This window comes from Equus przewalskii, chromosome 29 (assembly GCF_037783145.1).
Source record: "Equus przewalskii isolate Varuska chromosome 29, EquPr2, whole genome shotgun sequence".
Lineage (NCBI taxonomy): Eukaryota > Metazoa > Chordata > Mammalia > Perissodactyla > Equidae > Equus > Equus przewalskii.
In genome coordinates this window covers 38,207,821-38,338,473 of record NC_091859.1, presented here as the reverse complement: position 1 = coordinate 38,338,473, position 130,653 = coordinate 38,207,821, and the positions used below count along the sequence as shown (strand labels likewise).

At 40.6% G+C, this 130,653-nt stretch overlaps 1 protein-coding gene, 1 long non-coding RNA gene and 1 other non-coding gene across 3 annotated transcripts; 1 reads left to right on the top strand and 2 right to left on the bottom strand.

The window, feature by feature from the left end:
• Positions 1-1,304: 1,304 nt before the first annotated feature.
• Positions 1,305-2,625, bottom strand: LOC139080239 (uncharacterized). Its single transcript, XR_011534566.1, has 2 exons — positions 2,499-2,625; positions 1,305-1,419 (listed from the first exon to the last, which is right to left on the bottom strand). It is a non-coding gene; the product is annotated as an uncharacterized lncRNA (long non-coding RNA).
• A 13,389-nt stretch (positions 2,626-16,014) lies between these two features.
• LOC139080404 (small nucleolar RNA U13) lies at positions 16,015-16,118 on the top strand. Its single transcript, XR_011534889.1, has one exon. It is a non-coding gene; the product is annotated as a small nucleolar RNA U13 (small nucleolar RNA).
• Positions 16,119-45,340: 29,222 nt separating this feature from the next.
• EP300 (E1A binding protein p300) lies at positions 45,341-120,360 on the bottom strand. The gene is made up of 31 exons (XM_008528067.2): positions 119,065-120,360; positions 99,817-100,454; positions 91,535-91,711; positions 90,161-90,422; positions 89,401-89,514; positions 87,252-87,497; positions 81,230-81,323; positions 80,522-80,659; positions 78,446-78,563; positions 77,591-77,765; positions 74,072-74,149; positions 73,478-73,587; positions 71,748-71,885; positions 70,714-71,151; positions 69,544-69,723; positions 69,169-69,313; positions 65,920-66,038; positions 64,482-64,721; positions 63,966-64,054; positions 61,935-62,015; positions 59,909-59,965; positions 59,172-59,249; positions 57,082-57,149; positions 56,168-56,318; positions 55,872-56,018; positions 55,130-55,243; positions 54,167-54,332; positions 53,050-53,214; positions 51,836-51,997; positions 48,892-49,173; positions 45,341-48,624 (listed from the first exon to the last, which is right to left on the bottom strand). Exons 1-31 carry the CDS (start codon positions 119,156-119,158, stop codon positions 46,426-46,428), a joined length of 7,263 nt encoding a protein of 2,420 aa, XP_008526289.2. The 5' UTR covers positions 119,159-120,360; the 3' UTR covers positions 45,341-46,425.
• Between the last annotated feature and the right edge of the window lie 10,293 nt (positions 120,361-130,653).

Here is a 130,653-nt window from a genome sequence, read left to right as displayed (position 1 = left end):
CACCACATACATGTGAAAGTCCTCCTTAATTTTTTTCTTTCCTTAAATCCCTTCTATCCCCAACCCCATATCCACCTTATCAACAAGTACCGTTGGTTCTTCTACCTCCAAAATATATTCTGTATCCCTCCACCACTACCACCCTAATACAAGCTACTGGTCTGCTGCAACAGCCCTCCAACTGGTCTCCCTGTTTGGATCATCACCTTCTTTAATCCACACAGGTGATCTTTTAAAATCATAAACCAATTCATATTCATTCTCTTGCTTAAAACCCTTAATAGCTTCCCCTTGCACTTTGAATAAAATCCAAACACTCCATAAGACCCTGAATGACCTAACCCTGGCTTTCTCTACAACCTCTTCTTGTACCATCCTCACCACCTTTCCCTACATCCGTCCACTCTCCTCCTTCCTGTTCTTGACTGCCAAGCTTGAATTGGCCTCAGGGCCTTTGCACTTGCTGTTCAATTTGTGTGGGACATTCTTCCTGTGACTCTTCTCATGGATGGCCCTTCATTTTTCAGATTTCAGCTCAAAGTCACCTCCTCACGGACCTTATTTAAAGTAGTTGCTCCCTTTACTTACTCTGTATGCCTTTACCATTTGATAGTCTTTCATAGCACTTGTTTCTGTCTGAAATTATCTTGTTCGTTTGTTTCCTTCTTTACTGCCTATCTCCCACACTGGAGTGTCAACCCCATGAGGGCAGGGCTTTAGCCTTTCTTGTTTTCTGCTGCACTTCCAGAGCCAAGAACGGAACCTAGCATACACTAGGTGCTCAGGGCTCAAAGAGCTAGACAATAAGACTTCAAGGACTGCAGCAGGCTGTTCTCGAAGGCAGAGCAGTGGATTGGGTAGCTTGCTAGTCTGACCCTTATGAACAGTTTTGTTTTACCATTAACAGGATTCCAGGCCCGGTTCCTCCGCGAGGAGAGCTAGGCTTTCTTTCTCTGCGCCCTACCTTCTGCATCAAGTAAACTGGCTTACATCTCCTTCCACTTGAAAAATTCCATGATTTCAAGGTGCAATAAACAATTCAAGATTCAACATCAAGAATGATGAGCAGATGGAGTCCAGGTTTTAATTTGTAAAATGGGAATAATAGGGCCACCTCACTGGGTTGTGCAGTGCCTGCCACGCACTGGGCACAGTAAGTGGTAGTTATTACGATCCTATTAGACACTAGAGTGGCAGCACCCAGAAGAGTAAATGAGCTGGGAAGAATAACCTTCATGAGTTGCTTGATCTTTTATTAATTTTTATAAAAGTGGAACCATGAATCTCACAGGCAGAGAATCTGCTCATGGCAAAGCATTTTATTCATCAAATATTTATTTAATGGCTACTGTGCCAGGCACCGTGCTGGATTCGGAGGAAACAGGTGAACAGCTCTGTCCTCATGGAGTTTACCGCCTCCTGCAGGGAGACAGTGAAAACTTAAACATCTAGTTCCAAGCGAAAAGGAACTTGGCCGCGTGCCTGATGGGGAACAGGGAAGGGAGCTCCCAGGAGGGGGTGTCAGGGGAGGCCTGCTACACAGAAAACAAACATCCTTGACTTGGAGCCAGTGAGGAGAAGAGGATTGCTGAGGGAAGGGCATTCCAGGCCGAGACACAGAATTCAGGGAAGGAGGTGAATAACTCCAGCTGGCAGGAGAAAATAATGGGAAACCCTTCGAAGGTTTTTTTTTTTTTTAAAGATTGGCCCTGAGCTAACAAGTGTTGCCAATCTTCTTTTTTCTCTCTCTCTTCTTCTCCCCAAAGCCCCCCAGTACATAGTTGTATATTCTAGTTGCAGGTCCTTCTGGTTGTGGCATGTGGGACACCGCCTCTACACGGCTTGATGAGCGGCGCCATGTCCGCACCCAGGATCTGAACCGGCGAAACCCTGGGCGACCGAAGCAGAGCGCGCGAACCCAACCACTTGGCCATGGGGCCAGCCTCCCTTTGAAGGTTTTAAACAAGGGAATGAATTGATTTGATTAGGTTTTAAAAGCTCCCTCTCTAGCTGGAGGTGGGTCAAGAGAAGCACTAAGACCACCAGTTAGAAGGCTCCAGGCGAAAGATGATGGTGGTTCGGACCAGGGCAGACTCAGAAGGCATGCAGAAAAGGAGAACTTGAGAAATGTGTTGGAGGCAGTAATTAATTGTATGGAGTGTGTAGAGGGAGGAATCCAGAATGACTCTGGGGAGACATGTCAGATGGGTAGACGGTGGGACCGTGTTCTGCAATGCTTAAACGCTGTAAGAGGAATGAGTGAGTTTGGGTGGTTGAATAGAGGGAATTAGGAGTTCTGCTTAGTCTGAGATGCCTGTGGGCAAGAGGGCAAGAAGGCAGTTGGAGGTCATCAGAGAGCCCTCAACTGGAGATCTAAATCCTGCAATTTTTGGCATCCTTCCCTAAAATTGAATGAGTCCCTAAATCCATCTTCTCTGTGATGTATTATTTTTCACGTATCAATGCATATATTATTAACAGTATAAGAAAGTAAAAACCTGAGCTTTCCAGTTTCGTACCATTTCAACAAGAGTCAGAGGTACCAGACTTTGGGGGAGGGAAAGAAGCAGAGTGGGGACCCCAGTGACAGGAACTGTTAGCGTAAGTTGAAATGGCCGTTAATTAGGAATTCAGTTGAAACATCCTATTAAACACAGGTTGCTAAGCAACAGTGACCCTCGGCAACAGCGTGGCCATTCCTTCTGCTGCGGAGCTTCTGGGCCTGAGTCTCATGCTGCAGTAAAGGTACCCTTTGTGGCTGGTCTGAGCCACACCTCTACACACGGATCGCAGGTACTCCTCTCTTTTCAGGGCCTACCCTCCATGAGTCTCTGTTCCTCCCTCTGGGATCACTGATTTCTTGCTCGCTATTGCATCATTCCCAATAACAACCTGAATGGGCTCTTGTGTCACCCATACTATACGAATAAATCCCCTGAGCCCACATCCTCTGTCCCCTGCCATTGTACTATTCCAACCCCTAATCTCTTGAAAGACTTGTCTGCACACACTGCCTCCACTTCTGCTTCTCCTCACTTCTCCGTCTGGTCTCACGCTCCACCCAAACTGCTTTGTCGAGTTCACGTACAGTTTCTCTGATGTACAGCCGTGGCTCTCTTCTCTCAGTGGCATTTGACATAACTGATGACTCCATCCTTCCTGAAACACTGTCTTTTCTTGGGTCCCTTTTGGTTTTCCTCCTGTCTCTCTGGCCAATCCTCTCTCCTCTGCAGGGCCTTGCCCTTCTACCTGAACTCTAAATATTGGCATTTTCTGGGGATCTGTCCTGGGCCTGCTTTTTTTTTCTCTACTTCTCACCGTAAGTGATGTCTTTTATTCTTAGCGCTGTAAATACCATTTATATGCCCCAAATTCACATCTCTGAGCTCCAAATTCATATACCCATCTTGACAACTTGATATTGCATCATAAACCAAAACAGAGCACTTTATTCCCTTACCCCAACCCTATTTCTCTTCTGGTTTTCCTCATTTCAGTACACAGCACTACCAACCACCCAGGAGCTTCCTCTTGATTCCTCCCTCTCCATCCCTCACTTTCAATCTATCAGCAAATCCCTTTAATTCTCCAAAACCTACCTCAAATATTTCCACTTCTTTCTGTCCCTACTGCCACCACTTGAATCCAGACCAACATCACCCCTCCTCCCGATTCCCACTGAAGCCTCCTAGCTGGTCTCCTCTCTTACCCAGCACTTAAAGCGGATCGAGTAACTCCCCTGCATCGGTGATTTGCAGGCTGGGTGCTCTCTTCTGTATCATATCACTCCCTTCTGTCTGGCCTTCCCCCAGTTATTCTCTAAGACCTTTGGGGAGCGGCCAGGGTGACTCGAGTTGAGGTGAGAGAGTTACAGAAGGGCCGGAGTAAGAGTTACTCATTCAAGTAATTTACTGCGTGCCCACTGCCAGTGCTCTGGGCACTGTGGATACAACAGTGAACGAGGGGGGCCGGGGGGGCGGGTAAGGGGGAGGAGGGGACGACGACACAGGCAGAGTTCCTGCCCTCGTAGAGCTTCCGTTCCAACAGGATCCAAAGGAAAGGAGACCAACGCTTCCGGGCGCCGACAACGAGCTGGCGCGGTGCTAACCGCTTTGACACCCGGCCTGCCCCTGTGACTCTGGGCAGGCCTCAGTGCGCCTCATCTGCAAAATGAGATCACAATGGGTAGCTCCTGACCCTGGCGCTCCCGTGGTAGGGGGCGGGGGTGCAGGCTGAGGAGAGAGGCGGTCGCACCACCTGCCCCGCCCCCGCCCCCGCCCCATCCCATCCCCGCCCACTCCGGGCCCGGGGCGGGGGGCAGGGCCCAGAGGTCAGGTGGCCGGGCGGCGCGCGCCGGTTCCGAGCGCCAACTGCCGGCCGCCCCGCCCCGCCCCGCCCCGCCCCGCCCCCGGCCCCGCGCCCCCCCTGCCCGGGCTGGAAGGCTGCGGCCCCTGCCGGTGCGAGCCCGGCCCGAGTGGCGGGAACGCGGCGCGGGCTCGCCGGCACTGCTAGACGGCGAGGTCCAGCCTGGGTGGGTCAGCGACCGCCGTGCAGGGAGGGAGGCGCTGGGCGCAGAGCGGGCAGCGAGACTGGAGAACTGTGGAGCTGGGACGCCCCGCCGGGGTTGCGCCCAGTCGGGGAGGGGCATGGCGAGACCTGCCCCCCAGCTTTGTCTTAGTTACTCTGAGGCAAGGGGCTGCGCTGGGCCGGAGCAACTATACAGTGCCTGGCCCCGCCGACCCTCAAAGTGTCCCGGCTATATTGCAACCGCGGCGCAGGGAGAACACAGGAAAGGAGTGGTCACTGTGCCGACAAAGGGTAACTGCCATTATTAAGCACCCAGGCTGGCCAGGCGCCGTCACCACCCCTTCTGTCCCGCGGTGGCAGCCCAGGCACACAGGGCACAGGCATGTGTCCTAGGATTGTGGAAGAGGCAGCGCTGGGATACGAACCTGGGACATGGGGCTCTTGGCCCCCTGCGACAGGCTGAGGAAGACTTGTGCTTGAACCAGGCTTTGAAAATTGGGGAGGGTTTGATGGGTGCAGGTAACGGAGCAAGCTCTGCCCTCATGGCCGTGAGACCTCGGGAAGACGTTTGATCTTGGTGGGCCGCACTTTCCTCCTCCGTAAAAGTGGCCGCACTTAGGAAAACGAGTAACTAATATGTAAGTAGTGCTTTGCAATGTGTAAAGCACTTTGAATTGCGTTGTCATAGATGAAGCCTCACAATTAACACACCAAGTAAGCGTTTTTATTAGCCCCCTTTACAGATGAAGAAACTGTGTCGTAGACAGGTTAATTAGATCAGGGAGTAGCGACAGAGGGTTACTACTGAATAAATCCAAGGTTTTTCAGGATAACTGCCTTAGATGAGCACAAAGCTTGGAAGCTGACACATCCTGTGACCTCATCATCCGAGCTCCTGGCTACTGGTTTAAAATACTGGTCTTGCTGGGCCTCCCCAACTACCAACCACTGTATCCCAGCAACCCAGATCAACATGACACAGCAGTTTTAATTATTATTATTTTTTTAATGTTTCTTACTGGTTTGGGCTGGACCAACTATGAGGAGTCCTTGGGCAAATCAAAACTGAGAGGGGGTCGGATGGGGGGCAGGGTTGATTGAGTTCTGAAACTTCCAACTGGTTGTTTTGGATTTTCTAAGTAATAATTATTTTGAGGGCATTGGTGGTAAATAATAATTTTTGTCCTTCCTATTGACAGGTCCACCTCCTAGCAAATTATTGGAAGGAACATGAGAAACGTAAGTAGGGATTTTGAAGTATCCGGTAAAGGAAGCAAACTTATTTATAGAATAATGGCAATTTGGTGATACCGTTCCTGGATGTATAAAATTAATTGACAGGTGCTTATCAAATACCAGTTTTTGAGGAGTGTATTTACTAATACATGCGGAGAGGTCTACACAGGTGGCAGTCCGTTACCACAAATACAAGTACACTGAGAGATGCGGTTTTCTTTTCAGTCCCCACAGGCCTGTGAAAGGGAAGAGGGGCCAAGTGTTTCCTAGTGGCTGTCATATGTGCCAGGTGTTTTCTGGGCTGTGTTTCCACCTATCCTGTAAGCTCCTTTATCCTCACAACAGACTTAAGGGGCAGGAGGAGTTCTTACCTTTTTAGAAATGAGACTGAAGCTTAGGAAAGTTAAGTAAACCAACCCTGTCGATGCCGAAAAAACTTTTCCGAAACCACAGTTCTCACATTTTTGATCCAGGTTCAGAGTCAACAAATATGTAATGAAGTTTTGCCAGGTGCTTTTGAGTATTTTATTCACTTCTCGTGATAACTCACCATACCTTTTGCTCATTTCAGCTGATCACCTTGAAATCAATTAGCAAGCCTTTGAAAACAAGTAGCCCCCTCCCTCATACCGGACAGGAGATAAGCATTTGTAAATCCATGGTAATGTTACAGCCGCCCTTTTTAAATATGGCGTGGTTCTGTGGGGATACTAACAGCAGCAATTCCGTTAGTACAATCCTGACATCTCAGAAGCAGTGGCGCTAAACAAAAATGTGGGCCTTATGTAAGAAATTGAATTGCAAGAGCATTTTCTTCTACTGATGACAGTCGAATCTGAAAATGCTACAGTTTTCCTGTGATAAATGCACACAATGTTGATTAATGGGACTAACCATCCATCTGATACTTGGACCAATTAGGTGCTACTTATGAAAAAAACATCCAATGGAAATTCCAACGTCGCCAGCAAGAAAGGTGACTTGTAGATTCTTAAAAGGATATTGAGGGAAAGAGTGACAGAGGCAGCCTTCAGTCCTAACCCTCCTCCCACTGACCTCCACGACTCTGAGTGACTTTTTAAAAAATATAAATCTGCTCAGGTCATTTTTTTTGCTGCCTTTAGTGGAAAGGCACATTGGACAGTCAGGAGGCAGATCAGTGGTTGCCTGGGGTGGAGGTGGGAACAGGCATTGACTGCAAACAGACAGGAGGGATCTTTTTGGGGTGATTGAAATCTTAAACTGGATTGTGGTGATGGTTATACAACTCTGTAAATTTACTAAAAATCATTGAATTGTACGCATGGAAGAGATGAATTTTATGGCATGTAAATTATACCTCAGTCAAACTGTTAAAAAATAAGCAAAACCCCTTCTGGTCCCCGTCTCTTACCCAGTCAAGGCCCTGCACGCTCAGCAGGTGCCCACCCTCCAGCCTCTCCCAGCATGCCCAGCATGTTCCCTGCGTGTGAACTGTCCAGAGCTGGTTGCAGGACTTTCAATAAAGCCCCGGTCTTGGTCATCTCGGTGCCTTTGCACATGCTGCTTCTCTGCCCGGGCTCTCCTTCCTGCCCTTGTCTGCCTGGGGGACACTTGCTTTCTTCCTTCAGGACTCAGCTTGAGCATCTCCTCTGCCAGGAAGCTTTCCCTGACTTGTCCAAGCAAAACCAACTGACATTGTTATTGTTTGTAATGTGCACATCTGGTACCCTCACCAACCTGTGAGCCCTCTAACTGTGACCTCTTCATGTGTAGAACCCAACAGGTCTGATGCGTAGAATGGTTGTTGAGTTAATGCCTGTGTTGTCAAGGTCACCCTTCAGAGCGTACCATATACACATACACGGGTGGGGAGTGACCCATTCGTCCATTCACTCACGAACATTTCATGCCAAAGTACTGAAAAGTGGGTTCAAAAATGATTAAGGTGAGATGCTAGTCCTCAAGGAGCTGTGCATCGAGTGCAGGAGAAAGTGGTGTTAGATCCTGGTCCTGCTCTGTCTAAACCATGTGTCTCTGCAGGTTACTTAATCTTATGTAAAATGGGGATGGTAGTCTTAGCCACCTCATAAATATGAGAGGATTAGATGGGTTTTTATAGGTAAAGTGCTTCCAGCAGGGCCTGGCACAGAGTGTGCTCTGCAAGTGTGTGTTAGTACTGCAGTGCATGGTGAGTGATGGGGCAAAGGATCCGGGGAAAGATTCCTGAAGAAGGTATCATGAGCTGGGTTGTGAAGCATGAATGGAAGTTACTTTTTTCTGTTTACCCTGATGCATGTGGAGTGCAGTGTCAGCTACGTTGCAAAAAAAGACTGTCAGCATTATTGTCGACGGGGAGAGGTGTGAGGACAGGCCCATCAGGCAAAGATGGAGGAACGGCACCTTGTGGGAGGCGTTCACTTTTATGGTTTGCCCCAGCCTCAGTTTCCTAAGAAATCCTGTTGAAAAGAGTGGTGAAACCGGAGGCTTATGTGCTGAATTCAGCCCGCAGAAGTGTTTTGTTTGGCCTGGACTGTGGTTATAAAAGTTTTTGAAGTAGTATTTAAAATTTTACAAAAATAATCTGGATTTCCAGCTTCTCTCTTAAAACAGAGTTAGAAGATGCGCTGATGCCGGATTTCTCTGCCTACGTGGTGGGCAGCATTCGGCTGGAGCTGCCAGCTCTGTTTCCTCTAGAAGGCGGCGTCCTCTTCAGTTTGCTGGTCCTCACTGTTTACAGGATTCAGGCGTCTGTACTCACATCTGGCCGCTGAGAGCAGGTGAGTGTGTGACTGCTGATTTGTTGTCTTCATGATGCTCATCCCAGAGCAGACCTGTCACCCTGGACCCCTGTCTCCTTACTTGTGGTTTAGAATGGACAATCTAGGGCAAAGGGGTCCTAAGAAACTGTTCTTCTCCCAGTGTAAGCCCCCTACCTGCCCGAGGCCATGCCTGTTCTTTTTCTTTTTTGGGGGGAAGATTAGCACTGAGCTAACTACTGCCAATCCTCCTCTTTTTGCTGAGGAAGACTGGCCCTGAGCTAACATCCATGCCCATCTTCCTCTACTTTATATGTGGGACGCCTACCACAGCATGGCTTTTGCCAAGTGGTGCCATGTCCGCACCCGGGATCCGAACCGGTGAACCCCGGGCCGCTAAGAAGGGGAACGGACAAACTTAACCGCTGCGCCACGGGGCTGGCCCCATGCGTGTTCTTAAACATCACCCCTCTCTTCAAGGTCTAGGAGCATGTGAAAAACACTGGATATGGATTAGGAGACCTGGATCTGTTTTTAATTTTTATGATTAAATTTGCTGTATCTTTATATTTCTGATTTTCAAACAGTACATAAAAATATGTAAAATGGAAATTTAGACTCCCTCAAAATGTATCCCCCCCACACTCTGTACTCACCATTAACAGTCTGCTCTATACTTTTTGCACTTTTTAAAAACTGCCGTTTCCTGAGTGCTTGATATATGCCAGGCACTTGGCTGAGCGCATTACATAAATTCTCTCTTTTGATCCTTGCAACAACCCTATGAGGTTATTATCATTCCCATTTTACAGATGGAGAAACTGAGTCTTAAGTAATGTGTTCAAGGTCACACAGTGAGTATGAAGTGGAGCCAGTGTTCCAAGAGTTTTCTTTCTGACTCCAAAGCCCTTTCTCCTAACTATCTCAGGGTAAAGCCTTCCTGAGAAGACGGCCGGTTAGGAACTAAACATACTCCCCTGAAGAAGTGTATTTGTTAAGGTCTCCTCCTTACGCCTATTCCCCATTCATTCATGAAATGCTTCCTGAGCGGCTGCTGTGCGGGGGGGTTTCGGGAACCTACAGGAGGGATCAAAGTACTCCCCCTCCGGGAATTCACGGGGGCAGATTACAGAGAGTTTTGGAGTGATCAGTGAAGTACGGGAATTATGTGCAATGCACAATGATGATAGAAAGGAGGGAGCAGTTCTGGCCGGGCGGAGGGGAAGGGAGGCGTCAGGATAAGCGATATTTAAGCTGTGTCGTGGTAGATGAGTAATTGTTTAATGGGTACACAAAGGGAAAGGATAGTTCAGCAGAAGAAACGGGGTAGGGAAAAGCATGGTAAGTTGGAACAGTAGTTTATTCAGGGAACTGAAATCATTTGTTATGGCCAGAGGCTAGGATGTGAAAAGGGGCTGGCTAGGTCGGCGGACGGGGTCCTGAGTAAGAGGGGCGTGGAGGTTGTTCTGAGACATTTGGGTTTTAATCTGTAGGCAGTGGGAGCCGTCTGCAGTGTTTATGAAAGGGGAGTGACGTGATTGGTTTCTATGTTAGGGAGAGTCCCACAGCAGAGTGGAGAATGGAGTAGAGCAGGTGGAACTGGGGGCGGGGAAGCCAGGAAAGGAACCGTTGCAGTTTGCTCATTGGAATGGATGTGGAAATGTCCAGTAACTGAAAAAAATGATAACAGCTGCCATTCATTGAGCCCCCCCGTGTGGCCAGATTCTGTGTGAAGTGCTCTGCGTGCATTATCTTATTACCTTTACAACTACCCTTTGAGCCAAGTGCTGTTATCTCCATTTTACAGGGAAGGAAGCTGTGAAGATGACTTATATTAGGTATACCGTGACTAAGTGATGGAGCCAGAATTCAAATCAGTGTCTGTCTGAATCTAGAGCCCTAAGTCTACAGATCTAAATCTAAATCTGTGCTGCAAATTTACCCACCTGTGCCTAGTACTAGGCAGGGTATCCAGATCTTTGTACAGCATCTAGTTCTCCATCTAAGACGTCTTGAATCTGTCTTCTTACCTCTGTCTCCTACCACCCAGATGAAGTCACCGTGACTTCTTGCCCACAGGCCTACAGGACACCCCAAGTTTCCCTGCGTCCTCTCCTGCCACCCTGAAACCTGTTCTTCACACAACAGCCTGACTCATCTCTTAAAATGTAAGTCAAACCATCCCATCCTCGTCCTTAAAACACTCCCTTTGCTCCTCATTGCTCTTAAAATCTAATTCCTTACTCTGACCTATAGGGGCCCGTGTGATCTGTCAGCTGCCTGCCTCACCAACTTCATTTTGCGTCATTTTCTCCCTCTCTCATTGAATTCCAGCCCTACTGCCCTTCTTTTTTTTTTGAGGAAGATCAGCCTTCAGCTAACCACTGCCAATCCTCCTCTTTTTGCTGAGGAAGACTGGCCTTGAGCTAACATCCATGCTCATCTTCCTCTACCTTATATGTGGGACGCCTACCACAGCATAGCTTTTGCCAAGCAGTGCCATGTCCACACCTGGGATCCGAACCCGTGAACCCCAGGCCGCTGAGAAGCGGAACATGCAAACTTAACCACCGCGCCACCGGTCCGTACTGCCCTTCTTTCTGTCACTGGAACATGTTAAGCTTGTTCTTGCCTTGGGGAATTTGCATTTGTTGTTTCTTTCTAGAATGTTCTTTTCTTAGATAATCTCATGTTTGGCTCCTTCTTGCCATTTAGGTCTCTGTTTAAATGCCGTCTCCTCAGAGAGGCCTTCCCTGAGCCCTCAGTCTAAAGTAGTTCATGAAGCTCTCTATCATATCACCCTTTTAATTTTCTTCATTGAACTCATCAAAATATACTATTCAGTGTTTGCTTCTTTTCTGCCTCCTTCTGGTAGAATGAAAGCTCCCTGAATTGTAATAGCTAAAACTTATAGACTCTTCTCTTTGTTAGGCACTATTCTAAGTGCTTCAATATATTCACTTATTTAATCTTTATAAAATTCTAGGAGGTGGATACATTTTACTGATGAGGAAACTGAGTCTCAGGGAGGTTAAGTAACTTGCCCAAAGTCACACAACTCTATGTGGCACAGCTGGGATTTGAACCCAGGCAGCCTGGCTCCAGCATCCACACTCTAAATCAAGTGAAAGCAGGGGCCTTATCTTTCCAACCTCTGTATCCCACCACCCTGGACGTGGCATGGCACTTAGCAGGCTCTCCATAAAAATTGTGAAATGCAAGATGAGAGTCACAGTAGAGATAGAACTACCTTCTGAACAAAAACCTAGGAATTATCCTTGATTCTGCTCGCTCCCACTCACAGATCCATCTGCAAGTTCTGAACTATTTCTCACCACAAAACGTATCCCAATATGTCCACTTTTCTGCATTCCCACTGCTACCGTCCTCGTTCAGTTCACGAATGGCTTTCTCCTAGATGACCGCCAACAACCTCCCAACTGGATACCTAAATCTGAGGGTAACTCTTCTAACTGGTGATTGACATCTGCCGAAGCAAAGAATCAGGTGTGTTATTAAGGCAGAAATGTTTATTTATGCTGAATGAAAATTTGCCAGCTGACTTATACCTTAGCAATATGTCCATTTATCTCCATTTCTGGTTTGAGTAGGGTCAGACTCATGGAATGTTTGAGACCCTAGATCTGTGGTTTTCCAACCGTGTGTTGAGGTGCTCTCAGACATGGCAGGGAGCTCACAGGGGTGCTAAGGGGTGTTTTAAAATCTTAGGGGAAACCTAATGTGTTAGTTGCTAGGCTGCCATAACAAAATGCCACAGACTGAGTGGCCTAACCACAGATATTTATTTTCTCACAGTTCTGGAGGCTAGAAGTCCAAGATCAAGGTGTTGGCAGGTTTCAAGTCTTCTGAGGCCTCTCTCTTTGGCTTGCAGATGACGCTGTGTCCTCACATAGCCTTTCCTCTGTGTGCACACGTATTTGTGTCTTAATCACTTCTTATAAGGACACCGGTCATATTGGATCAGGGCCCACCCATATGACTCATTTTACCTTAATTACCTCTCTCATGGCCCTGTCTCCAAATACAATCACAGTCTGAGTACTAGGTTTGGGATTTCAATACATGACTTTGGAGGGGGCAGGTGGGGGGGCGACATCTGTCTGATACTGCACAAACTGCCAGCTTGAGCTATTTCAACATTAGTTCCCACTAAATTCCTTTTGACAATCGTCATATCTTTGCAAAGCTGAGGTTTTGAAGGTTGTGATAAAAAGTAAGTACTGTGTGTAAATCAATGTGGAACAGGAAATGAGAGGGGTGGTGCCCCGTCTGGTTCCAAGCTTTGGGAAGGTGTGCGGTGCCCAAAAGGCATTAAGTTGTTAGGACATAAACACTTAATGAATTCGTTTGGGCTTTCTACTTAATGAACAGAACTGTGAGGTATTTCTTGTAGGCCTAGGGCATCATGAACAATTACTGAAACCCTAAAGGCAATGTGAATGGAGAAAATTTGGGAACCTTTACTCCAAATAAGGAAGTGGATCCCGGAGATCAGGAACACCAGGGGAAGTTTTTAATTATACAGATTTCTGCAGGTCCCACCCAAGACCTATGGAGAAAATATTGGGGACTTGAGTACAAGAACCTGGGTCAGTTTGGGAATCCACTGGTCTAGCCTAACCCCTTCATTAAGGCCTAGAAAGGGAAATCTCTTGCCAGAGGTCATATAGCAAGTTAGTGGCTGAGATGGGACTAGAATCCAGTTTCTAATGGAATCCATCAGATTCTCCTCCTCCTTATCAGCATTTATGATACCCACACCTGCAGATGTTGTCATGGCCATCTGCTACTTAAGCAGACATGGCCCTGACCTCAAAGGCAGATAGCATTGGAGCTGGCCCCGTGGCCGAGTGGTTAAGTTCGTGCACTCTGCTTCGGCAGCCCAGGGTTTCCCAGATTCAGATCCTGGGCGCGGACATGGCATCGCTCATCAAGCCGTGCTGAGGCGGCGTCCCACATAGCACAACCAGAAGGACCATAACTACAATATACAACCACGTAGTGGGGGGCTCTGCAGAGAAGAAGAAGAAGAAGAAAGAGAAGAAGGAGAAGAAGAGGCCAAAGAAGAGATTGCCAACAGATGTTAGCTCAGGTACCAATCTTTTAAAAAAAAGACAGATAGCATTACATGGACAAAGTCCACATTGAATACATTAATTTCATTTAAAAACTTTATGTTGTACAAGACGTATATGAAGAAAACTACAAAACTCTAATGAAAGATATTAAAGAAGAATTAAGTAAATGGAGAGATACTCTTATGTTTATGGATAGGAAGACTCAATATTGTCAAGATGTCACTTCTTCCCAACTTGATCTATAGATTCAGTTCAATCCCAATCAAAATCCTACTGTGTTATTTTGTGGATATTAACAAACTAATTGTTTGTATGGAGAGGCACAAGACCCAGAATAGCAACTCTATATTGAAGGAGAATGTCGTCAGAGGGCTGACACTGCCCAACTTCAAGACTTCTTATAAAATTACAGTAATCAAGACAGTGTAGTATTGGTGGAAGAATAGACAAGTAGATCAATGGAACAGAATGGAGAGCTCAGAAATAGACCCCACATAAAAATAGTCAACTGATACTTGACCAAGGAGCAAAGGCAATGCAATAGAGCAAAGATAGTCTTTTCAACAAATGGTGCTGGAACAACTGGACAGTCACGTGCAAAAAAATAAATCTAGACACAGACCATACACCTTTCACAAATGTTAACTCAAAATGGATGATAGACCTAAATGGAAAACGCAAAACTATAAAACTCCTAGAAGGGGCTGGCCCCATGGCCAGGTAGTCAAGTTCACATGCTCTGCTTTGGTGGCCCAGGGTTTTACCAGTTTGGATCCTGGATGCGGACAGGGCACGGCTCATCAAGCCATGCTGAGGCGGCGTCCCACATAGCACAACCAGAGGCACTCACAACTAGAATATACAATTATGTACTGGGGGGCTTTGGGGAGAAGAAGAAGAAGGAAAAAAAAGAAGATTGGCAACAGATGTTAGCTCAGGTGCCAATCCCTAAAAACAAAACAAAACAAAAAAACAAAAACTCCTAGGGGCCGGCCCTGTGGCCGAGTGGTTAAGTTTGCGTACTCTGCTGTGGTGGCCCAGAGTTTCGCCGGTTCTGATCCTGGGCGCGGACATGGCACCACTCATCAGGCCACGTTGAGGCGGTGTCCCACATGCCACAACTAGAAAGACCTGCAACTAAGATATACAACTATGTACTGGGAGGATTTGGGGAGAAAAAGTAGAAAGAAAAAAAGATTGGCAGCGGTTGTTAGCTCAGGTGCCAATCTTTAAAAACGAAAACAAAAACAAAAAACTCCTAGAGGATAACATAGGAGAAAATCTAGATGACCTTGGGTTTGGCAATGACTTTGTATTTTTATTTTTTTGGGGAAGATTAACCCTGAGCTAACTGCTGCCAATCCTCCTCTTTTTGCTGAGGAAGACTGGCCATGAGCTAACATCCGTGCCCATCTTCCTTTACTTTATATGTGGGACGCCTACCACAGCATGGCTTGCCAAAAAAAAAAAAAAAAAGCTGCTCCGCATCATATGTCACCAAGGAAATGCAAATTAAAAAAACATTGAGATACCACTTCACACCTATTAGAATGGCCAAAATCTGGAACACTGACAACACAAAGTGCTGGTGAGAATGTGGAGCAACAGGAACTTTCGTCGCTGATGGGAATGCAAAATGGTACAGCCACTTTGGAAGACAGATTAGCGGTTTCTCACAAAACTAATAATCTTACCATAGGACCAGCAGTTGTGCTCCTTGGTATTTACTCAAAGGAGCTGAACACTTATGTCCACACAAAAGCCTGCACGTGGATGTTTAGAGGAGCTTTATTCATAACTGCCAACACTTGGAAGCAAGCAAGAAGTCCTTCAGGAGGTGAATGGATAAGTAAACTGTGGTACATCCAGACAATGGAATATTATTCAGTGCTAAAAAAAAAATGAGCTATTAAGCCATGAAAAGACATGGAGGAAACTTAAATGCATATTACTAAGTGAAAGAAGGCAATCTGAAAAGATTACATACTGTATGATTCCACCTATATGACATTCTGGAAAAGACAAAACTATGGAGACAGTAAAAGGATCAGTGGTTGCCAGGGGCTAGAGTCGGGGTGAGGTGAATAGACACAGCACAGGATTTTTAGGGCAGGGAAACTTCTCTGTATGATCCTATAATGGTGCATACATGTCATACATTTGTCCACACCCATAGAACGTACAACACCAAGAGTGAACTCTAATGCAAACTGTGGACTTTAGGTGACAATAATGTGTCAACGTAGGTTTATCAATTGTGACCAATGTCCCACTCTGATGGGCGATGTTGATAATGCAGGAGGTGGTGCATGTATGGGGACAGGGTGTATGGGAAATCTCTGTACCTTCTGCTCAGTTTTGCTGTGAACCTAAAACCGCTCTAAAAAGTAAAGTCTGATAAAAAAATTTTGTAAATCCTTTTATGCTTCATAAACATGATGATTGGGTGTTCGTGCTATTGTGTGAGATGCGCCTCCCTCAAACCTTGTTACGACCTTGGCACATTACCTGTCTGACGTGAAAAAAATTTTGTATCTAGAAGTCAATAAACAAGTTTGTGTATTCTCCATTAGTAGCATTATCCACTTAGTGAAGTGAAAAGAGGGCTTTGCAAAGTACGTAACTCTCTAATCAAAAATACTTTAACAAGCATCTATCTATTGAAAGACACGGGACAATACAAGAGAAACATAAGACATCGTCCCTGCGGAGCTGAAAGTCTGGTTCTTTGCCCTGAACTGTGATAAATCATCTTGCAAATGGACTTTAAAACCCCACCACTCTGTTCCATCTCTGTATCTGTAGTTCAGAGGCCAAGAAAAAGTGTCCACTGTTAATGGCATGTTCTCCAGCAGATACGTAACATCTTATTTGCCTTAAATGAGAGAAGGAATGTAAAAAAACCCTCTGTAAACTATAAAGTGCTTTACAAAGACAGATTATTAAAGTTGCTTTGTGGGATGAACGACTTAGTTCCTGCCTGTTGAAAGTATATAGTGGAACAAAAAGATGGTTTAGAATCTGAGCAAGGATTAGAAAGGAACCCCTGGGGATTTTCACTTCCTATGACGAGCATTTCACAAGTTTCAGATTTAAGGAGCCAGATGGGGGCCTTAGAACCCAGTGGAGAATTATTAATATTTAAAAATATTTAAAATGTTTTTGGAACATGGGACCCAAGAAGACAGACTAGAGGAATTAGAACGGTTAAGCCCAAAGAAGATAACGTATCTATTTATTGAGAAGATAAAGCTAAAGGGTGCCTTGTGTTGAAATAGGTCAAGGGAATCTCTGAAAAGATGGTTCTGCTGCCACTGCCTACGGGAATTTATCTGGGGCTCTCGGAATAAGCCCAGATTCCTCTCAGTTCTCTCCGGTACTTCTCCGCAGTGTCCTCTGTGTAAGAACGTACTCAGTCAACCGTCCAGAACTTCTCAAGTTCTAAGAGTCAGGCTTTGGAAGGCGGGTAGGAGGTAGGGGTGGGGCAGGGGGTGAGGTCAGCTAGCTTTCTCCTGAGGGTCTTTTTACTCATGGGTCCCTGTGTGGTCTCAGAAAGTGTTAACAGTTGCTCCCCTGGCTAAGGATTCTTCAGGAGAGTTTACTCAGGAGGCACCTGGTTCCCCGTCACTAAGGACACCTGGCCCTCCAGGAAGCTGTAACACTGGTGGTTATTCTCTCCTTTGGGTGGCAAATGGAAACCTAGCAGCCCTTTTTCAAGCAGGTCCTAGTGATTAGTCCAGAGAGATTCCCCTGGGACTTCAGCAGGTGGCTAGTGATTATTTAACAACCTCCCAGGGTTTCATTTAAGGAGAGGCATGGGTGTGGGGAGCCTGGTGGAGAGGACAGAGAGAAAGATGGTTTTGGCACAAGGGACCCAGGAAAAAAAGGCGAAATGGCTTGGAACAATGCCTAGTAAGCGCTGTGTGTTTGCGGAAGAAGGGGGCAGAATGCGTGTTTAAATAGGGTGGTCAGGGTAAATCTGACTGAGAGGGCGAGATTTGAGTAAAGACTTGAAGAAGGTGAGGGAATTTTCCCAGTGGGTCTCTGCGGAAGGAACAGTCTAGGCAGGAGCATAGACTACAGCATAGGCGGCGTCTGGGGTTGGTGAGAGACTGGGAAGGCAGCTTCCGGCTCCTGTGAGGCCTGTGAGGTCTTGGGCTTTGGCTCTCAGTGAAATGTGGGCCACCACTGTTTAGCCCAGGAACGAGATCTGACTTATACTCTGCTGTTGGGAATAGCCTGGGGGCGTTGAGGGGCAAGGGGTGAAGCAGGAAGATCTGGTAGGAGGCCTGGCAAAATTGGGCAGGAGGTCAGGAGGTCAGGAGGCCAGAGTAATCATGGAGGTGGTGGGAGAGTGTGAGTCTGGAAATTCTGTGAAGTAGAGCTGGCCTTAACTCCTGAGTATTGGCTTGAGCACTTGGATACATGTGGTTGCTGTCAAGTGGCTGTGAGAAATAAAGGATTGTCTTGAAGTTGGAAGTTCTTTGATTCATTCAGAGTATTTACTGAGCACCCACTGTGTGTTAGGCATATATTGACGAGGAAGACACATGCCACAACTAGAAGGACCCACAGCTAAAATATACAACTAATCTCTAGTTGGCATTATTTGTTCACACGTCTGCTGTCTGATTCTACTGACTAGAATGATTGCTCCGCGTGGGTAATGGTCTTAGCTTGTTTTTCAGATTTAGCCATGTTCGTGCATTTATCAGCAGTTCATTCATTTTTATTGTTGTGTAGTGGCCTGTTGTACCAATTTGTTTATCTGTTCACCTGTTGAGGGACAATTGAATTGTTTCCAGGTTTTATGGCTGCTATGGTTTCCAGGTTTTATGGCTCCAGGTTTCCAGGCTACTATGAATAAGGCTGCTATGAACATTCTTTTTGTGGACAAATATTTCATTTTTTTGAATAAATACCAGAAGTAGAATTGCTGGGTCATAGAGAAATTATGTGATTAGTTTTTTAAGAAATAGTCAAACTTTTTTCTGAGATGGTTTTATTTTATTTATTTTATTATTATTATTATTATTATTATTATTATTATTATTATTATTTTTATTGCTTTTTCTCCCCCATTCCCCCCGGTACATAGTTGTATGTTTTAGTTGTGGGTCCTTCTAGTTGTGGCATGTGGGACGCCGCCTCAACATCGCCTGATGAGTGGTGCCATGTCCGTGCCCAGGATCTGAACTGGCGAAACCCTGGGCCACCTCACGGAAGTGGAGTGTGGGAACTCAACCACTCAGCCACGGAGCTGGCCCCATAAGATGGTTTTATTCTTTTTTCTCTGCCAGCTTTGTAGGAGAGTTTCAGTTGCTTTATGCCCTTGCTAACATTTGGTATTGTCAGTCTTTTCATTTTAACCTTTCTAGTGGATGTGAACTGGTGTCTCATTGTGGCATTTTAAAAGTAAACTTTATTGAGGTATAATTTACATATAATAAAATTTATCCATTTAAAATCTACAGTTCAGCACAACTAGAAGGACCTACAACTAGAATATACGACTATGTACTGGGGGGCTTTGGGGAGAAGCAGCAGATGAAAAAAGAAAAAGAAAAAAAAATCTATAATTCTGTGGGTTTTGACACATGTATACAGTTGTGTAACCACCACCGGAATCATTGCCATCACCCCAGAAAGCTCCTCTGTGCCTCTTGCCTGTTGACAAAATAAAACAGCCAGTTATTTTACCAGCAAAATGGTTTCTTTGGGAATAGCAAAGGAATTGCAACTGGGGACAAGCCAGCTGTAGCAAAAGCCATAAGCAAGTCCAGCAAGCAAAGGAGAAGAAAGCTATTTTATAGAGAAAAAGGAGGAAATGGGGAGTTGTTTTGAACAAAAGTCCATCGATGGAAAGTGATAGTTCAGGACGGTGACGGTTTCTCATCGGCTGAGGTGCTGCAGGAATGGGTTTCTTGTGGGGGATGCAATGTACATCTCTTCCTGTAATTGACATTCTTGGTGGACTTCTTTTGTTGTCGGTAATTGACAATCCTTCCTGTAATTGACCTGGAGCGGTAGTGCTCTGAGGGCTCCCCCTTCTTGCCTCCCAGCTCCATTTTAAGTGAGGTTTCCCTTTATTAATTTTCACATGCCCTTCTCCAGCCATTTCCCCCGGAAACCACTGATCCTCTTTCTGTTACTACAGCATGGTCTTTTCTAGAATTTCATACAGTATTTGGTCTTTTGCATCTGGCTTCTTTCACTTAGCATAACGCTTGTGAGATTCACATGTGTGTTGTTTATCAGTAGTTTGTTCCTCATGATTGCACTGTACGGAGAGATCGCAAATAGGTTATGCGTTCATCATTTGTCAGGCTGTTTCTGTGGCTTGGCTATTGTGAATACAGCTGTCAACATTCATATGAAGGTCTTTGTGTGGGCAAGGTTTTTCTTTTTCTTGAGTAAATATCTAGAAGAGGGATTGCTGCGTGGTATAGTAAGTGTATTTTAGCTTTTTTAAGAAACTGCCACAGTGGTTCTACCGTTTTACATTTCCACCAGCAGTGGGAGAGAGTTCCTCTTGCTCCATGTCCTTAACAGTACTTGGTCTTGTCAGTCTTTTTGATGTTGACCAATCTAATGGGCATGTGGTAGAAGCTCATAGGGGTTTTAATTTGCATTTTCACAATTACAAATGATATGGAGTATCTTTTAATGTGCTTATTGGCCATTTATATACCTTCATTTGTGAAGTGTCCAGGTCTTTTGCCCATTTTTATAAATTGGGTTGTTGTCTTTTTTTAAATTGAATTGTAAGAGTTTTTCTTTTAACATAATCTGAATATAAGTCCTTTGCCATAATATGTATTATGAATATTTTCTCCCAATCCAAGACTTGCCTCTTCCTTTTTTTCTTTTACTTTTTCTTTTTTGTTGAGGAAGATTCGCCCTGAGCTAACATCTGCTGCCAGTCTTCTTCTTTTTGTATGTGAGCCACCACCACAGCATGGCCAGTGACAATTGAGTGCTGTAGGTTCACACCTGGGAACTGAACCTGGGCCCTCTGAGGCAGAGTGCACTGAACTTAACCACCAGGCAAGCAGGGCTGGCTCTTCATTTTTTTTTGATGAGCCAAAAATTTTGATTTTGAAGTCCAGTTTATCAAGTTTTTCTTTTATCGTTAGTGCTTTTTGTGTTCTAAGAAAATTTTCCCTATCTTAAGATTGTAAAGATATTCTCCTTTGTTTTCTTCTAGAAATTGTATAGTTTTAGATTTTTACATTGTTTTATAATCCATCTCTAAATAATTTTTATATTTGGTGTAAGACAGGGGTCAAGGTTAATTCTTTACCGTGTAGATATCCAGTTGTTCCAACACTATATGTTGGAAAGAATGTTCTTTCACCATTGAATTATTTCGGTGCTTTTGTTGAAAATCAATTGATCGTAAATATGAGTCAATTTTTGATGTCTCTCGTCTTTTCTATTGATTTGTTTGACTTTACACTGATAGCACATCGTCTTGAATATTGACCCTGTATCCTGTGACTTTGCTAAATTCACTTATTTTACTAGCTTTTTTGTAGATTCTTTAGGATTTTCTATTTATACAATCATGTAGTCTGCAAATAAATACAGTTTTACTTATTTATATCCAACTGTTATGGCTTTTATTTCTTTTTCTTATATTACATTGGTTAGGGCCATTGGTACAATGTGGAATAGGAGTGTTTAGAGCAGGCATCATTTTGTTGTTCCCAGTCTAAGGGGAAGGCACTCACTATTTATCAAGAAGTATGATGTTGTCACTATAGGTTTTCATAGCTCCTCTGTATTAGTTTGAGGTAATTCTCTGCCGTTCCTACTTTGTGAGCATTTTTATCTTGAATGGGTATTGAATTTTGTCAAACACTTTTCCTGTATTTATTGAGATAGTATCTGATTTTTATCTTTTATTTCATTAATGTGGTGGATTCCATTGATTGATTTTCAAGTGTTGAACCAACCTTGTATTATTGGTGTAAACTTTGCATGGATATGATTAGCATTTTAACATATTGCTGGGTTCAATGTGCTAATATTTTGTTTTACAACTCAGTAATAATGTTTTTTTGTCTGTGTGAGGAAGATTGGCCCTGAGCTAACATCTGTTGCCAACCTTCCTCTTTTTGCTTGAGGAAGACTGTCTCTAAGCTAACATGTGTGCCAGTCTTCCCTCTGTTTTGTGTGGCATGCTGCCACGGCATGGCTTGATGAGCAGTGCTAGGGCTGCACCTGGGGTCTGAATCTGAGATCCCCGGGCTGCTGAAGTGAAGCGCACGAACTCAACCACTGTGCCTCCGGGCCGGCCCTGTCAGTAATAATGTTTGTTAATTTGTGAATTTTTTCTATGTTCGTGAATGATATTATCTGCAATTTTCTTTTTATATAGTATCAGGTTTTGGTATCGGTGTTATGCTGGCCTCATAAAACAAGTTGGGAAGTTTTTGCTTTCTGAAGGAGTTTGTATAAGATTGGTGTTATTCTTCCTTAAATGGTATAATTCTCCAATGCAGCCATCTGGGCCTGGAGTTTTCTAGTGGGAAGGTTGTTAATTATCAATTCAATTTCTTTAATAGATAATGGACTGTTTAATATTTCTTATGTTTTAGTAAATTGTATTTTTCAAGAAATTTATCCATTTAAGTTGTTAAATATATTGATTGACCTAAAGTTTTTCATATTTTATCTTGCTATTCTGTGAGTTCTGTAGAGATTTCCTCTCTTTCATTCCTAATGTTGGTAATTTATGTTTTCTGTCTTTAATTAATCAGAGATTCATCAATTTTATTGGACTTATTCCATTTACGTTTAATATAATTACTGAAACGATTGGCTCTAAGTCTGCCATCTCATAGCTGTTTTCTCTTTGTCCTCTCTGTTCTTTGTTTCTTTATTCTTCCTTTCCTGTATTGTTGGGGTTAACTGAGTATTTTTAAGTATTTCATTCTTTCTTTTCTATTGACTTTATAGCCAGTTCTTTGGATCATTTTTTAAAAATAATTTTATTTTTTAACATCCATGCGCATCTTCCTCTACTTTATATGTGGGATGTCTGCCACAGCGTGGCTTGACAAGTGGTGCGTAGGTCCACACCCGGGATCTGAACTGGCGAACCCTGGGCCTCCGAAGCAGAATGTGTGAACTTAACCGCTGCGCCACCAGGCTGGCCCCTGGATTGTTTTTGAAGTGGTTACTTTCGAGATTACAGTGGACATCCTTAATTTATCATAGCTGATCCATATTTAATGAAAACCTTTACGACAATATCATTATATTTACACTTCTACTGTCCTCTGTACTGTTGTCATTGATTTTACTTCTATAAATGTTATAAACTTCACAGCGCACTGTTATTTTTACTTTAAACAGCCAGTTGACTTTTTTAAAACTTTAAGAAAAGAACAATGGTTTTTTATATTTACCCACATATTTGCCATTTTCAGTGTTCTGCTTTCCTTCCTATTGTTCTGAATTTTCATTTCTCCCTCCAGCCTGAAGAATTTGCTTTAGCGTTTCTTGGAGTAAGTGTCTGCTGACTACAGATTATCCCAGCCTTCCCTTATCTGAAATGTCTGTCTTTCTCTCTTTTTTTTTTTTTAAAGATTGGTACCTGGGCTAACAACTGTTGCCAATCTTTTTTTTTTTTTTCCTGCTGTATCTCCCCAAACCCCCCTCATACACAGTTGTATATCTTAGTCGCCGGTCCTTCTAGTTGTGGGATGTGGGACACCACTTCAACGTGGCCTGATGAGTGGTGCCATGTCTGCGCCCAGGATCCGAACCCTGGGCCGCCGCAGCGGAGCGCGCGAACTTAACCACTGGGCCACGGAGCCGGCTCCTTTATTTCTTAAAGAAACATTTTTTAAGCCATGGTAAAATACACATAACATAAAATTTATCATTTTAAAGTGTACAGTTCTATGCCGTTAAACACGTTCACGCTGCTGTGCATGTGACCATCACCACCACCGATCTCCAGAATGTTTTCATTTTCTCAAACTGCAACTCTGTGCTCATTACATACTAACTCCCCAGTGGAATACAGAACCCAGAAGTAAACACTCACATACGTGGTCAAACGATTTCAACAAGGGTGCCAAGACCATTTAATGGGGAAAGGAGTCTTTTCAACAAATAGTGCCAGGAAGACTGGATATCCACTTGCAAAAGAACGAAGTTGGAGCCTTACCTTACATCATACACAAAATTTAACTCAGAATGGATCGCAGACCTGAGAGACCTAAGAAATCTAACTATAAAGAGATCTAACTGTAAAGACCTAAGAGCTAAAACTATAAAACCCGTAGGAGGAAAGATAGGGGAAAAGCTTCATGACGTTGGATTTGGAAATGATTTCTTGGATATGACACCAAAAGCACAAGTGACAAAAGTAAAAATTGATAAACTGGACTTCATCAAAATTAAAAACTTCCCGAAGATTGGCACCTGAGCTAACATCTGTTGTCAATTTCTCCCCCTCCCCTCCCCCTCCTCCATGTCCCTGAGTACATAGTTGTATATTCTAGTCGTAGGTCCTTCTGGCTCTGCTATGTGGGACGCCGCCTCAGCATGGCTTGATGAGTGGTGCTAGGTCCCTATCCAGGATCCGAACCGGCAAAACCCCAGGCTGCTGAAGCGGAATAGGTGAACTTAACCACTCAGCCCCAGCGCCGGCCCCTAAAAACTTCTGTTCATCAAAGGACACAGTCAACAGAGTGAAAAGGCTACCTACAGAATGAGAGAAAAAAATTTTCAAATCATATGTCTGATGGGTTAATATCCAGAATATATAATGAACTCCTACAACTCAGCAAAAACCCCTAAATAACCCAGTTAAAAATGGCCAAAGGACTTGAATAAATATTTCTCCAAGAAGATATAAAATGGCCAACAAACACATGAAAAGATGCTCAACATTACTCATCATTAGGGAAATGCAAATCAGAACCACAGTAGAAAATAACAAGTGTTGGGGAGGATATGGAGAAATTGGAACCCTTTGCACTGCTGGTTGGAACGTGAAATGGTGCAGCTGCTGCGGGAAACAGTACGATGGTTCCTCAAAAAACAAAAAATAGAATATGATCCAGCAATGCCACTTCCGGGTGTACATCCCAAAGAATTGAAAGCAGGCTCTTGCAGAGACCCATATTGCCAGCAGTATTATTCACAATAGCCCCAAATGGAAATAACCTAAATGTCCATTGGTAGATAAATAAATACATTATTCATGAACACACACACACACACACACACACCCTGGAATATTATTCAGCCTTAAAAAGGAGGGAAATTTTGACACATGCTACAACGTGAATGAATCTTGAAGACATTATACTAAATGAAGTAAGCCAGTCAGAAAAGGACACTGTTATTTCACTTATATGAGGTCCCCAGAGCAGTTAAGCCCAGAGAGACAGAAAGTAGAATGGTGGTTGCCAGGTGCTGGGAGGGAGGGGGGATGAAGAGTTCTTTAATGGGTATAGAGTTTCAGATTGGCAAGATGAAACAAGTTCAGGACATTGGTTGTACAACCATGTGAATGTATGTAACATTTCTGAAATATACACACAAAAATAGTGAAGATGTTGGGGCTGGCCCCGTGGCACAGCAGTTAAGTTCGTGCATTCTGTTTTGGTGGCCTGGGGTTCGACAGTTGGGATCCTGGGTGTGGACATGGCACCGCTTGGCAAAAGCCATGCTGTGATAGGCGTCCCACATATAAAGTAGAGGAAGATGGGCATGGATGTTAGCTCAGGGCCAGTCTTCCTCAGCAAGGAGAGGAGGATTGGCAGCAGTTAGCTCAGGGCTAATCTTCCTCAAAAAACAAAAAAATAGTTAAGATGTTTAATTTTATGTTACACATATTTTATCAGAATTAAAAAAAAACTTTGCAAGAGAAAAAAACACTAATTCTGATTTCCACTGTCTGGTGATTATGAATAATTTTGCTATGCATGTTCGTGTACAGGTTTCCGTGTGAACATAAGTTTGCGTCTCTCTAGGTCAAATAGCTAGACGTAGGAGTGCTGAGTCATGAGGTAAGCGTATGTTTGACTCTATAAGACACTGCCAGACTGTTTCCCAGAGTGGTGGTACTCTTTGCATTCCCAGTGTCTGAAAGTTCCAATTCCTCCACATCCTTCCCACCTCTCAGTACTGCCGTATTGGCGCCCTGTTCTAACGGGTGTGTAGTGATATCTCATTGTGGTTTTAATTTGCATTTCCCTAATGTCTACTGATGTTAAATCTCTTCCTATGCTTATTTTCTGTTTGTATATCTTTTTTGGTGAAGTGTCCAGATCTTTTACTCATTTTGAAAAATTAGGTTGTTAGCTTTGTTTTGTTTTGAGATATAAGTCCTTTATATGTTCTGGATACCCGTTTTTTTTGATGTTGAGATATAATCAACATATAACGTCATATTAGTTTCAGGTATGCTACATAATGATTTTGATATCGTATATATTGCAATATAATCGCCGCAGTAAGTCTGGTTAACACCATCATCACACATATTTACAGTTTTTTTTCTCGTGATGAAAACTTTTAAGATCTACTCTCTTAGCAACTTTCAAATATATCATATCGTATTGTTAACTACAGTCACCGTATTGTGATTACATCTCTAGGACTTTTCATTTCATGACTCGAAGTTTGTACCTTTTGACCATCTTCACGCATTTCGCCCACCCCCACCTCCCACCTGTGGCAACCACCAATCTCTCCTCTGTATCTGTGAGTTTTGTTTTTAGGTTCCACATGTAAGTGAGATCAAACGGTACTTTTCTTTGTCTGACTTATTTCACTTAGCATAATGCCCTCAAAGTCGATCTGTGTTGTCACAAATGGCAGGATTTCTTCCCTTCTTTCTTACGGCCGAATAATATTCCCTTGTGTATATATACCACATTTTTTTGTCTATTCATCCGTGATTAATGGACACTTACATTGTTTCCATGTCTTGGCCTTTGTAAATAACGCTGCAATGAGCATGGGGATGCAGATACCTTTTCAAGTCAGTATTTTCATTTCCTTCAGATAAGTAGCCAAGAGTGGGATGGCTGGATCATATGGAAGTTCTATTTTCAATTTTTTGAGCAACTTCCATACTGTTTTCCACGGTGGCTGTACCAGTTTACATTTCTACCAACAGTGCACGAGGGTTCCCTTTTTTCAAATTCTCGCAAACATTTGTTATTTCTTATCTTTTTGATAATAGCCATTCTAACAGGGGTGAAGTGATATCTCATTGTGGTTTTGATTTGCATTTTCCTGGTGATTGTGATGTTGAGCACCTTTTCATGTGCCTGTTGGGCATCTGTATGTTTTCTTCAGAAAAATGTCTCTTCAGACCCTCTGCCCATTTTTTAGTTGGATTGGTTTTTTTTGCTATTGTGTTGTGTGACTTCTTTATATAGTTTGGATATTAACCTCTTATCAAAATATATGATTTGCAAATATTTTCTCCCACTTGGTAAGCTGTCTTCATTTTGGTGACGATTTCCTTTGGTGTGCAGAAGCTTTTTAGTTTGATGTAGTTCCACTTGTTTATTTTTGCTTTCTGTTGCATTTGTCTGGTTTTTTGGATACCTTTTTTTATTGTATATGTGATTTACAGATATTTCCTCCCAGTCTGTGGCTTGTCTTTTCATTCTTTTTGCAAAGCAAAGGTTTTTTTTTTTGAGGAAGATTAGCCCTGAGCTAACTGCTGCCAATCCTCCTCTTTTTGCTGAGGAAGACTGGGCCCTGAGCTAACATCTGTGCCCATCTTCCTCTACTTTATATGTGGGACACCTACCACAGCATGGCTTGCCGAGTGGTGCCATGTCCGCACCCGGGATCGGAACCGGTGAGCCCCAGGCCACTGAAGTGTAACGTGTGAACTTAACCACTGTGCCACTGGGCCAGCCCCAAAATGCATCCATTTTAAGTACGGTTTGATGAGTAACCACCACGACAAACAAGAAATAGAACATTTCCACCATCCCAAAGAGTACCCTCATAACCCTTTGCAGTCAAACTCACTCCACTCCGCAATTCTGGCCCTAGGCAACCACCATTCTGATTTTTGCTACTAATAGATTACCTTTGCCTTTTCAATAATTCCACATAAATGGAGTCATACTGCATATGCTTTTATATCTGGCTTTTTTTTTCACTCAGCCTAAAAGTTCTTTTTGAGATTCACCCGTGTTGTTGCATGTATTAGGCTGTTTCTTTTTATTGCTGCACAGTATTCCAGTGTATGGATGTCCATTTACCTAGGAACAGACATTTAAGTCATTTCCAGTTTGGGGCTGTTAAGAATAAAGCGGCTGTGAAAATGCATATCCAGTTCTTTGTGTGGACAAACGTTTGGGGTAGGTACCTAGGAATAGAATTCCTGCGTCTCATGTTAAGGGTATGATTAGCTTTATAAAAACTGTCAGACTGGAGGCGGCCCCGTGGTCGAGTGCTTAAGTTCACGTGCTCTGCTTCAGCGGCCCAGGGTTTTGCTGGTTCGGATCCTGGGCGCGGACATAGCACCACTTATCAAGCCATGCTGAGGCGACGTCCTACATGCCACAACTAGAAGGACCCACAACTAAAAATACACAACTGTGTACCAGGGGGCTTTGGGAGAAAAAGGAAAAATATCTGGGAAAAAAAAAAGTGTCATACTGTTTTCCAAAGTTTGGCATTTTACATGGCAAACAGCAATGTAGGAGAATTCTACTTGTTTCCTATTCTCACCAACACTTGGTATTGACAGTTTTTTATTTTGTTTTTTTTTTTTTAGATTGGCACCTGAGCTAACACCTGTTGCCAATCTTTTTCCTTCTTCTTCTTCTCCCCAAAGCCCCCCAGTACATAGTTGTACATTCTAGTTGTGGGTCCTTCTGGTTGTTCAGCCTCAGCGTGGCCTGACGAGCGGTGCCAGGTCCATGCCCAGGATCTGAACTGGTGAAACCCTGGGCTGCTGAAGCAGAGCGCACGAACTTAACCACTCGGCCATGGGGCTGACCCCAACAGTTTTTTTAGTTTGAGCCATTTTAGTGGGTGTATAATGGTATCTCATTGTGGTTTTAATTTGCATGTCTCTGAAGACTAATGATGTTAAACATTTTTCATTTGCTTATTGACCATTCACATATCATATCATATGTGAAGTGTCTGTTTAAATCTTTTGCCCATTTTCTAATTGGGTTATTTGTCTTTTTTTTTTTTGAGGAAGATTAGCCCTGAGCTAACTGCTGCCAATCCTCCTCTTTTTGCTGAGGAAGTCTGGCCCTGAGCTAACATCTGTGCCCATCTTCCTCTACTTTATATGTGGGACGCCTACCACAGCATGGCTTGCCAAGTGGTGCCATGTCCTCACCCGGGATCCAAACTGGCGAACCTGGGGCCACCGAGAAGCGGAACGTGCAAACTTAACCGCTGTGCCACCGGGCTGGCCCCGGGTTATTTGTCTTTTTATTAAGTTGTAGGAATTCTTTATCTATTCTAGATGCCAGTCTTTTATGAAGTATATTAAGTAAATGTGTTGTGAATATTTCCTCCCAGTCTGTGGGTTGCCTTTTCATTTTCTTAATTGTGTTTTTTCAAGGGAAGTGTTAAATTGTATTTTAGTCAAATTAGTCACAATTTTCTTTTATGATTCATTTTTGTGTCCTATCCAAGAAATCTCTGCCTCCCCAGGTTTGCAAAGATTTTCTACTATGTCTCCTTCTAGAATTTTCAATAGTGGTAGCTTTTACTTTTATGTCTGAATTAAATTTCTATTTTTTGTTGAGGAAGATTGGCCCTGAGCTAACATCCATCCCAATCTTCCTCTATTTTGGTATGTGGAACACTGCCACAGCATGGCTGGATGAGCAGCATGTAGGTCCAGGCCCAGGATCTGAACCCATGAACCCTGGGCTGCTGAAGTGGAGGACGTGAAGTTAACCACTATGCCACCAGGCTGGCCCCCGGTCTGAATTAATTTTTGAATATAGTTTGATGTATAAATCAAAGTTATTGTTTATTTTCTTGCTTATAACTGTCTGCTTGTTCCACTACCATTTATTAGAATGATTATTCTTTCACTGTTGAATTTCCTTGGTGCCTTTGCTGCAAACTAGTTGTCCATGAATATGTGGGTATTTTCTGTTCTGTTCCATTCATCTGCCGGTTCATGCTTACAATACTATCTTACTATTTTGATTATTATACCTTATAGTAAGTATTGATAATCAGGTAGAGTAAGTCCTTGAACTTTTCAAAAAGTGGGTGTATAATTTTTTTTCCCTTTCAAAATTGTTTTGACTATTATATCCTTTGAATTTCTATATAAGTTTTATAATCACTTGTCAATTAGAAGATAACCCTTTAGTTTTATTGTGATCGCGTTGACTCTAGAGGTCAACATTGGGAAAATGACGTCTTAACGATATTGAGTCTTCCAATCCATGAACGTGGCATGCCTCTCCATTTCCTTAGGCCTTTAAAATTTCTCTCACTAATGTTTAGTTGTTTTCTGTGTACAGGGCTTTTACTTATTTTTTAGGTTTATCTGAAGTATTTCATTTTTAAATGCTGTTATAAATATTATTATTAAAAAAATCATTTTCTGGGCTTCTTCCAGGAAAATGGAGTAGATGCAGCTTTCCCTATTTCCCTTGCTAAATACAGTTAAAAACCCTGGACACCGTATACACAGGGACTGTATATGGAACAAACTTAAGAAGACTATGAAAAGTGGAGAGAAGAGCAGATCACATAGGGACATTCAGACCCAAGAAATAATATGGTGGTCAGTTCCCGAGTTTTCTTTTTGCTTCACATTTCGCAGACTGGATCTGGAGAAGCCAGAAACCAGAAACCTGGAACTTGGAGACATCAACAGGCACAGACAAAAAAAAAGATCCTTAAACCAAAGGCCCAGGAACAGAGCAGCCTAGCAAGACAGGAATGAAGAGGAAATGAAGACGTTCTCAGATGAAGGAAGACTAAGGGAATTTGTCACCAGCAGACCTACCCCAAAATAATGGCTAAAGAAAGTTGTCTAAACAGAAAGGCAATGATAGAGAAAATGGAGTCCTAGAACATCAGGCGGGAAAGAAGAACACTGCAAGAGCAAAAATATAGGTGAAAAATAGACTTTCCTACTTTTTTTTTTTTTTTTTTTTAGGAATATTAGCCCTGAGCTAACTGCTGTCAATCCTCCTCTTTTTGCTGAGGAAGACTGGCCCTGAGCTAACATCCGTGCCCATCTTCCTCTACTTTATATGTGGGATGCCTACCACAGCATGGCGTGCCAAGCGATACCATGTCTGCACCCGGGATCCGAAGTGGCGAACCCCGGGCTGCCAAAGTGGAATGTGCGCACTTAACCGCTGCACCACCGGGCTGGCCCCCCTACTCTTTTTGAGTTTTCTAAATTAAATTTGACAGTTGAAGCAAAAACTGTAGTATTACCTAGTGTGGTTCTCAATGTATGTAGAGGAAGATACTAGAATGAGGCAGAATAAAGGGGTGTAAATGGAGGTAAGTTTTCAGTACTTCATTCAAACTGGTAAAATGTGAACACCAGTAGATTTTGATAGATTATGTGTATATAACGTAATAGTTAGGGTTAACGCTAAAAAGCTATACAGAGAAATGCACTAAAAAACACTATAGATAGGGGCTAGCCCAGTTGTGTAGTGGTTAAGTTTGTGTGCTCTACTTCAGTGGCCTGGGGTTCACAGTTTTGGATCCTGGGCACGGACATAGCACCGCTTGTCAAGCCATGCTGTGGTGGCATCCCACATAAAATAGAGGAAGACTGGCACAGGTGTTAGCAACAATCTTCCTCAAGCAAAAAGAGGAAGATTAGCAACAGATGTTAGCTCAGGGCCAATCCTCCTCACCAAAAAAACCCCAAGATCAAAAACAAACACTGTAGATAAATCAAAATGGAATAATAAAAATGTTCAGGCAACCCACAGAAGGCAGGAAAAATAAAACAAAATTGAAAAGCAGAGAGAACAAACAGAAAACAAAAAATAAAATGGCAGACTTAGACCTTAACATACCAATAGTTACATTAAGTGGAAATTGTCTAAATATACCAATTAAAAGACAGAGACTGTCAGAATGGATTTAAAAACATGACCCAATTATATACTGTTTATAAGAAATTCACTTCAAATATACTTTAATGATATTAAATATAACTGTAGATTGAAAGTAAAATGCTAGAAAAAGATATACATGCAAACGTTAATAAAAAGAAAGCAAGAGTGGCTATATTAGCATTAGATAAAGTAGGCTTTAGAACAAAGGAAATTACCAGGGACAGAGAGTGCTATTATATAATGATAAAAGGATCAATCTACCGAGGAGACATAGAATCCTAAATGTGTATGCGCCAAACAACAGAGCTGCAAAATACCTGAAGCAAACACTGATAGACCTGAAAGTAGAAATAGACATCTCCACAGTTACAGCTGGAGACTTACACCCCTCTCTCCACAGCTGATGAACAACTGGACGTAAATCAGCAGGGCTATAGAACTTAATAACACCGTCAACCAACAGGATCTAATGGACATTAGAGACATTATAGACCAATCACATTATAGACCAACAACAGCAGAATGCGCATTCTTTTTCAAGCGTCCATGGAACATATACCAAGGTAGATTATATCTTGGGCTATAAAGCAAATCTCAACAAATTTAAAATGATTGAACTCACACAGAATATGTTCTTTGACCACTGGAATCAAACCAGACATCAGTAACCAAAGAATACCAGGAAAATCTCCAAGCACTTGGAAATTAAACAACATAGTTTTAACTAATCCATAGGTTAAAGATCCATAGTTCAAGAGAAATTAAAAAGAATTGAACTGAATGTAAATGACATACAACGTATCAAAATTTGTAGGATGCAGCTAAAAGCAGAACGGAGAGGGAAATTTATAGCACTAACTGTTTACATTGGAAAAGAGGAAGAGTTTCAAATCGGTAATCTATACTCCCACCTCAAGAAACTAGAAAAAGATAAAAAATAAACCCAAATCAAACAGAAGGAAAGAAATAATAAAGATAAAATCTAAGTAAATCTACAATCTATGGACAGCTAATTTTCAACCAAAGAGCCAAGAACACACAATGGAGAAAGGAAAGTCTCTGCAATAAATGGTGCTGGGAAAACTGGACAGCCACTTACAAAAGCATGAAAGTAGATGATTATCTTACACCATACACAAAAATTAACTCAAAATGGATTAAAGACTTGAATGTAAGACCTGAACCATAAAACTTCTAGAAGAAAACATGGACAGTATGCTCTTCAAAACAGTCTTAGCAGTGTATTTTCAAATACCATGTCTGACCAGGCAAGAGAAATAAAAGAAAAATAAACGAATGGGACTACATCAAACTAAAAAGCTTCTGCACAGCAGAAGGAAACCGTCAACAAAATGAAAAGGTGACCTAACAACTGGGAGAAGATATTTGCAAACCATATATCTGATAAGGGGCTAATATCCAAAATATATCAAGAACTCATACATCTCAACAACAAAAAACCAGCACAATTAGAAAATGGGCAAAAGATCTGAACAGACATTTTTCCAAAGAAGCTATAAAGATGGCCAACAGGCACATTAAAAGATGTTCAATATCACTAATCATTAGGGAAATGCAAATCAAAGCTCCAATGAGATATCACCTCACACCTGTCAGAATGGCTGTAATTAACAAGACAAGACATAACAAATATTGGAGAGGATGTGGGGAGAAGGGAACCCTCATGCACTGCTGGTGGGAATGCAAACTGGTGCAGCCACTATGGAAAACATTATAGAGATTCCTCAAAAAATTAAGAATAGAACTACCGTATATCTAGCTATTCCATTACTGGGTATTTATCTAAAAAACATGAAAACATGAATGTGTCAAGATATATGCATTCCTACATCCATTAAGGCATTATTCACAATAGCCAAGGCTTGGAAACAATCTAAGTGCCCATCAAGGGATGAATGGATAAAGAAGATGTGGTATATATTCACGATGGAATACTACTCAGCTATAAAAAAAAGATGAAATCTTGCCATTTGCGACAACATGGATGGACCTTGAGGGTGTTATGCTAAGTGAAATAAGTCAGATTGAGGCAGTCAAATACTGTATGATCTCACTCATAAATAGAAGATAAAAACAATTAACAGCAACAAACAAACAAACACATAGAAAAAGATTGGATTGGTGGTTACCAGAGGGGAATGGGGGAGGGAGGAGAGCAAAAGGAGTGATAAGGCACACGTGTATGATGATGGATGGTCATTAGTCTTTGGTTGGTGAACATGATGTAGTCTACACAGAAATCGAAATATGATGTACACCTAAAATTTATATCATGTTATAAACCAATGTTACCTGAAAAAAAAAGATAACAGAAATCAATGAAATTGAAAACAAAAAAAACATAAAAAAATCAATGAAACAAAAAGCTGGTTCTTTTAAAAGATTAACAAAATTGCTAAACCTAATCACTACTGTCAGGAATGAAATAGGGAGTATCGCTGCAGACCCTGCAGACATTAAAAGGATGATAAGAGAATACTACAAACAACTCTCTACACACACATTTGACAACTTAGGGGAAATGGACCAATTCCTCAAAAAGTACAAACTACCTCACATCATCAAATATTAAATAGATAATTTAAATAGCTCTTTAACTCTTAAGGAAATTGCATTCAAAATCTCTTGAAAAAGAAATCTCCAGGCCCAGATGGTTTCATTGGAGAGTTCTAATAAATGTTTAAAGAAGTAACACCAATTCTACACAGTTTTTTTTTTTGGAAAATAGAAGAGGAGAAACATTTCCCAACTCATTATATGAAGCCAGTATTTTTTTGTGTGTGTGAGAAGATTGGCCCTGTTGCCAATCTTCCTCTTTTTGCCTGAGGAAGATTGTCACTGAGCTAACATCTGTGCCAATCTTCCTCTATTTATGTGGGATGCCACCACAGTGTGGCTTGATAAGCGGTGGTATGTCTGCGCCAGGGATCCGAACCTGCAAACCTCGGGCACCAAGGCAGAGTGCAGGAACTTAACCACTATGCCCACTAGGTTGGCCCCTGAAGCCAGTATTAACCTGGTACCAAAACCAAAGACACTACAAAAGAAAAAAGAAGGAAAAAAAAGTACAGACCAATATCACCCATGAATATAGATTTAAAAATTAACAAAATATTAGCAAATAGAATTCAGCAATATTTAAGAGTTATACAGCACGACCAAATGGAGTTTATTCCAGAGTTGCAAGGCTGATCCAGTATTTGAAAATAAATCAATGTGATCTATCATGTTAATAGGTGAAAGAAGAAAAATTATATGATCATATCAATTGATAGAGAAGCAGCACTGGACAAAGTTCAATACCCATTCATGATAAAAACCCAGGAAACTAGGAAAGGGACTGCTTCAACTTGATAAAGAACATCTACAGAAACCCTACAACTAACACCATCCTTAATGGTGAAACACTGAATACTTTTCCTCTAAGATCAGAAACAAGGCAAGGATGTCCACTCTCACCTCTGCTAGTCAACATGGTGCTGGCCATTCTTACCAGTGCAACAAGACAAGAGAAGGAAATAAAAGAGACATAGATCAGAAAGGAATAAATGAAACATTCTTTTTGCAGATGACGTGATGGTCTATGTGGAAGGTCCCATGGAATCAACACCAACAAAAACCCGCTAGAACTAATAGTGAGGTCACTGAGGTGACAGGATGCAAGATCAACACCAAAACGTCAATTGTATTTCTGTGTACTTTCAGTGAGACAAATAAAAAACCTAAAAAATGGAAATCAAAATTAAAAGTATAATACAATCACTAAAAAGTAAAGAAATACTTAGTTGTCAATGTAATAAAACATGTACAAGACTTGTATGCTGAAAACTGCAACACACTGATGAAGGAAATCACAGAAGATCCAAATAAACAGGCAGTCTCTGTTCATGGACTGGAAGATGCAACATAGTAAAGAGGTCACTTCTCCCCCATTTGACGTACAGGTTTAGCACAATTCCTACCAAAAGCTCGGCAAGATTTTTTTTCTAAATATAGACAAGATTCTAAATTTATATGGAAAGGCAAAGGAACTAGAATAGCTAAAACAATTCTGGAAAAGAATAATGAAGTGGGAAGAGTCTCTCTACATGTAGACGTATCTACATTAATCAAGACTGTGGTGGTATTGGCAGAGGGATAAACATATACATCAGTGGAACAAAATGGAGAAACCAGAAATAGCCCCACACAAGTATGGCCAACTGATTTTTGACAAAGGTGCACAAACAATTCAATGGAGGAAGGTGAGTCTTTTTAACCAAGGGTGCTGGAGTAACTAGATATCCATAAGCAAAAAATTTTTAAAGAAAGGAAAAGAAAAAGAACCTCAAACTAAACTTCCGTACAAAAATGAACTAAAAATGGATCATAAATTTAAATGTAAATCATAGAATTCTAAAACTTTTTTTTTTAAAGATTTTATTTTTTTCCTTTTTCTCCCCAAAGCCCCCCCGGTACATAGTTGTGTATTCTTCGTTGTGGGTCCTTCTAGTTGTGGCATGTGGGACGCTGCCTCAGCGTAGTTTGATGAGCAGTGCCATGTCCGCGCCCAGGATTCGAACCAACGAAACACTGGGCCGCCTGCAGCGGAGCGCGCGACCTTAACCACTCAGCCACGGGGCCAGCCCCAGAACTCTAAAACTTTTATCTGATAACGTAGGAGGAAGTCTCCAGGACCCAGGGTTTGGTTGAAGCATTCTTGGACCTAACGCCAAAAGCATGATCCGTAAGAAAAAAATTGATGTTATTGGACTTCATCAAATTTAAAACATTTGCCCTGTAAAAGCCCTGTTTAGAGGATGAAAAGACAAGATATAAACTGGCAGAAAATATTTGCAAACCAAATATCTGACAAAAGACTTGTAAGCAGAATATATAGATTTCACTTTCTGTTAATTGCTCGTATATAGAAACGCAAATAGTCTCTGTAAACTTTTCTTGTCTCCTGCTACCTTGCTAAATTCATTATTTCAAGTAGCTTTTTTGTGGCTCCTTAGGGCTTTTTATTTACATGATCATGACAGAATAAAAACAGTTTTACCTCTTTCTTTCCAACCGTTTTGTCTGTGATTTCTTTTTCTTACTTGATATTCCTGGCTAGAACATCCAGTGTAATGTTGAAAAGAATTGGTGAGAATGGAGTTTCCTGCTTTACTCCTGAGCTTAGGAGAACGCGTTTGCTCTTTCATTGTATTACATAGGATGTTAACTGTGGTTTTTTTGGTCTCATTTTAGGCTGCGAGGTTCACTTGTATTCCTAATTTGCTGAGGACTTTTCATTATGAATGGGTGCATCTATTGAGCTGATCATATTGTTTATCTCCTTTATTCTGTTAATCTGGTGAATTAGACTGATTTTGGAATATTAAGCCTACCTTGAATTCTTGGGATAAACCCCACTTGATCATGGTAGAGTATCCTTTTTATACCTTGCTGGACTTTATTTGCTAATATTTTGCTTAGAATTTTTACATCTATGTTCGTGAAGGCTATTGATCTTCAGTTTTCTTATAATTTTTAAAAATTTTGGTATTAAGGTAATATTGATGTCATAAAATGGCAAGTATTCTTGCTATTGTTTGAAATAATTTGTGTAAGGTTCATGTTATTTCTTCGTTATATGTTTGATAGAATTTATCAGTGAAATAGTCTTGGTCTGGAGTTTTGTCTTTGGTAAGCTTTTAATAATGAATTAAGTTTCTTAGATAGATTTAGAGGTATTCAGGTTTTTTATGTTTCTGGTATGAATTTTTGTAATTTTTGTGTTTCAAGGAAAGTTTCCATTTCATATAAATTGTCAGATATATTGGCATATACGTTAAGATTATTACATCTTCCTGGTGACTTGACACCCTTATCATGAGGAAACATCTCTCTCTATTCCTGATGACATTCCTGTTCTGAAGTCTACTTTTTCTGATATTAATGTTGCCACACCAGTTTTCTTTTGTTCAACATCTGCATGTATATCTTTTTCCATCCTTTTACTTTTAACCTACCTTTGTCTTTACATTTAAGGTGGATTTCTCATGGAGAGCATTTAGTTGGGTCTTGTCTTTAAAAATTGCCATCTGATAATGTCTACCTCTGAATTGGAGTATTTGGAACATTTATATTTCCTATAATTACCATTTTGGTTGAGTTTAAATGTTCTATCTTGCTATTTGTGTTTCTATCTGTTCTGTGTTACTTTTTTTTTCCCTTTGCCTATCTTTTGCATTAACTTAGTAATTTTTAAAATTCCATTAGAAAAAGTCTATTTGCCTTCATTTCTGAAGGTTATTTTCTTTGGTTATAGATTTCTGGGTTGACAGTTTTTTTCTTTGTCTTCTGGCTTGCATAGTTTCTGATGAGATATTTATAGTCATCTTTGTTCCATAATGTGTCCTTTTATCTTATGGCTGTTTTTAAGATTTTGTCTTTGTTACTGATTTTCATCAATTTTATTATAATGTGTTTTGGTATGATTTTCTATGTGTTTATTTTCCTTCGGGTTCATTGAGCTTTCTGGATCTGTGAGCTTATGGTTTTTATCAAATTTGGAAAATTTTCTATTATTTTTTCAAAAAATATTTTTTCAACCCCTTTTTCTAGAGCTTTAATTACACATATATTAGATTGGTTGATATTGTCCCACAGAGGCTCTGGTCATTTTTTTCAGTCTTTTTTCTCGCTGTTTCATTTTAGGTAGTTTCTATTGTCATTTCTTTAAGTTCACCCATTGTCATTCTCTGTGGCAGGTAAGCTTCTGTTAATCTCATCCAGTGAATTTTTCATTTCAGACCTTGTACTTTTCATCGCTAGAAGCTCCATTTGTTGGTCGTGAGTGTCTCCCCACTAACCCCACCCTCACGACAGCATCCAGCATGGGCCTGTCCTTGCCATTCAGCTCCATACTTGCTACACGAGTGGGAATGCCCAATCGCATACCCTCTAGATGTGCTGTTTTCTTTCTTCTCTCCTGTCGTTTTCTGCCTGTGACCACCTGGTAGCCCTGAGGTGGTGAGGCCGCTGTTCTGTGTAACTTATACCAGACCGACCCCAGCTACCGCTTCATTTCATGTTGTTCTCATCACGAGCCATGTATGGAAAATAGTGGTCATCCTGTCTCTTGCTGTAGGACGCAGACAGCGCTCTCTCCCCGTCCTTTTTCCAGTGCTCTTCTCTTAGGCCCTGTTCTGTGTGTGAACCAGGAGGAAAGACTAGAAGTCGTGGCCAGAAATCTTTCCATCATCCTTATAGGGAATAATATATAGTTGGCTGTCATAATATATGACAGCATCCAGGAGAGAAAAAATTAACATATGGATCAGTACTTCACAGTTTACAACATACTTTCATTAACACAGTTTTATGTAATCTTTTTATTATGGTAAAATGCATATAACATTTAACATTTTAACCATTTTTAAGTGTACAATTCAGTGGCATTAAATATATTCACATTGTTTTGAAACTCAAACTCAACTCTGCACCCATTAAACAATAACCTCTCAGTCCCCTCCCTCCTCAGCCCCTGGAAACCACCATTCTACTTTCTGTCTCTATGAAACTGCTCTTGGCACCTCACGTAAGTGAATCATACAATGTTGGTCCTTTTGTGTCTGGCTTATTTCGCTTAGCATAATGTCTTCAAGGTTCATCTGTGTTGTAGCATGTGTTGGAATTTCCTTCCTTTTGAAGGAATAATATTCCATTGTAGGTGTGTACCACATTTTGTTTATTCATTCATCCGTCAATGGGCATTTGGGCTGTTTCCACCTTTTGGCTATTGTGAATACTGCTGCCAGGAACGTGGGTGCACAAGTATCTGTTCAAGTCCCTGCTTTCAATTCTCTAGTGTATTTACCCAGAAGTGGAATTGCTGGATTGTATAGATCTATGTTTAATTTTTGAGGAACGCCTATACTGTTTCCCCAGTGGCTGTTCCATTTTATATTCTCACCAGCAACCTACAAGAGTTCTGATTTCTTCGCATCCTTGCCATTACTCATTTATCTTTACAACCGCTCAGTGAGGTAGGAGGATCTCGCGGATGAGACAACTGAAGTCAAATTACTTGCCTAAGGCCATAGAACTATTGCGTTCTCCGTAGTCATTAGTCCAAACCCTTTGATTTTTTAAATTGAAATATAACCGACGTACAGCATTGTGTAAGTTTGAGGTGACAGTGTGTTGGTCTGATACGTTTATATATCGCAATATGGTTACCACCTCTGTGGCATTAGCTAGTTCCTCCATCGTGTCACATAATTGTCATTTCTGTTTTGTGATGGCAACAATTAAGAGTGAGTCTCTTAGTGCCTTTGAAGTTGATAATACGGTATTGTTGACTGTAATCACGATGCTGTGCAGTCGATCTCCAGGACTTATTTATCTACTAGTTCCAAGTTGGTACCCTTAAACCACATCTCCCCAGTTCGCCCACCCCAAGCTTCTGGGAACGATCATCCCACTCTCTGTTTTTACAAGTTTGGCTCTTTTAGGTTCCACATATAAGTGAAATCATACAGTATTTGTCTTTCTTTGTCTACTTATCTCACTTAGCATAATGCCTTCAAGGTCCATCCATGTTGTTGCATATGGCAGGATTTCCTTCTTTTACATGGCTGAATAATATTCCAACATGTTTATGTGTCTATATCTATATCTATACATCACATCTTCTTTATGTGTTCATCTGTTGGCAGACACTTAGGTTGTTTCACACACCTTCTAACTTTACAGTTTACTCTGACCACCACTTGATTTTGTCTTTCTTAGTTCTCCCTTCTTCTGTCACCAGAGCTTATCATACACAGTAGGCCTTCGATGCTTCATAAATGGGAAATGACTGATGTCAAGTTAGGGTTATGAGTTGGGAGATAGTATCTGCTGCTTGGTCTCACTTTTGGGTTAATTTCGTTATAGTGAGCAAGAAGGATGATAAACTTCCCCCTCAGAAAACCTCAGGCTTAGATGAGATGATTGTATTACTATTGAGCATTCGTTTATAAAGTGAATTACTCACTTTTTTTTCTATCTATATCTTTATCAAAAGATTGAAGGTGATCTTTAAAGGTCTCTCAGTTTCTTCCACTCTCAGTAGAAGCTCGCTACCGCCCGAGGCAGCGCTCCTTATCCTGGCACAAATTTTCCTGGAGCCTCCACCTGAGAACAAGTCTTCTTACTCGTCCTTCAGACTCATCCTTTTTGACTTTTCAGGCTTCCCATCTGCAGGATACACATCTCTAAAGCTTCAGGTGGGGCTCTTGGGAGGTGGCCCCAACACGGCACTGTCCTGGCTGGCCCTCCAGCTGCTCTGTGGCCTCCTTTTGAATTGTGATGTAATTCACATATCATGAAATTTGCCCTTTTAAAGTCTACGATTCATTGGTTTTTAGCATATTCACAGACTTGTGCAACTGTCACCATTATCTAGTTCCTGAATATTTTCATCACCCCAAAAAGAAACCCGGTTAGCAGTCACCCCCCTTCTCCCCTTCACCTAGCCCCTGGCAACCACTAATCTACTTTCTGTCTCTGTGGATTTGCCTATTCTGAATATTTCCTATAAATAGACTCATACAACATGACCTTTGTGTCTGATTTCTTTCACTTAGCATAATGTTTTCAAAGTTCATCCATGTTGTTGCTTAAATCAGTACTTCATTCCTTTTTATGGCTGAAAAATATTCCATTGTATGCGTATCCATTCATCAGTGGATGGACATTTGAGTTGCTTGTTATTTCAACTATTATGAATAATGCTGCTATGAACATTCGTGCATAAGTTTTTGTGTGAACATATGTTTTCAGCTCTGTTGTGTATGTACCAAGGAGTGGAATTGCTGGCTAGTATTGTAACTATAACTTCTGTTGTTGTCGTTGTGGACAAATATTTATTGCGATAAACTTTCTGCGGTGTGCAAATCATTCTTAAAAATACGAATATTTAACTTTTTAGAACTGCTGCAACTTTCCAAAGTGGCTGCACCGTTTGATGTAACTCCCCGCAGTGGATGAGGGTTCCAATTCCTTCACACCCTTGCCTAGTTATTGTCTGTGTGTTTGATTACAGCCATCCTGGGGGGTGTGACGTGGTATCTCCCTGTGGTTTGATTTGCATTTCCCTGACGGCTAATGATGTGGAGCATCTTTTCAGGTGCTTTCTGGCCATTTGTATATCATCTTTGAAGAAGTATCTATTCAAATCTTTTGCCTACTTTTTCATTGGGTTGTCTTTTTTCTTGTTGAGTGTCAGAGTTTTTATGTAGTCTGGACACACCCATATCAGATATGATTTGCAAATATATTATCCCATTCTGTGGGTTGTCTTTTCACGTTCCTGATAGCATTCTTTGATGCATAAAAGTTTTCAATTTTGATGAAGTCCAACTTTTTCTTTTGGCTGCTTGTTCTTTAGGTGTCATATTGAAGTAACCATTGCCTAATCCAAGGTCGTGAGGATTTATACCTGTGTTTTCTCCTGGGATTTTGTAGTTTTAGCTCTTACAGTTAGGTCTACGATCTATTTTGAGTTAAATTTTATAGTTGGTGTGAGTTAGAGGTCCAACTTCATTCTTTTGAATGTGGATTTCTGGGTAACCGTCCCAGCACTATCTGGTCCAAAGCTCTTCTTTCTCCATTGAGTTGTTTTGGCTGCCTTATCGAACATCAGTTGACCATAAGTGTGTGGGTTTATTTCTGGACTCTCTATTCCATTGTCTAATGTCTGTCCTTATGTCCCTACCATAGTCTTGACTACTGTGGCTTTGTCTGATTATTCAAGTTTTCAAATTGGGAAGTATGAATACCCCAGATTTATACTTCAAGATTATTTTGGCTCCTTTGCATTTCCATAATGTATTTTAGGATCAGCATGTCAACTTCTGCTTAAAAACGTTGGCAGAGATTTTGACGGGGATCACAGGGAATCTCTCAGTCAGTTTGGGACACTTTCTTAACAGTGTTGTGTCTTCTGATCCATGAACAAGAATGTCTTGTCATTTATTTGGGTCTTTCATTTCTTTCAATGATGTTTTGTAGTTTTCAGTGTACCAGTCGTACACTTCTTTTCTTAAATTTATTTGTAAACATTTCATTCATTTTCATGCTGGCTTGTTTTTTTCTTCTTGAGGAAGACTAACCCTGAGCTAACATCTGCCGCCAATCCTCCTCTTTTTGCTGAGGAAGACTGGCCCTGAGCTAACATCCGTGCCCATCTTCCTCCACTCTATATGTGGGATGCCTACCACAGCATGGCTTGCCAAGTGGTGCCATGTCCGCACCTGGGATCCGAACCGGCAAACCCCGGGTCGCTGAAGTGGAACGTGCGAGCTTAACTGCTGCGCCACCGGGGGGTCCCAAGGCCTGTGTACTCTTTAAATAGGGTGGCCTCATCATGAACATTAACGTTCCAGGAACCCATCTGTCTGCAGATCACTTTTCTTGGTTGTAAAAGGAGAAGTCCTGGGAGCTTATCTTTGATTCCTTATTTTTTTTTTCCTCTTTCAGTTTTTAGTATGTGTTTTGAATTTGCTTGGAACAGGGCCCCTGTGTCGTATGTATTAGTTAATTGCAGCCATCACTAGGGCTTCTTAACAGTAAGGGAGATAAAGGAGATAGAGAAGAAAGGAGTCCGATAACCTTTGACTTTCTGGTAAGCCTTTTCCTGGCTGTGCGATCTTGAGAAAGTTATTTCACCTGAGCTGCAGTTTTCTCATTTTTCAGTTGGGGCTATTTTTGAGGATTCAGTAAGCTAAGGAAATGAAAGCCCCTGGAATTCTGCTCACCCCCACTGGCCCATTCCCTAGATTGATGTGGTAGAAACAGCCCAGTTGGAGACTTGTAGCGCCTTTTAGCTCGCCCCCTTTTCATTGTGATAATTTTCAAATACACAGAAACACTGAAATCACCTTCCTGTATTCCTGACTTTGGATTAATCTGTATCTTCTCAACCTCCCTAGCAGGAACTCTGGCCCGGGCAAGGATGGCGCTTTTGCCCCTCCCCATTTATTTCTGCCCCCACTTCCTCCTTGCAACACTGCAGTGAAAATGTGGTCTACCACTTCAACCCAGCTGTCTTGAGCCAAAGAAACTAGAGCTATGAAAGCTGGGAATTCACTGCTTGGAAATGGGTTAGAATTCTAAATATTTCCCTTTTGGGAGCTCAGGTCAATCCTGGGCTCCTAGTACCAGGGAGCAAAACGAAGGTCTTTTTCTAACAGGCATTCACCATCTTCTACAACCTGGTCTCACCCAAGTGGATCCGAAGCTGTTTTCCCAAGAGGATACTTTACTCTTCTGAGCAGAGTGCCTCCCTTTTCCCATTCATCTCCCCTCCAAAATCCAGTTTAAATATCCTTTCCAGAAATGTTCCGAATTCCCATCAGCCAGGTTTTCCCCCTTCCCCCTCTAACTGTTCTCTGCTCACGCCACTTAATACTTTCTTTTTAGCCTATTTAAAAAGCATAACTCTACCTTTTCTAGCTCTCAAGCTAACTTACTTAAGGACAGGGCTGTCATGTGTGCTGTGCGGCCTAGCACGGAAGGTGGGCTCACCATGTACATCTGCTGGACACTGACCTGAGGCAGGTGGATGCTTGATCCATTTTCTGAGGTGGGCTCTGATTAGCGCTGAGTGTTCAGGTTCACCTCACATTAAGATACCGGTTATTTTTGTTAAGACAATGTAAAACAGTAAGAACAACAAACAGGAGTTTGAATTAGCTAATTCAAGAGCATCTTCTTTCTTTGGCCCTTAGCAGACTATCACATATAGTGAAAAGCTCTGTGACAAAAATAAGGAAGACCTGCCAAATGATGCCAAGGCAGCTCATAGTATTCTAATTTTTCACATTTGTTCACAGCCAATGTAATATTCAATTGGAAGGATCATAACCTTTTCACTCTTTTAACACCCAGCAGTGCTGGACTCATTGTGGTTCTCTCTTAGCCTTCCAGGTTTTATTCCCACACCATTTTCTTTTCCCACCACCACATTCACCCTGCTGACTTCTTGATGGGCAGTTGGCAAGAACAAAGGGTGTTTAACAGAGGGTAGGGCTGGACTGCTGCCCTGGCTTCAGGTGCTTTTTCAAGTTGTGACAGGCAGACAGGATCTCCCTTAGGTACTTATTCTCACCCCTGTAAGATGAGGGTGATTGGAAGACCATGAGGTCGTCCATAGGGAACATGGAAGAAGGTCCTATATCAAGCTGTTAAAAGTGAATTAATCAATTCAAGTTGATAAAATGGACACTTAGGGGGCCGGCCCAGTGGCGTAGTGGTTTGCATGCTTTGCTTCAGGGGCCCAGGGGTTGTGGGTTCAGATCCCAGGTGCAGACCTATGCCACTTGTCAGCCACACTGTGGTGGTGAGCCACATATAAAGTAGAGCAAGACTGGCAGATGTTAGCTCAGCAACAATCTTCCTAACTTAAAAAAAAAAAAGACAAAAGACACTTCGCTGGTGTTTGTAGTGTTTTTCCCTAACTTTCGACAAATTTACCAAAATCTACTTGTGGCTTGATCTTATGTAACAGTTAGGGAGGCTGTGAGCTAGGGCTTTCGGTTTTTCTTGAATCCTACGCATCAGGCACTTAAAACTGCTGCATTCCAAGACAACGATATGATGGCAAGAAACGAAACAAAGTCAGGGGTCTGTCTCACACAGTTTATTTAACAATAGGTAATAAGAAATCAAATTTAACAGTCTATACAGTGATCCAAAGTTCATATTTATAAGTAATCAACTTTAATTGCATGATTTACAACGGTTGAGGGTTTTTGCTTTCTATTTTCAAGTTTTACAGAAAGTGTGTGTGTGGGGGGGAGCAGGGTAAGGAGGAAGAAAGCAAGCAAAGAAGAAACCCCAGGGACTTTGCATGTTAAAATCATCCCATTGGAATCGTTTCTTACCCTCTTTTTAATTTTTTCCTTTGTTAGATGTAAAAATAACGAAAAAAAATTCTTTCAAGAAACAGAACCACAATATATAATACATCAATTTGGCAGCTGCCCCTGTATAGTTTGAAAAAGTCATTTTTCTCTCTACATGTACAAATTATTTTAATACTTGAATTTTACGCTCAGACTTACAGAATAGAAAATTTTCTGGAGCACAAAAGTTGACTTGAGGGTAGGAAGGGGAATTTTTTTTTTTTTTTTTACATTTTTAAAAGAATGAACATCTTTGCACCCAGAGAAAAAAAATTGGTATTTTAATATATATTTATATATATTTATATATATATAGAACGTAATTTTAAAGTAACATTAACCCCTTTTGTCCTCTGGTTTTAGAAATGTTCTTTTTTAACTCTTCCATAAAGTGAGGAAAATAGGGAAAAATGTCAACCATCTGCACCAGTAAATAATAACTATTAATATTACATATTTTCATTAATTTAAAAAAAATAATAAAACCTATTGGAGGTGCAAGGCAGGAGCATGTGGTTGGCTTCACAGACCTCAGCCTCCTCCCAGTGCACACTTGAACCACACACACAAGGGAAAAAAAGGCTGGAGGCGACCAGCCATAACAAAAATATATTCTTTGTATTCTATCATCCCTCAGGTTCATCTTGCATGTTTGCTTTAAACCACAAACAGCTACTGCACAGTTCTTATATGTTCCAAGGAAAAGTCTTTTAGGCTAAGAAAGATTCAAAAAAATTGTTTTCAGTACAAAAAGTCTTGTTAAGAGAAAATAATTTTTTTGCTCCCAAAATACTACAAGGTGTCTCTAGTGTATGTCTAGTGTACTCTGTGAGAGGTTCGGATTCAAGTCTGAGTTATCGGTGCTGAGTCCCAGGTCCGTGGCGCTTGCACCATGGAGGTTTGCCATGCCTGGATTGCTAGCGAGCTGAGAAAGCATCGAATTCTGGTCCGGGCTGGCAAAATGCCCTTGTTCCATGGGGTTGGCCTGGGCAGCTACCAGTCCAGGATGTGGAGAACTGGTCTGTGGGGAAACGTGGTGTGGAGAAGGCTGAGGCTGCATCCTTGGGGAAGGGCTGGAGTGAGGGGGCTGGGACTGTGGCCGTGGAGAAGGGACAGGCTGGGGAGAACGCACTTGATTGGAGAGAGACGGGATCTGCTGGCCTTGTAGGTGTGGGGACTGGGCCTGGTTTGGGAGCATATGCTGTTGGGGGCTCATGGGGTTGGGCTGAGCAGGGGACCCCATCTGTTGCTGAAGGAGGCGCTGCTGATAGGCCTGCAGACTGGCTCCTGCCTCTGCTCCCAAGGCCTGGGGGAGCTGGCCCATTTGTCCCATGTTCCCTTGTTGCATCTGTTGCATGTGATGCTGCATCCGCTGCTGCTGCTGCTGTTGCTGTGGGGGGTAGCCAACTCCTTGGGGTTGCTGGAACTGGTTATGGTTGGCCATTCCAGGGCCGATTCCTGGCCCTGCTCCCTGCTGCTGCTGCTGCGGCACCACCATCTGCTGTCGTCTCAAGATGTCTCGGAACTGTGAAGGCATGGTGTTGTGATTCATGTTCATCTGCTGAGCTTGGGGGCTCATCCCTCCCATGGGTGGCTGGAGCTGCTGCTGTGGTTGCTGCTGGGGCAGGCTAGCCCGCTGAATGCCTGCCTGCATGGGATTCATGTTCTGCATGGCTGGATTGGAGTGGACCCCCTGCTGACCTGGCATGGTAGGTGGCTGCAGCCCTGGCTGGCCCTGGGGCATGCCAGGTTGCCCAGGGAGGGCTTGCGGATTAGAGTTGGCATACTTGGCAGCCCGCTGCTTGATGAATGCAGCCAACAGCTGGGGGTTGGCGTGAAGGATACTAAGCACCTGTTGCTGCTGTAGGGGAGAGCTGGGAGACCTGAGAGTCCGCAAAAGGTTTTGTAAGGCTTGTTGAGACACAGTGCCTGGTTTGAGAGGGCTCACACCTACCTGGCCCAATCCTGGTTGGGGAGCCATGTTCAAGGGCTGACCATGCTGGGCCACTGACATCATGGCTGGCCTTGGCATCCCGGACTGTAGTTGCTGGGGCTGAGGCAATCCTCCTTGGGCCCACGGTGGCTGTTGCTGCATCCCTGTGGGCCCCATCCCTGGCTCCAAATGCCCACTGGGACCTCTGGCCATGGGGGGTGGGTTCATACCCATGGGGGCCATTGGAGTCATCTGTGGCATCTGGTGCTGGATTGGCCTTTGAAATATTTGCACATGGGCCATCTGGCGCTGAGTCTCTGCTGCCCTCTGAATCTGCATTGCCATTTCCACTGCTGCAGGTGGGGGCCCTGGAAGGGGTGGCTGAGCAGTCTGAGGAGGAGTTGGAGGGGTCACCTGGCCTGCCGCCTTACCCTGGGGGACAGGGCCAGCAGCTTGAGTCCTGGGCAAGTAGGGTGGCATGCTGTTGGGAGGGGTGGGCTGGGGCTGAGAGGGGGGCTGGGGCTGGGGTGTCTGTGGGGTGGTGGGCTGTTGGCCAGTTGGCGTGGTTGGAGTGGCAGGAGTTGGGGAGGGCAGGCCCTGTTGCTGCCCCACCACACCAGTCCGCTGCATGCTGGCCATCCTCCTGCGGAGCATCTGGGCCTGCTGTAGCCGGTGCTGCAGCTGCTGCTGCCGGAGCTTTTGCTTGATGTTTAGGCAGAACGGCACAGGGCACTTGTTCTCCTGGCAGTGCTTGGCATGGTAGCAACAGAGGGCAATGAGCTGCTTGCAGATGGGGCACCCTCCATTGGTTTTCCGTTTGCAACCCTTGGTATGCTGCACAACTCGCTTCATCTTCTGGCAGGAGGGCAGGGAGCAATTGGCATTTCGGCACTGGCAGGCATGGACCAGAGACTGGATGCAGCGCTGGATGCTGAGGCGGCGTGAGTCTCCTGGGCTCTGGGTGGCCGCAGCCTGCTGGTTGTTGCTCTCATCATCTAAGCCGAGACCTAGTTTCTCCATTTTGTGGTCATGGTTTTTAGTGTTATAGCAGGTGATACACAAATCGTAATCCTGGGGGGAAAACAGACACAGGTTAACTCTCCAAGATTTAAGTCATTCAAAAGCATTTCACAAATTCTACATGAGCTAAAAAGCCCTTTCTTAGAGAAAGCCTCTTTACCTCTCCCACTGAAACACGAGGCCAGGCCCCTCGCACCTCATTCTGTGACTCAGCACTGGCACTGGAGCCCAGAAAGGCCTCCAGAGCGTCTGGTCTGCACTGCCTCTCAAGCAGTCGGACCCTCCAGCGCTCTCTCCTCCCCGCACGTGGGGGCCTACCTCACACACGGTGCAGTGCCAGCGGGTCTCCACGTGGTGCTTGCACTCATTGCAGGTATAGACGAAGCGGTCCTGGCTCTGGGTGTGGAGCTCCACCAGCATGCACATAGTTGACCACTGGGCTCTTCGGAGTGAAGAGAACTCCAGGTGCTTGTCCCTTGCGAGGGTGAGAAAGGCATCCCGCCCATCCATCAGATCACAGGGGATGAGGGGGTCAGGATCCACAATGGGAGGCAGGGAGTTGGCAGCAGGGCCAGCGATGAGACGGATCACAAAGAAGACCTGCAAGACAGACAATCTCATTCTGACTCTGGAGCCAGAGCACCACGCGGCGCCGGAGCAGCCGCAGCAGACAGGTGAGTCAGGCTGCATGCCTGTGAGGCTGCTGACCGCTTTAGTGCATTTTACGCGCACGCCACAGGGCTGGACGGTACAGCCCTCTCTTCCTCCTGTGCTATGTATTTCTGCTCTCTTCTCTGGGACTACTACAATGGGTCTAAAATCTACATCTTGTTATCGTTTCTACCTCATTCAATAATTCCTTCAAAATAAGAATGGTCCAGGTCAGGTACACACATACACAGTGGGCATTCTGCCTCCAAGTGCTCTCCTTTAAAATGAAATCCATCATTTAACCTGAATCTAATCACAACGAAACCAATTAGACAAACCCAAACTGAGGGTCATTCTACGAAACAATTGGCCTGGACTCTTCAACAAAATGCCCACATCGTGAAAGCAAATAAAGCTGGGAAATGAGACATGGCAACTCAACACAACCCTTGATTGGAGCCTAAGGACCAGACAGTAGATGGTGGCACTGGGTTAAGCTTCCCGAGTGTGAAACCATAGCATAGTTATGCAGACGTCTTCTTTCTTAGAAGGTACTTGCTGAAATAGGTAAAGAAAATGTAGCAAAACGTTAACATCTGATGAATCTAAGTGAAGGGTATGGGAGGGAATCCTCTGTGTAACTTTCCTGTAAATTTGAGGAGAGAGGAAAAAAAAAAGTTGGTGGGGGTGGGAAAGATAAAACCCCCAAACCTTAGGCTCTGCTGTGGAAGCAGCAAAATTTTTGTTCATTAAAGTTTGAAAACACACAACCATTAATTCCCATAACCATTAGTGTAAAGGCTGCAAGAAGCTGGTATTATATATGTATTTGAAATTAATTAGTATGTAACTATAAACTCTTATTAAACTAATAAAATGTAAAATGGTACCTTCAAGAGATCCAGAACTTGTGAGCAACTCCTATATTAATCACTATATTCTACCAGTTTTTTAAAGACTGAAAATCTGTGCAAACTGGCAGTAACACTTGTGATATACTTGGGCAGCAACGTTTGCATGAAACAAGAGTCTTTTAATAAGCTACATTTCTAGAAAAAGAACAATAGGACAAGAAAGCACACACTGAGACAAGACACATAGCAAAGAGATGCCTACAGTTCAAAGCATCAAGGGAGAACCGAGATGCGTATCTGACCTTGTAACAATTGGGCTTAAGACTGTGGCTCAAAGCAGCGCTCACGAAGCAAGGAAGAGCATTCTGAAAATGTGACGCACAGAATCTAACAAGTAGGGAGTGCCTGTACAACCCATTCAAAATAAAGGCAAACAAAACCATCTGGTAGACTCCCTAGGAAATCCTCACTATGGCCGATCCTCCAATAACAACCATGGTGACTGAGTCCACTGGACGTCATGCTGTACAGCTAAGACAATACTTGAGTTTAACCTAAACTGACAACTTTAGACTCTAATTCCTAACAGGTGACTACTACCTACATCTTAAGTGAAATCACAGAATGTGTTCACAATTTAAGTGAAATCTACTACAATATACCCTGAGGGTCTTTCCCAATTGCTGTTATGCTAGAATTTTATGACACTAAACATTGCTTGACATAGCTAATAATGATTAATTGTTGATAATTATCTAAGTGAGGCGCTCACTAGAGCTAAGGAATCTTTCTGTTGCACTAGCAAGGCTCAGGCTATAGTTCTTTAGGCTTAAATAAAAAAGGAGTGGGGGTGGAGTCGTGATGTGGGGGAAGGGCACTCTGAACAGCTTATAGGTCAAGAACCGTTATAATAACTACCTCTCTAAAGGGTTCTGAGTAACGATTTCTCTCCCAAAGACTGCTTAATCAATTTGGTTCTAAGTCTATACATAAAAGCAAGCCGTCACTTCTCTCTCCATGTAATAGCCACTTCCTGTAAGAACCCGATAAGATGCCTGAACACAGAAATGAACTGAGATATTAAAAAAACAAACAACTAAAAAAACAAAACAAAACAAACGACTGACATAACTACCCTTCAAGACTCCTCAGCTTACCACTGATGCTGCTGAAGGGAAAAACCCCAACACACCCAGTTACATTCCCAATCTACCTACCACAAACAAGCAATCTGAAGGACAAAGTAACGCGAAGTTTTAACTCCTCTGAGAAGGGGTTACAAGTGCATAGTGTACGAAAGATGAACTTTTCTTCAGCTTTCTCCACTTCCCAAATCACTTTCAGGAAAGCAGTCCACGTTTTTATTCATTTGTTTTGCCAAAGTTCCATTACGGACAAACTGGAATGACCAATGGAGCTCTAAGGAGCTTGGTTTAAAACAAAAGAACAAAAATATCCAACAAGCCTTTCTCCTGAGCCACAGAGGCACGCACATAAGAGGGTATAAACAACAGGGCTAGACTAACTATGCTTGTCCTTTTAAACTGTGAGACACAATCCAGTACCATCTAGATTTACAACACAGCTGCAAATTAAAGCAAGCTTATCATCGCTCGCTTTCAGCGCCATGCAGCCAGCCCCTGTTCTTCCTTCTGCATTTCAAGTGGTCTGGTGCTCATGTCATAAATGCCAACCATAGCGGGCAGTTCCTTGGAAATCTTGCTCTGGTTCTTCTGTTCTTGGTGGCTGCATCTTACCTCTTTATGTTTCTCCATGGTGGCGTACAGCTTCTGCGAGAGGTCATTGGACACATTAGGCATGCCTGGCTTCTTCTTGTTGCCCCTACTAAGGCTGCTCTTGTTTTTGCTGGTTTTCTTATTATTCTTCTTTTTAGCATTTTTGCTGTCTCCCTTTGTCACCTACAGGTTAGCACATAGGGGACAAGACAGTTTTTGTTAAGCAGTGATGTGAATGATACTAATGGTAAGAAGACTCTCCTTTCTTTGAAACCGGAGATCATAATCTTCCAGCTGCTCTCTTCACTCCCACTGTTTTTAAGGCTGTTTTTTTTTTTGTTTGTTTTTTTACAGTAAACTAATGTCACTAACGTCTTTGCACTAATTTTCTCCCAGTGAAGAATCCCTGCACTAAGACCCTTCATTAAGACAATGGCAGCCTTAGCTTTTTGACTAGAAGAGCTTAGGTTGATCTATCTGATCCCAGACTTACAGGAAACTGTAAGTGGCAATGTGGGGTAGTGAAAAGTGCGTGGAAGTGGGGAGCCAAAGACCATGGCTTCATTTCCTTCCACTTGCATTCTAGAATTTTCTGAGTCTACTATAAAAACCACCGCCACCACCTTGAAAAGCAATCAATGATTAATTGAAACTACAAGGCTGTAGTAAGTTCTATATCTTTAACAGACTATTTAAGGGTGAGTTTAACAGGTTAGACTCACTGAGGGCACTTCTAGATATGCCACGGGGAATTAACTAACCAGGAAGAGCTCCTCGGGATCCTCCTACAAAGCAGGTTCTGTATGGGGGACTAGCAAACTCTGGTCCAGGGCCATTTTTGTATGGCTAAGAATAGTTTTTACATTTATAAAGTGTTTAGGGCTGGAGACCATATATGGCCCAAAATATTCATAATTTGGACCTTCACAGAAAGTAAAGCTTGCCAACTACTTGCTCTAAATAGGTAATTTTCCATCAATTTTTCAGGGTTTCCTTCCTTCTGTTTCTACTACTGGAAATCCAAGATTCCATCTAAAACAAGGATCTGATGCTAAAAGGGTTTAAAACCACTGAAATAGAACCATAGTAACTTACTTAAGCTAATATTTCTCACTCAATTTAAAGAGCTTTCTCACACCTAAGAGCTTTAAGACCAAGATCAAAGTTTCAGCTCACTTCTGGATTATCCATGAGAATCAAGGCAGAAGTTGGAAAGGAAAATGCAAAGCACTTACATCTGTGCTTTCATTGCTGGTGTTTTCCTCTCGCTTTCTCTCTTCCTCTTCCTGTTCCAGTTCCTTAATGCTCTCTTCCAGAACATTGGGCCAGAAATCACCCTCAAAGTAAGGCAATTCCTTTGCACTTGTTAATCGATCTTCAGTAGCTTGTTTAAAAATATCCTGTGAAAATACCCAGGTACAAATATAGGAATTTCTGTTTTTTAAAAAAGCATTTATTCATACAGAGGCAGTCATAGCTAATGGATGTAAGAAACATGAGGGATTAAAATGTCTTCTGGAAGGTGGTAGAGATTTCATACCTAAGCCCCATGTCTGGGGAGACAGTTTCCTAAACAGTGAAAAGGTCTTATTTGAAGTCAGTATTTCTGGTTTTCTCTTTCCTCTACCCATCAGCGCAGGGAGATTATTTGCCTTTACATAACCAAGTGGCAGATTATCTTGCTGGCACTAGTGGCAGAGGCAGAATCACTCACCCTGAGGCCTTTACCACTCCTGATAACAGGACGCGGCGTGATGTGAGGCAGTGCCTGCCTTGCACCCACCCATCCTTGGAATTTCAGCAGCTTTCACTTGAAAAATATGTTCTAAACAACCCAAACTACAAATACTGGAAACTATATAGCTACAGAATGATTGGCTGTGCTGCCTGGGAAAATATCCAGTTAATGTTTTCCTCCTCATGAGAAAAAACAGGTAAGAAATTTGGTAGTACAAGTTTTTATCATGAGATACCCTAGAATCATGAATGGCTATTAAGAATATATTTTTAATTAGTCACGTCTTTAAAACAGGTATTTCTTGATCTAAGACTTTTTGAAAGCCTAGTTTTTCTTACTTTGAAAGTTTGTACAGAGAAGTAAAGAGAAGAGAATACTGAACACTGATATAACCTGATTAGACTTAGCAATTTTTAAACATTTTACCAGATACACTTCATCTTAATAACAATTCAGGCAAAATAAGAACACTTTATCAAATTAGCATAATTTTATAAATTACATGGAAGAGGGAGAACAAACAGAACATTTTTTAAAGACAGTTAAATGGCAGAATACACAGCTGCAGGATTAGCAAATTTTCAATGTTATCATTTTCTCCCACTCCTCCTGACCTTGTAATCATGGACAATTCGATCAGTCATGGCCTTGTCAAGCATCTTTTTGTACCACTCCTGCAGTCGCTTGGGCTTGGGTATCTTCTGGTCAGGAGGATGGCAATGGAAGATATAGTCGTCTCCCTCACTTGGGGGACATGCCCAAATATGCCCTGTCGTATATCTAACAACACAAAGAGAAGGAACATTCAAGAGAAAAGATCATCCATTCTGGAAAGAATGCTACACTTTAAATCACAAGGTGAAGTGAGTACAGAAACCAAGGATTTTCCCCAAGGTAACACAAAGTATACAATTTACCATCAGATCAAAATTCTTAGGCCAGAACTAAGCATAACCCACAGCATTAACAATGAATCGCACATTGCCTAGTTCTTCTTGGAAGCTAACCCTTGATCCAAAAACCCCAAATGTGCATTTAAAGACCAAATGAAAGCTACAATGCAAAGGAAAATGGATTTATTTCAATAAGAGAGCTAAATGAAATGCACTTAAGAGGAATAACCTGCAAAGAGAGGTGGTGAATATTCTCAAGCCCATATAGATCTTGAAGGTAAGGAAGCAGTCTTGATGAAGTTTTATATCTCCAGAACTTAGTTTGTTTTTATTTTTCATATCTAGGTGTAAAAGGATCGAATGCAGTCTAAGGTTCTGGCCCTAAACGAGTAACCATCAACTTTCAAATTAAACTGTATCTGACAACTGAATTGAACAACATACAACCAATTTGGGATGGGTGCACTTAGGGTCAAGATATCCCTTTCTTTCCTACTGGCAACATTAACATGAAAGAATCTCCAACAGAGTTGACATTACACTTCTACTAGATGAAAACCAAAGTTGAGAAAAGAAGGCAAAAAGTCAAATATTTGCATGTTTTAACGTATGTCTCACCATAATATCACAGTAGTAACTAGTTTAATTATTGTTAAAAATAGCATTTGTTATCAATATGCTTACCCTAATTTCTTGACGTATTCTAAATATCCAATTAAAATTTCATGATAGACTGCAGTCCTCAAGCATTTAGGACGGAAGAAATGAACACTATCGAGGTATGATATATATACTCTCCTATATCAAACAGGGAGAAAGAAACCAAGTCAAGTCACATAATGAAATCTTACTGATACAGCTAATAACAGTCTCTCTTCTGTGCTCTCTGCTCATCTTGTCATTTGTAATGCTCATCACACAGTGTTATATAAATGTGAACTCCTGGGGGCATTCAGTGAGCCTATGGCTCTCTTCTAGTCTCAGCATCTAACAGTACCTGAAACACAGTATATCAGTCAAGATTTATGGATCCAAATGTATCCTGGCAGCTTTCTTGTTTTGGCCTGTATACTATTTTGGAAACAAGAAATTCTAAACCACATCCTACCCCTATTTGTATGATATTCTTTCACATACCTCTCAGTAAGGTCTTAACATGATCCCACAATCTCGATTTGAGCCCATTTTCTGAAAACTAGTGAGCCTGTTTCCCATTTCCAATTTCAGGCTGCTACTCGTATCCCTTTCCTTTTTACTATGACCATAGAAGAGCAATATTTTGTTTTTGTTTTGTTTCACTTTAATACTACACTTGAGAATTTGCATTTCCAAACAAAGCACATCAAACATTTCTTGCCCTTTATGCTTTTTCACTTATAGCTTCAAACTCCCGTGCAAATTAGAAGGTAGCCATAAGAAGTCCTACCTCTGGTTGGGTGGAGGGCAGTCAGAGCCATACTCTTGAACATGCATGCCAAAGAAGCACAAGTCAACACCATCGATCTCTTCAAAGGCAAAGAGGGCTTTGGTTCGATATGGGAAGGATTCTGCCATCTCTCCACTATCTACAAACCTACACAATTCAGATTGGAGGGAAAAATCATAACATTCATTCAGATTAGAATCAACAGTAACAGCCGTGTATGAGCAACAACTGTGCTCATAACCATGTGTGAGCAATTGTGGACCCACAAGAAAAGAAGAGGGAAAATCACTAGATACCTTGCTTTCATGCCTGGTTTGACTTCCACAGTTTTGTCAGAAGCGTGAACTACCCGAACAGTGACCTCTCCTGACTCAGGGTGATTTTGTCGCCTCAGAAAGTCATTCACACGATTCTCCAGAAAGGTGCCAAGCCTTGTGGATGGCAACCCTAGGAATATAAAAGTTAAAAGTTTGTAGTAATAAAGGTCAAATTTATTACCGTCAGTCTTAAGGTTCAATATCAAATCTCTTTAAACATTCTTTTCCCCAACTTTTTACTTTGAAAATTTTCCAGTTTCAGAAAAGTTAAAAAAATAGAACAAACATCCATAAGCACTTTGCCTTGACTGTAATACTGTTTTAAAATAACAATGGTTAGATATCATGAGAAACCATACAGGAATAAAAGCAACCTGTAGGCAGAAAAAAATTGCAAAGGCATCGAACAAAACTAAGTCAAACACTATAATAAGATAAATTAGTGTAAATTAATTATATGAGAAAAGTTTTTACTACCACCAACTCGCCTCCCCAACTAAAAAGATCACATAGGCCTAAAGCAGTCCTTACTAATGGTGTGGACAAAACTGAGGGAGTCACTCATGGAATGGCGGTTCTGGACAAATATTTCCACATCTGGCCCCCGTTAGGAAATGCCCCAAACATGGAGAAATGTAGGAACAAGAAAAAAACATATCCTCTATTTTACAAATCCTGATCCTTGAAAATTTTCTTCTTAGGTCTAATGAATTTCACACCAAAAAGTACATTACAGTTTAACTTTAAGTAGATGACAGAAAAATTATTAGATTTGTACTTTGGTTAAATATTTTAAATAAGGTTGAAACAAAGTAATTCATTTCTGGATGGTTTATTCTTAACTTTGTTTCAGTGGCGTTTTGTCAAAATTTACCTGTAAAAATGAAACTTACTTTTAGCAGAAAACTTATTTTCTTTCCTAGTTCGTGCAGTTTTCTTTAAACAGCCATCACAGACAAATCTAAAATGTAAACCAAGATTTTGCTTACACAACTTAGAGAAACATCTAAAGTAACGTATACTACAAAATCTACCATATGTAAGCATAAAGTTAAAATTCAAAGGACAACCTGGGAGAAATAGTTCTAAATATATAATAAAGAGTTAATACAACTATATACAAAGAGCTTTTAGAAATCATTAATAAAAAAAGGACAAAAGATCTAATTGAAAAACAGGCAAAAGACACGAAAAAATGTGTTGTTGTTAAGGCCATCGAGTCAATTCTGACTCTTAATAACACTGTGGACAGCAGAGTAGAACCCTGCCCAGTCTTTCTGTGCCATCCTCTCGCCTTCTGGCCCTATATTAGACAATGCTCTGCTGCTATTCCTAGGGTTTTCATGGCCAATTTTTTCAAAGTGAGTGGCCAGGTCCTTCTTCCTAGTCTTAGGTCTGGAAGCTCTGCTGAAACCTGTCCACCCTGAGTGACCCTGTTGGTATCTGAAATACCGATGGCTTAGCTTCCAGCATCACAGCAACATGCAGCTGTCACAGTATGACAACTGAGACGGGTGGTGTAGCTCCCTGACTGGGAGATGAACCTGGGCCATGGCATTAAGAGCGCCGAATCTGGGGCTGGCCCCATGGCCGAGTGGTTATCTTTGTGCACTCTGCTTTGGTGGCCTGAGGATTCACTGCTCGTCAAGCCATGCTGAGGAGGCGTCCCACATGGCACAACCAGAGGCACTCACAACTAAAATATACAACTATGTACTGGGGGGGCTTTGGGGAGGAGAAGGAGAAGAAGAGAAGAAGACTGGTAACAGATGTTAGCTCAGGTGCCAATCTAAAAAAAAAAAAGAGTGCCGAATCTTAACCACTAGATCCCGGAGAAGGGCATGTAAATTGGCTTAGATAGGAAAAGATGATGAAAGATTACAGATTAAAATAGGAATTTCGCTTTTTGGCCAATCACAATGGCAAGTCTATACTGCTACTGGTGGGAATGTAAAGAAGCACACTCTGAGAGCAGCACCAATAGATTTGAAATGTAGATTCTTTTTGTTCCTGCAATTACATAACATCAACTACTGTGATTTTCCTTCATATTATTTCCTGGAAATTTATTAATTAGCCGCCTCTTTCCTGTGACCTCCAAACCAGCATCAACAGTCAGTCTAAGAAAAGAGTAGAGGCCATGCAGAGATCCCATCCTAATGAGTCATCTGGTGCACAGACACCCCCGCTCCCCCTTCCCTTGCAACAGAGCTGGGATCAGCCCGATTCCTGGAGAGTGAGGTGGCCCATAGCAGTAGACAGCTAAGTGTCACAACAGACAAAAATCCACTCATTGCTATCAAAGCCACTGATGATGTACAGCTTGGGTAAATATGTAGACAATATTTAGAAACAGAACATGGGTCCCGAGAATAGCTAGTTCATTAAAGTCCATATCTAGTCATTTTACGCAACTCTGCCTTTCACTGGACAACAGCCATCTAACTTATTGCCCAAGCCCCTAAAAGATGTTTAAATCAAATCCTAACCAGGGTTATCATTTAGAATACCAATCACAGAGTGATGTTTTATCAGAGATAGGAATAAAGGTGTGCCCTTGGCACCCTCCATAGATAGTGACATTCAAAATCTGGCAAATCCTTGCTAGTTTCCAGGTGCTAGAGATTTCTTGTTATCTCTATTAGTAAGTCTTTAAAAAGTATTTACTTAAAAAAAAAAAGAAAAAGAACAAGTATTTACTTGATGTATAATGATCAGAAAAGAATTAAAAAAACAAACCAGCAGAATAAAATGTTTGTATATGGATTAAAACAATGTGTGCAAATAAGAGAAAGATCTATATTTTTCGATTTTTTTAGGTTATTTAATGTTTCGAAACTGGATTTTAATTATCCTTTCCCAATCCAAAGAACAATGTTTAGAGACACAGTAACTCTGAAGATATGATATACTCATTACAAAGAAAACAAAAATTTGCTAAAATTTATGATGAAAAAGTCTAGAGAAAATACTGGTGTCTCACCCAGATGGCCAGATGATCTCATGATGAAGCACACAGATCTGATGCATCTTTCTTCCACATTCTGTACATTCAACAAACCTGGAAATGGAAAGCCAAAATTTTCAGATTAAATCCAAAACTTTAACCAAATCAAAACCTTCAATGTTTCCCGACTTCTGACAATTCAAAAGATAGTCAAGAATTGTCTAAAGTATTGAAATAATAGTTGAAAAAAGTTTTCAGTTTTTAAAAGCTCTTTAGTGTTACAAGTAGAGCAAATTTCAAAAGCAATTAAGTTCAGTCACTAAATGTGACGGTTAAATGTGACTGTGGAAAGGCAGTAAAAAGTGAAAGATCACTGCTGCTTAAGCTTCCAAATGAGTCCAACACCATCCTATCCATTCCAGGAAGGCCTAAACTGTACATTTCAGTGCTGTGAAAGACCTCAATACAAAGCAGCGACTATGAACTTGTCTGGCAATGCAGAGGACAACAGGGATGGAACACATGGCACTGAGCAGAGGTAGCTTGGTGCTTCACCTGGGCCTATACCACACCAAGCTATTGGGTTGATTTAGTGAACTGTAAATGAATCCTAACTGTACTGGAGACTTCCACATTTCTACCATTGATGTTAGATGTATGTTATAAAGATTTAGCCCAAGAATACAGAATCGTCTCACTGTGTGGGCAAACCAAGAGAACAAAAGGAAGAAGGAAAATCAAAGTGTCCTGACTATTCAAGGGGAACTACTTACAGTTCAGGATCCAGTGTGTCATTTTTTCTCTTGGAAAATTGTTCTTTATTTATTGTACTAAGGAGAAAAGAGGCACACAATGAGAAAAAGTGATACAGAAAGATGAGCAATGTGACTACTGTTCTAACCACAGGAACAAATCTCATACTGTAAGTGGGTTATTTAAATCTTCTAAGAATATACTGAGGATACATTAAACACGTACTTTCTTGGTTCCCACAAAATGCATGTTTACATAAAGGAATGCCTGTTTTTGGAAAGGACTTTATAGTAAATCTATCTCCCCTTACAGGAAATGGAGACCCCAGTAAGAATCAGAAACATGAGTTTGTTCTTCTTTTCCTTTTTCAATTGTGCCTACTACTCAGTATTAGGCATTTACTAACTCTTAAGAGTTTCATGTTCCTAGACCGAGCTATGAAGGATGGTGTGTATACAGGGAGCTAAACTGCTATTTAAAAATAATATTAATTTTTCAGGACCGTGTAGTCAAACAACTTTTTATATTAAGAGAAAATTTCACTATTAAGAATACATATTTTAGGTTGCTTACAGTAACCCAAAAAGGTAATTTTAAAGGGTGAAACATTTTTATTTTTTAGCATTCATTTTAAAATTTTCACATGGCCTCCCAACCTGGTGTAACATACCACACTGCTCATAGCCTCCCAAATACAGAAGCTAACAGTCTTATCAGGGGGCCCAACTTTGACTACTGTGCTTCCTCCTCACAAAAATGAGAACAGCTCTGCATTTAAACTGCTTCCCACTCTAACTAGCTTAGAGATTCGTCTCAAAATGGCCTAAGTCCTCGTTACTCAGAGTGCGCTCGGAGAGCAGCAGCGCAGGAGGACCTGGGAGCTTGCTGGTGAAACAGACCCTCAGGCCCACTACAGACCTGCAGAGCCAGAAGGGGTTTCTGTACCCTTCAAAGCCACAGATGTGCTGCCTAAGGTTCAGGACATGTGGTAGCCACTCAACAGTACCAATGGGAAAGCTGCCTGCCTTTCTTGCAGGAGGGAAACCTAGCTGGAGCTGACTTCTCTGGTTTAGCCGAGGGTCAGAAAATCTCCTTGGGGACCAAGGGGACCCAGCACCTACTCTCCAGATCAGCACTAGACCCTACTACATTATATTTCAATGGAGACTGAAGGAAAAGTGCAACTTCAAAACCCAATTTGGAAAAATTAACCAGTTTTTCTCAGAAGCCCTCTTTTTACTAGTAACATAACTCCATACTTTTTGGAATGTTCTAAACTGCTTCTCTTTATTATAGGTTAAACAGGGAAGAAGCTCAAGAATATTTAAAGCACACCAAACAGTTCTTTCTTCCTAAAACAGTCCGAATTTGAAATTGGTTTGTCTCATTAAATCTTAGAGGTTAGAAGTACTATTAGGCAGTTTATGCTGTTTGAAAATTTTTCTTGGCATTTACCAAACAACAAAAGCCTGTGAGATCGCAAAGGTCCAACCAAGTCTAATAAGTTACTCTAACAAACTCCTAAACCCCTAATGTCATTAAATGATGTTCATCACTAGAATGACTTTGGTATTGTTGACACCTACATGAGAAGGATGCAAGGTGGTTATTTGTTCAATTCTCCCTCAAACTCAAGACACTTAATGATGAAGTTCCCTTGCGCTATATAACCTTTTCATTTTTAGGAGAGAAGCTGATTGTTTCCTTACAGAAGAAACAGATCTAAAATGACCAGCCAAAGCTGATGTACTGCCTAGAACAGCATTGACGGAACTTTCTGCTATGATGGAAATGTTCTCTCTCTGTGCTGACCAACATGGCAGTCACTAGCTACAGACATCTAGTGAGTATTTGAAATGTGCCTAGTGGAACTGAGAAATAATTTTTAAATTTTATTTACTTTAATTTGTATTTAAATAGCCATCTGTGGCTAAAAAATGGCTACCATACTGGACAGTGCATCCCCAAACCTCTTAAGAGCCTAAGCATAGTCACCTGACAACTGAAAAAGAAGACAGCGTTTTCCAAAATAATGCAGTTACTTACGTTTGAGGCTGGGAAGGGTCATCCCCCAAAGAAACGCTCTCCCCTTGGATTTCATTGAAACACTTCTCACAGAAATGATACCTGTCGGCAAGAAGGCCATACTGGGGTGAACTGTTCCGTTCACACAACACAGCCAAGCCAAGCAACGAAGCCACCAATCACAGCAGGCCAAGGAGGGGGACGGGAGCAGAGAGCAGGTCATCAACGGCGACAAGGACATTCAATGATGCAGATTTATGGGCCCCACAGTTTGGGTTTTGTTTTGTTTTTTTTGTTTTTTGTTTTTGCAATCAAAGCCAAGTGCAGACAACGACAAGCATGAGGGAGAAAAAAAAAAACACAAAACAAACGAAGAAATGAGGGATTGCAGGACAACAAAAAACATAAAAGCAAGACAAGACAACACAAAGCAGAAAGCCAAGGCAAAGCACAGATTAGCATTAAATATCTCAAATGGGATCACAAGTAGCAAATGATTACAGCAAATAAAACAAAAAAGTTTCACTTACACAGACCTACATTCTTTCAATTTAGCAATTAATGTTATTTGATGCAAATAATCAAAAAAAGGGAGGAGGATAAATATACTGGTGAGAGAAGAATTGCTACTCTATTACCTAAACACAGTGATCACACTTCTCCCTACTTAAAAAAAAAAAAACCAGTATGGATACAGTACCAGAAAACAAATCACCTAAAAACTACTATAGGTTGAAAATAACAAAATTTCATTTTGATCCCAAGGAAGCCACATAAGTTAAAAAAAAAAAAATTGTTTTTCAATGAAAACTGTGCATATGCAGCTAAATACTGATCATGGCCATCAACTGACATTGTTTAAACGGCAAAAGAAAGGCAGTGGCACGTGCAGGCACATGATTATCCGTTCCTTGGTACAAAGATTACAAACACTGTAGACGGATAAAAATTCAAAAATGGTATAAATGTCAAGATGGTAGCATGAGAAAAGCTATACACCAGTTGTTACTTGCTTTTTGAACCTAAGGTGTTTACAACAACTTGAGACTCACTTTTCCTAGGTTTTAATGAGTAAAAAACTGTGGATTCTAAAGACTACAAAGCATTAGGGGAGTGCACCTAACTTTTTGTAAATAAAACAAAAAGTTTAAGTCACTTTTTCAAAGCTAGAAATCCATCTGTAGCACACAAGTTCAGCAAAAACACCACTGTGGGCTTAGTGTTACTAAAGAAGTAAAGGGTATTAACTGCCCGGCCTTGCTCTTCCTATCTCAGAGCCTCAGGTAAACACCCCATGCAAGCTATACTCTAGGCTAGTCACTGAAAGAAGGAGACAAATCATGGTTAAGACAGATGAGTGAATGCAATTTGTCTGATTACAGCCATTGTTTGGGCAGGAGAAAATAGACAGAAGTGCCCAATTTATTAGAACCCTACCATCCACTGTCATATGCAAGTCTTTCTAAGTAACTGTCTGGTACAGAGCTATTTTGGGAGCTGCTCCTTTTTCTTTGCTTAATAGAGGCAAAGCAAATACTCTGGGATCCTCTGTTTTAGTATACTCCAAGAACAACTTAAGGACAGGCTGCACACAAAAGGAAAACATTTCCAAAAAGATACAGCTGGCTAATAGACATCTGGCTAAAAGTTTTCTGCATAGGTTTTGGGAAAGGAGATATAGTCAACACAATTTCATGGACAAGTAGAACGACTAGTTTGAAAATCTCAGTTTTGCTTGGGGCTGTGGTGAGCTATGAAAGGACAGTGGAAAGAGAATTGGGGTCTGGGATATAATCCCATCTATGCCACCAACTCATCAAGTTGCTTAACTTCCCAATCCTGCCTTATAAAAATAAAGGCCCAGGCTACTTTCTGCTAGAAAATTGTTGAATCCTGCACACAAAGGCAGAATGTCAAGACCAGAACTTGTGCTGTACAGTTGTTTTCAAGCAAATTACACACGAAGCATGACTGTATGTGTGCTGGTCCATCCGCATGCACTCCCTAGACACGCGGACACACGGACCATGGTCCACACGTGGTCGGGCTTACCTGTTCTGGTAACTGTAGTAAGTGGCATCACGAGGGATTGTACATAACTGTTTGCCATAGCAACAGAGTGTCTGTGGAGAGAATTCCAACTGCAAAAGAAACCATTTGTTAAATAGCACATAGGCCTCAATGACAAGCTAGGATATTTACACTGGCAAATCAGAAACAAAAGTGAACGACGTCTTATTCTCATTTATATTAATCATAATGGGCTGTTTCAGTTTCCAAGACACTTCACAGAACTAAAAACATTATAGTTTACTACTGGATTACTTTGCCACTCTGAGGTAGGCTTAGTGGTCATATCTTTCCACCACTTACCAAAGAACTCAGTAGGACAAGAGGAGCTCGATATGAATTAGTATGCACAAAAAAAACAGTACATGCCAGGCACTGTGCACTGTGCACAGTGAACATGATCAAATCCCTACTCCAGATAAGCTTACAATCTGATGATTCAGGATTCTAATTGGCCAAGTTTTCAATACAATTCTTATCTGTGCAAAAATTTCTTACCTTTCTGCCACAACAATATCCAAGGCTTTGCATGACTGGGTCAATCTCTTGTTCGAAGACCTCAGACAGCTTGGAGCAGTATTTGTACACCCGTGATGTTTTCCGATTATATAACCAGGCGTTGTTGAACATAAGCCAAATGTCGTCCACGTACTGCCAGGGCTCCTGATACTGTCCAGTGTCTAACTTCCTCTTGATGGTAGAAAGATCCATGGGGCTCTTCACAATATCAAAGTAATCCTAGAAGGACAAGTGACACCAAACAACATTACTCAATACTCAGTATATTTAAGGTAGATGGCGTGTCTTCCTATCATCATTATTATTTTCCATATAATGTTAGGTCTCTGACCTGTCTCTATTTCCAAAGAGTTGATTGATGCCCATAACTTCTTTAATCATCAGTCTACAGAGACACAAAGCAGCTCAGAGGGCAGAGAGGACAACAGAGCTACTACAGCCTTCCCAGATAGCAGGCTGATGGGCTACTAAAGAGACTGCAGATGCTTTACCATGGCACATGTGTGATCAGTTTAAAGACGGAGAAGTTAAAGACCCTTAATGTTTTAGTACTAGGAGCCTACAGATAAAGCAACTAAGCCTAGGGACTATCAATGATCCATCTAAGGCCACAGAAAAATATAGGGGGGAAAAAGTTCCTAACGGATTTTTGCCCCTCAAAGTACTCCATTGCTTTATCCAATAACCACTTAAAATCCTCAAATGAAACCTGCCAGTAGCCTGGTGTATAAGGGCAACCTTATAAGCAGATGAAGCTTATTTGAGTCCATCTCTTCTATCATGAACTACTGTTACTCAAGAGATAAAAATGATAAACCATATGACCAGCAACCCCACTCCTAGATATATACCCAAGAGAAATAAAAACATACACCCCTACACAAACCTATATGTAAATATTCATAGCAGTGCTATCTTCAACAACCAAAAAGCGCAAACAACCCAAATGGCTATCAACTAATGAATGAGTAAAGAAAACATGGTATATCCATATAATGGAATATTGCTGGGCGATAAAAAGAAATGAAGTACTGATTTGTGCTACAATATGGATGAACCTTGAAAACATCAGGCTAAGTGAAAGAAACCAGTCACAAAGAACCATACACTGTATGATTCCATTTAATCAAACATTCAAAACAGACAAATCTATAGAGACAAAAAGGAGCCTGGTGGTTGGCTGGGGGTTGGGGGACTGTGGGAAGAAACGGGGAGTTGTCTACTTATGGATATGGGATTTCTTTTCTTGGGTGATGAAAATGATCCAAAACCGACTATGGTGATGGTTGCACAATTTTATGAATACACAAAAACCAGTGAATTGGACATTTTAAATGGGTGACTTGTACAACATGTGAATTATATCTGAATAAAGCTGTTAACAAATGAAAAAAAAAATTTGAAGTACTATACTTACAGGGATTCCCAGAAGCTGAGGGTCCACAGGTTGACGAAAGGGAAGGGATTCTGGATCCTGTCGGTAAAGTGCCTCCAATGTTGGCATCAGTGCCTGTCGTAACTCTTCTGGTTTGAAAACTTAAGAAGAGTACATTTGAAATTAGTTATCAATTACGCAAAACAAGAAAAAAAAAATGTTAAAGTCAAAGCCAGAAAACTATCTCAAGAATCACAAACATAAAATCGCCTACATTGTCCCCATGGCAGTATCACTAAGGGTGCACTTCCTGTTTCTAATTCCTGGTCTGCTTCAGGTAGCACCTTGAAAACACCATATCTAGTCACCTTTTTGTTTTTTTTTTTGAGGAAGATTAGCCCTGAGCTAACATCTGCTGCCAATCCTCCTCTTTTTGCTGAGGAAGACTGGCCCTGAGCTCACATCTGTGCCTATCTTCCTCTCTTTATATGTGGGACGCCTACCACAGCATGGCTTGCCAAGTGGTGCCATGTCTGCACCCAGGAGCTGAACCGGCGAACCCTGGGCCGCCGAAGTGGAACTGCAAACTTAACCGCTGTGTCACCAGGCTGGCCCCTCTGGTCATCTTTAAACATCCTTCATGGCTCAGCTAATTTTTCAGCCACAAATTCAGTTATGATAGTCTCGACCAAGTAGAAACAGAATCCTAAGCCTTCCAAAAACTTATGAAGACATTTGTCAAAATAACATTTCAAAAGATGCTGGCGATAGAAGCGAAATGCTGTCAAGCAAGAAAAGAAAGAAGTCCTCGTGTGTGGTATCAGTATTTGACAGTCAGAAATTAGACCTGGTATTGCCTCATGGCTAAAGAGATCGGAATCACTGCAGGGAAGGGCCCCTCATTAAACACTTGAGGTTTCCAAGCTTAGGGGTTTTTACTTTGTTTGTTTTTTTTTTTTTTTAAAGATTTTATTTTTTCGTTTTTCTCCCCAAAGCCCCCCCGGCACATAGTTGTGTATTCTTCGTTGTGGGTTCTTCTAGCTGCGGCATGTGGGACGCTGCCTCAGCGTGGTCTGATGAGCAGTGCCATGTCCGCGCCCAGGATTCGAACCAACGAAGCACTGGGCCGCCTGCAGCGGAGCGCGCGAACTTAACCACTCGGCCACGGGGCCAGCCCCTTTACTTTGTTTTTTAAGAGCTGAGCTAACAACCGTTGCCAATCTTTTTTTTTTTTTTTTTTTTTTTCTTCTGCTTTTTTCTCCCCGAATCCCCCCAGTACATAGTTGTATATTTTAGTTGTGGGTCCTTCTAGTTGTGGCATGTGGGACGCCACCTCAGCATGGCTTGATGAGTGATGCCATGTCTGCTCCCAGGATCCAAACCGGTGAAACCCTGGGCCGCTGAAGTGGAGCGGGTGAACTTAACCACTCAGCCATGGGGCCGGCCCCCATTTTTTCACTATTTTAATGGTAAACTTACTGTTTTAATAGTAAACGTTATGTTTAAATCTAAAGAAAGAGAGAACTAAATCATTATTACTAGAACAATGTTCTCAATCAAATTACATTCAAATGTGTTCTCAGTGTGTGTCCTGAAAGTCAGGAAAGATTTGCTGATGTCTCCCAAATAGAATTAATTTATGCTATCATTCAAGAAGGCAGTCATTAAGGGTCCAGTTTCGAGCTTTAAAACACACTCTGAGGAGAGGCCTTATTCCTTCTTCTATTCACAAATTAATTTTTATGCCTTTTATTTATTTATTTTTAAAAGATTTGCTCTGAGGGGCTGGCCCTGTGGCCGAGCGGTTGGGTTCGCGCGCTCCGCTGCAGGCGGCCCAGTGTTTCGTTGGTTCGAATCCTGGGCGCGGACATGGCACTACTCATCAAGCCACGCTGAGGCAGCGTCCCACATGCCACAACTAGGGGGACCCACAACGAAGAATATACAGCTATGTACCAGGGGGCTTTGGGGAGAAAAAGGAAAAAATAAAATCTTAAAAAAAAAAAAAAAAAAAAGATTTGCTCTGAGCTACCATCTGTTGCCAATCTCCCTTTTTTACCCCTCCCCAGAGCCCCAGTACATAATTGTAAAAATTCCAGCTGTTAAGTCCTTCTAGTTCATTTATGTGAGCTGCCAGAACAGTACGGTTACTAACAGACGAGTGCTGTGATTCCGGGCCCGGGAACTGAACCCAGGCTGGTGAAGCAGAGTGCACCGAACTTTAACCACTAGGCCATCAGGGCTGGCTCTTCACAAATTAATTTTATCTTGAGGGGGGTGTATTTGTTAGTACATTAGATATTTTTCACCTAATGGTGGGGGTTGTCATGAAAAAAAAAAAATCAAACAGATGGGAGAGGTTTCTTTGTCTCTCATATTTGGTTATGCTCAAAATAAACAGAATTTGAGCAAATTTGTGAGATTAGCTGTTTTAAAGAGATTCCTAATAGTAAGATTGGGTTTGCTGCAGCCTACATTAAAATAACACTTCAACATACACAAACTTGATTTTTAAAGGAAATTAAATTTTTTACCTCCAACATTGTAAAGTACATTGTACTAATGGAACACTTTGATACACATCACCTCCAGGAGCCAGCAGACTCCCTCTTGAGTAATACCTATCTGTGAAGGGGCCACTAGAGCCACAATAAGTTCTAGTCCTAAACAAGTTAGTAAGCTAATTTCTGTGGGCACTGTTTAACTCTGTGTGCTAAGCAGTGCTGCTTGCTTGGCTTGACTCATTAATATTCAGCAGGGTGGTTCAGAGCAGAGACTCTGAATCGGCCTGCCTGGCTTCACATACCAGCTGAGTAAGCTGGGGCAAGTTACTTAACCTTGCTGAGCCTTAGTTTTCTCTCCTATAAAACAGGGATCAACGATCTCACAGTTGCTGTGAAGTTATTAGATGAGACACTAAAGGTGTGTGGCACAGGTGCCAGGTGTACAGTAGGTTAACAATAAATGTTACTAATATTATAGCTATTATTTCCTGCATTTTGGTCAAGGATGTTATTTAACAATTATTCTTCTCTGAAAAAGATATTTTGAGAGACTGTTAACCACCCAACCCTAGGGAAATGATGGGTGTGACTGCAGGAAGCAAATATACCTAAAGGAAAGAAAAATTCTTTTCAAATAATAGTAATAATGAAGAGACCAGGCCAAGGGCTCCAAGCTTAATGAAATCACATGAAAGTCAACCTCTCAGGCCCAAGAAGCTCTATCCCATTCTACTCAAGATCTTTCACTCTCCCCCCACCTCCAGCAATCCAGAGCCAAAGGACTTACTCTTCTTCTTCGACTGTCCTGGGGCTGGAGATGACTGGGTAGCTGAAGTACTTGGCTGGGCTTCCTCCTCTTTTGTTTCAGTTTTTAATTCAGTGCCTCTCTCTTCTGTTTCTGTAGGTTCCACTTTACAGTCTTCTGCTTTAGTCTAAAAGGCAAGGTAGGAATTTTTAGCATTCCAAAGACATGCAAGTGGGAAGCAGTAAGATCATTATTTTATGTACCTTACCCTCTCCTGTCCATGTATCTCAAGACCCTTTCTCACATGGAAATCAATGAAATAAGACCTAATTATCAGAATACTTTCCTTAACATTTTTAACTGGGTTCCTAGACTGAGGCCCTCACCAAATGACAGGAATAATTACCCTACTCTCACCTCTGGAATATCCTCTGGTTGAGTATCTGCTGGTTCTGGTTGATCCACTTCCATCTTAGCCTCCATTTTCACTTCCTGTGAAGGCTGCTTCTCAGGAATGGTCTGAGAATTCACTTCTGTGCTACTAGTAGATGGAGGGTTTGATACCTGCCCTTCGATGCTTACAGCTGGCTGGGAAAGCTGGGCAGAAAGAAGGGAAAATACAAAAAGTTTGCCAATTATACAACCAGAATTTAAGCTACACCACAGAATGACATGATTAACCAGCTATTTCTAGGCTGGCATCATTAGATCCATTTATGATACTTCCACTCACTCTGCCTGTTTCACCTCCCGGAAGTAAATTCTACTTAAGACAGGAGATTGAGGACTGGCAAACACTGGCTGGCTGGTTGTACCAAGAAGAGCCAGCACCTCTTTCTTCAGTAACTATCACTCTGAGGCAGTGTGTGAGGGGTGGGAGTTTCAGAGATGACGGCCTAAGAGGAGCTCACATTTACAGAGAAATGGAAAGAAAATAAGCATGACTGGCTATCTTGCTTTGCTTTTAACTTCTCATTAGGAAAAGTTTCAAATGTACAGAAAAGGAGAAAGAATATAATGAACTCTCATACTGAGTGGGTATTTTGAGGCCCTCACATTCTTTTGGATAACTAGGAATCTCTCTTCTTCCTACGTTGTCTAGTGAGAAACCTCATAATCAGAAGACAGCATTTTCAAGAACTATCCTACACAGAATAAAATCACGAGTTTCCTTTCTGTACTTGGCCCTTCCTTGCCTATCAGAGGCCAGGATGAAACAGGTGCTGATGAAGTGTTTTATGAAGTAGCTGTTGCCCATACCTTTCTCATCTTAGATCATGGTTTTCTAACGTTGGCTAAGAGTGAAAACACTCATAAATCCATGATTTTGTTCATTTGCTCTTGAATACTACAGCTTAGACTGTTTGCAAAAGATTCAATATCAGATCTAAACAAAATCTTTGAGCTCCTTCTATGCTAGGTACCACAACAGGAAGGGAAAACAGAAAGGAAAAGAAAGTTCCTAACTAAAAGCGATTCTAGTCTAACCAGGGAGACTACAATAAGACAATAAGAGATGACACTATAGCATAGAAACTGCACAGAAGTAACACTAACATGACTGCCTAAACCCAGGTCTCTGCTTACTGGAGTTGCAGGCTGCGGAGGCAGCAGTGGCGCCGTTGGGGTGGGAACAGAGGCTGCTGTACTCTGCTGTGAGAGAGGCTGCTGCTGCGGCTGGTCAGCTGAAGAAGCAGCAGGAAGTGAAGGCTGCACTTGGGGAGGAAGTTGCGTCGGTGGCGGTGTAGGTGTCTGCCTTGGAGGCGGATGTAGAGCCTGGGACTGAGGCCCAAGTGGCATGGCTGGAGGTGTAGGAACAGGGGCAGGAATTGCTGTTGCTGGTGGCTGCTGAGCCCCTATGCTTGGGGGAGTGTGGTGAGGGGTGGGGGTTCGACTGGGTACGGGAGAAGGTGAATTCTGATGCAGAGCTGGTTGAGGGAGAGGGGGACAGTGAATGTGGCTCCCTTGAGACCCTGGAGGCATTATAGGAGAGTTCACAGGGCAGGAAGAACTGGACATTTGTGCCTGTTAAAATGAAAAACATAACAAGATGGCAATTCAGAACAGAATTAAAGAAATATTTACATAGGGAGGATACACGCATTTAAGGACACAAACTGATTAAGCAGAAATTGGCAATGAATGTCTCCATTTCAAAACGTGTCAAAAATCCTGTTATTGGGGGGATAGCTTTGGATAATTCAACCAAAATAGTACGTAATTAAGTAGATTTCAAAAAATGTAGCAGAATGGCCTCAGCCACTGCAGGGACACGGACAGGAGAGGAGAACGTTTTGTGGCATTCCCATGTTCTCTTCAGCCAGAGTTCTTCCTTTTGCATTACAGCTCTAAGATTTCATTTAAAAAAGTATTCACTACTAAAAAAAAAAATGATTAAAACTATCAATTTAACTCTATTTCCTAGTTTGTAACAACACCATTGCTATGTCACAGAGTAATCTCTTCATGTTCAGAATACCGTTTATGTCCATAATTGTTCTTATTAAGAACTTAAAAATCATCTATTTTCACTATTTGCTGCTACCCTTTCCTATAAAACCTACATAGAGACATTTCAAGAATCATGAAAACAAGTAAAAAAGTCTATTTGTGAGACATACTTGAGACACTGGTGCTTGACCGCCAGATGGAGCCAAAGGCATATTTGCTACATTCATTCCCTGTGTTGAGAACTGAGGCTGGGGAAGGAATTGGCTCTGGCTGGAAGGCTGCTGCATGCGAGGTCCGTAGCCCATAGGCTGCACAGAAAGAACACAGAGCACCAAATTGCTTCATTACAGTGATTCTACTGCAGCTGGAATCACCAACTGCTCTGGCTCTGCTGTGGGGAGGGCAGGGGAGGAAAGGAAGAAAGTGGTGCAACAGCTGACTCTCACGCCACGGTAATGGAGAACTAAGCCTCCTCTAAGAAATTACAAGACAAACATATTCTCTTGATACACAAATGCACCCAGAACCTTGGCAAGGTACACAGGTTACTGTTTCTTTGCATACTGTTTGTTAAGTGAGGAAAGTGAACCATAATTTCATGAGGTCTTTCTTTGCTCATGTCACTAGTACTGTAATAGCACAGACTGCAAGACCCCATAATGGGTACAAACAAGTAAAATCTTACAAGTTGTGGCTGAACCTGGTAGCATTCATGGTCCACAAATATAGTAAGATTGCTAAATTTCACTTTTAAAATAGCCCAAAACAAAGCCAGGCCTTTAATAAAGGAAGGAATTATGGTGTACCAAAGGCCAGAAACTTCCTAACATAAGAAAAGTATCTATCTGTCTTATAGATAAAAATGAAGACTAAGACTCCTCATTAAACAAGACAGACTGCTGCCAAGACATTAGGCTAGACAACTTCAAAAAGGCTCAAGGACTGGAAGAACAAGCTAACTGTGAAAGACAGGGTGAGGATTGGGGCCAACATGGAACAGTGGATGACAGATTTACAAGTTGCATAAGGAGCAGTGAGATGATGAGTCCGTCTTCTCATCTCAAAACCCAGGCAACTGCTCCTCCGTCACCCTTGCAAAATAGTTTCCTGCCTGGGTAGGTTTTGTGTTGGGGGAAGATAGGCATTATGGAAGAGAGGTGACTATGTCAAAGTGTGCAGGCTACGCAACACTGACAGTCCAGGGAAAGGTGACTGGTTGCTCTTCTAAGTGTTCTAGTAGTACGACTGAACAGTACTTGGAAGCATCTTTCTTTTAGTGTTTATTTTATATAGATTATAAACAAGAATTCATAACTATATTGGGTCCTATAATAATATACTTTAGAAACCTTTTTTTCTCATTTAAAGCTGTCAACAGCTTTCTGGAATTATTGCTTACAGAGCATTTCAATTTACATATGTAACAGAATTTAATCATAATGAATCCCAGAACGTACATTCAGGACATGGCCTTTATTCAAAATAGAGTACATAATATAACACCCTTAATACGAATTTTCTTCAAATTATATCCTTTAGTATCTCACTGATAATTTCTGTAGGATAAATTTCTAAAAACAATTTACAGGTAAAAGAGATAAGTGAAAATTAAGGATTTTAGTATTCACTGCCTAATTGTGGTATATGGTTTAGTTTTCTTCAATCCACTTTTAGAAAATATTTAGTGTCACCTCTCAAACACATATAATCATTTAATCCCGTCCATATTAAGGGTCAAATACAACAGAATTACAGAAAGAATCAAGGTTAAGGATTTATCACTTACAGTTAGCAGTTTAAGCAAGTGTGAGAATTTTTGTTTACAAAGTAGAAACAATGAAAAAGGATTTTTAAAATGTCAGTAAAGGCCAAAAAGATTACCCAAAGAGGTTAAACTTACTGGGTTCAGAGTTCCAGGTTGAGCTAACTGTCCATGGTGCTGAAGAGGAGAGGTTTGCCGGGGTCCAATAGGGGGCTGGGGCATACTCATCTGGCCAAATTGATTCAAACCTGTGAATAAGCGTAAAACATTAGATCTGAACACCTTCATGGAACTAGAGAATAAAAGACAGAGTTCTTATTTCTGATTATGTATCATTTTATAAGGATAAATAAAGGAACCTGCTTTCAACCGTGAATGAATCTGTTTCATTGATAGTAACCACAGAATGGCATTGTTAATTAACATATGGTCTCTGAACCAAATTTTACAATCTGGAATAAATTCCATCTTGGCCAATTGTTTTTTAAATGGATGCTTGATCATTTAATTTAATGTCTTTTGCCCCTTAGCCTGTCAGCCAACTGCTCTTCAACCTGCCTTCCTCCCTGGGCTTCAACTCCAAAAGGTTTCCTGATTTCTCAAGCAGGTAATTATGATACTCGCTGCTGGCCTGAGGCAGGAACCAAGGTGGCAAGTATAATCTTGTGGTACATCAGGGACTTTGTTAAAAAAAGGCCATCGTTAAGGACACGGATTTCTTTCATAACTTACCAGGTTGTGGAGTTATCCGAGGCATCATCTGGTTTGGCACACTGCCACGGATCATAGACGGATCAGGTAGAGGGCCATCTAGAGTAGAATAGAGATGATTAGAAAAGAATCTTTCAGCCAGCTGCCTTTCTCTTAAAAACAAAGAAAAAAGCCCCCCACAAAATATCTTCAGTAATATCTTGAAGAATTCAGTCTGAATCTCAAAAGAATAAAGCCATGAACTAGACAGAAACCTTAAAAAATGTTAGTTCTTGAATATGAGAAAATGCCTCCAAATGGTTTGTTTCAGTACATTCCTTTATGAACCAGAATGCTTTCAGTTTAAAAAAAAAAACAAAAAAACAAACTACTATAGCATTTAATATGCTACTGTTTAAGTAAGCCCAATTCTTTGGTAAGCAGAATACCTCAACAGACAAGAGCTTTGTCCAGTGACCAAATTTGATTGTGTACACCAATAATATGTGTTTTGTGCACACAAGCCCACTGTGAATGACTTTCAACAATATACATATTATACTACACTACAGTTCATGTACCTCTTAAAACAAATACAAAGATAGAAATAATTAAAAATGAGACTAAAATATCAATATATAAGTTCTAAATGTTTTCTTGGGTTATCTGCATACCCTCTAGCACAGTGCTTCCCAACCTTTTCACATCACGGTGCACAGAACAAATATTTCTTCAGCACCCAGGGGACAAGATGCATGTAGTGACCCAGCTCTATCTTGGACACCCCCTCACCCAAAGTGCTGTATGCTCAAGCCTTAGGCATACTTGTGGCAGACTGTGCTCTGAAGAGAAGCCCACCACTTCAGACAACTCTCAAATTTTCCTGCCATTTTTGCTCATTTACTATAAAGTTTGCTATACTAAACAGCAACAAAAATGACTGCCCAACTATGTGGTTCACTGTAATTCAAGTTACTAAGTCCATAAGGATTTACTACTAATATCGCTCCTAACAAAATTATAATATAGTCAAATTGAAAACTGGAGAGAATGCTGAACATTTATTTATCTACAACCGTGCAAGATTTACAAAATAACAAGTGTACCCTATGTTCACTATACAAAGATTCGAGAACATAAACAAAAAGAGATAGACCTCTGCTAATAGTTCTAATCTTGCACATACACTTTATACAAAATAAGGTTTTCTCCTAATCTATGAAGAAGTTTTTTCCTGTCAATAATATAGATAGGCATTACAAGGTAAATGGCAGCAGGGGCCAGGCAGTTGATTATCAGTGAGTGAAAAAGACGAGGCCCCTGAAACAATAGGGATAGGGAGGACTATGGTGAAGTGGAGAAAGCACAACCCTTCTAAATATGTAACCACTAATCTAGCTCTAGAGAGTGGTACCCCTCCGGGAAAGAGGGCCAACCTGCTAGATCCTTCCATTTTTAAAGGAAGCCAGAAATCCAGATTGTAATGCAAAATCTTCTGATTTTTAAATATGTGAGACTAATCAAATGAAAAAATAAAAATGTAATCCTACTGCCCACATCTGGCCCAAGCACTTTTGCTTACAACTATGAAATACCTGATGGTTTGTACTGACTGCATGGTCTAAATGCACCATAAAAATCTACTGTTGGCACATTAGGCAGCTCTTAATTTTTCATGATCATAAGGAACATCTGGTGAACACTTGAAGGAACATTTTGGTGATTCTTTTTTTTTTTTTTGGTGAGGAAGATTCACTCTAAGCTAACATCTGCTGCTAGCCTTCCCCTTTTTTTGCTTGAGGAAGATTAGCCCCGAGCTAACATCTGCGGCCAATCTTTCTCTACTTTGTATGTGGGTCACCATCACAGCATGGCTTGATGCGTGAGTGGTGTAGGTCTGCGCCCAAGATCCAAACCCCCTAACCCAGGCAGTCAAAGCAGAGTGCAGTGGACTTAACTACTATGCCATGGGGCCAGCCCCCTTGATGATAAATTTTAAGACAAATATTTAGAGATAAAGAATATATATATACCCATATAAAACCATTAATTAAAATGTCTACCATTCACATTTAAATACATACTCTCAATGCAAAAGACACACACAGATACACAATCAAAAACTTTGTAACATACAATCTAAGTATTCAGGAATCCTACCACTCCCACAAGAAATTAATGTTAACAGATTAGTATTTATTTATTCCCACTTCTTTCTGGGCATATGCCACATTCCAGAAAAAATGAGACTATAAAACACATACTTGCCTGTCATCAACTTTCTCTTAAAGTTTTCCTATTTGTGAAAAATCGAGTTGTCAGCTTCTTATTCAACCCCATTAAGAACTAGGTTGATCTTTTTCAGACTGCACATACATGTTATTTATATTCACTTATTATGAACATCTTTCCAGGCCAATACACAGACCTACCATAGCCACCCTTTGATTATATAATAAATGCATGCTCTTTGCCAAAAAGACAACTTTACAGAAATACAAAAATGAAAGTTCAAGTCTTCCATAATCCTTCCTCTTACTCATATAATCATTTTCTATGCAAATATAAGAATTAGATAAATTCACAATGAACTTAATACATCACATTAGGTGAGTGTGAAAACTGTGTTGTCCACTTTTCCCATTGTGTTTGTCTTTTTTTCAACTGAGATATAATTGACATTAGTTGACATCCATCAGTATACAGACTTAGAAAATTTTTTTTCTTGTGATGAGAACTTTTAAGATCTACTCTCTTAGCAACTTCAAGGCCTGAGGGGGATGAATTTCTCAGCCCGCCTATAATCCACTAATGGCGTAAGAGTTGGTACCTGCTGGCTCAGTGGGCACTACCTATAGGCAGTCAACCTTCCTTGACTCAAGAAATATAGATTTTTCCCTATCATAGCCTTTCTCACGTCATTTAAATAGCCTGTATTCTTACTCACTATTCTGTACCTAGCTCTGTATTTCACTGCTTGGAACCTAGTAATGAGTCAATGAATGAATAAGGGAATGCGTAATAATGTTGGTTATCTGGCTATTAAATCAGTATCAGGTCGAGAAGGCTGCTGTAATCAGAACACTGAAACTGATGAATTTTAAATGATGCTTCTAAAAAAAATAAATAGTTCTTACCCTTCAAACATAGCGTGTCAATAAGTAAGTGTGACAATGTAAGTAACATGATATCGTGTGTTTAGAATGTATGAAAACCGGTGGGGCTTTGAACCTGCTCAGCCTACATCTATTGGCTGCCTACCATATGCAAGTCAGTGAAAATCTGTGGACTATTATTATCTAGGTGTCACTATGAGAGAAGAATATCTTGGGTCTAAAAATGAAGCCAGATTATCAAGATATGCTTAGTACCATGCCCAGAAATCTTAAATATAGTGTTCAGCTACTGTTTTTTTACTAAAGGATGAATTATTTTTTTGCAAAGGCAAAAAAGGGTCATTCAAAAGCTCTAGAATTACACAAGCCAGTACAAATTAACGACTCTGATTAGAAACCATTTTATTACCAATTTCTCCCTAAAATAATAACAAAAAGCACTTACTAGAAGTCATTCCTGGTTGTGGCTGCCCCATGTTAGGCCCTGGATTCATAGAAACTGGCACCATGCCTGCAGCGTTCGGTAGCATATTCTGTTTCTGTAGTCTAGTCCTTCGTTTTTCTTCTAATTCTTTCTGGATCTTGTAAATCTTCTCAGCTAGCAGATGGTAATATTCCGCCTTTTTGAATTTTGGAAATAAAATAAAGATGAGGAAAAGAGAGGGCTAGCATCAGGTAACAGAAAAAATGAACTATAAATAGATATTAGCTTCTTTTACTAAATGGGGGAAAAAATCTAATCTACTTTCTTAGATCATTCCAAATATAAGCTCATGTTTGTAATGATCTCCTGAAAAGCAGCTATCTTATGAACCTATTCAATAAAAAGCATGACTTCTCAGAGTAGGTTTACAAAATATGTGTGGGCAATTTAAGCACATGGAAAGAATATGCCACATTTTGAAGAGATGCCAATTTAGAGAGGAAAGTTCAACTGATGTAAAGAAACTAGACTACTACTTAAGCTGAAAACACTAAGCAGCTGATTCACCATATTCCAGTGAAAATAGCACAGAGCTGGTTACAGCTCAACCACTTTTTAAGTTGACAGAAGGACAACCCAGATAAAGTGCCACATGAGTGCACTGTGTTATTAAGAGGAAAAAGTGTAAGATTCTTGATGACATACACTTTAAGAAAACTGCTTTGTTATCTCGACTGTGCACAGTGAGAATAAGACAGGAGAGCTAAAGGGTATCCCCTAAAGTATAGTATTACTTGTTGATGTTACAAAGAGGAGTAAACTAAACAACTAGAACAAGCCCATTTCTGACTTTATATAGAAAAAATAGATGCTCACTCGATTATTTGCAGATTCATACATGTCCCCTTCCACTTTCCGGGCATATGCCACTAGGTTTTCCATCCGTCTGTCTTTTAAAGCAGCAGGATCGGGAGTAGGAAATATGGCTTGAACGCTAGGAAGAGAAAATCCTACCACTATTATATTATGTCAGCTTTTCATTCTCATCATAGAAATGTACAGTACTTTATACTACTTCTTGATTGGTATTTTCTCATTTTTATACAGTGAACACATTAAGTAAAATTTAAAAATTAGGGGTGGGATGTGCTCAAATATAAAATACTGACTGAAATGAAATTGTCTCTTTATGGTACACACAGGATTTTCCGGATCAGAATGTAAGAAATGACTCCATAAAAATACTCTCTGGTCCGTGTCACTCTAATGTAGAGCAAAAACTAATACTGTGCTATTTGCATAAAGCACAAAGTAAGGAAACCTGACCTTTGTCATAGTATCAAGTAGCAACAGCCTTCAGATCCTTCTACTCTCCTCAATTTATCATGTTTAGTAAAATAAAACCTATTCATCACCACAAAATCTTCAAAGATCAAAAACTTGAAATGGGGGCCAGCCCTGTGGCCGAGCGGTTACGTTTGCGCGCTCTGCTTCGGTGGCCCATGCTTTTGCCAGTTCAGATCCTGGGCGCAGACATGGCACTGCTTGTCAGGCCAGGCTGAGGCCACATCCCACATGCCACAACTAGAAGGACCCACAACTAAAATATACAACTATGTACTGGGGGGATTTGGGGAGAAAAGAAAAAGAACGGCAACAATTGTTAGCTGAGGTGCCAATCTTTAAAAAAAAAAAATCTTTAAAAAAAAAACAAAACTTGAAGTGAAGGGGACAGAAATGCATAACGATTCTGCTCAATTCAATATCTTTTACTCTCTAGCAATTGCCTACAAAATGCTTGGCACTAGTGTTCCTAAAGAGTGACAAATGTGATTTCCAGGCACTAATTTTATCATTTGGACACCTCACATTCAGTTGTATAGTACTTGAAGGAACCAGATGGGGAAGGAATAAATGGAAGTTTAGAAGAATATCTGAGTTGGCAAAAAATTCACAAGCATATAATAAACTTTCAAACATCAAGTCAGATGATCAATCCCAAATAATCCATTGCCTCTATCAATTCAGTAAAAGTTCCTAAACAACTTGATTACCACAAAATAAGTTTGTTTTGGTTATTCTTTATTAATTTTATTAAAATCTCAAAATTTTCTCCTCATCAAATTCTATTTCTAGTGCTATCATTTTAGAATTCCTAAATGAAACTCAAGTATAACTGGAAGGCCAATATAACATAAAAATAAAGATGATAAAAGATAAGCTACATGGTTCTAAGCCAATAAAAAATATGGATGGAATTAAGGAGACCCCTAAGTGGAGTAGAAATGAAAAAAAGACCGCTTTCTCCAAGAACAACAACGCTGCATGTTGTTTGAAGTGTAAGCTCTGTAATCAGTGAGGTCCAAGCTCTAGCCTAATGATACTGGGTGAATTACATTTTACCACTCCATACGCCTTCCCTCTCCTCCATCTGACAAAAACTCTTTAAAGACAGCGTTTGTAAGGCAGAGTGTCTGGCATATATCAACTTCACAACAAATAGTGCAGCGGTATTTCATAAACCATTGATATGTGCACATTTGGAGGACCGGAAGATCACTCTGCCAAGTTTAACATGTCAACATAATAAAAGCTTTGCTAGGGATAACAGAAGACAGTGTTGTCACTGCCATAATCTAATGAGCTGAGATCTAGTTTTTCTTTTAAAATATGAGTTTTGTAAAGGCAGTGACACTAAAATAATTTTTAACTAATATATTGATTACTGTCACTAGGCAGAATAGTTCACACAATGTTAAAGCTGAAAGACTCCTACAAATGATGGTGAGAAGTCGAGAAGCAGAGAATAGAAGAAAGCCACAGAAGCATAAGTATTAGCAACAGCCAGGTTATAGAAAATCAGTAATATTCCTCTTGTGGTTAGGTGCCTGCCAGATTGGAAGTATGTTGACATGCTAACTCTTTATCAATAAGACATGCCTACAATCTTACAGTTTGTGAACAAGATGATTTCGAAGGTCCTGAGTAATGTCTTCATGCCATTGTTTCCGAATTCCAGTACTGGATGGTTGAGCTGCTGTTGGCATAGGACCCAGAGAGGTCACACTGGCATTTTCACTCATCATTGGGCTTTAAAAAGGAGTCGTGAAATAGTTTTAGTGAAGAAAGGTAGAGAAAGAAGATCTCATTTAAGTAGAGCTGACAGTGATGACTGCAATGGGTCTGATACACTATAACAAGTCTATTTACATTAAGAAGTCTGGGGAAAACAGTTTGTATATGTTTGTACTTGCGTGAGGGAACGAGCTAACCCACAACATTTCATTGAGTGGAAGGGAGGATGAAGTCTTGGGTTTAGAAGACTACATTTTGTGTTATAAGACCAAGCTGTCATTTTGACACAGCTTACCCCAGAGAATTCACTGGGTAATGGACTAATTCTTAACACTGGGATAAAGTAAACTTGTTTTTTAAGCAGCTGCATACTTGCAATGTACATACGGGAAGGTGCAGGTTACCCCCAGATAAGTAATATAATTTCAAATAAGATTACAGAAAGCCTAAAGTGTGTACTCAAATATACTATTTGTTTCCATTCATCCAGGCTACCTTCAAATGAAAGAAACTAAAAAACTCAATTAAGGAATTTTAACAAGTGTTTAAAACATGACACACGGTACAAACCAAGATAAAACTTACTTTTGAGAATTTATGGCTGAATGCAACATCGAGTCAGAAAGAAGATTTGACGTTTGAACCCCTACACCTCCATTTACTCCCATAGGACTAGCACCTAGGTCAAAAGAAAAAACAAGAGCGATTATTTGAAATACTAATAAGAAGAAAAGAGGTGAGGGGGGAGAAAATTAGGGGGAAAAAAGCTACGAAAGTGCTAGAAGAAAATATCAAAAGAAATTTTTATCCTTTCAAAACTCTGAAGCCATAAGGACAACACTTAGAAATCTTAGTAATAAATAAAATAATCACCATAAATGAAGTCAAGAGACAAATGACAAATCAGTAAAAAAAAAAAAAAAAAAAAAAAAGTACTAGCAGCACATATAATGATTGTTAGCAATATAATTAGCAACACATATATAAAGGCTAATTCACGAAATACCTTACAAACCAGTAAGAAAAAGACGAACAATCCAATACAAAAGGAACAGGCAATTTATATAAAAAGAAATACAATAGCTTAAAAAATGCAAATATGCTGGATTGCACTTAAAGTAAAACCTAAAGCAATACATTTTTCATGTATGAAATTGTGAAAACTTTTTAAAGTTTGAGAATAGGAAGTGTTGAGAAGAATGTGGGGAAAGAAGAACTTTCCTTGAAAATTTACAGATGTGTAGACTGACACACCCTCGGAGGGCTACGTGGCAACTGCTAACAAATGAGGAATTTCACGCACATGTTCTTTCACTTAGGATCTCCACTTCTGATATCCTGTCTCACGGTTATACTCATATACGTATGATGAACGTAAGTACAATCATGTTAAAAGGAGCAAAAAAACTAGAACCAAAATTGTTTAGGGAACTGAACTATACATGAATACGTTTTCATAAACACAGACAATTTACCTAAGGAGACAGAAAGAAAGTATGTACAATGATCCCAAAAAAAGGGCATGAAAGGCAGGGTTGGATTTAAGATAAACAATTTTTATCGAATACTCCTTCAAACTGGCTTCAGTAGTTCTATGTGCATATATTATTTCTTCACTAACAATTTTAATAAATATTCTATTTCTTTAAAAACAACCAACAGCAATATTCACACCAAACCAGATTTTCATGTGGTTAAAAAAAATTTCTTTTGGATGTCTAATTCTATTAATATATCCCTCATGGTATTTTAGTTAAAAACAAGAAAACAAAACTTTCCATTAAAATGCAAGTAATTGGCTACATCTGTAAACAACGTTTTATGAAGAAAAGTATGGTTGCCTTCTTTCATCACACTTCCTAAATGCTTAGGCAGAACTTTGCTTATGACAGCATCAGGCCAGCTCTGAAAGTGCTGGAAGTGGTCTTTTTAAAAAGAGTTATGTTGTCCACAATTCTGTATTTAACACTGAAAACACTCCATGTGTAAATACTCATTTTTAGAAGAATTATGTACCCTTACTATAGACTTGTTTTATTGGTGGCAATAGTATGATGAGGTAAAAGAAAAAGTGATTACATCATATATCAATTTACTTATCCTACTGCCTTCTGATGACACATGAAAACAGTAAAATATTCTCTCCAAAGGCTCCAGGTCCATTTAATATTCAGCACTGATTGCAAGTAATGGCTCAATCATAGCTTGAGAAGGAATACCCTTACAGAGGCTAATATTTAAACCCTAAGGGTTAGCCTTCACCTCAGAACACAAAAATGTACGAAGCCAGACATTAGAACAAGTCAGAAAGAAAAAAATGAACAAAAACATAATTCATGGTACTTAAAAATCAGCAAGAATATATTCTTGTTTGCTAAGCCCTAAGAAGAATCTCATACTAATAAAAATCTTCATAGAATAAGTAAAATCAATAGGAACTACAAGATTAAGAACGTGGTCAAATATGTCAGGGAGGGCTTACAGTAAAAAGCTCTAATTTTGGGCTCCGGAGGGGATTCCCTCTTCCCTTCTCTGCTATAGTCTCTCTAACCTGCTATATGTAACAGAGATCCTAGTTTTGTCTACTTAATCACTTCCCTGCCCGTCCAGACTAGCGATGTTTGAAAGTAGAGACCATGCGCCTTTAGTATGTTTTTTTCAGCACACAGCACATGTGAATGAATGCTGCTAATCATTTATTCAAATACCCTTGTCATTCACAAGTACCTAAAATTTATAACTCAGAGTGTTCCAGCATTACAGCCCGTCCTGCCAGAGCAGGAGACACATCTAGAATCCCAAGTCGTTACTGTGCACACATTTTCCCATGGAAGCATTGGTATAAACGTTTGCTCAGGTGCTTTAGCCTAACCAGCACTACACCTCAGCTAAAGATGGTGTGACGTAGACCAATAAACATAAATACCACTTGTTCTAAAAATCTGATGATTGGGAAAATAAACTAGAGATCTTATCTACCAAATAAGTGAGATATAAAACCTTTAGAAGAGGGTACAAAGCAAAATTCAGAAGTTCTTGATAGTAATAGCTTCAGTTTCCATAATATAGCTGAAAAATAGCTAACGAATAATTTGAAGGTCAACAATAAACACAGAGATTAGGGATACTGAAAAGCATAGTTAAAGGCAAATAGAGAGTCCCAAGAAATTTTTATGCTGAAACTAAAACCTGATTGTATACACACCACCACCCATGACATATTATGCATACCAAACATGTTTAACCTGGATCTAATTATATGGAAACAATTATACAAATCCAAATTATGGGACAATATAGAGGGTTCATCAAAAGTCAATGAGTGATGAACAAAGAAAGGTAAGAGCACTTCTAGATTAAAACAGACAAAAGATACAAAATGAAATGAATGTAAAAAGCCTTGACTGACTTTGGAGGGCAACTGGAGAAATTAAAATATAGATTGCATGTTAGATGACATTATTGAACAACCGTTCAATTTTGCAGACATGATACAATATTGTAGTTGTGGAGAAGAATGTCATCACTAGGAAACATCTGCTGAAATAGTTAGAAGCAAGTGTTAGGATAGCTCAAATCCACACAGAAACAAAGCAAATGTGGAAAAAATGGTGAAAATTAGTAAATCTAGATAAAAGTTATGTATACAGTCTTTAGTGAATTACAATTTTTAGGTAGGTTTGAAAACTCCAAATTAAAATTTAGGAGAAAAAAATGAATTCATAGAGGGAGTAAGAAGGCACCAAAATACCACCTGTACCCTAAACTTGCAACGAGTATGAAGGAAGAACATAGACTATTTTAAGTCGCTGTCAGGGAGGATACACAGATGTTTTAATGGCCCAAATTTCCTGATGAAGTTTTCCCCTAGATTTCTAATTACATATCCAATCTGTCCCTCTTGGCAGGGCCCCCAAGAATCTTTTAGGGTTAAAATGAGTGAGACCTGACAGCACCAACTATTTGGAGTCTACTCTTGGAAAAACATAAAAGATAAACATTTTAGGTTGCTGAGTTAATGAAATATACTTAAGCAAGTTGCTTTTGTTTAGAAGTGGGATAAAAATTTTGTACTGTTGGGGGGCACAACATAGTTCTGTTTGTGGATGTAGCCTACCAGATAGGTCCAAATTTGAAATATCCTAAAATAAAGTCCATTGGTGAAAGAAAAGAGAAGTGAGAAGAGCTTGGTTTAGTAGTTCAAAATCATAAAAGACATCAAGAGAGTAAGAAAATATAGTTATCATTCTAATTTGAGTATTTAACAACTGTGTATTTCTTTACTCTTTCTGATAATAAGGCGCTAGACTAAGGCCAAGTTATGACTCCAGAGCCATATTTCTGATCATCATCAAAATTATTATATTCCTGGTAAAATCCATTATAAAACTCTCATAACGATAGAAGCCTTAAAGGATCACTTTAAGCACCCGAAAAAAACCATTTTTAGCAAAAACCCCTCATCCAAACATCACCCAAAAATATAAAGTTTTGGTTAAAACTAATAAATTGCTTAAGATTTTGGTGTGAAGTGAAAAAGCAGTCACATGTTCATAACATGCAATAAATACTTTCTTAAAACCTCCTTAAAAACTTCTGAGAAAATTACATGACTCAGTCATGGTGATTCCATTTTGATATTCATTTCCTTTATTTATTATCTGGGCTTTAGGGAACACATAAAAAGAAAATGAAAATACCAGGGACACTCTTCAACATAAACATATAGGACTAATTATTTTTTAAAAAGGCTTTGGTGTAAAAGGAAAAACACTTTTTAAGTGGGCCTTTGCCAGTTTGGGCCTGTGCCTGATGAACAGAAACCACAAGGATGTTATAGGCAGAAAAGCAAGAGTACTGTTTTCATAGCAGTTTTCAAGATGGGATCTAACACAACAAAAGAAATAAGTGAGGTATTCTAGAAGTTTGGCTCATAATAATGATTATTACTAAAAAGGTACCATTGACTGAATAACAAGAAATAGATGGAAACTTGATTAATCTTAAATGTAATCCTAAAATAAAGAAAAAGACACTGAGAAAGAGGAAAAAAGAAATCACAAGAAGCTAACATTTAAATAATTTTGTAGCTATACACAAATGTACAGACACAGAAGATACAAGAGAAGATGAAAAGAGCTAAACTAGGAATTATACACAGAAATTTGAAAAATTAATGGAAAATAACCAATTATAAAAATGAAAATCCAGGCCAGGGGTAGACAACAGCATTGGGTCAAGATCCTAAAATACAAAGATACACTCTGCATAACATCGAAAAGAGAGGAAAAAAGCAATCGTAAGTGGAAAAATAAAAAAATTTAAAAGAAAAGAGAAGGGTGGGGTTGCGGGGGGGGGGGGGGGCGGGGAAGAAGTCCTCATATCTCTTTCCATTTCTAACCCCTTTTCATGTACTTCTAATATACAAGAGCTTGAAAACAAGCCTGAAAAGGTATGCTCACTCTTCATCTTAGTTTCTGGTCCAGTTTTTTAAACTCCTCACTCAATAATTATTTAACAACTTAGCACCGTTTGTTGTAAAATAGTGTACATTTCCTTAACAAAAATTAACAAGATTACATTTTTACAAGGGTAGTGTGTCCAATTTTGTTTCCTCATTTAGAATCAAACGATAATGGGCAGAAAGTAAAGACCACTGCAAATATCAATAAAGGATGAAAATGGATTTCAGAGGAAAAAGCATGGTGGATTATTCAGAATCAGACTGTTTTCTAGTTATAGAAAACTTCATCAGCAAGAACAATTTGACAGTAAGAGGCAAAGTATTAAAACTCACAGACTTACTAGTGCTGGATATCTAACTATTTAAACGAAATGGCTTAGATGTTCACCTGCCTGACAGCGAAGGGATAATCACACAGCAAATCTCCTTTATTTTACCATATAATTAGAGAAAAAAAATATACCCCAAATTAGGGTATCAGAACACTGCTCATTCTTCCCCTTCTCTCTCAGTCACATCATAGTCACATAGGTTAGGCAAACAAGTACATTTAATCAACTATTTCAAAGGCACACTACTCCTGCTGTGAGATACATGGAAATCTGCATTAATAATAACCACACCTATTTCTATACATTTCAAACCAAAACACAACAATTTCTTAGTGCAGTTTAAATTAGCAAAAAAAACCCCCCAAAAACTGGGAACCTAAATGTCCACCTGTAAGAGATTGTTCTGTACAAAAAAATACTATACAACCATTAAAAAGGATACATTGGGTATGGAAAGTGAAAGACGACAACATTATTAAAGAAACTGTTATAGAATAGCATATGGGATCCCACTTCTAGAAATATTAAGCTCATATGTGTTTTAAATAAAAGGATTAAGAAGGATATAAATCAGTAGCAGCTGTCTCTGGTATATGGATTACACGGGGACTTTCACATTGCAATCTTTAAAAAATTACTTCAAAAAATTAATCACTTAACAAAAAAACTAAGGAGGGGGAGAGAGAAACAAATATAGAGACAGACACACATACATAGAGACTAAAATAAGCTAAGGAGTTAACCCTGCATGTTACATGCATATACACACATAATCAACATCACATCTGTCTCTAGGAGGACACAAACTTACTCATGTTGCTCATGGGCCGCATGCCTTGGGGAGACTGCCCGGACTGCTGATTTTGCTGGTTCTTTGCCTGCACCTGGGGCTGCGTCGGCATCTGATTTACTTGATAGGGTAGTCCAAGAGCTGCATAGGCTCTTTCTATAGAGCTGGGATCAATCTGACTAACAGTGCTTAGGCTGGGGGTAGACTGTTGACCCACACCTAGAGAGCCAGTATTTCCAAGTCCAACTGGTGCTCCAGTCAGAATTGCTAGAGAAGACAAAAGAAATGGTGTTACAAAACATTAAAGACGGTACGGAAAAAAACCCAACATGTTTAAGTGAATTAAAAAAAACCAAAATTACTGTTATGTGATTGTAAAACATCTCAGTACATGCATCTTGTTTCCCATTATTTCCTTGAAAAATTTTCTAGATGTACAACTGATTGGTCAAAGTGGATCGTTGGCATGAACAGCTTTTGATCCAAAATAACCAAAAGCCCTCCCACAGGCTGTTTCAATGTTCCCACCACCAATGTATGAATGTCTTAGAGCCATGCAAATGCCAACACGAGGTAGCATCATTTTTGCCAATGTGATGGAAGAGAAATAGTACCTCATTTCATTTAACAGTGAATTTTTTTTTGGAGCAAGATTAGCTCTGGGCTAACATCTGCCGCCAATTGTCCTCTTTCTGCTGAGGAAGGGTGGCCCTGAGCTGCTATCTGTGCCCATCTTCCTCTATTTTATATGTGGGATGCCTGCCACAGCATGGCTTGGTAAATGGTGCATAGGTCTGCGCCCAGGATCTGAACCAGCGAACCCTGGGCTGCCAAAGCGGAACATGAAAACTTAACCACTCTGCCATGGGCAGGCCCCAACAGTGAACTTTTTGGTATTTCCTCCCTCTAATGAATTGTCTATTTCCTAGTCCCAATTTTCTACTGGGCCATTTATGATTTTTTTTAATTAATTTATGGAATTTAATTCCCTTTTCATATGCTGCACGTGTATTTCCAAATTTGTCTTTCAATCCTAAATCCTTAAGTTTTGTTTCTAGAGAAGAGGTATGGTAGCTGCACTTACAGCTTTCTACTTTTGACTTCTTTTTTCTCTAAAGAAAAGCTGCTCATCACATGCCAGGTTTTAAAAAATACTCTCAAAAATTTTTTCTTTCTCTTAAATAATCTCAAATTATCTACATATTTAGATCACAGATATAAAAGAGTGACTCGCCCCATGTCAAAGCAATCATCTTTTAAGTTTTCATGAATTTAAAAATGGAGCATAAATTCACCTATTGTTCTTATAAAGAATGACTATTAAAAGTTTTTGGGGCCTGGCCCGTTGGTGCAGAGGTTAAGTGTGCACATTCCACTTCAGGAGCACGGGCTTTGCCAGTTTGGATCCTGGGTGTGGACATGGGACCGCTAGGCAAGCCATGCTGTGGTAGGCGTCCCACATATAAAGTGGAGCAAGATGGGCACAGATCTTAGTTCAGGGCCAGTCTTTCTCAGCAAAAAGAGGAGGATTGGCAGCAGATGTTAGCTCAGGGCTCATCTTCCTTAACAAAAAAAAAAAAAAAAAAGGTTTTGGATCTTATTTTAAGTAATAAGCAGTTTAATTCTAACCTCATTAATATGAAGTTAATGGGAAGTGGAAACAACCTAGTATAATAGCACTAGGCAGTCACAGGAACTTCACATAATCAAAAGTACTCTTTGTTGTTATTAGTGCCATTGAGTAGATTCCAACTCCTAGCGACACAGGGTACAGCAGAACAGAACCCTGTCCAGTCTTTTTGCAGTGCTCTGCTGCTATTCATAGGGTTTTCAAGGCCAACTGTTTTTGGCAGTGGGTAGCCAGGCCCTTCTTCCTAGTTTGTGTGGTCTGGAAGCTCTGCTGAAACCTGTCTACCATGGATGACTCTGCTAGTATTTGAGATACTGGTGGCATAGCTTTCAGCACCACAGCAACAGGCAGCTGCCACAGTAGGACAACCAACAGATGGGTGGTGTGGTTCCCTGACTGGGAAACGAACCCAGGCCATGGTGGTGAGAGTGCCGAATCTTAACCACTAAACCACAAAGTACTCTAAATCCCACCAAACTGCACTAGTGAGAGTCTAAGAATACTTTTAGTATAAAAGTGTCAAAAGATTTAATCACTTACACTGTTGATTTCTCTTATCCCCAGCATTTTTAAGGGGAAGACACACAGGACAATCATGCCTTGTACAATTCTTCCAGTGTGAAATGATTTGTCGAGAAGATGCACAGTGTGCCACTAAAAAGAAGAAAAATTATTTTTTCAAATGCAGGCTATATTTTTACATTAGTATCAGCTAACTTATTGATCACATAACAAATGTTAAAATGTTATCAACTCGTTTCATCTTCGTACCACACTTAAAGATAGCTATTATTACTCACATCTTATAGTTGAGAAAACAGGTAAAACTAGTTAAGTGATCTGCACAAAGTCACAGAGTACCGAAAGTGGGATTCAAACTCAAGCAATCTGGCTCCACAGCCCATCTTTTCACCACCAAGCTATGCAATCTACTTTATTCTATTAAAAATCTATAAAAACAGATTTCTAATCACTCTATAAATACACAAATTGTATTATGGTGGGTAACACTGTTTTAGCATTTGCCTACAAGATAGTTAGCAAAGGCTCAATAATATTTAAAATAGGCTATGCTGGGGCTAATCAAAGCCAGCAGGGATCATCACAAAATGGAAGTCCTTTAAAACTTCTCCCACCACATCCCTAGATACTCACAAAATGATAAGTGAATTTTATCATATCCTAATATAGAGTAAGACATTATCAGTAAAGGAGTCTCAAAATAGAGTTGATCACATTTTTTTCTCTTCTGACTGTAAATCTTAATCGCTGAGCACACAGACCCTTTGAGCCCACTCACCTTGGCAGGACTTGCCTGACTGGCAGTGTGTCATGTGGTTTAAGACGTTCTTCATTGTGCGACAATGGGGAAGGTTGCACTGCCTCACTTCCCCATTAGCCTGCTCCCGGCGCTGGCACTTGTGAGCATGCAAGAGGAGAACAAGCTGCTGCTGGATGAGCTTACGCTTCTCTGGATCAGCTGTGTGTGCTCCAGAACCCATCGCTTGGGCTACTGGAGTCACAAGGCCTGGCTGCTGGACCTGCGGGGCCTGCTGTTGGCCCTAAGGGATAAAACCATAAGTATACATTTAATATTAGGTGCCATCGTGTGCTATCTCTTTAATAAATACAGACTTGGAAATTTTCAATTAAAACCTTTAAATACAGTCTACTGTATGCCAGACTCCACTTTTTGACACAGGGGATTCCAAGAAAAATAAACAACTGCTCCTACCATAAGCAGCTCAATTTAATAAGCAAACAAATTACTACGTTACTAAGTGATATAATCAAAGCACGTATAACATACAGAGAGCAAAAGAAAGAGAAGGACATAGTAAATTCCAGTGGGAGAGGGAAAAGCAAGGAGTGTGTAGTGAAGAGTGTGTCCAAGTTAGGTTTTGAAGAATAATGAAGAACTTCCTGGGAGACCAAGCAGGGGCCTAAGGTGAGTGAAAATTAGTTTTTGTAAAATCTGGTTTTTCAAATAAAAAAGTAAACATCTCTGGGGACAGAAATGCCATGTTTTATTCATCTTCATATCTCCAGTACGTAGCAGAATATCTGAAATAAAGGCGTTTAATGAATATATGACACAAAGCAAAAAACTAAAACATCCGAAAGAGAAATAAAATATGTATAGGACAATTTTTTCCAAAGCTGAACGTGGACTACTTGACACATTTACAACTAGAAATAGTTTTACTTTAGAAAAACAGCAATGTTAGAAGCTTTGGAGATTTTTTCACAACAAAAATCACTGATTAAAACAATGTGTAACTTTGAGAGGGCAGTTACTTTTGTGTAGGGGTATCAGATACAATCAGTAGATATGGTCACTGAGACTTGGAATCCTTTGTCAGAGTCCTTCCCAAGAAGAAAGGATTTCCCTTTCCCATCCTATAGAAATGTTCACAAGCAGAAGCTGCAGAGCATGGCAAGCCCCAAAAACTTACACTGTAGCAGCCCCATTTGCTCCTACTTGGACTACCATCCTTACTAATTAATACAAGTAAAAGAATACCATGTGAAACGGAAGGAAAGCACACGCCTCTCTGATCACAGGGGCCATTCATTACATCATAGTGTGTACAGTGCAAAGCATGAAAGTTTAACATAATTCTTTTGTTTAAATGCCAGTTTGAGACAAATTCATAGATAGATTACTACCCACCATGTTGGGCATTCCTCCACCAGGAACTGCCTTTTTGTCCATTGCAAATGGAGATAAGCTATTTGGTAATACAGACTTTGTCTGAATCTGGAGACCAAGGCCACTGGCTCCAATCTGCTGTCCAGAGTTCTGAGTGTATGGAGAACCGTAAGGATTAGGGTTGTTCATCATTCCCATCTAAGAATAAGAAATAGAAGAGAAATTAAATCTTGTTCTCTACATTAATAGAACATTACTATTCTACTTCCTAACTTGTAGAAACAATTGTAGAGGAAATCCTCTGCATTTATAAACAGACTGTAGAAGTATGCTCATGAAAATGCGTTTTCAAGATTATGATTTAAGGGTCTCAGGTACAGTAAATTTACAGAGCTATTTTCTGTAAATATTTGAGATAAATATGTTTTAGGAAAACTTACAAGCATTTCATTTAGCTATACATGCTAAGCAAGGTTTGCTGTTCATCTCCATTTTTAACAAACTAAATGCAGTTTCATGAATGTACAAACTATGGCTTAGTAAATTCAATTCAAGTCATCCCTAAATATATTAGAGTTTGATATATAAAAGCATTTGAATGCTTATTCCAGCATTTTGTTTATATAAAAGGTAGAAAACTGGTAGTTTGGGGGATAGATCCTTTTTTATTTAGGGTCATGGTGGCAAAGTGATTTTAAAACTTTTTGAATCTGAATCCTTTAGGTAGAGCATACAATCAGCAGAGTCCACACCATTCCTTGCTGTCTTAAATCTAGCTGCTTTATCCATTATATTGTCTGCTTGGCTCTCAGAGTAATTTGAGTTTCTCCGCAACCCCTATGTAGCTTAAGAAGTAGGGTTTTTTCCTGTGTTTACATAAGTCCATCTGGAGCCATCATACTGTATAATGATTAATTGAAAGAATAGAGTATTAATTATTCAAAAGCCAAATGATAAACATTGCTTTACTGATAACAAGGCTGCAACTTACAATTCTATTCTTCCATGTGAGATCCCACTGTAAGTCAATCATCACCCACCAGAAACAGAGCAAGCACTCCAAACAGAAACTAAGGACACTATAGCTACTGCCCAGTTTAAAAGGAGTCATACTAGATTTCTCTCCTTCTCAGCCAGATCCAATTCCATCAAAGGGTCCTTCCAATTCTACCTCTAAAGAAATACACACCCCCCCCCATCCTTAAAATCCTTCCCATGTATCCATGTCCACTCTCACTCCCTTAATACAAGCCCTTCATCACAGCTTGTGTGGACTGTGTCCAACAGGTTTTCTTGCCTTCTGTTCTTTTTTCTATTTACAAAAGAAAAAAACCATGCTATACCAGAACCTTCATGATCTTCATGAGGCCTGACTACCTCTCTCCATGGTATCCTATCTCCCGTACCAAACAACTTGCAAATCCGAGAGCATCATTCTTCTTTCATCTCCAGCATTTGCCTTAAGCTTTTCTTTTTCCCTATAACTAGGCAGTGACATACCCTCCCTTCCTATTTGACTCCTGAATGCTAACCTGTAAAGGAAACAAAATACTAAGTTCACAAAGAGGCAGTCCAATTTTCATTTTTTGTTGCTTGCTTAGTTGGTACAACTATAACTAAGAAGCCGCTGTAGATCCTACTCATCCTTTAAGATACATTTCAAAAATTACCATCCCTGTGAAGCATCTGTCTACTGCTCTAGACAGCTAAAGAGCTCTTTTTCTACCCTGACACAAATGTTCATGCCTTTATTTATAATACAACACAGGTGATAAAATAATCTGTTAAAATGCATGCCTCTTCAATCCTGACCATGCACAAAAGGGAAAGAACCTTACTTGTCCGTTTATCCTTGTAGCCCCATCACCCTAAACCGATTGACAAAAGAGCTCACAGACTCAGGAAAACAGAAATTATAAAAGTCATAAAATAAAGAGAATGAACCACTATAAATAAAATTCAGTTCTCTAAATCATATGCAGTTATCGACAATCTGCAAATTCATATGAATATGACACCTTTATTAGTTCAAAGTTGTGCCTATAGTGGAAAGGCAAAATAATAAAGAAAAAAAAGAAAGAACATTTATGTTTTACAGGTAAGATTAGAGAGTAGGACTTAAGTAACTTGCCTGGTGCTCTAAGGACAACAGGGAATGAGACTGAGAGAAGTGGCACAGTTTGGGTGAAAGCATAAAAGAAGGGGGCAGCCCGAAAGGGAAATAACCAGAGTAAAGAACTTAGTGATTCAGTCTCCAATAACTGGAACTTCCTAAGTGAATGTGGCCAGTTAGATTGTAGAGACAATTAAATACAGAAAACAGGCTTAAACGCAATTTTGGGTTTCTTCTGGTAGTTTTGAATGTAGCTGCAAGTGCTGCTGCTATATATGCTTTTAGGGTACTAATATTTACACTAATACAGTTCCAATAATATGCACGTCTACACCTGGGGGTGTTATATTTCACTTGTGCTTCCTATTAGCATAGAAATTCATGGTAGACGTAAAATGAAAGCCATTTTGTCACAGAACCTGCATGACAGACCACAAAAGACCAACAGACAATAGATTATGCTTTTAAGAGTCCATTATTTACATATATAAAATGCTGGGATCTGTAAGCTACCTTGATGTCTCTTGTTAATAAGCATAATGTCTTTATTCAAATACATCCCAGCAAATTCTGGTCCTTCACATCTGTTCACATACATACTGTCTTGCCTACCTACACCAACCGAATTTCAACCAGTTCCTGACACTGCTTGTTTCCTCAATCACGACGCATTACCTAGAAACTCCAAGTCCATTCTATAGCAGACTATGGCCTCAAATACACAGGCTGCACTGACTACTGGTCAGCTGGCAGTAATTTATTCCTGACACTTCTGGTCACTCTGACCAACAACAACTCTCAGGTTTTTGTTTTTGCGTCTCCCTCAGAGTTCTGCTGCCAGTGTTGGAAAATAAAATACAACCAATGCCCCATCCTTACCCTTTCTATCTCCCCAGCCCTCACTACTCACTAACAAACAGGAAGGGAATATACTGTACTGAATTTCTATTATACTGCAGTTATTTATTTGATCTTGTTCCCTTCTGTATAGCTAATGTGATCCCGATGTCCAACTACTCACCACCTACCTGGACCACAGTGATACAGATACCCACCTAAACTGAAAAGGCAGAGGACCAGGAAGCCACAAACAGTACTAGGCAGCTAAACAAAAAGGACCTATGGGGGACTACATTTTTACATTTTCTTTCTTTTTAAAAATATCTGTCTCTACAGGTTGTTTCTAAGTTTTCAATATATTAAAAGCAGAAAGGGAACACAGAGACACAAAAAACACACGATAGTGACAATCATTGACAAATAAATAGAAAAAATAAAAAGTAGTACCCAAAATATAAAGAATATAAAAGTTTAACAACATTTAACACAGGGACAAAAATCCCTTAATAAGACTTGCAGGCACCACAGCAACAAACTAATACTATATGTGTGACTCCAAGATTCACCAAATAATAAGAACAAAATTAAACTACATTCAGACATTCCCTACTAGATGTTACATATCTGTATCTAGGTTACATGCCAGGCACTATGTTAAACACCAGGGGTATGATGATACACAAGGAAAGGGATCTCTCAGAACCTACCCCAAATCCTAAACATGATTTTTCAGATTCATTCCCATTAATCCTACACCATTGTCTTAGTTTAGGGTGCCTCATCACTCCATTAGGGACTACTCCTCTTAAACTGATATTGCACACCTAAAACTACATCCATCTAGATTGTAAATTTGGGCACAAGAACCTCCTTTTTAAAACCCATCAGAATACAGTATTTAAGAACTGTCTTTCCCTCTCTCTCAACATGGATTCCTCCTCCGTCTTACACTTAATACCCCTCTAACTTGTCCTTCTGGCTTTACTCCTTGCCTATCCAAGGACACTCAAGTTCTGTATCAGAGATGCAAAAGAGATCAATCATTGCTCTTACTTTAAAACTTTACAGGCTAAATACTCTTTAACATCACATGCCAAAGACCATCACAACATCACAAACTGATGTTAATTTTAAGAGAAGAGCTCCAAAACTGACAACAACATAGTGCTGCTATCTCCTCAAGAAAACTTTAAAAAGAGAAAAGGAAAGAAGAAAAAAGAGAATTATTCCTAAGGTCAATGCTCATTTCAGTGAAGTCCAGTGTTTTTTTCCTAACACCAATTTCACTAGTCACAAAGCATATAAAACTTGGATATGAATTCATCCAGATGCCAGGTTACACACATCTTCATAGCATGTGAGGTAACCAGAGTCAGAGGAAAGGGGGCTCTAGGATTTGTTTTCTTCCCCCCCCCAGATGTAGGACTACAGAGAAAGAACTGAAAGTAATATATAAAGATGCTCCAAGGTTGTGTCTGTGAAAGGGCCAGGGATCACTAAGGCAGGATTATAGAAAACAGGCATGACTCCTGCTCTTACAGGTCTCAGTCTAGCAACGATCACACAAATATAAAGTTACAACTCAGTTAGGAGGTGAATGCTGCTGCAGCAAACACAAAAACCTGGTATTTGTTTTTAGTTGTGTAGGTTTTGTCAATACGTGAATCATAATAATAGAATGACAGTACACTGCAGTGATGAACAATGTGCACTTTTAATTCCGAAAGAAAAGATGACCTCTCTGTAACACTCCTCTGACTTTGTTTCCTCACCTGGAATAAAACTATCAATTCATATGGTTGATGTTAGGATGAATGGCCCTAACACATATTAAATATCTATTAATATTCAGGAGCTCCTTAGCATTTAGAGTTTAACACTAATTTAGGTATAATTATTCTGTCTGATATTGTTACTTAATAATTTTCTGGATTTTGTCTCCTGAATCATAACAAGCTCTTTCATAGAACAGACTTGTTTTTATTTTCTAAGAAAAGAAAGCAGAAAACAAACAACTCCAGAATATTAATGAACACTTCTTGAATAAAAAGTCCTTAGTTCCAAAGAAAGTAAACCTTCCATCAAATTTATACAGCATTAATCCACTGAAGTCTCTACTAGTAGCATCCCCATATTCTCTAGCCAACTGCTGTTCATGGGGTTGGTAGATTTGATCTCCCCCATTATAGCCGAGAGCTACGCCTCTAGAAGATTCCAGCTTCACTACATGATGTAGGTTTGATTTCTCCCCTACCCCATAAAAATGTTTTAAGAACATCACAAAATGGGAACTACAATAATACTAAGCACTTGCTACTACTCCTACTGTAATAATAAGGGTTTACTATATGCCGCTCACAAAGCACTTGCTTATATTAACTCATTTAGTTCTCCAACAATCCTATGGGGTAGGTACAGCAAGCAACTTGCCCAGTGTAAAAGCTACTATGTAAGCGGCTGAGTCCATGTTTAACCCAAGCAATTCTGCTCTATAGTCCACACCAGTAACTATGATTCTTTTATTAGTTAATTTCATCTCTTCATACATAAAGGATAGTTGTTGGGAAAAGACTTTTCAAAGTTTTTTATTTCTTTTGTCACCAGCATTTTTGAGGAGGCAGATATAAAGTCTTGTGAAGTTATCGGAGAGTGAAATGATTAAACCGAAAAGCTGCACAATATGCAGCTAAAGAAGAGGCTTGTGGTACAGCCTAGATTCTAACCCAGGTAGCATGGTTCAAAATCTGTGCCTTTCACTGTACGCTCCTGAATTACTCAGTCAGAAATAACCTTAAGACATAAAACATTTTGTGTTTGATTATTTTATGGTGACTCCAAAATTAAAGATTAGGGTAAAAGGGAGTATGATCCAAGTTTCTTTCAATACATCAGAGTCAGACTTTTGATACAGTATATTGTTATAGTAGTAATGACACAACCTGCCTGCACGTTTTGAACCACAGATTTGTCCACAAAAAGAACTGTGTACAAAAGCCACTGTCATTTGCCAACAGGGTTCAAGTTATCATGTCTCATTGAAAATTTCCTTGTCTTAATTCCTGATTCTTAAATATCATCAGGACTGTTAAGAATTTTGGAAGAAATATAATAAATATAATCAACTCTATGAGGTAATTTTAGGACCTGGTACTATGGAAGGACAACTGCTAGTCAACAATTTGAACATCTGACTTGAATTTATTTTCATCTTAAATGGGAAAATATAGAAAAGGCTTTTTTCCTGCCATAAAGAGAAAATTAATTGTTTTATGCAAGTACTTACTTGTATATTATTTGGGTATCTCATCCTAAACCTTCATAACTCCAAAAAGTTCATTTACTAAACCGCTATAAGTGCTTTATAAGTATCAACTTCTAAAATATAGGTGGGACTCATTCAAAACAAGGAGATATTTTAATAAAGTTTTTATGTCTGAATTCTCCCCTCCCACAAAAACATAAGCTCCACAAGAAATGGAATTTGTGTCTTTTTTGTTCACTGCTATATACCCAGTCCCTGAAACAATGTTGATGCAATTTGTGATTTAGATTACAAATAAAACAGTGCCCTACTTCCAGCCTAGGCATTCTCCTTTCCTTACTTTACTTTTCATCATAGCACTTAACTGAAATACTATAAATTTACATCTCAATATGCACACTAGAAAGTAAGTTCCATGAAGTAAGTTTATTCATTGCTCCATCTTCAGCACCAAAGCTAGGACTCAGTAAATATTTAATCACTTTAGTGAAGGTTTACTGTCTGTCATCCCTCCTCTCCCCACAGGAATATAAACATCAGAAGGGCAGGGACTCTTCCTTCATGGCTATGTTCCTAGAACTTAGAAGAGGTACCTAATAAATTCCACCTTCTTGTTTCTGGTTCTCATTCCAAATATTCTAAGTAAACCACATCAACACAGCAACATAAAAGTGCCAGAAAGGGAGAATCTACAGAGCAGGTAGGGATGCCAAACAGAATCCTTCCCTAAGTTGTCAATATTCTTTATTGCGTAGCAAAAAAATATTCAAGAGCTTTCATATATCTACACGTGACCTCAGTCCCCCGAATCCCAATTCATCCCTGTGTCTTATTTCATCCTTGAACTCTTCCACCATCATGATTCTTAGGAACACAAAAGTCCTAACGCCTACCCAAATTATTCGTCTTACAGAGAAAGCTTGCTTCTGGTTCCTTGTGAAAATCTTACCCATCTCCAATATCACTTTCCAAGCAAAGCTATCTCTTTCATTCAACAAATATTTACTAACTACATGCCAGGCACTGGCAACTACAGTGTGATGTCATTTTGAGGAAAAGGAACAAAATATGCGGAAAAAATATGAAGGCTTAGCATCAAACATATGCTTATAATGTCTTAATTATACATACAGAGTACACACTTAAAATGTTTTTAAAAATATATTTAGCATTCTTTACTTAATAAAGCTAAGAAAGTAGGTTTTTTAAAAAAGAAGAAATTTTCAAACAATGGACAAAATTAGGTTAACTGGAATACCTGGAATGTTAGTTGAGGTTTCATAGTAAACTAATGCACCTAAATTTCCATCAAATAATAAGGAAAAACAATATTTAATAAATCTTTTAGAATAAATAAATATATCTCTTAAAAACCAGGGACATCACAAGCAGTGAGACCAAAAGTCTATCTGAAGACAGTATAATGACAGCTATCTCAAAACTGTATTTTTATAAGGAGGCTATGATGGCTGAAGTGGATTTAGAAATAAGATGAGGGGCCAGCCCCATGGCCAAGTGGTTAAGTTTGCGTGCTCCACTTCGGTGGCCCAGAGTTTTGCCGGTTCAGATCCTGGCCGTGGACATGGTACCGCTCATCAGGCCACGCTGAGGTGGTGTCCCACTAGCACAACCAGAGGCACTCACAACTAGAATATACAGCTACGTACTGGGGGTCTTTGGGGAGGAGAAGAAGAAGAAAAGAAAAAAAAATTTTGGCAAGAGTTGTTAGCTCAGGTGTCAATCTTTAAAAAAAAAAAAAAAAGAAATGAGATGAGATGAAAATACTCTAATACTTATGCCAGAGATAACAGCAATTAGCTGGCAATCATTTGGAGCAAACTTTGAAGGTATACAATACCAGTCAGTTGTAAAACAAATGTTTTACTTAAATTTAATATAAGAGCTTCATACAATTTGTGACAACAGGGTAGATCCTTAGCATACAGTGTGTGGGGAAAGGCAACACAATGTAGAAAGATTAAACATGAATGGCAAAGAATAAATGACTAACTGACCTCAAGCCCTCTCTCCATCACTGGAACACTCAAACACATACCGATAGTGCATACAAACCCAAACTGCTCTTACCTTAAGAGGCTGGGGGCCTCTCAATCCTGTTTGTCCTCCCATCTGGGGAGAGCCTTGCTGCAGTGACTCAGTCATTAAGTTGCCAGCATTTCCCATGCCTGGGTTTGGGTACTGCATATTAGGTCGCCCCCGGCCTGCTCCAATTGAACCATTCATGACTTGATTAGGCATCATCCCCTGTCCATTGCCTGCAGTCAACATTCCAGGATTCATGCCAGCATTCATCCCTGTGTTCATTCCCATCGCAGGTTGATTTACGGGACTGTTCATCATACCCGTTCCGGACGGCGTGGGACCCTGATTTGGTCCACTAGTGCCCATCCCCATGTTGGGAGAAGTCAGGCCTGCCTGTGCCATTGGGCTTTTGACCATGCTATTTATCAAACCTAATCCAGGACTGTTCTGTTGGGCCTGGCTGGCCATGCCTTGGCCTGGGCCACCAACTCCCATATTGAGGTTAGGGGAACTACCAGACCGGAGCAATTCTGACAGCTGTTTATGTTTAGAGGCTGCATCTTGTACTATACCAAGACTTGTCTGAAGCTGATTAATATCACCACCATTGGTTAGTCCCAATTCTGTAGAGGTGATCAATTCATCTGGTAAGTCGTGCTCCAAGTCAAACAGAGAGCCAAAATCTAAAACCAAAGAGGAAGATAAAGATCAAAGTTTGACAAAATCAAAATTACAAATTGTTCTATATTTTGTTCTCGATAAGCATAAATATCATTTCTAAACCTCACTTCATGGAATTCTATCTATACGTATTGCAGTTTTTCATTTTATACTAAAAAAAGTTTTTGTTATGTATGTATTTAAAAATTGGATAATATTTGGTTATGCCAACAAGTTTAAACACTTATGAACTACCTAAAATAAGACCAAGGAGAAAAAGATTAAATCTTAGTACAGCACCAATTACATGAGTTGCTGAAAGTTTGTATTGATAGTCATGAAAAAAAGATACACAATTAAGTTGTACAATATTCCAGAACTCCTTAGAAGAGGTTAACATAATCTACACACAAACTAAATTCAGAACAAAAGATTTAAAATATTATTTAATAATAAAGACAGACAACTGATACCAAAGATCTGCCATCTGCAGAACACTCAGTGTGAACTCTATGCAGAGAGCGCTGTCTACCACTCCATATCAGGTTCTCATCACAGTGCCTGCCACAAAGTAGGTCCCTGATCTGAGTGAATTTGCTTTCACTTGAGCTCAGCCTACAGATTACTTTTCCTTAATCAAAACCTAGCTGGAATAGGATACAAAACCATGCCTCTAGCTCCTTCAACAACATAGAAACCACCTCCACCCCACCCCCACCAAAAAGAGAATACAAATTATAGATTAACCCAGCGTTTCTCAACCTTAGCACTATTAAACATTTTGGGCTGGATAATTCTTTGTTGTGGGGGAAAGGGGGACAGTCCCGTGCATTGTAAGATACTCAGCAGATCCCTTGTCTCTCCTCTCAATGCCGGTAGTACCCCTACCCGATTTGTGACAATGAAAATTGTCTCCAGTTAGCACTAAATGCCCCTGGAAGGGCAAACCTGTCCCTGGTTTGACCTGTTAACAGCATTGACCCTTTATATAGAGATCGAGATGTTTGAGTTTTCCTTCCTTTTAATTCTTCAAGTAGTTTTCACATTAAAAAGGCATTACTGGGTATTTAATAATTAAATATACTTGAATCTACAACTGATTACCCTATTAAAAAATAGTCTATCCCCTGAAGACAAGATACCACTTTAATAACGATCTACTTGGTCCAATTAACCTCAGTTTCTAAGTACAACTCTTCCTCTATGTGCCCTTCTATCATGGCACTGAAATTATCTGTGTCTGTCTCTCTCTCTCTCTCTTCCCCCCGCCATCTGTTCTCCCTCACCAACCCCCACCCCACTCAAGCACCCAGACTGTAGTTCTTTGGGAAGGACATGTCTTACCACTTATACACCAACTCCTTGCCTAATGCCCAACACAATTAAGCATCCAGTCATATTTTAATTGAATTGAATTGCATCCCAGGATCTCAAGACATGATTTAGAGAGGAGACTTTTACAGAACTATTTTCTTTCCTTTTGAAGAATCCTATGTGCCCCTCCATTGCAAAAATAAATTGTGCCTTATGAATAGTTTTGGAATATAAATAAAGTTTCAAATAAAATTTATCTGACACCACTACTCAAAGACAATTGCTTAATATACTGATATATTTCCCTCATCATTTCTATTTACATAACTCACAAAACTGGGATTATACATACTTTGAGAGATTTTGCATTCTACTTTTCCCCTAGAGTATACAAGGAAATATTCTATCAGCATATTTTTAGTGTTGAATTTTTAGGAAAAAACTAAAATAATCTCTAGCCATTTAGAAATTTAAAAAACACATATACATAAGTGATAAAGAGGAAATCACAAAAGAAACTGAGTAATAAAAATATGACGTTTCAAAACTTAAAGGCTTATGTTAGAAAATAAAACAAAAATAAGTATCCAGGTTATTATGTTATAAAAAGAATAGGAAGATGATGATGACAGATAAAAAGCAATTATCAACACAAGAGAAAAAGAGATACAACTGAGAGGGTATCAAAAACCAGAGGTGGTTCTTTGAAGAGAAATGAAAGATAAACTTGTGGGAAGGTTAAGGAAAAAGAAATTAAAAAGAGAAAGCAATGCCACTAATCAACTTGATGCAAAAAAATTGAAGAGACAAAAAAGATAAATTCCTGAGAAAATACTCACCAAACCTTAATTAAAAAAAATTATCAGGGATAAATCTCCCAGATTCTCCAACAAATCAACTGCATAAAAGGAAAAAAAAAAGGAGAATGGGAGAAATTATCAGAGATTCAACAACGAGATATAGCTTGTTTGGCTCCTGATTCAAACCAACTGTAAAAACATATTTTAAGAAGAGAATCAAGGAAACATAAACACGGACTGAGTGATGGGTAATACTACAAAATTATTAATTTTGGTGGGTGTGATAATAGCATAGTGACTATGTTAAAATAAATCCTTTTAACTGAGAGACATATATTGCAGTATTTCTGGTGAAATGACATGTCTGGGACTTGCTTTAAAGCACTCCAGCAAAAAAAAAAGAGGAGAGGGAATGGTGCAAAAATACTGGTAACTTGAAGTAACAGGCACATGGGAGTTCCTTACACTATTCTATTAAATTGAAATTTCCCATTTAAAAAAGTTTAAAAGAAGATACGGCAAGTCTGAATAACCCTATTACTATTAAAGAAAATGAATTATTGCTTAATCTTTCCACAGAGAAAACATCTGATCTAAGTGTTTTTACATGCATGCCCTACTGAACTTTCAAGGAAAAGACAATTCAACCTTACACAAACACTTCTAGAAAATAGGAAGAATATTCTAAAAATCACACATGGTCAGTACAAGAAAAGAAAATCATGAACATAGAGGAATCCTTAAAAAATGAGCAAACCAAATTAATCACTGTTTTAAAAATGTAATATCGTGATCAAATTGGGATAATCTCAGGAATCCAGGGGGAAGGGATCAGTATTAGAACCTTAGAACATTTATAAATGTCACTCACCATATTAACAAAGGAGAAAGAAAATATACGATTCATCTCAATGGTTGCAAGAAAAAGCACTGGATTCCATACCCAATCCAATAAACAAAACAAAACAGCACTCAAGAAACTGACAGGAACTTAAATTGATAAAAAGGTTTCTTCTAAAACCTAAAAACTGACAGCAAATATGCCTAATGGACCAACGTTAAAAGCAGTGTCTTCAGCATCAGAACAAGACAGATACCCACGAAAGCCAGTTCTATTCAGCAGTATAGGAGTATCTAGCCAAAGCAATAATACAAGAAAAATGACAAGTAAAATGACTGGAAAGGACAAAGCACAACACTGTATGCAGATGATATATCAACACAGAAAATCCAAACAAAGAACTGGAAATAGTGCAAACAAATTAAATTGCATTTTCGTACATCAGCAACAAAAGGAAATAATTTTTAAAATACAATTTAGGATAACATGGGGAAACAGAAAAAAATCTGATATTATGTTATCATAAAATACGTGTTGTGAAAGACTACCTAATTAGAACAATCTGAGTACAAATCCTGAATATTAAAGACATCAATTCTTCCCCAATATTAATCTATAGATTCAATGCAATGCCAACCAAAATCCTAACAGTTTTTCAGGGAATCAGACAAGATGATTCCAAAGTATACACAAAAAAACCTAGTTTCCACCTTTCCATAATAGGAAAGTACCTATTTCATAGGTTATTCGTAAGGATTAAATGAGTTAATATATGGAAAGTATTTAGGACAGTGCCTGGCACATATTAAACACCATGAAAATATTATCTATTATTATTATTCAATGGAATTATTACCCTATTACAGGACAAGACTACCTTATAATAATGAGAGCAAACTTTTATCAGGTATTTTCAATGTGTCAGGTACTGGTCTTCACACCTCAATAACTGTAATATTCTCCGTAATCCTCTCAACAATCTCAGAAGTAGATAACAGCCACATATGCAGAGTTCACTGAGGAGAAATCAACTTCAGTAATACAGAAGTCTTATTCTAGGCTCTAGAGTCTTGAGGATTTTAATTTAACCTGTACTGCAGCCAAATCTGCTGTACTTGGTTGCTGTTTCATGCTTATGCAAAACATTTAACATCACATCACAAAGTTAAGCTCCACTGTGAAGGAGACAGGCGGCTTTACATTGGTAGACTTGGAAAATAAAGGTTATAGGGTTTTTCTTTTTTATCGGCAATCCAGTACTTTCAACAGACCTAACTGTAGTTACTACTACAAGAGACCCACTTAGTTTCAACTCAAAAATTATTCCTAATACTCCTGTTTCCCAAGATGGCTCACTTTGTTACAACTTCAACTATGCACTTCATATCATCTCTCTTTTGTTATAGCTAAAGATTTGTATGCATCTTCTTTACCAAATTATAAGTATCCGAAGGATAAGAATCTCATTTAATAGATATTTACATCTCTCATACCATCTAGAACATGCTCACAGAATGAATCTGATAACAAATGTTTCTAGAAATTCTACAATTGCACATTATAATTATTCATATCTGACTGAATATTTATAACTTCCTAAAAGTTTTCTTACCTCCACTTAAGGCCTTTTATTTTCAAATACTGTACTGATTAAATTTGGAAGACTGTAAAAAAAAAAGTCAGATAGACTTTGACCTCTGATCAAACAGACTCTATCATTTCACTAGGTATCATTAACTGACATCATTACTCCTAAGCTATTTTGATTGTGCCTCAAAGTTCTGGACATTCATGATTCCTAAATGTCACCAGCCATCACTGGTATCTAACTTGACACTGCATAAGGAGTCTAAATACTTGGATTTAAATCCAATTCTACAAGCTGACTTCATCTAGCTGTCACTTTCCTTTTTTATTTTTATTTACTTTTATTGAGGTAATACTAATTTATAATATGATACAAATTTCAGGTGTACATCATATTTTGATTTCTGTGTAAGCTACATCACGTTCACTACCCAAAGACCATCCATCATCCATCCATCATCATACACGTGTGCCTAATCACCCCTTTTGCCCTCCTCCCTCCCCCCTTCCCCTCTGGTAACCACCAATCCAATCTGTTTCTGTGTGTTTGCTGTTTTTAATCTTCCCTTTATGAGTGAGATCACAGAATATGTGACTTTCTTCCCCTAACTTATTTCGCTTAACATTAATACCCTCACGGTCCATCCATGCTGTCGCAAATAGCAAGATCCCATCTTTTTTTATGGCTGAGTAGTATTTCATTGTGTATATATACCACATCTTTATCCATTCATCCCTTGATGGGCACCCTAGATTGCTTCTAAGTCTTGGCTATTGTGAATAATGTTGCAATGAACATAGGGGTGTGTATATCCTTACACATTTGTGTTTTCGTGTTCTTTGGATAATACTCAGCAGTGGAATAGTTAGATCATATGGTAGTTCTATTCATAATTTTATGTGGAATCTCCATACTGTTCTCTGTAGTGGCTACACCAGTTTGCACTCCCACCAGCAGTGGGTGAGGGTTCCCTTTTCTCCACATCCTCTCCAATACTTGTTACTTCTCGTCTTGTTAGTTATAGCCAGTCTGATGGGCACGAGGTGATATCTCATTGTAGATTTGATTTGCATTTTCTTGATTATTAGTCATGCTGAACATCTTTTCATGTGCCTCTTTACCATCTTTATAGCTCCTTTGGAAAAATGTTCAGATCTTTTGCCCATATTTTAATTGGGTTGTTTGGGGTTTTTTTTGGTTGAGATGCATGAATTCTTTATATATTTTGGATATTAACCCCCTATCAGGTATATGGTTTGCAAACATTGTCTCCCAATTGTTAGGTGGTCTTTTCATTTTGTTGATGGTTTCCTTTGCTGTGCAGAAGCTTTTTATTTTGATGTAGTCCCATGTGTTTATTCTTTTGGTTCCCTTGCCTCATCTAGCTGTCACTTTCTAACTGTGAGCTCAAGTTACCTCTTCCATCAAGTTATTTTACCTCCCTCATGGAGTTGTTTTAAGAATCAATGAGGTGGTTCTCGAAGATTCTAAAAGACAGATTCTAAAGTATATAAATGTGTAATATAAATGTGTAAATTTATTAACACTCTTTTTTAAAGTTATATACCAGGTGGGGCAGAGCAAGGAATCATGTAGTACAGTGTACACCTGGAAACATGAGAAAATGAAAAGCACAACAGTGCTGGCTGAAGAGGAATTGGGATGATGAAGATCCATCCTCCTCAGGCCTCTTAGAACACTGCCCCGGGGCCAGCCCAGTGGCACAGCGGTTAAGTTCACATGGTCCACTCTGGTACCCTGGGGTTCACCAGTTTGGATCCAGGGTGCAGACCCATGTACCACTTGTCAAGCCATGCTGTGGCAGGTGTCCCACATATAAAGCAGAGGAAGATGGGCATGGATGTTAGCTCAGGGCCAGTCTTCCTCAGCAAAAAGAAGAGGAATTGGTGGCAGATGTTAGCTCAGGGCTAATCTTCCTCAAAAGAAAAAAAAAAAAAGAAAGGAAAAAAGAAAAAGAACACTGCCCCTTCCAGGGAGGGCCTAAATTTGAAAAGTTTCCCCGAGATTACACTGTTTCGTTGTTGAATCAAGACCCCATTAAAGTCCCCTGGGTCCCAGGCCAATGCTCTATGTAAGTAAGCAAACAACCTTCATTTTTAGCAGTTTTTTTAGATTATTGAACATTATGAGAACCATAACTTTTCTAAACATTTTAAACTGAGAAAACAATTTTTTAACAAAATTTAAATATTTCCAGACTAAGGAAAATTACTCAAACTGTAAATAATCAATTCTATACTGGTAGAGTTAAGAGTACTAAAGCTCAAAAACCTGGTATGTGGATTTCATTTTAGCCATCAAATTTCAAATCCTTCCCCACTAGAACTTTCTGCAAGGTTTTCCTAGAAAAAAACCTGGTAGCAAGTTCATGAGCAGCATATTGTAAAAAGGCTACTAAAATAAGAGATAATGTCTTTAGCCAAAGTTTGTCACAAACAGAAAATAAAACCTAGTGGTCTAAAACTAGTAAAAAAGCAAGTCTCGAATGAAAAGCATTATGTATGAAGATGCAAGGGGAAAAATAATGAAAATTTTATATGTCATAATTTAAACAAATCCTATTCAATAGTGGGTTTCAGTACTGACCAGCCTCAATTCCATGCCTCTTTAGTGAGCTCCTTAGGTTCTCCCTTTTCTTTTAAGGAAACGGAACAAATAAAGGTTCAAATAAATCATCTTCTAAGGCTCAACTTGCCCTTCACAGGGATCAGTTCAGATCAGCCGAATAAAATTTAGATGTTCAACAAATAGAAGCAGCAACCTAGAGGCTCCTGTAACATAACAGTGTGAGATTTTTATTCTAGAGAGAACACTGATCTACTGAAGAATTTCAAGTAGAAATACGCTATGAACAAATCTGCATTTATTAGAGCCCACTAAGGCAAACAGGAAGAACAATGAATCAGACAGACAAATCCAGGGTCAGGAAGACTGGTTAGGAAGCTGCTGCTGGAGAAATAAAGAAAGCTCGCACTGAAGTCTGGAGCTTCTGTCTGGAGAAGTACTAAAGGGGCAGAGGCATCAAAGAGGCCAATCAAAAGAACTCTCTGACTACAGGTGGAGGGTTAAGAGAAAAGAAAAAGACAAGAATGACTCCTAAGTTTCTGGCTTGGACAACCTAAGAGTATAGCGGTACCGTTATCTAGATGGGCAATCAAAGGAATACGTGGCAACGTGGGAGAAATGTGCTTGTCACCATAGGACAATAAGGGGGCCAGTGGAAATGCCAGTATTTAAGGGACAATGATCTTAATCAATAAAGGATGCTAAAACCCAACATTCTCCAGCCTGTCCACCAGGAATACTGTCCTGGACACCAGGTTCCAAGAAGGAAATGTTAATGGTGTCCCATGCTCCAGAGAGAATTCACTGAATGTAGATAATAGGAGATATTTAGTAATCTAGGTAAGAGCAGCTCAGTGGAGTTGTAAAGAGCAAAAGCAAGACTGCAGTGGATTTAGAAGTGGGAGATAAGAAAGTAAAACACCAAGTATGAGCTCTTATATTTAATTTGCTTCCCCCCCACCTTAATTAGAAATTTCTAAGTCTGAATTTTATTCCATTACCTTTAAACTATCCTATGGCAAATATTACAAAACGGTATCACAAACAACTGATGAAATGAATGAACTCTGACTATCTCTAGTAAGACATTTCCTGCTTACTTTCTAAAATATCAACCAATCAACATCATCAGCAGGCTATTTCAACCACATAGTTTGTTGACAAGTTCTCATAGGCATTTAAAGATGCTCAAACACAAAACGACTTTGAGGAAAATGTTTCTTCATCTGAGTGTACATTCAGTCTAAATATAGCGATGCAAAATGTGACTGACAGACAGATTTAAATCTGATTTGAAAAGTTTAGCATAATACATGAGGTTTATCCAATGGACCGTGTATTAGAAATGTGGCAATTTAAACAAAAATGAATTTGGACTGAACATGTGGGAAACTAGTGTTGAGTCAAAACATCCTTTCATTATTACATCCTGGTTCTGTAGGTCACCCTTGGTGTCTTCTGTATTGCTGTGGTCCTCACAGCAGATTTAACCATACAATCTCTTGTAAAATACATACTTGGTTCACTTAGCCTTTTCAAAATCAAAAGATCAAGACAATTCCATGATATATGAGAAATGAGACAAATATTATCCACCAGGAAATGTACAAATGAAGCATAACCTTCAAAATTAGGATAATTAACGATATAATCCCAAACATTCTATTGTCTGTGAGCATAAATAAAAGATTTCTTTTTTAGTCACTAACTACGATGCAAAACTTAAAATTGAAATAATTTTGGCTCAAAATATAATTTGACTGTTTAACAGTATCTCTTCCAGTTAGACATTTTTTCCCACTTAGAAGACTCAAACATTATTTGCTGAATTAACAGGCTTATTTTCGTATTTCAGTAAAACTGAAGTCAGAAACTCAGTTCTGCTCCTGACTGTGACATTAAGCAAAATACCCATACTAATTATTCTAAAATGAGTCAATTCCCAAGTACCCACTTAGAAGACAGAATCCACCCATTTATTGTCTTCCTTTCAGATAGTTTTCTCTGTGGCATTAAAATGTTTTTATAAAATGAACATTCCAATCTCAAAACCTTTCTTCCATCTAACCCACTGGTGAGGCCAGAGGATGAGTAGGAGGTGGACAAGTGGAAGAATGGAGAGAAAGAGAATAGCATGTGAACAACCTAAAGCTCAGCCAGTTCAGCAACTCAAAGAATTCAAAGCAGGGGGAGCAAAGTGAGTGATGAGGTGGGCAGAGATCCGAACACTAAGAGCCCCCAGCCCAGGAGAGGAACTTGAGGTTTAAAAAAATAAGGATAGAGGGGCTTCCCAGTGGCATAGTGGTTAAGTTTGCACGCTCTGCTTTGGCGGCCCAGGGTTTGCAGGTTTGGATCTGGGGTGTGGACCTACACACGACTCATCAAGCCACACTGTGGTGGCATCCCACATAAAATAGAGGAAAATTGGGGCTGGCCCCATGGCCAAGTGGTTAAGTTCATGCGCTCCGCTGCAGGCAGCCCAGTGTTTCGTTGGTTCGAATCCTGCGTGCAGACATGGCACTGCTCATCAAACCATGCTGAGGCAGCGTCCCACATGCCACAACTAGAAGGACCTACAACGAAGAATATACAACTATGTACCGGGGGGCTTTGGGGAGAAAAAGGAAAAAAAAAACCAGAGGAAAATTGGCACAGACGTTAGCTCAGCAACAATCTTCCTGACCAAGAAAAAAAAAGGAAAAAGAAAAAAAAAAGGAGATAGTCAAATCTACATGAACTTTAGTAATTCTGCTAACAGTTTGGCTAGAAACTGAAATAACCTATCTCACCAAAATAACCAAAAATCTCTCGTTCTTATTGGTTTGGGGCACTCCTGCTCTTACATTAACTCAGATGTTTTGGGTACTTAAAAAGCATGACATTTTGAAACACCGCAGACTTTGAAATGACGCAATTTTGCAAACTTTATGAATTTACCAGGTTAAAACAACTTTCCTAACCTTCATTCAGTACTTTATTTAAAAAACAGTATTTTAATACTCTGTAGATGAAGCTGAATTAATCTTATCATAAACTACTTACCTACCAAGGAAAGAAAGATGGATAAACACTTAAAACTACTTAATTTAAAGGAACATTTGAGAAAATTAAATGAAATAGTCATGCTGGAAAGACAGGTAAAACTTCTAATACTTTCCAAAACAACTGGAAATGACCTGTGAGTTATATACAAATTTGGATCAAAGATAATAATCAATATTAAGTTATAGAGGATCCCGTAACTACGCATGTTGGCAGCTGTTAAATTTTGAAATCCAATAGAATCAAGGGGCAAAGGCACAAGCAAATTTCAAAATATGTGTTCTTAACATTGTCCTGCAACCGTGACATCAAAAGATGTATCTGGGGCTAGCCTGGCAGCATAGTGGTTGGGTTCGCGCCCTCCACTTTGGCGGCCAGGGGTTCCTGGGTTTGGATCCCAGGCGTGGACCTACACACTGCTCATCAAGTCATGCTGTGCAGGCATCCCATGTACAAAACAGAGGAATACTGGCACAGATGTTAGCTCAGTAACAATCTTCTTCAAGCAAAAGGAGGAAGACTGGCAATGGATGTTAGGTAAGGGCCAATATTCCTTACCAAAAAAAAAAGATGTATCTACACTTTGGGAAGTGATTGACTTGAGTTGATTCTTAACCCCAACACATTTAAGTTAGGTCTCAAAATGTAAACAGAGATAGAGTGCCATAACCTATCAAGAATGTGACCTGGGGCTAACGTTTTGATGTTTTACACTGACTCTTTGCCTTTCTCTTTATCAATATATTAATATAGTGACATTTGGTGTGAAATTAACTAAAAGATGAAGACAGTATTATTTATTAACATCCCACCTTAAGAATCAACTCAATGACATGTTTATATTAAACCTAAACTGCATGGTATCTTAACTACCACTGATCATTTCTTATTTTGACTAGTACTATCAGCTTGTGAGAAGCTTTGCAGTGAGGCTAAGATTGGTTTGCTGGACTAGAGTTTGCTCCAAGGGAATGTCTACAGGGGATCCCAGATGATGAAGATATACCATCTCTTAAAAAAGCAGCACCTCCTAAAGATTTCATACCTGTAAAGAAAAAGGAATGGATGTTTTTGAGTTATCTGCTGTATTTTTTACATTTATGACAACTGGTAAACAAAACTTGGATCTTAAAAAAAAAGTAGATAAGGGGGCCAGCCCCGTGGCCAAGTGGTTAAGTTCGCGCACTCTGTTGCAGGCGGCCCAGCGTTTCATTGGTTCGAATCCTGGGCACGGACATGGCACCGCTCATCGAGCCTCGCTGAGGCGGCATCCCACATGCCACAACTAGAAGGATCCACAACTAAGAATATATAACTATGTACCGGGGGGCTTTGGGGAGAAAAAGGAAAAAAATCTAAAAACACATAACTATGTACCTGGGGGCTTTGGGGAGAAAAAGGAAAAATAAAATCTTAAAAAAAAAAAGATAAACAATCCACTTTGACTGGTAATTACAATTTACCAAAAACTTCCAAGGCAAAAGATAAGCGTATTTGAAGAGATAAATGACATACCCTCAGTCTTCCCACCATTAGGTTCTCTCCCTACTACTGATCCTGTAACTGTGTCACCAGGATTAGTCTTTCCCCTTTCCCTGATCGTATATCACTCTGCTGGTCATGAAATTTTTACCCTGATGGTAAGATTAACGTCAAATTCCTTAGTATCTTTCTGTCTTTTCATAATAGGACCCCAACATCCTTTTCCATCTCTCTCGCATGAACACATTCCACCATACATACAGTCCATGTTTCAGTTACACCAGAAGTACTTGCATGTTATATCTCAAATACTCTTTCAATTTTCCCTACTTCTAAGAAAACCTAAGTTACCTTCAAGCTCTCCTACCTCCATTCAAATACATATTTTTTTCTATGAAGTTTTCCCCCAATTCTCCAAACCCACTCTGTCAGAAATAATCTCTACCCTTGGCCTTTAAGCAGAGCATTTTAAAAAACTTATCAGACTATAACTTATGGGAAAACTGTCTGTACATGTATACCAATCCCACCAGATCCTAAAGGCTTTGAGAACAGAAACTGCATCTTGATTCATTTTTACCTTCCAAGTGCCTAAAACTTGGTGGATAGTCAATGTTTGTTGGCTGAAATGAGAGAAAGGCACACCAAATGAAAACAGTGAGTACTCAATTTGAGAGAATCACACCACTTCAAAATGTCCAAAATTTAACTCATCATAACCCTCCCCACTACATCTATACACAAATACTTGTCTTCCTATGTTTGCTATCTTAATAAATGGCATCCTCACCAATCCAGCTGTCCAAACTTGAAGCTTGGGAATTATCACTGATTCGTCTATCGCATTATCCCAATATCTAATTACCCACCAAGTCCTGCTGACCACCCACTTTCCCTCAAATCTTTTCACTTCTTTCCATCTACTAATCCAGGCCACCCTCATCACAGCTGCTATCCTAAAACAGCAATCTCACTGGGCTCCCGGCTTCTATTTTTCCTGTTCCTTTCCAAACCACTCCTCACTTTAGTCAATCATCTAAGATACAATTCTGCCCCATCCATTTAAAAGCTAAAATGAAGTCTAAACGCCAATAAGCATTATAAACCCTGCAAGACTGGCCCGTTGCTCACCTCTATGGTCCTATGTCTTGCTATTCCCACAGCCAGATGCAACTGAGAGGTTCCCTGAACAGGCCCTACTCTCTTGTTCCCAGCCTGAGTTCACTCTTACTAACCCTAACTAATCCTTCAGATCCCAAGATCAGACACCAATTCCTCAAAGACAGCCACCAAAGTAACAGTTGTTACAGGTTAGGTCCCCCTGTTTCTCCCACTGTACACAGTACTTCCCAAATACAATGCCGGTCACATCACACTTAAATGTCGCTCTCCTCTCCTTATCTATAAACTCCAGGAAGGAAGGGTCTATGTCTGTCCGGATTAACAGAGTATTCCCTGTACTGAGGATAAATGCCTAGTATACAAAAAATGTTGGTCCAATACAGGACAACTGCCAGCTTGTCAGATCTTCCAAAGCCAGTATTTTTCAAATTGTGGGTCACAAGCCAATAGTGGGTCATGAAATTAATACAGCAGGTCCCAACCAGCACTTAAAAAAAAAAAAAAAGAAATGCAACAGAAAACATTACAAGTAGTAAGAGTAAGTACTGTTTGTTCACTGGCTGAGACAGGGTTTCTGCTTCTCCACATAAAATGCAGTTCTTACTTGGGTGTGGTCAAAAAAACTCGAAAACCACTGCACTGCTCCTTCTACCTTTCTTCCTTCTCCTTCATAGGAAAGTCTTCTTCTAAGACACAGATAAGCAAATAAAAAATAGAAAAAATAGTGCTCAACTACAAAATTCTGTAGCAAAAAGCCATTCTTAACTTGAGCATTTCCAATAAGAACAATCTGCTTTCTGATTTCTCATTATGCCTTAAGTTTATTTGTTGATTTTCATTTCAATTATTTACATATACAAGACACCCTATGTGACAGCATACATAGTACTTTCATTCTTTTTTTAATCTCTCCTGCCATATCCTTATATTCTCAACAAACCAATCTTTCAGTAGATGATGTACAGGCTAACTGCACCATAAGCCCTACTTCTAAGACTACTCTCTGAAACTCATGCACTTGGCTTTCCCTCTATCTGGTCTGTCTATATAGCCATAAAGAAAAACCTATCACTGCTTTTTTTTTCTTTTGTGTATTTAGCAGTAAGGTTAAAAACAGTTAACACAATGAGCACAGACTGCAGCAAGCACTACTCTAGGCATCTGATAAAGAGAATTCTCATTTATTCCTCACCACAATCCTATAAGGTGGGTAGTACTACAGGTGAGGAAGCTGAGACAGAGAGGTCAAGTAAGAGGCCCAAGGTTCACAGATAATAAAGCCAAGTCTGGGATCTGAACTTTACTAGTGTGACTCCAAAACCAATTCTCTTAACCACTCACTTTTTTTCAGTAGTTTAAATTTTTCTCTCTCAACTAGATTACCCAATTACCTTTTTGGGCATTTCTTAAAAAAAAAAAAAGATCTATAGCTAAAAACAAATGATACTGAAATTGTTCAGAAGAGGCTTAACACCTCAATTAATATTTATTCTCTTAAATCTTTTTTGGAGAATTGGGGGATAAAAATTTCCCATTAAAATTTTAGAAGAAAACTACCATCCACTACATGAAAAAAAAGCATCTGCAAAATTCAATGTTTTAAAATTTTACACTTGGCATAATTTACGTTTCAATTTGCCCATTGATTTCACTGATATTTGCCACACTAAAAAAATTCAACTTCAGAAATTCTCAGAGGAGGAAACCCTGAAATCTCAAAAAACACACAAAAGAAGCATGTCTTATTTTCCCATTAACTGTTGGGTGTATGAATTGGCAGAATAACTCCTGAATTGTTTCTGTAAATATACCAGGAAAAAGTATTTTACACTCCCACTTGTGTCTGCAACACTCTTCCTACTCTTTTTTTTCCTTTCCTATTTACCACTTAATGTCCCTAACGAACACCACTACACACTAATTTTCAACTTCTTCTTTCAATTTTTCCATCCTTTTTATAGAAAAGACTAAGGAGAACGTAGAAAAGCAAAGAATAAAACAGAAAATAATGCCAAAAGGCAACCAAGGCAGAAATCCCTTCCTCCTTCCCATCATCCATTCACTGGACATGCCAATACATTTCTTACCTCTGCAACAGAACATGAACTCCTTCTGGAAAAAGGCATCCACATTGTAACACATACAAAATTTATGACTTAACAAAAGTCACTTTATCTCACTATCAATCACAGAGAGCCTTCTTGAAGCCCTATAAATGAACTTACAAAGCCTCGAGAATAACAACTGCCAGAGTTCAAGGCACTTGGTAAAATGTTTTGCAATTTAACACTGAGGTCTGTGATACCTCACCGGACCAATAAGCCATAACTGAAAAACTCCAGAAGCAGTACTCTATAATGCAAACACTCATGCCCAAAAAAGAAAATTAAAACATCATAAGTTTAAGAGCTGAAAAAGAAATGGCCTCCACCAAAAACATTCTGGTTACTGATGATAAGCCACTAATACACAATGGTTTTGAGAAAGTAAAACTGACATTTAAAAAATTCCTTGCCACTTTTCTACTGTGTCCGTTAATCTAGTAGGCAAAACGCAGTTATATTTTATATACTATCTATCCTGTGCCTTTGAAATGAAAATAAGCGTAAAATCCAAGCTAATTCTGACACAAAAATACAGAGGAGGGCTACAAAACTGTACCAAGACCAGAAGGATCTTTCCCCTATCTAATATGCCAGATTGTAAAGCTGTCACCCATCTCTCCAGAGTCTGCTCCTTAAGTGTATACAGTATTGCGTTTACAAAGCAGTGACAGAACACATCCAGTGAGCAACGAAAGCAACATGTCATCCTCATCATTTCCATCACTCAGGTTATTACTAGAAATAGGTTCAAGAACTATTTCCAGGACTTACCTGTTAACTTTTCTGGTCAATAATTTTACCAAAAAATTTTTACAAATGGCTTTCATGATCTTTTTTTGGGAGTAGGGGGTAAAAAAGAAAGTCATTTGATTTATCGAATAGTTTTGACCTAACCGTACAGGTGAAATAAAATTTTCAATGGATCAAGTGCAAATAGTGAGACAGGAACATAAAGATGCAAAAGCTAAAAAATAAGTCTCCTTCTCTCCATTCCAACACATAGAACTTGAACTTAATTCAAGTCATTTGAGTCAACCTGGAAATTTTTTTGGAGGAATCTTTGGGTACTACATAAGTCATTTTCATTCTGCCATCAGTGAGTAACCTTAGAAATCAGCAGTTGGGATTTAAACACTAATTTGTTTTGTAATGCTTTGGCATGTCAACCCAATCAGATTCCAGTTTTCTTTCCTATAAAGCTGGCACATGCAAACGTTGTTGGTGGGTACACTTAAACACTACTAAAATTGCAAGCCTCCATTATTGAACAAAAAAGTTTCTGTAGTCCAGAATTTGGGGATCATTTTGACCAGATCTAGATAAAACTCACAATCAAGTACCAAGGAACAACTTACTTTCACATTTCACATATCCAAAAGTCAAAATGTAGAAGTTACAGGCTTGAAATTTAGTTTTAAAAAGTGGAGTATCTCCGTTAAAAGTTGCCTGCAAACTTACACAATATACTGTTGGATGCAAAAAAAAAAAAAAACAAACAAACAAGTAATGGTGTCCAACTTGAAATAAGTTCACAGGGGGACAGTATTTTCTTTATATCCACCCTCCCCTACCAAAAAATCCAGACTGGTTAGGATTAAAAACTGGACACCAAACAATTTCTGGAGGAGAATCATAATGGGGGTTGTGGGGAATCAACCCTCACAACAAAATTGAGAAAAAGGTAACTAATAGTAAGATAAACTCTTAGTACTAAGATTGAGTTAATCTCAATGTTGAGGGCTTTTTATTGTAAAAACCCACTTGACACATTTAGGGCTGTTATAACTATTCAGAGATATTTCAAGTAGCAAAACAGTTTTTGTCTACTAGACAGGTGAGAGACTACCAAAATGAGTTAGGTAAAGTTACCAAGTACACAGATCAAACATGGAGGACGCAGGAGTGCACCTGAACAGAGGTGTCTGACCATTTCAGGCCTCGCATTACTCCAAGACTAAGCTACTCAAATCAGGAGTCATGAAAACAATGCACATAAAAAAAGTTTTCTCTATGACATCCCAAGTCACTGGCTAACTCAAATGTAAAATCCATCACCACATTACACAGAAACTAAAGAGCAAAAATTACACAAAAACTAAAGAAACAACGCAAAAATCTACAGGAGAAAACGTGTCTAAAGGTAATCTAAAAATCCTTCTGAATGACATTTTAGGAAGTGCAAAGAAATACAACACTGGATAAATGTATGGATTCTGAGAAAAAAAGACAGGTTGAGGGGAAAAAACCCCTGTAAACTACAGAAACTTCAAGGAAGAAGGACAGACCAAAGTTCATGCACTGCCAATGTGACAAGCCCGAAGCAGAGCTACTCTGCAAAAATCCTGAATTGTTGCAGGTTATCTTAAACTCATCATACATCTTTCTTTATAAAAGCAAAGAATCCAAAGCACTTGCCATAGCCTTACATTTTCACCCTTTGAAGTGCAGCCTACTTAGAAACATGCTTAAGAAGTTCTCTACAAACTCAAAGGGTACACTTCACTCCATTATGCATTCTCACTGGCAGATGGAGGGATGACGTTGAGCCTGTCCTCGGGAGTTAAAGAGATGCTCCGTAGTAAGGGGGAACATCTTGTGGACTGTCAGATGGCCAGCCATTCTTCCTCTTCATTATCCTGGCACCTCCAACAACTGGGACAGCAAGAGAAGGTCGGGGGCCATCACGATAGCACCAAACTAAGTGTAAGAAGGGGATGATGGAAGGAAGTCTCCCTGACTTTCTCTTGACAAAAGAGCTAGTCCACAACCGAGTGAAGTAAAGAATTCGCAGAGTTTTTCAAAACTGAAATCTGGATCTCCAAATACATTTCAAGCATAAAAACACAAAAACACACAAATGCAAACCGAATGCGTATTTTAAACTTTTGTATGATCGGTTCATGTTTGCAGTTCATGACTGGGACTCTCTCAATTTCTAATCTTGATTTCCAAGTACATAACTCCACAAAATCAGTTATCTTTTTTCTGCCTCCCCCCCCCAAAGAGAAAGTGACAGCAAACTGCAAAGAAAATGCCTCTGCTCGCTCCCAACCTAAAAACCCAGAGTTTCAGACATTTTGATCTCGCACCAAAGAAATGGGAGATGTAAAATGAACTGCGCTCCATATTGATTCTTAAAACAAATAAAAAAAAAAAAGATACGAATGGTAGGCAAAATAATTCAAATCGAATTTCAGTTTTGACGTTAAACCTCATGTCAAACCAGAAATCCTGGATCTCTCACACACAAATAAATAAAACCAAGATTTTTTACACTCTTATTCTCAGCAGAAAATCTTGTGCCAAGAAGAGAGAATCTTGAAAAAGAAGAGTGGAAAGTACAGCAAATAGAATAAGTGCCATCAAAGAGAAAGGACTGGCAATTCCTCATTTATCAACAACAAAAAATTAAAAGTCAAACTGCATTAAAAGCCCTTACACACAAATGCATTGGCATTTCCAAAATTAAACTACATGGGAGCAACAATAAAGGCCATTTCTATAGCACCACTCAAGAGCTCTAATTCCAGAACACACATCGATATGACATAGTGTTGCAACGAATGTATTAGGAAGCTAAGAAAATGGTTGGGCTACTGGAGGTCTTCGAGCAGCTCATTCAAACACCTTTAAAATTAATCAAGAAGCAGAGAACTAGGAAGAACGAGAAAGGAAGAAAATATGGAAGAAAAAGGGTGCAGGGAGCAGCAAAGATTAAGGGGGATGTGAAAGGCCAGGGCTCCCGAGACTAACCTGTGCCATCGCTGGCCGACGCCGAGAGGGCCGGAGATGAGAGTTTAGGCCGCTTGGCTGAAGGCGGCCCCGGTTCCACCACATTCTCGGCCATTTTTAATTCTTTCGGAGATACAGGCGAGGAAAACGAGAATCCTGGGGAAATCTCTTCTTCAGCCCGGGGTCCCCGCCCCGCTCCCCGGGGTGGGCTTGGGGGGCTCCGCCGGCCCCCGAGGGGGGTGGGGGAAGTTCCTTTTTCTCTTCGCCGGGTCGCGGTGGCCGAAGAGGGATGCGGACTCGATAGAAAAGGTAGGGGCAAGTGCGAGGGGCCGGGCCTGGGCCCAGGCCCGGAGGAGGGCACAGGAAGACAAATCCGCCGAGCGCGGCCGCTGCGGCGAATTCCCGAGAACTCGCGGCTCTAGAGGCGCAGTCCCCGGTCCGCCACGGCCGGCCCCTGCCCAGCCGAGGTCTCTCGGAGCTCCGCCGCCGCCATCAGCCTCTTCCTCCTCGGCGCTGTCCTCCTCCTTCTCATCGCCACAAGGAGGCGGGGGCGAAAAGGGGGGAAAGGAGGAGGCGACGAGAGACACTCACCTCCTCCCGGTGCCCCCTCCCGGACCTGCGCCCCCACCCTCCGAGCCCTCCTCCTGCCGCCGCGCTCCGCGCCGCCGCCGCACCGGCCCCTAATGGCCGCGCCGAGCTCGCCCGAGCCGAGAGCCAGGCTGGCGCCGCCGCCTCACATCGCGCGGCAGGCGGCGGAGGCGCGGCGAGGACGCCGGGCGCGGAGCTCGCCGGCCGAGGGCCGAGGGGGCCGGGCCGAGCAGCGCCGCCCGCCCGCCCGCGCCGACGCCGAGCCCACCGCGGAGGCCCGCTCTGGCGGGCGGCGCAGGCGGCCTCTCCTCGCGCCGCGCTCTCCTCCTTCGCCCTCCTCTCCCGCGGAAAATAAATAAATACGGCCTCCGCTACAGCCCCCACCCCCGGCGGCCAGGTGCCGGGAGCGCCCGCCCCCCGGGCTCCGCTCGGGGCCGCCCTCGGCGGCGGGCGAAGGCGCCGCGGGGCGCGGGGTTATGTAATGGTCCCCCCTAGGCGTCGACGCCGGCCCGGCTCCCGGGCCGCGGTGGGGGTGTGTGCGGACGGGAGGGGGCTGGGGGTCGCCTCAGCCCGTGCGCCCCGGGCCCCCTGCCACTGTCTCGGCCCCCGGCGCCTCTCTCCGGCCCGGCTCCCCTCCGCACGCTCGCTCTCGCAGTTCGCACTCAGCCCGGCGTCCCGCTTGCCCACTCTGGCCCGCTCCCTCTCGCCCTCTCTCCCCCCCAGCCTAGCACACAAACAAGATGGCGGCTGTTGTTTCTTCCCTCTGCCGAGTCCTCCTTACAGGCTAGCGGTAGCAGCGGCGGCCGGAAATGAGCCAAGGGGGGGTGAAAAAGAGGGGAGGGGTTGGGCCTCCGGAGGGAGGTGGCGAGGGGGCGGGGCCTGGGGCCGAGCCGCTCACACAATGGGGGAAGAGGACCCGGGGGCGGGGCCAGTTCCAATCACGGGATCCGCCCAAGGCCCCGACGCGGTTGGCGCTTCCGCAAACTCCCCCGGCGTCACCCGGTGGCTCCCTTTAAAGGGGAGGATTGGAAGCGGGGCGGGGGGGGGGTGCCGGGGGAGGACTCGGGATCTATTTTCAGTCGGTGGACACTTAGGGGGGAAGGTGCCTGGGTTGGGTCTCTGCGTAGGGGACCGGTGGGAACCGAGGGGTGACGGAGCTCGGGAGCTACGCCCGGGAAGGCGCCAAATTACCGCGCAGGTGGCCGAATGGGAGCGCGATGGGGATGGCCCTGCGTCCCGGGGCCCTTGGTCGGCCGCTTTTGTGAACCCCGGTTAAATTCAGCAGGCGGAGGGGACCCCGCCGCCCGGTGTTCCGGGCCAGAGACCCAGTGCGTCCTCTTTCCTCCATCGCTTTCCCAAAGGGAACTGTTCACGTCCGAAAATCAGACTGATTACGAGTTGTTTCGCTGAATTTTACAATATTTTGACAATAAGTCTGTATTATTTTGATAATCAGAAAAAGAAAATCACAGCAGTGGGAAGATGTTTTAGGACCAGACCTAAATTCATTTCTTGCCCACCACGGATCCACATGCCCCTATCAGGTAGCAGTCTGACCGAAGAAACCTTGAGTTATTTTTCTGAACACGTCTGGGACCTGAGGACATTTTAGGGTATTTCTTTTCACCCACCCCCAACAGACAAGCTTAATAAAAGACCACGTTTAGGCAGCGCCTTAAAGATAATGTAATTCTGGAAAAAAGCGAAAACGTAATGTGCTAAGGGTAATGTAAGGATAGAAAAAAGCAAAAATATAATGATGGAGAAAAACACTTGAATATAAATAAAGTGCAGTGTGTGTGACAACACAGCTTTGCAGAGGAGGGCCTCGCGGTGTGCTTTCACATTCCTACACATTACAGGATTCCCTGTGTTTGGCCTTGGGTAAACTGGTACTTGAGGAGGTGGCAAGGTTGTTGGTGTTCCCTAAGGAAACCCCCCAAACCAGTATCTATGGAGGTAGTTAAAAACTTTTTAATATATTTCAAATCTCACGCTCCTTAGTTGGTGTTTGCTTATTACTGAGTTTACTTTGGTTTTTGTTGTTGTTGTTGCTTTTTCAATGAATGAGGAGAATAAATAAGAACCTAAGAGTGAGAATCTTAATGAAGCAACTCAGGTTGCCTATAAGGATGAATTCTGTCATGTGATGTTCAGGCCTAATTCATCCAAACTGCAGTAGAAAGGCAGGCAAATTGAAAATGACAGCACCTCCTTATCTTAAAGCTGTTAGAGGATGGGTTCAACATGTAAGGCTAAGGTCAAAACCGGATTTCAGGAATGATTCAGTTATTTTGAAGTTTATACCCATATTCACAGAAAAGAAGACAGAGGAAAGAAATGTGAACACCTGGAAACTTAGCCTGTAACTTCTGTGTGGAAGGTTGCTCACCTGATTGTGTGAAGAGTTTTTGAACTTTGGGACAAGATTTGCCTAGTTTTGCAGAAGATCCAGCTTGAGTTTAAGCAGTATTCAAACATACTCAGCGGGCCTGGCCAAAAATACTGTGGGACTACATCAGGAAGCCTGTTGAAGAAAATCTGAGGAACATCTCATGAGAAAATTCTGCAAAGAGGAGTCAGGGGCCATGGACCTACCCTTTCTGGCTCTGCTGTAATCGAGGAATTCCGCTGCATGGCGCTCCTTGCTGGCATTCACTCCTCTGGGTCTTTACCCAGGACCCTAAAGTCATCCATATTGGAAGTGGCTGGAGAAATAAGGATCACACAAATGCAATCAAGATGAGACTTCAGATGGTTTCAAAAAAGCAGACTTGAATCATTAGTCTGGATTATATCTACCCTAATCAAATGAAAATTTAATCAGTTGTGGAGTGCTATGTGTAGATTAAATGTGTTCATGAAGAAGGAATTGTCTGCCAGCAGCTGGGGGGTGGGGGAGGGTGGGAGAGGGCAACACAGGAGACAGCAGAGGCTGGTAGGTAAGAGCAGAGACACTGAAGTCAGCCAAGACTGGGTTTAAATTCTGGCTCTGCCACTTAGCAGCTGTGTGACTTGGGCAGGCTCCTCATCTGTAAAATGGATGTCTTGATTAGACCTACTTTATTGTGAAGATTAAACACGATAATTTATGAATAATGCTTATCACAGTGCATGGCACATAGTAAGCACTCAGTACACCTGTTTCTAGTCATTCGTTCTGAAAGGGAAAGGATCTTTCCTAACTCAAAGAGTTGCTAGGAGAATGCAAATGAGATTACCACATGCAAGATGTTTAGCAGTGCCCAGAGCCTGGCACATGCTCCTGGGCTACCATGCTGCCTTCCCACAGTCAGAAGGAAATGTCTCACAGGGTCATCCAACTCCCTTTAAGACATTCTCTGTTCACCTTGAAACCTTATGATGACTAATCCAGCTTCCCAGGTGCCCTGGTTGCCAAAGAAGAGACCCCTAGATAGAGGGCACAAGACTAGGAGGAAAAAGATATTAATTACCCCAGGATGAATCCATTAGTTGCAACTGATCAAGATGCTATGGTATGATCCGCAGGCACCAGAACCTTAGTTCATCCCTACCGCCTTTCCTCAGGGTCTATGCCTTTTGTTTTGTGTCTCTTATTCCTATGAATAAGAGGGATCAATGTCCGCTGACTCGTCCAGCTGGAAACTTAGGCACCATGCATGAATCCACGTAGGCCTCCCTGTTCCTTCTTCCTCACACCCAATCACCCAGTCCTATGGATTCTACTTCCTGAATAATCTTCCAAATCAAAAGGATGTTGAACCAGGTGCAAGTAGTACCTATTCACAAAAATTAAAAAGTGCTCTTATAGGTGTGGCCTCAACAAAGTTTTTCCAAAGCACTTGTCATCAGGGAAGAAGGGTTCACGAACTTAAGTTGCTCCTGCAAATGTGAACATGGATGGGTTTATGAAAGTGGCTGCACATCCATTACAAGGAATTATTGATTTATATACACTTCTAAAATGTTGTCGGCATTTTCAAGAGCACGTTTTTATTTATATCACACACTTAATAAAATCTGTTCTTTAAAAAAATGTGAATAGCCAATATTGGCAAGGATATGGAGAATTGGTGCTTTCATACACTGTTAGTGGGAACAGAGCCTGGTACAAACTTTTAGGTTCATCCTAAATGTTTGCAGACTTTGAAAATCCCAGTATGTCTAGGGCATTTTCTACAAGTGCACAGAGATGTGTTTGAGAATGTTCCCTGTGGCATTGTAATATTCTCTTCCCCACTCCAAAAAAGGGGAAACAAACCAAAAGCCCATCGCTAGCTGAAGGGTTAAAAAAAAAACTATGGATATGATTCCACTAACATAAGGTCCCTAGAGTAGTCAAACTCACAGAGACAGAAAGTAGCATGGTAGTTGCTAGGGGCTGAGAAGAATAGGGAGTTATTGTTTCATTGGTACAGAGTTTCAGTTTGGTAAGATGAAAAACATCTGGAGATGGACTTAGTGCCACTGAACTGTGCACTTAAAAATGGTTACGATGGTAAATTTTATGTTATATCTATTTTGCCACAATAAAAAACAAAACAATGAAGCGGGCTTACAATGATGGGCTATTATACAGTCTTTCAAAAATGAGTAGGAAGGTGTGTACTGCCTGGAAAGATACACATATATTGCTCAAGACAAAAAGGACGTTGTAGAGCAGGAGGTATAGACAGCTCTCTATTTTTTTTTATTGTGGTCGTAATAGTTTATAACATTGTGAAATTTTAGTTGTACATTAATATTTGTCATACACCATATAAGTGTGCCCCTTCACCCCTTGTGCCCACCCACCACCCCCATTCCCCCTGGTAACCACTAAATTGTTCTCTTTGTTTGTAAGTTTATCTTCCACATATGAATGAAATCATATGGTGTTTGTCTTTCTCTGTCTGACTTATTTCACTTAACACAATGCCCTCAAGGTCCATCCATGTGGTTGCGAATGGGACAATTTTGTCTTTTTTATGGCTGAGTAGTATTCCATTATATATGCATATATATACCACATCTTCTTTATCCAATCATCAGTTGGTGGGTAGTTGGGTTGCTTCCACGTCTTGGCTATTGTGACTAATGCTGCAACGAACATAGGGGTGCATAAGTTTCTTTGTATTGTTGATTTCAAGTCCTTTGGATAAATACCCAGTAGTGAGATAGCTAGGTCATATGGTATTTCTATGTTTAATTTTTTTTAGAAATCTCCCTACTGTTTTCCACAGTGGCTGCATCAGTTTGTATTTCCACCAGCAGTGGACGAGGTTTCCCTTTTCTCTGCAGCCTCTCCAGCATCTGTGATTTTTTGTCTTGGTGATTATGGCCATTTAGAATGGCTCTATTTTTTTTTTTTTTTTTGAGGAAGATTAGCCCTGAGCTAACATCTGCCGCCAATCTTCCTCTTTTTGCTGAGGAAGACTGGCCCTGAGCTAACATCTGTGCCCATCTTCCTCTACTTTATATGTGGGATGCCTGCCACAGCATGGCTTGCCAAGCGGTGCCATGTCTGCACCCGGGATCCGAACCAGTGAACCCCAGGCTGCCGAAGCAGAACATGCGAACTTAACCGCTGCACAACCAGGCCAGCCCCATAGAATGGCTCTATTTTTATAAATATAATTAATAATAATAATGGATTAGAAACTGAGAGAATATATTCCAAACTAACAGTGTTGGGTAAGAGAAGTGTTATGGGTGGCTTTCATTCTACATTATAAATTTTTGTGGTGTGTGAAATCAGAACCAAAAAGCATTTTTTAAAAAACCTTCAATCTTCCTCTTTGCTGTTAGGATAAAGCTTCATGTGCAAGAAATAGCCCTTGCCTACCTATCTCATTTCTCTCAACTTCCCTCGTTGCAGCCAAGTGGAATTATTTCTGTTCTGCTTGTGCCATGCTTTCTCTGTCCTTGAAACGTTCACACATGGATTCCTTCCCTCTGAAACACTCACCACTCCCACCCCTCTACCCACCTAATTCCCCATCACCCTTCAGGTCTCAGCTCACACACCCCTTTTGCTGGAAAGCCCTCCTGGATCCACCTGAGTCCTGGTTACAGACTCCCATTCCCTCCCATGGCAAGAATCCCGAACTTCTGAATCGCCCACAGTACACACTGTGTTATAGTCCTTGTCGGTCTTTCCCTATGATAGCAGGAAGAGTGGCCATGTTGTCCATGTCTGCCCCCTAGTTCCCAGCTGAGGACATGATGCATAGCAGGAACTCAATTCAAACTTTTTGGACAAATGGATGGATACCATTGATCGGTGAATCTGCTCTGGGTGGATGGGTCTACCTGCACATCCTCTGCTGCAGCAATGAGGACGTTCTGGCCCTGAAAAGGACATGGTCTATCTTACCTGTCCATCAAGGTGCCAGCCGATCACCCTCTCTCCTGGAATCTTGTATATCTTGACCCAGCTTCTTTAAATTACAACACAAGGAGAATAAGTGTTGTATTCATTAATGACCTGGAAAACTGGGGCTCTAAAGCAAGTAAAATGTTCTTCATGAGACCCCAGACTGAGGCAAAGGGAAGACTTGAACTTGGGTCTTCCAATATCACATATAGGCCTCTTACCACTGAACCCTTAGGGCAGGAAGCAGGTCTTATGCTTCCTCACGTCTCTGGCACCTAGTATAAGAACTGCCACAGAATTTATAGCCAATGACTGTTTGTTGAATGAATGAAGGAAGGAAGGAAGGAGGAAGTTCTATACATAAATACACATTCACAATATCTTTTGGGTAAAATTAGAACATACAGTGCCAAAGCCACAGAAGCAGTCACAGAACTTGTAACTTTCCATGTTGTTAGGCATGGTTCCCACCATCAGCACTGAAGTGGACTGGCAGAGCCTAAGGTAACCAAGAAACTTATACTCTTTATACACTGACCCAAGCTTTCCTGAGCATCTTCTCTGTGCCCAGCACTTTGCTGCATACTGTGGATTTCAAGATGAAAAAGACACTATTCCTGTCCTCTGGGCACCCCATCTAGCTGGAGAGAAACTCATAGGGACGGTTACCAGACAGAGTGATAGAGGCTCCCTCAAGGCAAACAAGGATGGATAATTCGTGAGTGAAAGCACTTATCACATTGGCACCCGGATGCTACTCACCAAGGCTGGAGCATCTGCTGATGAGAGCTCCCAGGCAGCAGAAGATACTGGAAAGGGGACCCAGTGAGGGCACAAAGGACCATATGTGCCATGCTGGGAAGTTTGGGCTGAGACCTAGGTCCCGCTTTTTGTTTGGAATTTGTGATCATTTGATCTATAAATTAGCACATCTGTACAGTAATTCAGTGGAATATTAAAATATGTTAGTAGTATTCTAGAGAAAAATCTGATTGACCTAAAAATAAGAAAAACCACGACCTAAAATTTGGTCCTTTATATTCTAAAAGAGTGCTCCAAAGGATGGCAAAAGAGACAGATATCCAAATAAGGTGTTTTCAATGCCCTGTACCCCCAAGCTGATGGGAAGCATCTCCACGATGTGTGGGCCTATCAGACTGTGACTCTACCTAACGGATCTCAAAATAGCTCTGCTCTGCTCTCTGCGGCAGGCAAGCGTCTGCTCTATTCGGCAGTAGCTCCTTCTTTACTATTGTTGCTATGTGACAAACTATTGGCTCTCAGTGTTCATCCAAGCCTGCCAGAGAAGGAGGGCGGGCAGAGGGCTTTGGGAGAAGCATCTTTCCTAGAATCGGATGTAACAAACACATCCTGAGCGTTTCTTAGATACCCCCACTCTACCTGGCCCTGAAGATACAGATATCCAGTTCAGTTCAATGAACATTTATTGACTAGCTGCTATATGGGAGGCACTGTGCTTGGCTCTGGGGATACAAAGATAAATAAAATTCAGGTGGTTTCTGCCCTGGGTTCCTTACTATCTAGTGGGAGAGAAAATCATAAAAAGGAAACTGTAATCTAATATAGAAAATGCAATGATAGAGGTTTGGGTTCTATATGGACACTCAGAGGGGGTGCTTCAGGTGAGTTCAGCTCAGGACATGGCGATGTGCTTGTGTGACACGCAAATGAAGATCTCCCATGCACAGCTAGACATATAGGTCTATAGGGAAATCAGACTCAGCCCTTGCCCTGGAGGGTCTTGCTGTTGAGTGAAAGAGATAGAAATATAAACACAGGGGCCAGCCCAGTGGTGTAGCAGTTAAGTTTGGGCACTCTGCTTCAGAGGCCCAGGGTTTGTAGGTTTGGATCCCAGGCACGGTCGTATGCCCAGCTTATCAAGCCATGCTGTGGCAGGGATCCCACATATAAAATAGAGGAAGATGGGCACAGATTCTAGTTCAGGGCCAGTCTACCTCAGCAAAAAGAGAAAGATTGGTGGTGGATGTTAGCTGAGGGCTAATCTTCCTCAAAACAAAGAAAAGAAAAGACAAGAAAAGAAAGCAATGTAAATACAACAGAGGAATCACAATAATCTGTAGGAATGCTAACACAGAGGTTCACACAAAGATGGTGGGACAACTACCTTGGCCTGGAAGTTTTGATGTCCCTCTAAGAGATAGCCAAGGAGCTACATCTTGAATGATTCAGAGTGATTATCTGGGTCAAAAAAAGAGAGGCCTACATGAAATAATTGAACAAGTCTTTGGCTCTGCAGTCCAGGCACGGTTTAGGGGAGACTGCCCAGAACTGGCACAGCCAACACCGTAAAGCCCAGAACCTGGACGATGGGCACCAGTGATGTGGCTTAATGGGGAGCTGAATGTATGGCATCTCCTGGTAACATAAGATGTTCTGGGGTGTTGAGGTCATTAGAGGCACACAGGGCAGCAAACCCCCTATTCCACACTCTGCCAGCCTGACAACATCTCCTTGCACAGGACTTTAGGTGGGTCTCCATGAGACACAGGCAGAATACCTGCCTTGTCCTCCCACCTGCAGCCTCCTTGCAGGTTTATCCTTTGCGCTACTCCTTTGACTCATCTTGGCATAAACCAAAGCGCAATTGCAAGTCAAGTCCAAATCAATATTCTCACCCATCCTTAAACCTCAATTAAATTCTGTGCCTTGACCAAGCTCAGCTTTCCAGGTAAGGGAAACAGACTCTACAAAGGCCTGGTGAAGCTACTGTTGCTGCAGCTAAAAGGGCATAGTACAACTGTTAGGAGATTCATAAAGTCATTTATTAATTTATCAAAAAGGTATTGAATTGGCACCTCACATGGTAAACAGAGGGTTAATTTATTTAATTCACAGAGTTCTTGCAAATGGATAAGGAAAAAATTGGAGAAAAAAAAAAAAGAGTGAAAAGCCTCCCAAAACAATAAACAGTTGTGACTGACACACCCTAAGGTGACCACCCCCAAATTCCCACCTCCTGATGTCTATGCCACTGTGTAATCTCCTCTCCCTGAGTGTGGGCAGAATCTGTGACTTGCTTCTAACCATGAATATGGCAAAGGTGATGGCAATGTCACTCTCAGATCATATTGTGCTATGTAAGACTCCATCTTAGCAGATTGTATCAAGAGAGTCTCCTTTGTGGCTTGATGAAGTAAGCAGCCACATTGAGGAAGCCCACATGGCAAGGAACTGTGGGTGGTCTCTAGCAACTGTAGGAGTCTAACAGCCACAGTAACAAAAAGCCAGAGCCTCCATTCATGCAGCTACAAGGAAATGAATTCTGCCAACTATCTGAATGAGCTTGGAAGCAGATACTTCCCCATTCGAGTCTACAGATGAAAATGAAGCCCAGTCAACACCTTGATTGCAGCTCTGGGAGACCCTGAGCAGAGGACCTGGCTAAGCTATGCATGGAATCCTGACACACATAAACGATGAGATAATAAATGTATGTATTGTTTTAAGCCATTAAATTTGTGGTAACTTGTTATGTAGCAATAGAAAACTAATACAACAGGTCAGGAAAGGAAATACAAACTGGACTTTTTTTTTTTTTGCTGAGGAAGAATTGCCCTGAGCTAAAATTTGTTGCCAATCCTGTTTTTGTTTCTGTTTTGTTTTTACTTGAGGGAGATTGGCCCTAAGCTAACGTCTGTGCCAGTCTTCCTCTATTTTGTATGTGGGTCACCACCAGAGCATGGCTGAGGAGTGATGTAGATCTGTGCCCTGGATCTGAACCTGTGAACCTGGGCTGCCAAAGCAGAGTGCATTGAACTTAAACACTACGCCATGGGACTGGCCCTGGGACTTCTTCTTAAAAAATGCAATTTTTTTTTTTTAAGATTTTATTTTATTTATTTTTTCCTTTTTCTCCCCAAAGCCCCCCGGTACACAGTTGTATATTTTTCGTTGTGGGTCCTTCCAGTTGTGGCATGTGGGACGCTGCCTCAGTGTGGCCCGATGAGCAGTGCCATGTCTACTCACAGGATTCGAACCAACGAAACACTGGGCTGCCCGCAGCAGAGCACACGAACCTAACCACTCGGCCACGGGGCCAGCCCCGCAAATGTATTTTTAAGTAGGTAATATATTAAGATAGTTTAACAATTTGAAAGGCATATTTTTTCTCCTACTCTTGTCTCTCAGTAGCCTAATGCCCTACCCCAGTGACAATCTTTGTTGCCAGTTTCTTGGATATGCTTCCAGAGCTCATCAGTGTATATATGAGCAAACAAATTTATATTTCTTTAAATTTTCTTCTTTTTATTTAAATGGTATTGTATATGCCGTTGTGAACTTTTTAAATTTTTTTTTAAACTGTGAAATACATCACACGCAGAGGAGTATATGAAACATATATGTGCAGTTTAAAAACAAAGCCAACACTTGTGTAACCGTCATCCAGCCCACGATATAAAATATAGCCCATGTCCTAGCAGTCCTGTCTCTGGCTGTGTGGCCTCTCCTATCACATACCCTTTGCTTTTCTGAAGACAGAACCGGTACGCTGACTTCAGCCATTATCATTACCTTGCCTTCTTAATAAAGGTTTTCCTCCTAGGTATGCATTCTCAGACGCTATACACTAGTTTAGTTTCACCTGTTTTTGACCTTTATATAAATGGAATCATACTCTTCTTTTGTGACTGACTTATTTATCT

Bases quoted from the DNA above. Each gene is read 5' to 3' on its own strand.
- EP300 (XM_008528067.2), bottom strand. From the start codon at position 119,158: ATGGCCGAGAATGTGGTGGAACCGGGGCCGCCTTCAGCCAAGCGGCCT. The intron at 69,724-70,713 runs GTAAGCAGAGAC...CTTTCTGCCCAG, and splicing joins CTCCGCAGCCTGCAACTCCA to CTTTCCCAGCCAGCTGTAAG. The intron at 56,319-57,081 runs GTAAGTTTCATT...TTATATTCCTAG, and splicing joins AAATAAGTTTTCTGCTAAAA to GGTTGCCATCCACAAGGCTT.